At 42.0% G+C, this 141,666-nt stretch overlaps 2 protein-coding genes across 4 annotated transcripts in view; one reads left to right on the top strand and one right to left on the bottom strand.

Moving 5' to 3' along the window:
* The first annotated feature begins 17,825 nt into the window (after positions 1–17,825).
* Positions 17,826–106,155, top strand: col22a1 (collagen, type XXII, alpha 1). Of its 3 annotated transcripts, XM_084081328.1 has the most exons (65): positions 17,826–18,104; positions 21,897–22,052; positions 22,758–23,324; positions 30,171–30,251; positions 40,554–40,665; positions 46,171–46,294; positions 46,949–47,224; positions 47,997–48,077; positions 48,551–48,667; positions 49,148–49,192; positions 49,312–49,374; positions 50,389–50,427; positions 54,282–54,335; positions 54,447–54,500; positions 55,191–55,244; positions 57,785–57,838; positions 57,927–57,971; positions 61,035–61,088; positions 61,789–61,842; positions 63,504–63,539; positions 63,681–63,710; positions 64,065–64,118; positions 64,902–64,955; positions 67,318–67,371; positions 68,810–68,863; positions 68,953–69,006; positions 69,128–69,181; positions 71,425–71,478; positions 72,829–72,873; positions 72,972–73,034; positions 73,652–73,705; positions 73,977–74,018; positions 74,763–74,795; positions 75,465–75,518; positions 76,497–76,550; positions 76,709–76,762; positions 76,849–76,902; positions 78,098–78,151; positions 82,513–82,617; positions 84,526–84,570; positions 86,438–86,515; positions 87,459–87,494; positions 87,606–87,659; positions 88,235–88,279; positions 88,825–88,854; positions 89,165–89,278; positions 90,103–90,156; positions 90,725–90,778; positions 90,879–90,932; positions 91,888–91,941; positions 92,147–92,200; positions 93,157–93,210; positions 93,372–93,425; positions 93,529–93,573; positions 97,728–97,781; positions 98,132–98,185; positions 98,460–98,513; positions 100,006–100,077; positions 100,188–100,223; positions 101,320–101,364; positions 102,027–102,206; positions 102,791–102,857; positions 103,429–103,611; positions 104,154–104,231; positions 105,379–106,155. In XM_084081328.1, the coding sequence occupies exons 2-65, from the start codon at positions 21,959–21,961 to the stop codon at positions 105,570–105,572; spliced, it is 4,866 nt and encodes a 1,621-aa protein (XP_083937454.1). In that variant the 5' UTR covers positions 17,826–18,104; positions 21,897–21,958; the 3' UTR covers positions 105,573–106,155. The 3 variants fall into 3 exon arrangements, with proteins under 3 accessions (XP_083937454.1, XP_083937455.1, XP_083937456.1); XM_084081329.1 differs by lacking the exons at positions 49,148–49,192; positions 49,312–49,374; positions 50,389–50,427; XM_084081330.1 differs by lacking the exons at positions 49,148–49,192; positions 49,312–49,374; positions 50,389–50,427; positions 54,282–54,335.
* Positions 106,156–113,948: 7,793 nt separating this feature from the next.
* Positions 113,949–141,666, bottom strand: part of col9a1c (collagen, type IX, alpha 1c) — a gene marked incomplete at both ends in the record, with an annotated part of 61,418 nt that continues 33,700 nt past the window's right edge. The window contains 25 exons of the mRNA XM_084080423.1: positions 113,949–114,151; positions 115,243–115,329; positions 121,383–121,577; positions 121,699–121,753; positions 122,396–122,542; positions 122,684–122,716; positions 125,454–125,498; positions 125,694–125,729; positions 125,834–125,905; positions 126,919–126,972; positions 127,074–127,127; positions 127,299–127,352; positions 127,702–127,746; positions 130,172–130,225; positions 130,778–130,831; positions 132,008–132,061; positions 132,642–132,695; positions 134,018–134,071; positions 134,574–134,627; positions 134,987–135,040; positions 138,049–138,102; positions 138,799–138,855; positions 139,299–139,340; positions 140,326–140,397; positions 141,596–141,649. Of these exons, the coding sequence (XP_083936549.1) occupies positions 113,949–114,151; positions 115,243–115,329; positions 121,383–121,577; positions 121,699–121,753; positions 122,396–122,542; positions 122,684–122,716; positions 125,454–125,498; positions 125,694–125,729; positions 125,834–125,905; positions 126,919–126,972; positions 127,074–127,127; positions 127,299–127,352; positions 127,702–127,746; positions 130,172–130,225; positions 130,778–130,831; positions 132,008–132,061; positions 132,642–132,695; positions 134,018–134,071; positions 134,574–134,627; positions 134,987–135,040; positions 138,049–138,102; positions 138,799–138,855; positions 139,299–139,340; positions 140,326–140,397; positions 141,596–141,649 (1,737 nt within the window). The remainder of the gene's footprint in view (positions 114,152–115,242; positions 115,330–121,382; positions 121,578–121,698; positions 121,754–122,395; positions 122,543–122,683; positions 122,717–125,453; positions 125,499–125,693; positions 125,730–125,833; positions 125,906–126,918; positions 126,973–127,073; positions 127,128–127,298; positions 127,353–127,701; positions 127,747–130,171; positions 130,226–130,777; positions 130,832–132,007; positions 132,062–132,641; positions 132,696–134,017; positions 134,072–134,573; positions 134,628–134,986; positions 135,041–138,048; positions 138,103–138,798; positions 138,856–139,298; positions 139,341–140,325; positions 140,398–141,595; positions 141,650–141,666) is intronic.

Genomic DNA, 141,666 nt, shown 5'->3' on the forward strand with positions numbered 1-141,666 from the left:
GAAGAAATTGGTCGAGAGTTGCTGTTACCCCCTTTTTTTTATTACCTCGGTAAACATTTTCATAAATACTTAATATTGTCAGTCGCTAGTTTAAAGTCGTCTTTCAATTATCATGAAATGTGTTTTTTTTTGTAAATTACGCAAATTTGAATTATAAAGAAGGGTATGCTTACTGGTTCTACTGTCCCTGAGCATGACACTTTTAACCCCTAACTGCTCCCCGAGGTGCTGCCCCCATAGCGCCCACTGCTCCTGATACTAAGGAGGTTTGTGCCCGACAGCAACGATATACAGCTAAATGTGGTATCAGCATTGAACCCATCCTATCTGCATATTTTAACCTTTGGTGTTTTTACGTAAATTAACGCCCTACTTGATCATACTACAGTGTCACACAAATGCATCAACAGTAGCAGATCCACAAGCTCAAAACGCTTTTGCTGTTTTAATTAGAATCCTGAAAAGTAACAGTTTTGGACCAGATTATTTATATTTATCATATTATGAAAAATACTTTGGAACCAACGTGCATCAAAATTGCAACCAAGGCAGAGAGGAGGAGGGAATCAATGGCAGCATTATGATCCTTTGGATAAGATAAAAAATATGATGGAAGATAGGTTACGAGAAAGAGCTTATAAAAGAGCCGATAAGTACATGTACTTTGTGTGAGAGATTTATTTTTTGGAGGGGGTTGGGAGGTCGTAAGCAAAGTCTTAAGACCATTTTTTACATTTAATTACATTATTTTGTTATATTTTGCTAAAGTCCAGCAGTTCTGAAAAGGGGCAAACTTTGGCTATAGTCCTTCCCTTTTATCCAAAAACAACAACAAAACGAAACTAAAAACAACAAAAAATGATGACGTGTGTTCTCAGGCTTTTTGGTCAAACGTAAACACAGGAGGAGGGCAAAATGAATCTGTCAAACAAAGCCATGTACATATCAAAAATGCTTCTTTTCAAGTGTTCGGACGTTTCCAGAGAAAGATTCTTGAGATGCATCATCTCCCCCGTGGCTTTGTGTCTGATATTTACTATACATACAAGTGATGTTTTTTCATTACGGGCATCAAAAGATCATCGCTGTTGGCCGGAAACTTTGTATGTCCAAACCCGTTTTTTTTCTCCCTCCATTTCCTGAAAATGGAGGGAAAATGGAGTGTTCCAATGCATCCTATGGAATTATTTAGTCACAAGCTCAAGGAAATTCTTTTCATTGGTTGAAAATGTATAAAACCCACAGACAGATTGAACCACTTTCAATTTCAAAATGTTTAAAAAATATCCGATCGACAAGCTTACAAGCTTGTCGATCTGCTATTTTTCGCTACTCCTGTGTGACACTGTTGTAAGCCAAAGTAGGGGCATTAGTTTACAAAATAACTTGAACGTTTAAATATGGAGATACAAGGTTTCATGCCATAGTGATGATACGTTTGAGCCGGGAACGCAAACCTGAGCAGTTCTGGACACTATTTTGGCGATATGTCCATTTTAATGCCCATTAAACCAGAGAACAGCAGCGCCTAGATAAAGCAGCAGACAGCTCAGACAGTTGACGGATTTTACCAGACTTGAGACAATATTTTCTTAGTCACCAAACTCTAGATAACAGGACTGACAGAATGTGTCCAATTTATAAACGTGTGTTAAGGGTTGTAAATGTTTCTTTTAGATTTGTATTCTTTCAAAAACAAAACACTGGAGCAGGACCTTTTTCTCTAACCACACTGGAGTTACCCTTGAAACCTGCAAAGAGATTATTATCCATTTGTAAATCCTATCCTTCAAATCAAATAATTAATTATCAAATAATGTATTTATAACATAAAAAAAACAAAACATAGTAATCTTGATTGGATCTTTACAGGACTAAAGAAACCATTTCAGTTTTCACTACACAAATACCACCTTAATATAGGGAATCTACATGTGCATACTGTACCTCAGTGAGTCGCGTATTATTCGGGCACATGGCGAAATGCCAGCCTCGAACAGGAATAATAAAGCTTAATGTCAGAGATAAGCATTGTTTCATTTGTGAAACCCTAGCTGGCTTATCTGAACATACTGTACAATATGTGGATAACACACTTTGGAATAAAGAGGCCTATCCGCGGATGTTTTTTCACATGTTAGCATACGTATGTGCCTTTTGAGAAACATCGAAGGTTTCTATGTAAGCGGGCACGTTGCATTGACTCCAAGCAGCAGATCTGTTTAGCCACTTAAACCCTCATGTCTTAGTGAAATGGACCTGAACTGTAGGACTACTTGACTAGACTTTTTTCCCCCCCGTCTACACCAAATCCATCTACACATGTTCCCCCTAGAAAAGAGATGATTGGGTTCATGTGGCTAGTGTGTGTCTGCTAAATGTACCGCTAGATCCAGGTCAACGTAAAGTACACAAGGATGTAAAAACAAAAAACAAAACAAAACAATAATTCAACACCAAGCATCTATACCATCTATCCGTAGAGTAGCGAGGACCAGCACGACTTTGTGTGATAGGGTAATATAACATCATTTTAGGGGCGCGATGATCAGTTGGGAGTATTCAGAAGGTTTTATTTCGCTTGTCGGGCTAAGGGTGGGGTAGTACCGTAGGAGTTAACTGCCTACGTTGTAAACGATGGCCATAACCACATCACCCCACCCCACCCCTCCCCCCCTGTTCCGCTCACCAGTAAAACTCTCAGAGACACTTTTTTTTTTCTTCGGTGGAATGTATTAGCCATATCGGATTTCTGTAACGGGAATAAGCAAACAAATGAGCTCATTTGTGCTTCATGATGAGCGGCAAGTCAAATTGCGTCGTTTTTCAGGGGAGCCGGAAGATGTGTTTGTTGTGATGAGAGGGTTTTTGCCGTATACTGATAGTCCCTTGACTGTCATCCCTCTCTCTTCCCAGACGGTGCCGAGGAAGAGAACCATACATTGTCCGTGTCAGCCGTGTAACATTTTATAGTTTTCTTTCATCTTCAATGCTCTTTAAATCTTTTATGCAGCATTAAACCATGCATACTGGCTTCTCAATATGAGGTCTGGGGCCCACCAGGGGTTGCAAATGGGACCCTTAAGGGTAAATGTTCTATTTGTACACTCTCAGAGCTAAATTAACACTGAGGATTCTGCAGAGATTGAAGGTAATGTAAGTGATGTGTTTTTTGGTTAAAAAAAATAAATGTTTAAAAAAAAAAAAAGTTCTTTATTCTATTCTGATAGTAAGAGTGTTTTTTCAGTAACAGGGGTCTTCCCGTGTCTTCAGGTCTTTAGTAAACAGACAATACATTTTACGGTTGGGATACCAATTGTATCCAATCAGGTGAGAGAACTCATACAGGATACATGATTAACTAGTGAAATGAGGATAAACAAAATTAGCAGACACGTGTCCACCGTGAAAATGTATATTTGTTATTTCTTTGTTTATTAAAGAGAAGGATAGAGACCCCCGTTACTGAACAAACACTCTAGTCGAGTCTATAGTAATAGAATAAAAAGAGCTTGTAACTTTTAAACAACACACTTTTTGTTTTGACCCAAAGATATCACTTACACTTTTAAAAAACAGCGCATCAAATGTGGTTCCGTTGCCCAACGCTTGAGGGGGTTCCAGGGGGTCCCCAGCTAGATATTGATACTGTAGTTAGGAACCAAATGGACCCTTATGGGCCTGTAACTCTGAGACCCTTCTGTCAAAAGCGCCATGCTATTCCTACAGCAGGGATCAAGGAGACACATATTGCACTACTATCTGTGTAAGACAATACGATACTGAAGGCTGTAGGGTTTATGATCTCATAATTCATTTTCTGAAGAAAAACGCATCCTTTACAATAGGTTCTTATTTAATCTTCTCTAAATGAACAAAAAAACACACTGTCCTATGTTTTCTTGGAAGGGGGTGATAATATCAGCGAGCCCTCTTCTCGTCGCGTTGGGGTGGTTTCGATGCCTTTTTTTGTCGAAGCGGCATGAACTTTGAACTCCCCTGATGTTCGCATGTGGCGGGCGGCGGCTGCAAAGCGTTGGGTCAGTTTCTTTATGCTGAAGGTGACTGTGGAGGATTGTTTCGAGAGTGTAAACCAGTGGTTCTCAAAGTGGGGTCCAGGGACCCTCCCTTTGGGGGGACCTTGAGGGGGTTCCAGGGGGTCCCAAGAAAAAATTAGTTAATATAGCATCACAATCAGTTTAACCACTTTAAACCCTTTAGACATCTACAAACCGATACTACAATCTCACAACGTGTCGCGATGCGAATGTGTTGTGAGCATTGTAGATCAAAAGATCTCGGAAAAAAGGTGGAACATTTTGAATATATTTTTTAATGTTTTAACAACACAAATCTTATCTTGTATGGGGGTGTGGGGGGCACAACATATTTTGAGACGGGGGACGGTGAGCCAAATGCAAATGAATTTGGGGGTCCTTGACATGAAAAAGTTTGAGAACTACTGGTGTGTAAACAACCATTTTACATTTGTATGTTTTTTTGTTTTTGTTTGTTCTGTTCTGTTCTGTTAGATTTTGTTTGTGCGCGTGTGTGCATGGTTTGGTGTGGCTGACTCTCTCTGGCTCATGTGAGCAGGAGGATGATGTCATGATAAAACACACTTGAATAAAAAGAAAAAACAACGAGCCTCCTTCCAACATTGACCTGCTAAATCCTTTCTTCTGCTGCTGCTGCTTTTTTCTTCAGTCTACACCAAATCTCTTTGCCAAAAATAGCCAATATGTACAATCTCACAACACGTCATAATGTAACATATTGTTGTGATCTTGTAGATCTGGCATTTTTGCAATAAAAAAACTAAAACTAACAACAAAAATAATAAAAACTCAAATAAAACTACAACTTTTGACCAAAAATAAATAAACTATCAAACCCACTTTCAAAAAAAAAGTTGACACAAAATAATTCTATATAATTCAAAACTATGATTCCTGAAATTGAACCGAATCTACAGTATAATCAACCTTTCGCCCAGGAGTTCATTAGGAATGTTCAAGACTTCCATGTCGTCATGGATGTTTGAAAAAGTTGGCCTCTCTTAAAAGTCGCTTCGCTTACAATAAGAGAACTTTTGCTGCCTTAAGGAGGATGACCGGGGAGAGTCTCCGCCCATGAATGTAGGAGAGAGACGGATAAGATATGGAGCCGCTCTTCTCAGCGCCTCCAGGCACGAATTAGAACACAGTGAAATCAAATCTTTAGATGGGAGAGAAGAGGGGGAAAGGTGACAGAGTCCCGTGGGACTTTTCATCACATCAGCACGAGTCTGTAGATTAGAACCATGCATTCACAGAGCCAGTACGCAGCTGTAATATATACCGCACAGGGTGCGGCAACAGTTAATCAAACAAATACATTTAATTGATTATATAGAACTAATACATTTGACATAAAATATATAGATATATAAAATCACAGATGATCTGTGATTTAATAAAATCGTTGATTAATAACTGACCTCTATTTTGGGCACGTCATAGGTGAAACGTTTTCGTTGATATGTAGGCCTATTAAAAAACTTGATTAATTGAAAAAGTAATCGAATTGCTAACAAAATCCTCAATAGTTGCAGCCCTATACTTCAGAATATGCCTTGTGCGAGTATTCACACAAACACTCTGAAAGTACTAATTAAACTATGAAATGATAAACTGTATATGGTATGGGTCTTGTGGGTGGGAAGGAAGGATTTTTGACAGAAAACTCAGGCCCTCGATCCTGCCCGCCTGCCCTATAGCTGCATCTCTGTCTCAGCGGCCCCAAAGCCGTGTGCAGCTGCTGGATGCGAGGCGATGTGAGTGCACGACATCGCTTTTCATCCCTACCCACACCTCGGTAATTATACTGTCAGCCCATGAACGTCAGGGATCGCAGAGAGCGGCGACACAATAAGAACAGAGAGCGAAGAGGCGTGCGTGCAGGCCCTCTCACGGCGTCAAAGCCTGTAATTTCACATCTTAAATGATCATGTAAGCGGAGCCAAGTTGTTCTGCAGCGGGACTATTCTCCAACACGTACCCAGTGATATAATGGAGCTTTGCAATAAGCAGGTGTCGGCGTTGCACTCCACTCCATTTTTTCTCTCGCGAGGGCGAGGGAATGATAGAAGGAACGACGAACCGGGGTAAGAGGGGGTGAGATTTAGGAGAACTGATGAGGTCTGACTGTCAGATGAAAGATGGAGCTACTCAAAGGGAGGCAATGCAACGAGGAGAAAGATTATGATCAGCTATAAATCAAGCCAAAGAAGTCGGATCCGGAATGATCTGCTGCTAAATACAATCAAAATGCAATCAATGAGAATGATATGAGGGGGGTGGTTCAAGTTTATGAAACTGGCTGCTGTCCAGAACTTATTTAACTTAATAAAACTTTGATTTAACCAGTCTGTATGGTAGAGTATAACTAGTACATCGGCAGGAATACAAGAACGCTCGTCCCAAAACACGCTCGCCCCGGGTCTAATCCGGCGACCTCGGAACAGTCGCCACCAAGTATTCCTAAACGCAACCTCAGTGAAACTATGCCTAAAACCTGTGGTGTCGCGCCCGCCATTTTTTGTTTTTGGCAGGATCACATGCACGGATGTGCATGTGGGTGCAGACTAGAACGCGTTCCCCTCGATTCATGGGCCAAGTACCCAAATGGCTACTTCGGATAACAGGTTTACAAGTGAGCGTGCAAATACATCCTTACTCCTCCTCGCATACACGGTAAGCAACACAGCATTTTGGCTTCAGTATAGCCGCTGCTGCCAGTATCCTATCTGCACTGCCTGCAATGCCTCTGCCACGGTCGAAGAAGAGAAAGATACTCGTTCATAGCAAACTTTTAGTTTCAGCTCCTATAATTCAAGGCCTTCCTTGAGAAGATTTACAAAGACTAAAACTATAAGCTAAAAACGTATATACAAACATGTTTCCTACAACAGCATGTATTCACATATAAAGGCAAAATAAAAAGCATGCGATGTGTGCATGCTATGCGCGCGCGTGCGTGATGTCATTAAGATAGCGTTCCGCCAGTAAAAAGATCACCATTACACCCCTGCCTAAAACTAATCTTATTCCTAAACTTACACCTCAGTAAAACTGCCTAAGACTAGCCTTAATCCTAAACTTAACCTCAGTAAAACTATGTATAACACTAAACTTATTCCTAACCTTAACCTTAGTAAAAGGAATACCAGAATACAAGAACCGGTGGGGACGTGCAGTCCGCAAAAAATAATGGGACGAGTGTTCCGGTTACCCATCTGCAGTGGTCTGTGGTTGGAGCCGGCATCCTTACTACTCCTTAAATGTAGACCCTAGTGTCAGGTATAGGCCAGTACAGTATGTATAGCTTCATCTACATAGTATAGGCAGTGGTGGAATTATACTAAGTACATTTACTCTGTAATTTTGAGGTACCCTTTTACTTTACATCTCAGAGGAAATATTTTTACTTTTTAAAATATGTACAATTATTTGACAGCTTTAGTTACTAGTTACTTTGCAGATATATATTAGTATTATTATTTTATACTTGGGCTATTCAAAAATGGCCGATCTACAAGGTCACCACACATCCACAGCATACTTTGACTTTGGTATGTATGTATGTATGTTTTGATGCCAATACTTTTTGTTGTACTTTTGCTCAACCAAAATACACAACTTTTACTTGTAACAGAGTATACATTGTGGTATTGCTAGAAACAATCTGAGAACTTCTTCAACCATGTCAGTATGACATTTGATTGTCCTGTACTGTGGCAGCTTTAGTTGATGCATGCCTGAGGAGAATGCAAGATGATGTTTGGCTGTAACTTTGCATATTTACATAGAAGTGTAGCTGATGAAGGCACACTGGAATCTGGAAACTACAATACATCGCTGTCAGATGGAAACTTTGCATGTCCAAAAAACTTTCCTTTACCATTATTGTTTTTGAAAAAGTTAAATAGTGGAAAATAGCAGATCTGCTTGTAGATGTGCTATTTTCAATACTTTTGCGCTACACTCTTGTATGATGAAGTAGGGTCAGTGGTGTAAAGTAACAACAGTAAGTACATTTACTCAAGTACTTAAGTACAATTTTGAGACATTTGTAATACTTTTACTCTACTCCACTACATCTCAGAGGCAAATATTGTACTTTTACTTCACTACAATTATTTGAAAACTTTAGTTACTAGTTACTTTGCAGATATAAATTATTATATTATAAAACATTAACATTAACCACTTTAGCCCTATTTTATAACTAGGCTATATGAAAATTAGCAGATCTACAAGCTCACGATGCGACGCGCTGTGAGCTTGCAGATCTGCTATTTTCAAACATTTTAGTACTTTTACTTTTGGTACTTTAAGTACATTTTGATGCCAATACTTTTGTACTCTGTCACCTTTCCCCCTACTTTTGTGCAGTATTGATACTTTTACTTAAGTAAAACATTTGAGTACTTTGTCCACCACTGGAAACTACAATACATCGCTGTCAGATGGAAACCTTGCATGTCCAACAAACTTTCCTTTACCATTATTGTTTTAGAAAAAGCTAAAAAGTGGAAAATAGCAGATCTTCTTGTAGATGTGCCATTTTCAATACTTTTGCGCTACACTGTATGATGAAGTCGGGCATCAATTTATGATGCAGACCATAACGTCTTGCAACATCCGACTCGATTAGAAACACTGTGGGACGTAATAGAAATGTATTATTTATTATCGTTATCGTACCTTGAAGGCAGGCGCGCTATATTGATCCGTTTCAACAAAAGAATAATGGAAACGCGCTGCCTGGCTCGCAGCTTTGATTTGCACAGATCCATAGACAGGTCTATTTTCAGAGGGTTAAGATAAAGCTTTGTTGCCTCTGCCTGCCTCTGCTCCTACAGTAGCCTGACAGACACAGAGGCTGTGGTCTGCCATAATGATGATGAGACTGTAGGCTGCCGCCACACTGTTGGAGGCAAACGTCGTCTCTGGCGCCATCTACTGGCGAACGTAAAACATTGATTCCCATCACTTCAGACTCATGATATTAGGCTATTAATTTAAACCAAAGGCCATGCAATTGAGTTACAGTTGAGTTTGAAGTAAAAGTAGCAATGCCACAATATAAAAATGCTGTTACAAGTAAAAGGCCTGTTTTCTAAACTTTACTTGAGTAAAAGTATATACGTATTGGCATCATATTGGCAAATACACTTAGTCTCAAAGTAAAAGAGCCAAATAAAAAAATAAAAAAATGTAATAGCTGATCTACAAGCTTACAAACGCGTCACATTGTGACACATTGTGAGCTTGTAGATCGGCTATTTTTGAATACTAGACAAAGTATTAAACAGCTTAAGTGGTTAATGTCTGTTTTATAATAAGAATCTAAATCTGCAAAGTAACTAGTAACTGTGAAATTAGTGGAGTAAAAAAGTATACAACATTTGCCTCTGAGATGCAGTAGATCAGAATAAAATTGTATAAATCATATATACAACAAAATATATAAATTGTTGAAAAAGGCAACTCAAGTACAGTAAAAGTACCTAAAAAATGTACTTAAGTACAGTACTTGAGTAAATATCCGTAGCATACTTTCCACCACAGAATTGTACTACCACAAGTCCATGAAATTAGAAGGAAAACAACTGTGGGTAAGGTGAAGGTATGGGCACGCATGCATATGCCAGCTGCTTCTAAGCTGGCTTGGAGATCAATGGAGATCACCCTTCTGCACGGTGACCCTAATCTCTTTAATTATCTTAGGCTGCTAAAACCTTCCAGTGTGCAGTGTGTGTGTCCCTGGCATTGACAGAAGGCAGGTAATAGCAGGAGCAACGTGGAGAAGAAAAAACAACAACAATATTCTTCTCTGCAGGCAGCAGTGAGCAACAACATGATGCAACAAAGAATCAAGCAAGAAGTCTTTGCCAAACCGGTGAGTATATCAGGAGTCACTTCAATAGAACCTTAGGCCAGTCTGTCCACTGCAGTGTTCCAATGGCTTTCTTTTGTCACTGCAGAGTTGATGCTAATTTGATTGAGCGACCAGTGAGAGTGAACTTGCTTCCTGTGGTGTTGATTGTAGTATAACGTCACTGTTGGGCAGAAACCTCTTATCTGTATCTATAGTTAAACTTTTTGTGGTTTTTTTCCCCCATAAATGAATCCCCTACTTGATCGTACTACAGCATTACACAAATGTATCAAAAGTAGCAGATCTACAAGCGCGAAACGCGGTGCGAAACTGCGTTTCCAGCTTGTAGATCTGCTACTTTTGATGTTTTTGAATGTGAATCCTGGAAAGTCACAGTTTTTGGACATTTCCACCCGACGATTATGAAGATTATGTTTTATGAACAAGGGCAATGCAATAGTCTAGTATGGTTCTTCTCGTATACTGTATGTTTGCTCTGTGAATACATTCTGGACACGAATACAGTAAATGTTAACACTACAGTGCAGTACAGCAAAGGTATATTCTCACCTCCATTGAAGCATCATACATAAATAAACAAAACATTTATGCAAAAGCATTTTAATGTAACTATCCCACCTTGAATCACTGTTTATTTGGTCTAATTAAATAAGATGTAAACATTTATTAGGCCAGTGGTTCTCAAAGTGGCGTCCAAGGACCCTCAGGGTTAGTTGAAGGGGTTCCTAATGGACCCTTATGGGTCCACTTGTACACTCAGATTTATGGGGGTTCCTTCAAATTAAAAAGTTTATGAGCCACTGTATTGGGCTATAATTGTCATTGCAATGCCAAGTGTTTTTCTTTGATGTAAACCGAACCTTGGAACTCTGAACCTTGAACTGAGGCGCGTCTCTTTTGTTTCAGGGGGCGCCTCGGCCAGACGAGCTTCCCTCCCCCCACGTTAAAAATACCCCCGTGTGTCTCAACGGTCAGCACTTCCGGCTCACGCCTAAAAATGGCCACAATTCCAAAGCACCTGGCGTCCGTATGTCAGGCGTGCCGCACCGGGAGGAGGCTGTGGCTCGTCTTACGCCGGCCTTACCGACCCTTGAGTGCGCGTCGTCACAGATGCCTCTCAGGTAGGCCTGTCACAATGACTAACTACCGCAATATGTGTCTTATTTGTTCCTTTATGCGTTTCCTCAATGATTGTAGCCACCTTGTGTTTTGTTTTGTTTCATTTAATTGCACCACCTGCATCAGGCTCCCTTCTGAAAGCATATACGTAATATAGCTTCTCTGGGAGACTTGATTCATGCACATCCTGATGCTGTGCTGAAGACTGCTGTGTACTTTTCCTGTGTGTGTGTGTGTGAATAAACCAATTAATTCATTCAGATCGCAATAATTTGAAATAATTGCAATGATTTTGCATATTCGTCAGAATTGTTTCCGTCCATCTGTAGGCCTATAAATTAATCTGTTGAAAATAATAGAAATAGCCGGTTTCTAAGCTGACAAGATTGTAGACCCCTATTCTTTTAATTTTCTGAAAGTATACAATTATTAAATGCATGGCCTGTTTTGACCATAGTACGTTATGAAGTTATTTGTCCATTGCCCTGTGCAGTTTTTGTTTGCAAAGAGCAAAAGGCAAGCAGAATTGTATTTGCACGGCAATTAATCGTCAAAAATGTCACGCTCGTGACTTTCTCTCCGCTCAGGTCCCCCGTGCCGGACTCCGAGAACCTGCCTCCCAGACGCCCGCTGAAGCTGGCGCCTCTGGAGCTGCCGGAGGTGGTGAAGGAATCTCAGAGGCCGAAAATCCGAGGCCTCCCGCAGGAAGCCGTTTCCCACAAACTGGACACGGGAGGGAACGAGCCGTGTGCCCGCAGAGTGAAGTTCTGCGCTAGAAAGCCTCCTGTCAAGGCCCCCGCGTGCCCGTCGTTGAAGTCGTCGTCGTCGTCGTCCGAGCTGGTCAAGGGCCCGCCACAACAGCAGGGGGCGGCTCTGAGGGCCCGGCTAGCGCGAGGCTGCCCCGTGGAGCTGTCCGGGGATCGTCTGGAGGGCGTGGTGTGCAGAGGGACCCCGGCCCCCAGCAAACCCGCCCCGCCGTCTCTTTTCCCCAGCGTCAACGCTAACGTAAGGACCTCTGGTGCCCGCGGCGGAGAGGGCACGTGCCAGAGTGCCAGCGCGCTGCTGCATCAGCAGGAGCAGCAGGAGACTGGCAGGAGGCGACAGCGTCTCAGAAGGGCTGAACGGCTGGAAGAGGATCAGGGCAAATCAAACACGTCAACAGGGGGATTATCTGCAGATGAAAGCAAGGTGGCCCAAGGGCTCCGGCAACGCAAAGGGCAGCAGCAGCGGACAGAGGGGACTCTGAGGCTGCTGGAGAAGGCATCAAAGAGAAACCCGGTGCCCCAGCAGCCTGGGAATATGATGGAGGTGTCAGGGAGAGCACTCAGGAGGATTGCAGTCAGCAATCGGCAGGATGCGAGTCCTCTCGCCCCGTAACCATGCTCACTGAGTGAGTGGAGATAAGGGCTGGGCAATGAACAGAAAATATATCCAAACTCCAATAACAAAGAAGCAAGTTTTCGTTCTTGTATATCAATGAATCGACAGGGGGGAAAAAAACAGTCGACTAAATGGATTAGTCTGATTAACCACTTCACCCTGTATTACACTTGTTGTACAATGGTGACGGACAAACAGTGAAAATAGCCGATCCACAAGCTCACAATGCATCTCAACGTGTTGTGAGCTTGTAGATCGAATATATTCACTATTTAAAAATATATATATAATCGTCCAGTAATCTTAATCGAGGCAAAAGTTGGGAATAATGGTGATGTTGATTTGAAGTCATACCGCCCAGCCCTAGGAAGAGCCCTCAGGAGAACGGCAGTCAGAAGAACCGCATAGAACTAACTAGAGATTAGAGAGGAAAAGCCCTGCTCGTGCTCAGGGCCTCTGATAAAGCATAGCAATGCAGTCCATCTGCCAGGACTCTTGCCATAATTAACAGTAACTCTGGCTAAATAGTTTAATACACTCGTTTGTCTTGCTCTGGAGAGAGCCAACAGTGCTGGCACTCACTCTGTAGTCACAAACAGGCTTTTGAAGCTACAATCCGGGACTTATTTGAATGAATATTATTGTGACCCATCTGTGTGGTAGAGTATGTATGTTGATCCATTATTAACCCATGCCATCTGCAGTGGGTGGTGGGTGGTTTGAGAGGATGCAATGGATAAATTAACACTGGCGGTTTTAGAGTTGTTCTGATACCGATGCCAGTGTCGGAAATGCCTCAGATAACTGCCTAAAATGCTGGTACCGGTATCGGCGAGTACGCAGATATATGCCCCGATCCGATGCCACGTCATTTACCATATGATATCTAATTTATGCTAAACCTTTTTTTTTTTGCAAAGTTTTTCAGTGCAAAGTCGTCATACAGCAGCTTATAGCAGCTGAAGCAGTATGTACAGTACATGTCATGTACTTTTGTACATGTTGACAAAAGCGAATAAAGGAAATAATCCTCTTTTCAAGTCATCTTTTTTTTTTAAACCTTCTGTTCTTTATCAGGGCCCACTTGAACATTTTGAAAGCTTTCGCGCCCACCCACCTGACATCCCAACGCGGCCGATGGCAGTTCTTAAAATATAATTTTGACTAAAAGTGCTTTCGCCACAATAAGCTATGTTGGCATCAAAAGCGTCTGTTCCGTTTAGTAACGACGTTCATCCCTGTGTTATTAAATTTGATTAGATAAAAAATGAAAACGTATTACAGTGCCAAATTACAACAAGCTGTCTCAAGACTCTTCACATATAGAGCAGAGACCCGACATTTTCCCCCGCATAAACAAACATTTGGCGACCGTGGCAGGGTTACGACAAAAGAAAATAAATAAATAAAATTAGGTAAAGTAAATTGCATCAAAACGCTTGCCAGGAATCCAACTTAGCTGTGCGTCTTGTCCCCCGCTCCACTGATTACATTAGACAAGAGCAGGTGCAGGTTGGTGGCAGATCAAAAACAAATTAAGTGTTAGAGTGGGTTCGGCCAGGGCTCCTGGGTGTCTTTCTTTGGCATTTAAACCCCATTCGTTGTTGAGCGAAGTCCCTCAGGGCTCTATGCTAGTGTCTACTCTATTTTTTGCTCTACGATAAATCATTTTGCTGAAAATAGCCAATCTACAAGCTTGCACAGCAGCAGAGAGCTCCAAGGCCCTGGCTAGTAATCAAACTGCTTTGGCTTATTGTATGTAAAAACAGTGAGTGCCCAACCTCTGGTCTGGGCCCACTGGAAGGCCGTGAGGAACTTAGGCAAAACACTTAAGATTATATTGATAATATAATGTTAATATTTACATAAAAAAAGAATGTAACGGAAATGTCAAGGTATTTTTTTTTTCGTATTTAAAACCTTGGAAAATGATTTTTCATTGTGATACCGATTAGGAACTTAAAGTATATTACCTTAGTTCCATTGAAGCCAAACAGCTACCGTGTTAAGTGGAGTCACATTGAGAGCATTGTGAGCTTGTAGACATGCTATTTTCAAAAGATTTGTATACATTTTTCTCTGACCTCCTCCACCGCCCCCTCCCGCTCCCTCAGGTCTGGTGACGCCAACCTCCTGGACTTCCCTCAAAAAAACAAACAAACACACCTGGGGTGACAGGGCTTTTTCAGTTGCAGCCCCGTCCCTTTGAAACCCACTCCCACCTCACATCAAAGCCGCTCCCACCCTTGCCGTGTTCAAAGCCTCCTCGAGTGATTTTTAGTCTTAGCTTAATGTTTTTAGCCTTTTAACTTTTTCGCTAGTAATATAAGTTGTTTATTTTGATTTGTTTTGTAAAGCGAGTTTGGGTACTATGAAAAGCGCTATAATATTCTAATGTATTATTATTATGTATTTGAAAACTTGCATAATGAACTTTTGGTACTTTAAGGACATTTTGATACCAATGCCAATACTTTTGTACTTTTACTCAAGTACATTTTGACTTTTTTCTTGAGTATTGCTGCACTGCAGTATTGATACTTTTACTTAAGTAAAAAAAAAATAAGAGTACTTTTTCCACCACTGGAGATGACTCAGCCCTGCCTCGCAGACAGATGACAGGAAACTGTCTCTGACAGCCTCACGGTGCAGGAGGTCTATCTCTACTGTAGGTCTCTCCTCCTCCTGCCATGCTGAGCACCATCCTCAGTTTCTCTCACACGAGGAGGCGACAGACGGCTCCTTGCACCGACACCATCGCTCATAACATACTGTACATCTGCCCCGGATCATCAGCACACCTCTCATTCACTTCACACTGAGCCTATACATAGCCTGGACACATGGCCTCACAGTCTGTCTGCCCCGGCTACAAACACACTAGAAATAGGACCGGATGTGATGATGATGATGATGATGACGGCTATTTCTGATATACATGTTTTTTACAGGAAACAATGCACCTGGCTACAGCGGTTATTGACAATGAATATCGTTGCTGTCGGGCAGAAACCTCTTGTTTTTCGTGAATTAACCTACTTGATCATATTAGAGCGTCACACAAAAGCATCAAAAGTAGCAGATCCGCAAGCTCGAAACGCGGCGCCAAGCAACTCGTTTTGAACTTGTAGATCTGCAACTTTTGCTACTTAGGGGTACCGAAGTATTTTTTTTGTATTGGATTTCCCATAGGGGAGTCTTAGATTGCGTCATTGAAGAACTGTGTTAAAAAAATAAACAAACCACCCCGGCTATTTTGTCAAGTATGTGACTGTGTCTTTTGACTCGTTTATGATATTGAGTTACATGTTTGGAGAAAAAAATATATAACTTTTTCACCGTCAGTTGATGCTTCATATCCATATGAGGCTGATTTGTTTATTTATGGAACACAGTTCTTAAATGACGCGATTTAAGATTCCCCTATGGGAAATCCAATACAAAAAATAACGCTGTAACGCAGGGGGACAGCGCCCTCTAGCGGCAGTGATGTTAGACTTATGTGCTCTATTTGAATCCTGAAAAGCAACAGCTTTGGACATATGAGGTTTCCACCTGACAGACAATATACTGTGTATACCACTAACTTAACAATACAGTTTCTCACTGCTCCGCTTAAAATATTTTCTTCTAATCCAAACAAAAACATCCTTTAAACCTGGGATTGTAGAAATGAATAAAATCCTGAAAACAAGTTAAGAATATGTAAAAGTAACTTGCGCTATGCATGTTGCACACGTTGATACTGCGACGACGAGACATTTTCGAATACGCTGTATTGTGCAGCCCTACGGTCCACTCATCTGACCACTTAACACGGTAAGTGGTCAGATGTGTGGGCCGATAGTCAACGATGATCGATGTCTTTCCCACAGGAGGAGAAAGGGTTAAGCATTATGTGTGGAAGGTGAAGAACGACAACTAGAGAGATGTGGGGGGGGAGAGAGAGAGAGAGAGACAGAGAGAGAGAGAGAGAGAGAGAGAGAGAGAGAGAGAGAGAGGGGATAAAGGGACAATGAGTGACAGTCAGAGAGGGAGAGAGAGGGAAAACTTGTTGCTGCCTCATGCATAAATGTCATGCATATCTATATATGTATGTCTGTGTGTCTGGTAAAAATTGCAACTGTTTGGCTCGGACCGCTGGCGTAGCGGTCCGAGCACCTAGGCTACAATGTAGCCTGACAGCGCGTCGCAGGTTCGAATCCCTATCCCGACGGCCTGACACTCCCCATTTCCTGTCAGGCTTGACTGTCCTATCAACAATAAAGGCATAAAAGCCCAAATATAAATCGTAAAAAAAATGTGCAAAGGTTTATACTACAAGATACCCTACAATAAAGGTAACTATACTACAAGATACCCTACAATAGAGGTAAGTCATCTAAATTAGCGGAACAGGATCACAGTGAAGCAGTAATAATAAGTCATACAGCAGCAGTAATGCAAAGCTCTTCCAGTGTTCCTCTAATCAATTGCCCAACATAACTACAGCCTTCTCCAGGAGTGTGCAGGCTGGTGGCCGGCCCAGCCCATGCCCGGGGCCCACCAGAAAAGCCTCAGGGCGGGCGGCGGCTCCGCTGTGGCTATATCTCCTATAGTGGCAGGGTGGGTTGGACGGCGGAGGCAGTCGCCAACAAGCTGTGCCTTTACTTCTGAGGGCAACGCTTCAGACGGGATGGAAAGGAAAGAAGAAAAAAAGTGGGGGGGGACAAAAATATCCACAAGTTCGTTCTATAATTGGCCTGGTGTCTCAGGCATTTTTTTTCTTTCTTTCTTTGTGTGTCTGAGCCGTGTGGAGACCAGCCCACAGTGGTAGACAGTAATGAAGTACATTTACTTGAGTACTGTACTTGAGTGCAATTTTGAGGTGCTTTTACTTTACTTTAGTATTTCCATTTTGTTGATACATAAATACTTCTACCGCACTACATCTCAGAGGCAAATATTGTACTTAGTATTACTCCACTACAATTATTTATGATTGTATCTTTAGTTACTAGTTATTACTTTGTCAGTTTAGATTATTAATACAAAACATTTATTTACTTAAGCCTCATTTATACTTTGGCTAATTAAAAAATAGCAGATCTAGATCGACACATTCTAAACATTTGTTTAGGCCATGCATAATGTGTACTTTTACTTTGGGTACTCAAGTATATTTTGATGCCACTACTTTTGTACTTCTACATTGTGGTATTTGTACTTTTACTTAAGTAAAAAAACGAAAAAGACCACTGAGGCAAGCCCAACAGAAGAACAGCAGAAGCTGCATCTCGTCCCGTCCCGCCACCCCCTCACCACACACACACCAGTGAAACCTTACACTCTCCCCTCTCAGGTCACTCCCACTCCAAACCAACACCATCCAAGAAGGCTTCTGAAGTCTCTCACCTCACTTTTTAACAAACAGCCATACACCGGATTGACACCCCCAGGATTATAACCATTTTACTGTGTCCCCTGATTCCTCCTCCTGCATGCTCCTGCCGTAAAGGAGGTATTGGATTAATAGCACCTGGAGAAAAGATGCTGGCCCCTCCAATGCTGCTGATCTAGGGGCCCCCGAGTGTACGAGAGGCTGGCTCAGAGGCAGGGTGTCACAGGGAGAAGCAGAGAGGAGCAGAGGTGACCTTCGGTGACATTAATTGATAAGCCAGGTAAGGATGGACATCAATGAGGTGTATGAGGAATTTCATCTATGTGTGAATGGCATGCTTCTTTGGAAAGAAAGAATGTGAAAAATATATTTTTGGATCGTCTCGTATTTGTTTTAGCTGTGAGAATATTGAGAAGTGCTTTGTAGCCACATGCTGTTTTACACTATAACAATCCTGAGGGTTCATTTAACTCTGAGTGTGCACAGACGGACCTTTCTGAGTCCGAAATGAACCCTCGCAGGGTTTTACCGTGTTTAGATACACTGTTTAGATGGTCATTTGTTCATGTGTTTGTTATTTAGTTTTTAGTTTTTTTGTTGCTGTTGTTTATCGACCACAATGTTAAAATGTAATTCACATAGCATGTTATTTAAATGGATGCAAGGTTCATTGTTTACCTGGTATCCTATAGTTTAAATCCATAGATTATAATTTTGAGAGTATATTGTTAGGTTCCTGGCTTACCTGCGATCCTAATTTACTGAGGCACTACACTATCTCTCTCGCATGTGATGTATGTGATTATACCCTGCTTATTGTAAGTCGCTCTGGAAGAGCGTCTGCTAAATGCCTAAATTGTGTATTGTAAATTGTAAATTGTGCATGCAGAGGAGAAACCTTTGGATTGCATGTCGGAACAAACCGCCTCTGTTTTTCCCATTTTGGCGGATGATGAACAGGAGGGGGGGGGGGTCTGGTAGAGACATCTAGATTGCGGTCCCAGGTGGTCTACCGTTGAGGGGGAGGAAATGGAAACAGGGCCTGGGGTTCGAGACCTCCAGTTTGTAGAGGAGGAAGTGAAACTTAATGCAGCTTTGTTAAAAAGGCAAATTGAGTCTGGTGTTTCTGACAGATTTGTACCTTGATTCAAGTAGCCTACTGTAACACAGTAACAGCTGACCTTAACTCCCCTCCACACACTGGATTCAATTGCAGTCGATGATTACAATGAATGGGCCTTTATCTGGTCGGAAAGTGGAAAACCATTCATTGTAACCGTGGAATAAGAGAAATCGGGCTACAGTATGTGACAAAATGTGAAAAGTTGAATAATTAAAAAAGAAACAATTAGGCACTAAACCGGTTTCTCTTCAGTTGCTTTCAATAGGGGCAGTGAATTGAATCTGTGCCGGAGTGAAAGTGCTTAGATTTTTAAATAAATGTACTCTCATTATAGGCAATTACAGTCATTCAGCGAGTCGCCCTGTTAATAGCGCGGGCGAAACCACGTGGCTAAAATAGCCTGCTGGAATATCAGATAAGGTCACTTGCACGAGGGACAAAGATTACAATAACCACGGAACAAAAAACTCTTTCTTCACTTTGCAGGCTTCAAATTGTAAAACACAGGCATTCATTTATACAGCGAAAGCAATGAAAGAGTCAGCCTATAACTAATATGTCTTAGTTATAGAAATTGACAATGTCAGGCTTCACAGCTCCTTGTAATATCTCAAGACAGGAGGATGGAGGAATACAGTAAGAAGCCTGGCTCATACTTCGTCCCTACGTGGTGTTTGCATGCCAAAAATAGCAGGTCAACAAGCTCACAATTGCACTGCGGTGTGGACACGTTGTGAGCCTGTAGATCTGCTATTTTTGGCGAGTGACACCATCGTGCGATGAAGTATAAATTAACCATTAAGACCTGATTCTACAAATGCCTTCTAAACGCTAACGGTTTTCTGAAAAACCTAGGTTGCTAACAGTATATCGTTGTCGGGCAGAAACCTCTTATCTCCATATTTTTACTTGTTGTGTTTTTTTTGTAAATGAACGCCCTACTCGATCATAGTACAGTGTCACACAAAAGTATCAAAAGTAACAGATCTACGGCTTCACACCGTGTTTTTTTCAGCTTGTAGATCTGCTACTTTTGCTATTTTTTAATTTGAATCCTGAAAAGTAACAGTTTTGGACGTATGAGGTTTCCACCCGACCGAGATATATACAGTATATGTATAGCTAAAATCTAAAATGACACGGATGATTTCACGGTTTTAATGGGGTTTTAATGCAAGCATAATGAAATAATAAGAGCCTCCATAGAGATAAGATATCTCAATGAAGAACAATCATACAGTGAGTGTATAGTCCCTGAATCCTTTATTTATAGTCACTCTAATTCACACTGTCCTCACACTCCCTCCAGTGAGCTGTGATGCTAACTGTTGACAGCTTGACTATTTTGTTTGGAAACTTGTGGGTTCACGTTTTGAAAATAAACCGATTCAATTCAACTGTAAATATCATAAGCGTGATAACAATTTTAGGAGGGTGTATAAATGTCTCACATGCTGTGCATAACACAGACTCTGTGTAGCCCACCACAGACATCTAGTGTGAGTGTAACTGCGAGCTGTAATTTAGGACCAGAGGCAAAGAGACAGTGTTCTGCTTAAGGATGCGTTCCCGTTGTGTCTGAGGTCGATGACACATCCGTCCTAATGCCAAGGCTGCACAACCACTACTGTACAATACATAGAACAATAGTAATGTGTTTATTTGACTTATATATACACAGTATATCAGTCTAATATGACAAAATATAGATACATTATACAACAATGGCCAAATAATATACATATATTTCGGGCACTCCCTGATAGAAAATGTATTTTGAGTGGCAAAGAATGTATTTACTGTGAATACCTTTTCACGGGCCAAAACATATATTCACATTCCGTAGCAAAGCTGTGTATATTTTCAAACATACATGTGGTATATGTTGCTGTGTGAGCAGAATCAGAATCTTGAATTATTTGTATTGGCAGTAGTATTATTCAATAGTACTGTAGAATGAAACAGTTTTTCCTGTAGTCCTGTAGCTTTTTTTACTGCAAGTTTCCTGCGCTGCATAAAGTGCTTCCTGTGTGTTGGGTCCCTCGTTGGACAGAAATGATTTGCAATAAAAAAACGTTGTTCCCTTTGCTTTTTTAGAGAGGAAAGGGAGAGGAGGTCAAACAATTGAGAAGACGTCAACTATGTATTCCAATATGCCTGTACAAAGAAGATTATATGATTATTAGACTATAGTTGCTGACGGAAATTTTAAGACCAGTGATTCTCAAACTTTTGAAGTTCAAGGACCCTCATAACTCAGAGCGTAGAAATGTAACCCGTGAGGGTTACGGGTCCATTTGTTTCCATTTTGTACACTCTCAGAGTTACAGACCTGTAAGAGTCCATTTGGAACCCCCTCAAGGAACCCTGAGGGTCCCTGGACGCGACTTTGAGAAACACTTAACCCATTCAATCCGGGAACGCATCTGTCATTTTAGATTTTAGCTATAACCATTATTTTTTCACTTTGTCTATTACAAAATAGCAGATCTACAAGCTCATAGCGCGGCACTGAGTGCCGAGCTATGAGCTTGTGGATCTGCTATTATTGTGAAAAATTGCGAAAAGTTGTGAAAATATTTGAATATACACAGTATATTTCTAAAGCAAACATTTGTAACTCAAATCTTTGCTTCTGGGGGTCCCTGGAACGAAATATTTTCAGATGGGGTCGGCGGCCAAATACATATAATTTTGGGGATCCTTGACATAAAAAAGTTTGAGCACCACTGATATAGCAACATACGTTTTTTCAGAAACCTGTTTGGATATAGAAGACATTAAATGTCTTCTAACGCAACAACACATTTTGTTGATGCGTTCACGGATTGAATGGGTTGAGACAAAATGGTCGCTAGAAGACGTTTAAGCAATTGTACAGGGGTTATAAACTTGACTGAGAACCATGCGATGGTAAATCACTGATTATTTCCAATGACATCTCCACAGCTTGGAAAACTTGATGGTGGTCGCAGCCTAAAGGAAAAGGAACTGACCCGAGGCCAAAAAACATGGAAGTACGACTGGGATTTAGGATTAGCCTGGTCTTGATCATTCTGGCCGTAACTCTTTTAGGAGAGAGAGCAGAGGCACAGAGCAGGGCAGGTAAGACCATTGATTCTGCATGAACGAGCATTACTGTACACACAGAAAAAATAAGGGTGCCGACTGGAACCGAAACCCGTCCTTCGGAGTGATGCCGTAGAATCATCATATTTTTGGTTCCGGAAAAATCCTTTCACACACCAAGGTTTTTTTAAAGAACCTTTTAATTTAACCACTTTTAAACCCTATTGACCAGTGTCTCCCAGGGCTCTGTACCTGGTCTGCTCATTTTTGACTTCTACACCAACTCTCGTCAGAAATAGTCAATCTACAAGCTCACAACGTGTCACAATGTTACACGTTGTGAGCTTTTTCTGGCTATTTTCGGGAATGTTCGCTTATTAAGACGGGCCAAAATTGGTGTTTGAGGAACCATTTATGGTAAGAACTTTGCTATACAAATAACCATGCACTAAATAAATTGGTTGTTTATTAGGTGATGGTTCTTCGTGGAACCATATAGCCTTTTAAAGTACTGTACTGGCCGAGCTTCCTGTCCAACTGGAAACCTCTTTAACCAAACTTTAACATTAACCACTTGAACCCTAGCATCCCTATTCTGGATCGAACACCAAGCTTACATATCTGCAAAGATATTTAGTGTAGAGCGAAAACATCAGGGGCCCTAGTATAGAACCCTTAGTGACTCCGGTCAACTAAGTATAGGTTTTAAGTGGATAAAAATGTCCTCTTTTCTCTTTCCAGGGTGCAAAAATGTCCACTACGACTTGGCCTTCATCCTGGATACCTCCTCCAGCGTCGGGAAAGAAAACTTCGAGAAAATCCGGCAGTGGGTTGCCAACCTGGTGGAGTCTTTCGACGTCGCGGCCGACAAGACGCGGGTGGCCGTGGTCCGCTACAGCGACCGGCCCACCACCGAGTTCCAGCTGGGCAGGCACAAGACCCTGGCGGAGGTGAAGCAGGCCGCCCGCAACATACGCTACCTGGGGGGGAACACGATGACCGGGGACGCCATCAGCTACACCACCACCAACATCTTCACCGAGAGGAACGGCGCCAGGCCCAAGGCCCGGGGCATCCAGAAGGTGGCCATCCTCCTCACGGACGGCAGAAGCCAGGATTACGTTCTGGAGCCCTCCAAGGCGGCCGCTAAGGCCGGGATCAGGCTGTTCGCCGTGGGCATCGGGGAGGCGCTGAAGGTGGAGCTGGAGGAGATCGCCGCCGAGCCCAAGAGCGCGCACGTCTTCCACGTGCAAGATTTCAACGCCATCGACCAACTAAGGGCCCGGCTGAGGAGGAGACTCTGCGAGAGTAAGTGACCCGATCAAGATGACATTCTTTTAGCTACAGCGAGTGGTTCTCAAAGTGGGGTTCAACAGGGACCCTCAGGGTTTCTTTAGGGTGGTCCAAATGGACAATTTAGACACCCCTAAAGGAACCCTGAGTCTCCCTGGAGAACCACTGCCTTACAGGTCTGTAAATCTGAGAGCGTACATTTGAGTGTGTTGGAGGTGCAAACAAAGATACTTATTGCATGGATTCGGCTCCTTTTTGGACGTCCTGTACTAATTTTCCATGTTGCAGGTCCGCGATACTCATACATATTTTTGCACTAGGACAGAAAAAGATATCACATACTGTACTCCTAAGCTCATTGCTGACACATTGTTATTTGCACTTCCAAGACAAGATACAGTATACTGTACCTACAGTAGATTTAACAGAAAACCAGAAGCCCAAGAGGCAGCACAGCAGTGAAGAGTTACAGATATAAAGAAAAGTACTGTCAGATACAGCAATACAAAGGGAAGAAATAGCATTACAGAAACACCGTCAATAATTAACAACATTATGTAGTATACATCTATGCAAATAGGCCTTTCTGTGTGGAGTTTGCATGTTCTCCCCGTGTCCCCTAGGGTAGGTACCCTCAGGCATGCCGATTTATGTGCTCGCCGTGGGGGCTCAACTCGAACCGCAATAGCCGCGCCACCCCCGCCCCCTCAGCCGCGACCGAAAAAAGTGTTTCTCTGTCTGGGCTATTGTTCTAGGTGTCAACGGCGCGTTAACACCTATCTGAGCCCCGCTATAGTAATGGTAATGGTACAGTAAGTTTGAGCCTGACATCTGAGATTCATGAGGGGGCTGACCAATTGAGCGTGGGGGCGCTGGCCCCGAAGCCCCCCCCCCCCCTATCGGCGTCCCTGGGTACCCTCACAAAAACATGCAGTAATCCTGGTCTCTATACTGCCTCCCCCTGGTCAGCCAGGGCGCCTGATGGAGGGGAAAGGAACTGGTTGGAATAACGTGTTCCTTCCACGCGCTACACGTACATCCTACCGGGGAAACTCCCCCCTGTCAGGTGATAAGAAGCAGCTTGCTCATGCATTGAAGGAGACATGAGCTCAGTTCTGGGCTCTCCCCAGGCTGGCAGAGGGAGAGTAGCGCCCGGGATTACATACGCAATTGGCACTAGGTGAAAAAAATGGGTTACAAAATCGTGGGCTAAAAATTTAGAAAAAAAGAGAAAAAACTGCAATATGCAGAATAAAAAAACAAGGTCACATCAATGTCATCACAGTATCCAGCCCAAAGCACAAACAAGTACATGAGCAAAAAGGTATTCAGGTTATCAGTCTAGTCCTGAACTCTCTCCTGGTGGATCAGTGGGTTATCAGTCTAGTTGTGATCTCTCTCCCTGTGGATCAGTGGGTTATCAGTATATAGTAGTGAACTCTCCCAGTGGATCAGTGGGTTATCAGTCTAGTTGTGAACTCTCTCTCCAGTGGATCAGTGGGTTATCAGTCTAGTTGTGAACTCTCTCCGCACTCATTTTTCCTCTGCTGTGTCAAACTCGACATCAGAGCCAGAAGTTGAGAGTGTCACTGCTTATCTGTGCACTAAACCATGCAATCATGTCGTTTCCTCTTTCCTCTTTATTTAGTGTTTGTGGCGAGGAGTGGCGAGGCATCCTTTGCTTTTCTGTCCTGCTAATTTTAGTGAGGAATTTGAAATGCTGGAGTGTAGAGCATCCATCTTCTTCAAGAGAACGAAAACACACACACACTGACACACATACACACACTTTGCCACTTCCCCGCACAGCTATTTGAGAACAAAAAAATCTACGTTTGTCTTTTTTTCCCCTTCGCTTATTATTTCCAATTAGTACTTGTAATGGCCAATGAAAGCACTGTTAGATTATTTTTCGGAAAGTGTGTGTCTCTGTGCTGAGAGATTGTTCTTGGTGCAGTGCTCTCACTGCTCTGGAAAAAAACAAGAATTGAGGTTACAGTATAACTAAGGCTTTCCAGTGTTTCACACCTCCGCACCAGACATAGGGGCAAGCTCATACCACAGCAATGTCCCTGGTTAGAAAACTGTCATTTACAAGGCACTTTTTTTTGTGTGTGCGCATCCCACCACCCTCACACACAATTCATCTCTTGTCAGCAAAGCATGGGAGCAGCAGGAGGGACAGAGACGCTCCAGTCAAGAGGAAGCCCCATGTGCACTCATGCATCTGCACCACCTCTTTCGGGGTGGGGTTTCTGCGGTTAAGCTCGGTCGGTGGTTGAGGGGTAAAATAAGAGTCAAACTCAATTATACGTGTGCTCTGAGCACATCTGCCCACTTCACACAAAGCTGTGAGCGATGCCACTGATCGATTCTTTGAGGCACACATGGCTGGGGGGGCGTGGCTGTGTCTGCCATTGTGGGTTGTTTTTGCTCTGCAGTATTGGGGTATTTTTCATGTCAAGGACCCCCAAAATGATATGAATTTGGCCACGGACCCCCATCTCAAATATTTTGAAGCAAAGATTTGAGTTACAAATGTTCGCTTTAAAAAATATTATATTCAAAGATTTGCACAAATCTTCACGATTTTTCAAAAATAGCAGATCTACAAGCTCATATCGTGGCACTCGGTGCCGCGATATGAGCTTGTATATCTGCAATTTTTGAATAACCAAAGTATAAAAGGTTAAAATGATTGTGACGCTATATTAACATATTTTGCTGGGGACCCCCTGGAACTCCACGAGGAACAGAGAGTTCCCAAGTCACTGATAAACCACACAGTCACTTGAGCTCCATGAGGTGCTCATGTGTTCATTTGAAAGCCCTTAACCTTTTGACCTTGCCCTTTGACCCCATAGATTCCAATCCAGTACCAAGGGCTCAATAAAGCAGCCTGTTCATTATTTATAGAGACATGATGAGTAGAGGAAGCCAATGTGCATTAGGGAGCTGTGTTAAAAAGCACTGGTTCACAAAGTGGGGTCCCAGCAAAATGAGGAACAGTTAAGCCCTACTAAAGCCTTCTTGATGACTTATTTTATGCCCTATTTTCTTTTCCAGCAATTTTTGGATTTTCTTCTTTACAAATCTTCTCTTATCGGGGTCCATGGCACAACATTGTTTCAAATGGGGGTCCACGACTGCACGGCAACTCAACTCTAGGGTCCTTGACATGAACATTTTTTAGATCCACTGGTGTAAAGTGATCCATATGACTTAAAAATAGATCCTCTGAATGAGCAAAACTAAAAAAGCTTCATGGTCATCTCAGTGTTTTCCTTCATGTAATCTCTAAGATCACCATGTTTTTCAGTGTAATTCTAAGTATATCAGTGGTCAGTGTAACTCTGGCTCAGCAAGCAATGCTGGTTATTTCTGCCCCGGGAAATTACAGCTCTAATGTTTCAAGTGGGTCTTAGCGTTCAGCCAGCTCTGTGTCCATGTTAAAAACGCTCTCACTTTTTAATCAAAAGCTTTTAACTACAGGCCTCTATTTACTCAGTCCTACGCTTGACCGGTGCCTCGGAGAGCTAGCTGGCTTAGCATCACAAAACTAGGTCATAAACGGACATATTTGACCCTATATAACCCGGAATGGTGCCAGTTGCCACGTGCAAAAGACACAGCAGTTGTCCAGCGCTGACTTCATACTAAATCAAAGAGGCCTAAAGTCACAGTCAACATTTTGCTTTGCATCAACTTCATATTGAAATGGATGCATTTTTATTCAGTCTGTTCTGAAGCAGGGATCATAAACATATCGTGTCTGTTCGGGTGGAATCCTCATATGTCCAAAACTTTTCTGGATTCAAATTAAAAGAGAGCAAAAATAGCCGATCGACAAGCTCAAAACCGTGCCACGCTTCAAGCTTGCAGATCTGCTACTTTTGATACTTTTGTGTGACGCTGTAGTATGATCAAGTAGGGCAGTGGTTCTCAACCAGTGGTCCGGGGACCACCAGCGGTCCTTGAGGGGGTTCCAGGGGGTCCCCAGCTAAATGATAGATATTCAGGAACCAAATGGACCCTTATCATAAGGGTCTTATGTGTCTGTAACTCTGAGAGTGTACAAATGCAATTTGTACACTCTCAGAGTTAAATTAACATTGATTTTACAATATGAATTAGGGTCCCAGTGATAGAAATGCCATTAAATGGGGGTCCGTAGCCTAATGCATGTCAAACTGGGGGGTCCTTGAAATTAAAATGTTTGAGAATCACTGCTAGAGCCGTAAAAGGCTTCTCTTCTGAGGGTCCCTCCCTGGTATATATATATATATTTTCAAATGGGGGGTCCGCAGGCTAATAAAGTGTCAATTTGGGGGTCCTTGACATGAAAAAGGTTGAAAACCACTGAATTAGGGCGTTAATTTACACGAAAGGTCAAACATATGGAGATAGGAGGTTTCGGCCCGACAGCGACGATATCCCAAATGGCCATAAAAATGAATTACCATAGGAGGGGGATATCAAAAGCAGAAGCATGGATCCCCATCCCCCCTCAGCAAATCTGCAATGCTGGACCTGCTCAACACATCCAGCATGGCTTTACGTTGCTTCCATTTTAACTGTGGGGCACATTCGTAAATTATAGCTTCAGGGCCACAAGAGCAGGGAGTTGCTCAGCTATGCAGCATGCTTTGCTATGTACGTCCCAGTGTTCAGCTATAAGCACCGTCTTTAAAAGAAAAAGAGTGACGCACTCGCACCCATTCACGGAAGTATAATTTTTGGTAAAACTCTGGCTTTATAAACAATACAAACCAAGAATCCCTACAGAGTGTTCTTCCCGAAAGCCTGCCATTATCTCTTTTAAAGGACTTTAAAAGGTTTTTTTACGCAGACAGAGGAAGAAGGGAAAAAAAGCACACCTTCAATTTCAGTTATAAGTAGACCGAAAAAACGGCACAAAACAAACAAAATATCACAATAGATGTCAGGGACAATGACATTTACGGTACAGTACAAAAAACATAACATCTCTTCACCAAAGTCAGCCTTGTGAATACAGGCACTTTTAAGGCTACAGTGAAATGCCTGTTTGGATTATCTAGAAATAGACACAGCAGTAGAGTTTGCGTGTCACAGTAAAACAAGCCATATCAACAGAATCTTCCCCATAAAACAGATCACCGCAAAGGTTGAAGGCTTCAAACTTGACAACTTGACACATCTGTGATTTATGGAAATTACAGGGTTTGACGGCACATATTTTGGCAGATACACGATGCACTACAGCACTTTTGGGTGTCTGAGTATTTGATTTCAATAATACACAACAGACACAATGTTGGGCCTACATTGAATGAGAATATATGAACATGCCTATGCTGTACTTTAGGCATGTAACATATACATACTGTAATGAGAGTTGTGTTCAGGTTTTGTGACATCGCTCATCCCACCTTGCGCATGTTAAAATAACCCGAATCATTCTTGTACGCTCGAAAACACAGAGGGCGCGGTGCATTGGCTGAAGAGGAACTGAATGACAGGGACCAATAAGGTCACCATTGTTATGTACTGTACTTTGTCCATTGACGTGTTAGCAGACTATGCTGGGGTGAACAGTCGACGATAATTGCTGATCGCGGTGTGAGCTTGTAGATCTGCTATTTTGGAGATGTGGTGTAGATGGAAAGTGAGAACTAATAGGCTCTGTGCATAAGTGTCATGTGTTTCCGGTTCAAGTCAAAGCCAATCAAATGAAGCTATGGGAAAAAATTACCTGGAACAGGAAACGGATATGGATATGTCAACTCCTGAAAACCTTGGACTCCAGTTATGCACAGAGACTGTTTCTAATTCAAGTTAATAGGCACACAGCTCGCGTAACAATCTCAATTGAGGCCTCTCTAAGGGCTTAAAGCAGTTGTTCAAAAGCATCTTTGGCCATAAAAGTGGCACCTTGACACAAATAGACAGAAAAGGCGCCGCCAACATAAACTCACCCCACATGGCATCTCCTGGTTTTGCCTTTCTCACTGTCACCACCAGCAGGCCAAGCTTTTGAAATATGCCTGTGTGGTGGGGGATCTAAAAGTGTTACCTCCAGGGGTCCGTGCCCTCAGCTCCCCGGGGGACATTCTCTCAGTCTGTCTGGAGGCCACGCCGGGTCAGATCACATGACACTCCAAGTGGGACACCTGCTTCCTGAAACCATCAAAAACATAGTGTTACTGTCGGGTGAAAACCTCCAAAAAACGTTACTTTTTTAAATGATATATATATATATATGAAAAAACAAAAAAACCTATTACAATAAAATAGCAGATCTACAAGCCCATAACGCATCACATTGCGACGCGTTGTGAGCTTTTCCATCGGCTATTTTCACAACTTCCGTGCGACACTCTCGTATGATGAACAAGGGCATTCATTTAAGAGGAAAACAAAAACAAAAAAGTTTACAGTGATGATAGTGTACCGTCAGTCAAACAGCTCGTAAACATTTTAATTGCTGTAAAACGGTACATGTCATAGTCACGTTCAAAAGCACATGTAAGCTATAAAGATATACTGTAACAACCTCATGTTTGTTCGCCCACCTAAACCCTATACAGTATACTGTACTTTGTTGCCCGGAGTCCCCCAGGGTGTTAAACTAGGCCCTCTCTGTTTTCCATCTACACCAAATCTCTGCCGAAAACAGCTGATATACAAGCTCATGTATAGCTTGTTAGCTAGCTATGTTTGCTGAATGTTCGTTCAAGATTAGGGATGCTGCTGGGACTCTTATTATTAAGAAAGCATAATTCATAATCCTGCTGCATATCTGATGGTTTATTTCCTGATGGATGGATTGTCACTCAGGGCTTGTTTTACTAAACTATCTTCCTTTTTTTCCCCCCTCAGATGTGCTGTGTCCAAACATGAAGGTGCAACCTGATCGCTTTAAGCCCAACAGTACCAGTTATGGTCTTGAAGAGGTTCCAGGTATGTGAAAATGGCCGCTTATTTCTCCAACATTTCCACAACCCCCCCCCTTTTTGTACATGCAGAACAACAGCGTTATGGATGCTGAGGACAAGCATGATTCAGGCAACAAAGTACTGAGTTCCAGATGGTAGACCGGTTATTATTCTTTTGGAGGGAAGGAAAAAACTCACAGAAAAAAAAAGAACAAGACAAACATTACTCACAGTATCTCTAAATGATTTAAGGAAGCTCAGGCACATTCATTAAGTTTGTTTAACAGATGTGTCATTGCTGTCATCAGAGTACAGAAATGCTCTTGTAAATGTGTACAAAAACTTGTGTAAAACAAATTGCGGACCTCCTCAGGCGTTACATCACGACAATAGATGGGGATACTAGAGCCTTTCAAAGAGCTGTGACTTGCAAGTTTAGACCAGTGGTGGACAGTAACTAGAGTTCACTCAAGTACTGTACACTCAAGTATCCCATTTTGTGTTACTTTAAACTTCTACTCCATTACATCTCAGACAAATTTGTACTTTTTATTCCGTTATTATTATTTGTCAGCTTCAGTTCGAAAATAGCCAATCTACAAGCTCACAACGTGTCATGAGCTTGTCGATCATCAGATGTTGTACTTTTCATTTGGTACTGTAAGTTAACTTTATTCTTTTTCTCCGTTCCTACAATTTGAATTATCATTTCGAAATTGTTTCAAAACAAATTGATTTTGACGTTTAAGAAGTAGGCCTAGTGAAAATAGCAGACGCGTTGTGAGCTTGTAGGTCTGCTATTTTCACTAGTTTGGGTCCCGGGGAGACATAAAATGTGTCTTTTGGATCTCGAGCTAAAAAGTTTGGGAACCACTGCTTTGCAGTGTATTAGTGCAGCACACTCTATGAGCAGATCTCCTCTTAACGGTAGATGTAATCGCATCATGTGTCTTCTGTGTTCATGAGTTTCTCAGAAATCTTTAGTAGCACGGCCAGATAGGTAGAGTGTTGTCATAAGAATGTCTATGGGGGATGTGGGTTCCTGTCTGTACCTCCCACACACATTCATCACGCTAAGAGAGAAAACAGACGCACGCACGCACGCACGCACGCACGCACAGGCATACAGCTGCTTGATTCCTCTGCTACTGCACAGGACTTCATGGAATAGCCAATGGTCAATACAGTAAATAATGTTTTACTATGTACAGTATGCAGGTATATCTCATCAAGCAGACTTTAGTCTACTCTGCACATATGCTCACAATCTATAAGATCGCTTCATCTGGGTAGCTTAGAGTCAGTTACACACATAGAAAAATAGATAGAAAGATAGAATCTATCTACCATAGATAGGTAGATGGACAGACGCACGGACGAACGGACACACGGACGGACGCACAGATGTGCAAATGGTTAAATTGCTGTTGGCGACCAAAGGGACGTTTTGAGTGCAACACCAGAAACCTAGGGGTTGGGTTTCGATGGTGACATTTTTCACACCCCAGAATTTGTAGCTACAGATTGAAATGGCTTTCGGTCAAAAGTTAACGACCAGCCATAGTGTGATTTGAAAATATAGCTATTTTGACAAAAGCGGGTGTTTATATTGTGTTAGAGAAGACAGGACCGGTTCCCACTGACGAGACAAGATATCACATCCTCTCTCCACGCAGGACCAGTGCCAATTACGTGGTCATGATGTAGCTCCTTAACTGTAACGGAATAAGGATAAGTCGAGATAAACCACTAAAACCCAACTATGTTTTTTTTAAAGCAGCCTGAGAACTTTGTCGTTTGTGCTGTAAAAAAAACACATCTTAATTTAAATAAATCATTGTTTAGTCCAAGCCAGCACAATATCCCAATCCCTTTTCACCACAAATATAGTTTAACGAGGATGAAAGCTTGAGGGATTTACTGTAAGGGATATAAAATTAAATAAGAGATATTGCCTTTTTTTAATGTTTAGCGTTCATAGCCTACAGAGATACTTTAATTGGCTGTTTGGTCTCCACCAAGTTGTACTAAATCTAATCATACCCCTCTCCTTAAGTCTGAAGGCTTAGAGCTTTAGCTCGCTGTCACAAAATATTTGAATTAGGCAAATCAAAGACAAGCGGTAAAAGTTAAGATCAGCAATTTGTGGCTGAGAGGCTTCGATTTTCTCCCTGTAGTCAGAAGCACTGGACAGAAAGTATTCCTTGTCATTATGAACTGAGCCTCTGAAAAGCTGCGACTCTTAACATGACATTTCTATAAAAGAAATGTCAAGTCTAATTGGACCTGATTGTATTTTGACAGCCAAGGAAACCCTGTGGGCAGAGACAGACAGGCTAGTATTTAACCAGACTTGTGATATTGACAAGAGAGAGAGAGAGAGCCCAGAGTCATTGAGGCTCTAATCTTCATTAGTGGTTGTCTAGGCGAGTGTGACTCAAGCTTTTTCGTGTCAAGGACCCGCAAAATTATATGTATTTGGCTGCGGACCCCCATCTGAAAATATGTTGTGCCACCATGGATCCGCAGAAGCAAAGATTTGAGTTAAAAATGTACAGTTTAAAAGTATATATATACATTTATATTCAAAGATTTGCACACATTTTCAAGATTTATCAAAAATAGCAGATCTGCAAGCTCATATCGTGACACGAAGTGACACACTATGAGGTTGTAGATCTGCTATTTTTGAACAGCCAAAGTATAAAATATGGTGGTTAAAATTATTGTGATGCTGTATTAACTCATTTTGCTGAGGGCACCCCCCAAAGACCCCACTTTGAGAACCAAAAGTCTAGGGCCAGTGGTTCTCAAAGTGGGGTCCGGGGACCCCCGGGGGTCCTTGCGGAGGTTCCAAGGGGCCCCTAGCAAAATGAGGAACAGTTTAACCACCATTTTATGTATAAAAATGTTTTCAAAAATAGCAGCTCGACAAGATCACAACATGTATTTTTTGCTATTTTTTAACATTGTCACCAGCTGTATATAATGACATGCCTAAAATATGAAGGCAAGGTTGAGAGTCATTAATTTAACTGTTATTTCACCGGCTAAAAGTGAGTCCAATGAGAGGAAGGTATAAGAATAACTATTTAGATTATAGGTTTCACTCTCTACACTGTTATTTCTCCATCTACAGTGTAGAGTTGTAGAATTCTGTACTTCTGTACTTAATCTAATCTGACAAAAAAATATTCTCTTATGGGGTCCCTGGCACAAAATATGTTCAAATGGGGGTCCACGGCATAATCAGGTAGGTATCAAACATGAATACTGTATGTTTGAGAACCACTGGTCTAGGCTGACACATCAGTGATATTGAAAAGATTAGGAGTCTTCAATCTTCTGTGTATGTGTACACTTACATTTTATTTAAACAATTTGGGCCCCCTGTAGTCACTCCAAGGACCCCATAGGACGGTTCTCAAAGTGGGGTCCGGGGACCCTCAGGGGTCTTTTGGGGGGTTCCAGGGGGTCCCCAGCAAAATCTGGGTTATTTTATTAGTTTGAAATGATTATAATTAAAAGATGAGTGTTAAAAAAAATCATGTATTCCTTTCTATCGTTATAGTGATTTTTGTGATTTTTAACTGGGGGGCGGGGGCATTCGGTCCATTGGTAAATAGTCATGAATGCAGCCTCCGATTTCATTTTTCAAATCAGCCTCATGGTGGCGCTGTAACAGACAGATTCACGTTTTGGCTTATACAGTTCAACAGTTATAGGCCAAAATGTGTTTTTTTTTGTGTTTTTAAACACAAATCTTCTCCTCTTGGGGGCCCTGGAACAAAACCTTTTCAGATGGGGTGGGGTCCGGGGACAAAAAGGGGTCCTTGGGGGGGGGGGTACCAGGGGGTCCTCAGCTAGATTAGTTAATATAGCGTCACAATCATTTTAACCACTTTAACCTTTTATATGTTGGCTATTCAAAAATAGCAGATATACAAGCTCATAGCGCAGCACCGAGTGCCGCGCTATAAGCTTGTAGATCTGCTATTTTTCAAAAATCAGTTTAGTGAACATCTTTAACACACATTTTTGCTTCTAGGGGTCCCTGGCACAAAACATTTTCAGATGGGGGTCTGCGGCCAAATATATATCAATGTGGGGGTCCTTGAAACCAAAACGTTTGAGAAGCACTGACTTAGCAGGCCTTGCAGCAGCAGCAGGGTACACACTACACATGCTGCCAGCTGTCCCCCATCAAAAGAATGCACTGTGTATAACGCTTTTTTTGCCTTTTCCCAGTCGGTGAACTCATCTGGATTTTCCCACAGATCGCCCCTTTGGTCGTTTTTGGCCGTTCCAAAATAACTTTTTTTTTGGGTTGATTATACATCATCCCTTGCCAGGGGCAAAATTACAGGTCTGTGCATGCAGATCGTCGCAAACAGCCACAGAAACAGTGTTGGGGGAGAGAGAGAGAGATTTTGCATGGTGAAAAAGCATGGTGACAGAAGGGAATACAGGGTTTATAAAGACACAGCTGGCATGGGGACCTCGACCCATGCACCCCTCCTCCCACCCAGTGTTGCCAGATCTTGTGAGGGAAACAAGCAGACAGGTCTATACGAAAAACAAGCCCAAAAGAAGCGACTATACTGTAGGTTGCATGATCACACAGAGTTCCCCAGCAAAATGAGTTAATAATAGCATCAAACATTGTTTGTTTTACCACTTAACCAATACATTGACTACTTGAAAATAGCCGATCAACCAGCTCATAATGCGTCGCGTTATGACGCGTTGTAAGCTTATAAAAAAGTGACATAGTTTGAATATTTTTGAAACATTTTAAATACACAAGTCTTGTATGGGGGTCCCGGACACAAAATAGTCAGCTGTGGGGTTTGCGGACAAATACATGTCTTTGACATGAAAATGTTTGAGAACCATTGGACAGCATTAGACAGCAGGCCCAACTAAGTGTTTCGGTTCTACCGCTTCTTCCACAGCCATCGTTTCAATATGAATATTTATTTCGCCGATAGCATAGTCTTTTTTCACTTTTGCGTGCCATCCCCCCCTGACGTTGGTGCCCAGTGCTGCAGCACTTAAAGATCTTGCATTAATCCACCACTGATAATAAGCGGACTTGGCAACACTGCCTCCCACACTAGGATGAGGGGGTGGGGGGGACAGGTCACGCGTCAGACGGAGAAGTACTGTATCAGTTAACAGCAGCACTAGAGCTCAGCTGCTCCGACAGACTCAGTGGTACTTAGTGGCTGATAAGATGGTTGCCGTGCCATTTCTTTTTCCTCCTCTGTTATTGCGCTTGTTGTGACGCCATCGTTTCCGGTTGTTATTTTCTACCCCTGTTGCTAATGGCACGAGGGGGTAGCCTATATGGCCTACTACAGTGTGTGTTGTCGTGCCACCTGTTTCCAGGCATAGGCCTATATTTTCAAAGACCCCCAGTATAAGCCTGTGGAGGACTCTCACGTTACCGCCTTCAACATGTGGTGGTTGTTTGCGCTGTTGACGGCCCAAAGACAATACCTACTGTGGACTACACTGATGAAAGTAGCCTACAGTAACTTTACAGTAGTGTTTCGCAAACTTTTTCATGTCAAAGGACCCTCAAATTGATATGCACTGTATTCGGCCGCGGACCCAAATCTGAAAATGTTTTGTGCCAGGGACCTCCAGAAAAGAAGATTTATGTTACAAACAAAATCTAAATTACTAAATTTATTTAAAGTATTTTCAATATTTTTCAAATTTTTTCACCAATAGCAGATGTACAAGCTCAGCAATAGCTTAGCAATTTCCATTGCGCGAAACCGTCATACAACTAAGTATGGCCTAAATTAGGCTTCAACGGTTGTTGTCTCATCATGAACCTTCGGTCTGAACTAGGCCTTAAAGTGCAACAGCAGTTACACTAATCCAGATGAGTACGGCAGGCAGCGCAGTTCAAACTCAAAGGGTTTATTAAACAAGCAAGTCCAAGGGAGCTGGCTGGCAAAACAGAATAATTACTATCCTGGGGATAAACAGGAAAGGTCAAACACACAGCATAACAGAACCTGAGGCGGAACTCAGAAATACAGGGTTCAGGTAAAACAGTAGGTTTAAGAAGCCAAGACACCATAACAAACTCTACAATCTGGCATTGGCTGAGCAGAGTGAATGCAGTTTTGGAGGCAGGCTGATGAGGGAAGTAACGACAGGCGTGTTGAAGAGGGGAGGCAGAAAGAGAGGGGGGATGTAAATGTCTATATGTAGCAGAAAAAGTACAGTAACTAAGTGCATTTACTCAAGTACTGTACTTAAATCCAATTTTGAGGTAATTTTACAACCAATTATCAATACTTCTACTCCACTGCATCTCACAACGTGTTGTGATGCGACACGTTGTGAGATTGTAGATCTGCTATTTTCAGCATTTTAGTGCTTTTACTTTTCGTACTTTTAAGTATATTTTGATGCCAATACTTTTGTAAATTTACTCAAGTAACATTTTGAACACAAGCCTTTTACTTGTGACAGTATTTTTTACATTGTGGTGTTGCTACTTTTACTTACATCCGAGTACTTCTTCCACCACTGGTGGTCAAGATGTTGTCTTTCCACACCGGAGACCCGGGTTCAAATCCCGGCCGATACATTGGTGCCATGACCCGGAGAGGGGTTCCTGGTGGGGAGAGGTCAAAAAGGGGGGGTGAGTGTAGCAGAACCTCTGCCTGATTACCAAAAAGCCTAAATATCTCCCCCGGCCAAGGGGGAATTCCCCTTTAGACTAGTGCAGGGGTCTTCAACGTTTTCAGGCCAAGGACCCCTTAGCTGAGAGAGAGATGAAGCAGGGACCCTCCTACATAATGTATGAATTGTATTTTCATAGACTAACACCAAAACTCTTTGCCAAAAATAGCCGATCTACAAGCTCACAACGCCTCGCAACGCCAATTTTTGGCTTAAGTTCTGTTCAGAATAGGGATAATAGGGTTCAAGTGGTTAATGTAAAAAAATAAAATCAATCACACAAAGATGTGGCAGCCACCCCTGTAGTAACTCTGAGGACCCCCGAGGGGTCACGACCCCCTGTTGAAGACCACTGGACTAGTGGTTAAGATGTTAGCTTTCCACGCGGGAGACCCGGGTTCGAATCCCAGGCTTTACATAGGCCTATGGAAAAGATGAGTGAGTGATTTGGGGCACATAGCCCAACTGTTTCACCTGGATGAGAGTGGTTTGGCAGGGATGTAGCAGTGGATACGTAAGGTCAATACACGCTCCTTCCAATTCGGACAAGCTCTCAACGTGTTCCTCTGGGATGCGTTGTGAGCTTGTAGATCGGTTATTTTGAGCAAAGATGTACAGTATAATGTGGAGCAGTGGTTCTCAAAGTGGGCGTCCGAGGAACCCCCAGGGGTCCCCTAAGGGGGTTCCAGGGGGTCCCCATGCAGCAAAATAGTTAATATAGCATCACAATCATCCTGTATCCATTCATACGTTGGTCATTCAAAAAATAGCAGATCTACAAGCTCACAGCGGGTCACTTCGAACATAAATCTTCTCTTCTGGGGTGCCTGGCACAAAACACTTTCAAATGGCGGTCCCCATCCAAATACATATCAATTTGGGGGTCCTTGACATGAAACGAAGTTTGAGAACCACTGATGTAGAGTGAAAACAGAAAATACACTAGTACAGAACCCTGAGGGACTCCGGTCAAACAAGTATAGGGTTCAAGTGGTTAATGATGACTGCAACACAACAACACAACAGACACTACCAGCCTTCATCCTGATGCCATCGTCATCATCGCCATGGCTACCAGTGTGTTTCTTAAACAAAGGCGTGTCATTTCCAAACCACCTAAATATACAGGCTGTGGTTTTGGGCCACTTCAAATCAGATGCTCGCTATAGCACACGACACGCACGCACGCACCACGCACACACACACACACACACACACACACACACACACACACACACACACACATATACACACACACACACACACACACACACACACACACACACACACACACACACACACACACACACACACACACACACACACACACACACAGCAGCTAAATCCTCATTTGGTTCTTAATTACAAGAATATTTCAGCATCTCTTTTTTCTGATGACAGTAATGTATAAACACATCTGTTTAACAAACTTAATGACTAAGATTCCTTAAATGGTTTAGAGATACCGTGGGTAAAGTTTTTTTTTTCTTTTGTTCCACTCAAAGGGAATAATAATAAGCTGTCTCCACCATCAGTATTGCTGCAGTGAAATAAATAAATAAAAATAAAATAGAAATGAACACAGAAACATCTGTGAAACTCATTTTGTGAGTGTGGACAGTGGTGGAAGAAATAGTCATTTGTTTTACTTGAGTAAAAGTATCAATTCCACCACGTAAAAATTCTTTGTTACAAGTAATAGTAAAAAGTATTGGCTTCAAAATACCAAATGTAACAGTACTCGTTATGCAGAATGGCCCATTAACTTTAGTAATGCATTAATGTGTAATCTAGTAAAGGTGGGCTGATTTTAATACTACTACTACGCTCACAACTACCGTTCATACTCATCTGTTAATGTATGGTAATAATAATCTAAATCTTCAATGTAACAAGTAACTCAAGTTTTCAAATATTTGTAGTGGAGTAACAAAAAGTACAGTATTGACTCTGAGATGTAGTAGAGTAAAAATGTAAAGAATCTAAGCGTTAACCAGGACGGCTGGCGTAGCGGTCCAGACACCAAGGCTGATAATAATGATAACAGCGTGTCGCGGGTTCGAATCCCGTTCCCGACGACCTCTTGCTGCGTGTCACTCCCCATCTCTCTTTCCATTTCCTGTCAGTCTACTGTATTCTATCAACTTAAAGGCAGAAAAAGCTAAAAAAAAATATCCAAAAAAATAAAATCTTTTATATACTCGACTAAAGTAAAAGTACCTCAAATGTGTACTTAGTCACTTAACCATTATACTTAAACCCCAATATCCATATTGTGGGGAAAGCTTTCGCAGAAAATAGCAGATCGACAACTCAAGTGAAAAGTACACTAGCATAGATCGAGCCCTGAGGGACTCCGGTCAACCATATGGGGTTTAAGTGGTTAATTCCACCACTAGTAAGTGCGGATGTACCATTTTTTTATATATGTTATCCCACATGTTAAAGAATCCACACCCGACATTAATCAAAGTTTGTGAGTTTAGTGCCAATCTTTTGGACACCGGCAATGTGCACACATGCGCTCTCACACGTGCGCGGACACACGCACACACACAGTTTACCAGTGACATAATTGTACACTGGTAGCTGTATCTTCTGGCAGCACATCTAAAAGAACCAGTGGAATGGGCTGGTTTCCATTCAGTAATAGTGTGAGTTTAAGCTTCGCCCAAAAAGCCACAAATACAGCAGGCTGCTGGGTGTGGTAGCGCTCGTTGACCCAGTTCAGCTCTGGCAGCACCGTGGTGTTTGACACGACCACAACTCAACTCCACTACACTCCACACAACTCAACTTCCTGGTGTATAATTGCCAAGCACACTTATTAAAATATTTTATGGAGAAACCTCCAGTATGCTTTCTGTAGGCTACTGTACAGATATACATTTCTATTAGATGTGTGATCTACAACATTGGTCCTCAAAGTGGGGTCCGGGGACCCCCAAGGGTCCTTGAGGGGGTTCCAGGGAGTCCCCAGATAAATGATGGATAGTTAGGGACCAAATTGATCCTTATGGGTCTGTAACTTGAGAGTGTACAAATGGAACCAACCAAATGTACACTCTCAGAGTTAAATTGACATTGATTTTACAACATAAATTGGGATCGCAGAGATAGAAATGTCATTAAATGGGGATCTTAATGCATGTGAAACTGGGGGTCCTTGAAATTAAAATGGTGCTAGAGCCATGAAAATCTTTTCTTATAGGGGTTCCCTGGCATATCTTTTCAAATGGGGGTCCGCGGGCTAATAAGTGTAAATGGGGGTCCTTGACATGAAAAAATGTGAGAACCACTGATCTACAAGCTTTTGGATAATTATGCTACTTTTGCTGAATGTTCACCCCAGAATAAGGACGCTATGTAGCCTTGGATCTAGACTATCATAGATGTATTATATCGAGTCTGACTTTTACTTTCGTATATGCAAATGTAAAAATCTTTAAATACATCTATGATAGTCTTGATCTAAGGCCAGATGCTAGGGTGATGAACCTAAGTCAATGCAATGACCCCCAAAAGTGTGCAAAAAAACAAAGCGTGTGTTTATGTTTATATATGTGTCCGTGTGCGTCAACTGCACAGCAGCAATTATGCATGTTTGTGTTTATTGCAGGGTTTGACCTGATGGAATTCTTCAACGTGAGAGACATTTTGGGGACCAGAGTTGACGAAGGACAAAGCTCTTATGTTCGTCTGGGGACCATGCCCATTGTACAGCAAACTGAGTGAGTTCTAATCACTTTATCATGGCAGATATGAGTGCACCTAGGGCACTGCAATGCTACAGGCTAATGTAGCATCGCAATACAGCAATATAAACAATAACAACTAACAGCTAGGCTTACAAAACATTACAGCTACTAAGCTAAGCTAACATACATGGCTTTTTTATTTGGAACGATGTAATGTGCACCGTTTTAAACCGTAATTGAGTCCAAAAGTACACCCTTAAGGTGTACTTTCTAGGCCTATATTTACCGTATATGCTTTATGCAACTTACCACTTGTGGAGAAAGTACAGGATGAATTGAAGAGGCCCTGCGGTCTGCACCAATGTTGTTCACTTGCATCACAAGTCCCTTATTCTACTGTAGTTATAGTGCTTAAATAATATATTTTTGTAAAACAAAACTTATTTGTTTAAAAAGTTACATTATGATTAATCATTATAGGTGTTTCTTCAGGGGACTCCCTGTCTCTCCAGATATTTAGTAAATAATCATTATAGGGGTTTCTTCAGGGGACTCCCTGTCTCTCCAGATCTTTAGTAAATATAAAATAGCCACTAGGTGGGACACCAATTTCATGCAATCAGGAGATTGGATGGAATATCATAGAGTTCCAGTTACAATTTTGTCTGCTCATTTATTTGTTTCTGCACATGCAATTTTTACTTGTTTATCCTGTATGAGTTCCTGATTGTTATTCTGAGATGAAAATGACTAAAGAGCTGGAGAGACTACAACAACGAATACTATCAGAATATAGAGCTATTTCACATGTATTTTAACATCAATAACTGGACCTTTAAATACGTATTTTACAGTGCCATGGCTGTACACTAGACCACATTAACAGAACTCTAAAAACTTGGTAAACACTGGCCTAGTGTGGTTCTAGGCTGGTCAGTAGGAAAACATCTGTGATCTAAACTGGTGACAGCGATCTTTATAGTCCACAGCCTGGTCAGTGGTCACAGTAGCCAATCACCAGCAGGGTCCACCTAGTAGCCAACCACTCACATTCAGACACCACTCAGTCACCACTCACCGGGTGAGTGGTGACTGAGTGGTGTCTGAATGAGAATACCCAGAGATTGAAATAGGGGGTCAAACCCCCCAAATACATATAAAACTATGCATTATACCTATAACACAAAACAAACACAATGGTCTTAGTACACCTGCATTAGGCTACTACATCACACTAACTGTAACATGGTTGTACCAAGTTCTATTCAGACCATAATCACAAGGAAATTAAATGCAAGCTTCAGCCATACACCAGATGTGTATGTATGTATGTTTTGCAGTTTGACATTGGCAGTTGTTTGCCAAATGTGAAAAAGTAAATAATAACAGTATGCTTTGGAAAAGGGTATGAAATAAGTAGGCTGTACATGATTTGAACCTCCAAAATGTACCCTTCAACTTATTGTTTATGCCATAATGACATCCACAGGTTTTATAGCAATTGTTTAAATGAGGCCTTAAATGTGAAATATTCTAGAAGCATGTTCAAATCGGATACAGGATAGGTGGGCACTAGGGACATCTGGGCACCTCGATGTACAATTGGCTATTTTGTCCAAAATGTTGAAAAATAAAATATTTGAAAAATGGTATTAAGTAATGTAAAGTACATGATGTGAACATGCACGGTACATCATTATTAGACATTATAAGACCTTCAACCAACCATTTTCCCAGGCTTTTTCCCCATCAATCAGCTGACTCTCTCACAGACACACACACACACACACACACACACAAACAGGGGGTGCGTTTACTTGCTCACCTGCTGCAGGTCTTTCAGAATATCCAGTTTATACGCTGAGGAAGGCCTGTGGGCCGAAACGTCCGTATGAAGCTGCTGCTGGGGTGCTATGACCTAAATAAATAAAAGCCTAAATGGACTTAAGTGAGTGCTGCTATTCTTTTCTGTGAACTTTCAGAATATCGAGCACTGTGTTGGGGCTGTTATCATCTCAGCCTTGGATTTCATTTTCAGTATTTGAATCATTAAACATTGCACTGTTCAGCTTGTTAGTGCAGTCCATGCTGTTGCAGCCCAGCCTCAGTCCTAACTAACTATAAGCTAGTATGATATACTAACGTATCCTCATAACTTATTTTCGGTAGAGCAATCTTAGATGCACCTTCATTTCGTGTCACCTGCTTGAGCATGACTGTGCCATGTTATGAAACCTCCCTCTGCCATAGTTGCAGGGAGTTCTAGTGCGACACAAGGTGCAGATTCAGAAGACTGTGACACATCTTCATTCTCCACTCATGGGCTTAACACAGTTTCTCTTCCCACTGTTTGTTTGTTTCTTTTAAGAACAAAGTATTTTCTTTTCAGAAAGGCCGGCATATGATGTTTCTCTCTCTTCCATGGCAGCGCACTTTTCTCCACACACGTCAATGAGGAAATCTCAAACACACGCTAGCACAGCTGTGTTCCGTCAGCAACTATAACGGAGCAACTATAAGACTTCCGGTGGACAATCTCTTCAGAATAAGAGTACCCTCTAAAAATAAAAATAAAGTAGAAAAACGGTTAATTTGCACATTAAAACTACAAATTAAGCATTTAAACGAAGCTATACAACACATATTATGTTTCTGTGTAACAAAAACGTTTTTTTAAACATTAATAATTTATCTAAATGGATAAATGGTCAGAAAAGTGCCGTTCTCAGACAAAAGTGGACACTGGACAGGCGCCGGCGGACACTGCCGACACTTCTGACATACGCACGCGTGCGGGGACACCTCCCCTACAACGCCACACTCTCCGCTAAGCGGGAGAGGTGTAAAAAAAAGTGTGGCGGACCGTCCAGTGAGGTCAGAGGTCAGAAAAGTGCCGTTTTCAGGCAAAAGTGGACACTGGACAGGCGCCGGCGGACACTGCCGACTCTGACACACGCACGCGTGCGGGGACACCTCCCCTACAACGCCACACTCTCCGCTAAGCGGGAGAGGTGTAAAAAAAAGTGTGGCGGACCGTCCAGTGAGGTCAGAGGTCAGAAAAGTGCCGTTCTCAGACAAAAGTGGACACTGGACAGGCGCCGGCGGACACTGCCGACACTTCTGACACACGCACGCGTGCGGGGACACCTCCTCTACAACGCCACACTCTCGGATAAGTCCGAGAGGCGTAAAAAAAAAATGCAAAAAAACATCCACACCATGGCCAATATCTTCCAAATTGTCCTCTATTGTTGTCCTCTACCGTTCCTGAGATAAGACGTATGTAACATTGACTGTGACTATGATTGTGCCATTTATCTAGGGCAGCCTGGAGATCATTTCTACCAAGTTCCATGAAAATCTGCCACTCTCTTCTGGAGTTATTTTCTTCTCAACAGACTCGCACACAGGAGTATTATTATCATTTGTGTTATTTTGCTTGTCATAATTAGAAACAATTGCTGGCTGTAGGCTATTAAACGCTGACTCAAGTAACTGTCTTTCTCACTAAGAGTCAAATAAAGTCAAAGGACGGTGATAGGTATTAGGCCTACTATATAAACTAATGTGAGAACTGCAGTATATTTGACACAGACCCAGTTTGACTCCAGTATACAACACTATCATTTCACGTTGAAATAAGAGTATACGTTTTGTAAGTGACTATAGCAGAACCCCACAATTTTTAACATTCACAATTATAAAGAATATAAATAATGAATGAAAATAAACTTTTAAGTGCATACTTTTAGTGGCATGTCTATTACATCATGTGTACCTACCAGCTTAATATCAGGCAATGGATGTGGAGCCATTTCAAAATGTGAGACATTTTCAAAGAGAACTCTGGAACTAATCTGAACAAGAATCAAGAGGGATTTATTTGTCACTTACTCAAGTAGCAGTGAAATGTTGAGACCTGTTTCTACAGAGACTGTGCTAACACAACCAAACAAAATACATCAGTAACAAGTAACAATACTGATGTAATGAAGTAGAAATAAAAATATAGATAACACAAATAAAATTAAAGTACAGATGGAATGGCAGGTATGATAAAGCTTGTGCGTATGTCACAAGTGCCACGGCAAATAGCTGTCTCGTGTCCAGCGTCCAATTTGTAAAGGCTATGCACTGAAAATGGCCTTTTTCTGACCCCTGACCTCACTGGGCGGTCCGCCACACTTTTTTTTACACCTCTCGGGCTTATCCGAGAGTGTGGCGTTGTAGGGCAGGTGTCCCCGCACGCGTGCGTATGTCAGATGTGTTGGCAGTGTCCGCCGGCGCCTTTACAGTGTCCACTGTTGTCTGAAAATGGCACTTTCTTTTCTTACATCTGGCCGCACTGGACGGCCTGCCAGTTTTTTTTTTTTTACAAATTATCTCTCAATTTTCACCAACATTCTGTACTATTGGTCTGTATCAATATTCTATCAAGTTCAGGGGCGCTCAGTTATGGAACAGTTCTCACGAACACACACAAGCACGCACGCACGCACGCACGCACGCACGCACGCACGCACGCACGCACGCACGCACGCGCACACACACACACACACACACACACACACACTTTTATTTTTCTGATTACATTCTTATTTGTATTGTATTTTAGTTTTTAAATAGGTGAGATCAACTTTATAAACCCCCCTTGCTTTATTTAGCATATTTTGTTGTTACTTTTATCACTGTTTATTTGCTTCTGCAATAAACAATATTATATCATGATAATTTTCCAAGAGTGACCTGGCCTAGAGGCAGTATTACAATAATGGACAAACAGTTCAAAAACAATACATATGTAACAAACACAAATGAATATCCAGTTAAAGTAAATGTATTTTTAAAATACATTTGTGTCTATAAAAATAAAATTGGCAATTAGAAGTGTTCTAGTATGCGCCATTTAAAAGACGTACATCATAAATGTATTTTTAAAATAGATTTGTGTCTTTTAAAAAACATTACACATCCGTGATCTAATTTTGAAGGCAACCGGAAACCTTATAGTTGCTAGCTCCAAAAACGGATGTCCTATCGTTGCTGACGGAACGGAGCTCACAAGCACGCACACACACACACACACACACACACACACACACACACACATACGCGCGAGCGGCACCCCCAGGGTCCTATCGCCCTTCGGCTACAGCACTCAAAGACAGGCAGACATAATGCACTGCATGGCGCACGCACAAAAAATATATATATTTGATTATGCATCTTCCCTTTACCCGGGACAATTGACGTCGTACGGGATGCGCCTCGTAAGGTCAAAATACGGGGCGTGCGGCTAATACGGGACTGTTGGCAACCAAACATTCACAAGGAAGACAACAATTACACATATGACCCTACTGGTCATAAGACTGTCTTGTCTTGTCTTGTCTTGTCTTGTTATGTTGTGTTAAATGTACTGTATGTTGTGTTGTGTTGTCATTGGGCTACATGCCTAAAGCAAAAATCCATGAATTAACCTCATGCCAAAAATAATTATGATAAAGTCAATATTGACAATCTTCTTTCATTCCACAGAGACGTGTTTCCTCAGGGACTGCCAGATGAATACGCTTTTGTGACGACGTTTAAATTCAGAAAAACCTCCCGACGTGAAGACTGGTACCTGTGGCAGGTCTTTGACAAATATGGAATCCCACAGGTGAGTAGTACACCACATAACAGGAATACATTCAACCTTTTGAATCCATATTTAGCCAATTAGTCCACACTGAACTTACAGTACTAGGGCCATGATGTTAAGTTCACCTTTAAGTGAAAACTGAAAATTGTGTTAAATGATATATGATTTTCATAATCTCATTATTTAATCTCATTAGGCCTATCCATCTATATATTTTCAATCCATCAAATGTTTTGTACATTAAACATTATGTTTTACCAATCTGTTTGGTAGAGTATGTTAATATTACTGTAATTAACACAATTGCAGTAGAAATGTATATCTTGTGTGTGTGGGTGTTGGGGGGGGGGGGGGTATAGGACCACCACTACTGCTTGACAAGTGGTACTGAAGCTCAAAATGCAATATATCTTCTTACTAAACAGACTTTACTTTTAGTAGAGCAACATTAGAAGATTTAGCACTCGTGTGAGGGATATAGGTTCAAATCCTGGGTAGCAGCATTTTAACCACCTGAACCCCAGCATTCATTTTCTGGGGGGAACATTAGCCAAAAAATAGCAGATCTATAAGCCGCTCGTTTCACTAAGACTAGAGGATTAAAGTGTTTAAGCTTTTCATTTACAATATTCCCTCTTTTTTTTCCCCCATTCTGTGCCTGTGTCATACCAGGTTTCGATCCGTCTGGACGGCGAGAACAAGGCGGTGGAGTACAACGCCGTAGGGCTGACCAAGGACGCTGTGAGAGCCGTGTTCAAGAACCCAGAGGTGGACAACCTCTTTGACCGCAACTGGCACAAGATCGGCCTCAGCGTGGACGCCAAGTCCGTCTCCCTGTACCTGGACTGCAAGCTCATCCAGACTCTGCCCATCGAGGACAGGGAGGACATCGATATCCAAGGGAAGACGGTTATTGGGAAGAGGTTGTACGACAGCGTACCGATTGATGTGAGTCTTAAAAACCCTGACTGTAGCAGTAAATGTCAAAGCAAAATGTGAAAAGTGAAGCAAAAGTGGAATAGCAGTGTCATCATAAAAATGGGTGTAAATTCACTGAAGTGCATCGGTGTTAGAGTCTCATTTAGAGCTAGACTGAAGCAGTATATGGGTCTGGCCGACATATCGGCCATTATTTGACTTTTATGACGACATCGGTACATGAGCAATTGTGCAGCCCATTTTTATTCCCTTTCAACCTGCCGTTCCTATTTTGGGCATGTCATTATTAGTGACATTTTTTTATTTTAAAAATGATAATCAAAAACATTCAAATATAGCCAATCTACAAGCTGACAACCCGCCGTGATGTGTTGTTTTGTGAGCTTGTATATCAGCAATTTCTTTTCTTTCTATTTTTGAAAAACTCAAATTAAATCTGAAGTTTTTCAACTTGATTACAATTAACTTAGTCACATAGGTCAAAACATCGGTAAATCGGTGGTCGAGGACTCCTCAAACCACAAAAATCTGTCTTCGTCTGGGCTCTAAGTGAAAAGTATAGCAAATGGGGAATGGCCAAATGATCAAATGGAAGTAAGTTCAGCGTAATGATCAAATAGAAGTATAAGTCCAGCGAAGCGCATTGAGTCTCATTGCACTACAGGGTACTTCATGTTCAGCTCATGGTGCGATGTCCTTTCCGCATAAAGTCCAAGGTGATCCTGGTGTGTGTGTGTTTGATCAGTTCATGCAGTGAGTGTGCACTCCTCTGCCCCCCCAGTTTGACCTGCAGAGGATGATGATCTATTGCGATTCCAAGCATGCAGAGCTGGAGACCTGCTGTGATCTGCCCACGGGACCGGTGAGTTTTACCCTTGGGGGGGTTATCTTTACCTTATCAAGTCACAGTCCTGTCATGTTCCTCACGTATTTCCAGCACATCAGCAACACTATGCTTAGTACCGTGGTTCTCAGAGTGACCCCCAGGGGTCCTTGAGGGTATTCCAGTAGGTTCGTTCGTTGGTGTGTGTGTGTGTGTGTGTGTGTGTGTGTGTGTGTGTGTGTGTGTGTGTGTGTGTGTGTGTGCGTGTGCGTGGGGGTTATTAGCACTTTCCCAAGCCTACGTATTTTTCTTTAACTTTGGCCAAGCTCGTTCGTACTATGCCTGATTGTATACGGGTGGAACAAGCTATTTAGGAATCTACTGCCAGTGGCCTTGTGGCTACGGAGCCACTTTCCATGTGGCATCATCTGAAACGTTCCGTGGTTGGTGGGGTGACTGCAGTACGGTCACCATGCTCAGTTGACATCATTTTTTATTTTTCGCTGTTTCAGTGCCCCAAGAAAGTGGTGACGGAGGCGCCTCCGTTGGAGATCCCCACACCTACGCCTACGCCGGTGGAGCAACAGAAAGGCCCGACTGCCAACTGCTCCTGTCCCGCTGGAGACCAGGTGACGTTCTGTTGTACCTGTTCTGTTCATGACTGACTTTGTATATCCTTCATCCTAGGGCTGGGCGATTATGTTGAAATAATATCTATATTGTGATATGAGACTAGATATCGTCTGAGATTTTGGATCGTAATGTTGTGATACGGCTTAAGTTTTGTCTTTTCTTGGTTTTAATCACCCTATTTCATACTTTCCAAAAGCGACCAAAATGTTAAAAATAAGTGTAAAAAAAAAAAGAAAAATGCCAATCCACAAGCTCACAACGCAAGCAACATTGTAAGCTTGTAGACCGGCTATTTCCGCTGTTTTGAAACCTTTTGAAATTTTTAAAAGAACATGTTTTTTATCATCACAATATGATATTATCTCCACAATATCTTCCCTATCGCATCAAATCCGCCTCATGTGCAGATCAGTGGAAATGTTTCATCATTTCACTGCCTTTCCAAAGATGTTTTTTCATTTCCATTTCCCATACAGGGAGAGCCTGGCGTGCCTGGCATTACTGGTCCTCAGGGTGAAAAGGTCATCTACCGCTCCTTTTAAGTAATATTGTGTGACATTTCTTTCTGTAATAACTGCTGTTTTTTTCCCTAGTCTTTTGCCATGCCTTTTCATTATGTGACGTGCCTACCCTTTTTTAGGGCGACGCTGGCATTCAGGGTGCCGTCGGAGCTGCTGGCCCCAGAGGACTAAAAGGAGAAGTTGTATGGAAAACATAAAGTGTACTTGTTTATTGTAGCGGACAGTTATTTTTTTTATCCTGAAGAAATTACCTAGCTACTTAAAATTCAGCGTGTCGTAAAATAGTCCTGGGATTTCACATTCATACAGATTCTTATTTAAAGGAAATCGTCACGCATTTTCAACCTTATGTTCAATTAGTCCTCACTAATGCTCATTATAAGATGATATACCATGTCTAACCACGGCTCAGTGGCCTTTTCGTGAGAGTGTCCGCCCTGAAATTGGGAGATTGGGGTTCAATCCCCGGCCGAGTCGCACCGAAGACTTTAAAAATGGTACCTAATGCTTCCCTGCTTGGCACTCGGCATGGAGGGTTGGATTGGGGGAAAGTCTCTGCGACATACTAGCATCATGTCCATGGGGTTTTCTTGTACATTAAGCTGTCTCACGCTACGGAAACAGCAGGACGGACACGTGGCTCAGGCGGAACCGCTGTTTCCCAAGGCTATACTTAAGTACCATTTCTGTCTACTCGCTTTGCTTCTGAGAGGTGGGCTGTACCAATGACATCATCGGATGGGATTCCAAGTTAATGGAAACTACAGGCTTTTACAAGTATTCCTAGAAAGTTACAACGCTGATATGGAAGCCACTGTTTGTTGTTGCATGGCAGACAGGTTTCTGAACTGTCCACAGCCCACCTCTGAGATGCAAAGCTAATAGATAGAAGTGATACTGTACCATCATATAATGAGCATTAGTGAGGACCAATTATAAGAAGAAACTGTACTGTTGGAAATAGGTGTAGTGCTCCTTTAATGCATGATACATTATATGAAAAGCTGTAGATTTAGATATTATTTTGGAAAAGGTCATGTAATATGTAATCTGTAAAGTTACATAATGTACACAGTATGTGTACTTAAAAAAAGGCCTTTCAGTCTTGTCAGAGTGCATGTATTTCCTCTACAATCCTCCCCTGCTTCTCTCCGCGCCTCGATAATAATTGATCCTTGTCGATTGATTATTTGCAGGGCAAAGTCATCTCTGTCAAAGGTGACAGAGGCGTAAAGGTAAGGAAGCCTTTCGCCGGTCGGGCAAAGAACTCTGTCCGCTCTCACTCTCCTCCTGACAGTGCATGAGCTTATAACGCCTTAACCCCAAATACTTTTCTGTCTTTTTTGTGTCTACATGTACATTTACATAATACGTTTAACAGAGACCTTCAGTTGCAAACACTTAACCTGGCATCTTATTTTAGGACATGTCATAATTGTCCCGGCATCTTAAGCTCACCATGCGTTGCAAATAATGCAACGTATTGTGAGCTTGTAGATCGAGCTATTTGTCATGTGATGAAGTATTTAGAACTGGCTTAGAAGTGGTTAGCATTGTTGCCTCACTGGCCCTCACACAGTAAGTGGCCATAGCTGAATGGGTAGAGATGGCCCCAGGCTTAACCCCGAACGGCAACCCTGCCTGCACTCAAAGCCTGACCACTTGGGCAGCAATCAGTTGGGTGAAGCTGAAAACCAAATTTCCCCTGCGGGATCAAATACGGATCAAATAGGTCTAAATTTAAGAAGGTTCGAACCCTAACAGGGGGGGTCCTTTCTGTGTTGAGTTTGCATGTTCTTGTTTGCGTTGGGCTTCCTCCGGTTTCCTCCCAAACCAGAAGACATGCATGCCAGATACATACTGTATTCCTGCCAGTGCATTTGACCAAGGTGCTGGCATTACATCTGGAGTTGGTCCTTGAGCGCTGCACTCTGTGGCTGCTCACTGCTCCTTATGGATGGATTCAATGCAGAGGACCAATGGAGACAAACGAAGTCAAATCAAATCAAGTGTAAAGGGCTAAATAGTTTGAGTCGTTATTAGTTTGAGAAACAGACAACCAGCGGTGGAAAGAAAAGTACTCTGATGTTTTACTTAAGTAAAAGTAGAAATACTGAATGTCCTGTCTTCAGAATTTTACTTGAATAAAAGTACAAAAGTGTTGGCATAAAAACATACTCATAGTAGAAAAGTTAAAGTATGCCATTTCTTTCCCAAAAAATTGCAGATCTACAAGCTCGCAATGCAACACGTTGTGTGATGGTAGATCGGCTATTTTCGAATTGATGAATTATAGAGTAGGGCTTAATTGGTTAATGTATGTTTTGTGATAATAATATAGTGAATCTACAAAGTAAAGTTTTCAAATAACTGTAGAGGAGTAAAAAATTCAATATTTGCCTCTGAGACGTATAGTGGAGTAGAAGTATAAAGTATCGCAAAATGGAATACCTCAAAATTGTACTCAAGTACAGTTAGTATTGTATAAATATACTTAAATATCCACCACTGCAGCAGACAACAGCAACTACAACAAAAAAATGCTGGAAATGGATATAATACTTTGCATTTTCCATACCTCTCCTCTCACGACGGGGAGTGGCTGAGGAGGAGAGGGCGATTACTTATAGATTCCAGTGTGTCATTGTCAGAATTACAGGACAGGTTACCACAGAGGATGTGTATAGCAGAGAGAGAGCATGCCCACACTCACGCCCACCCAGTCTGTTTTAAATCACATACTCTGTGCTCCCATGGCAGTGCCAGCTGGGAGCCTCGCGGTATAATTTCTCCCCCCTCAGACTAAATCCTAGGCATGCATCATAGCAGCTGTCCAAGAGAAGGATACTTAACAACGGCCACAAGTGGTCTGGAAGACATGGCTTTCTCTCTCTCTCTCTCTCTCTCCCCTCTGTTTCACCTTATTCCCTCGGGTTGTACATAGTGGTGAGAAATGCACCTGTAATTTGTGCTATTATTATTACTTAATAATACAGGTGATTACACAATAATAGCATATATTATACTAATTTGTCACGGTACATCTGCTTTGTTTGATTTATCCGCTTTCAACCTGGTGTCCCTATTTGGGGGCATGTCATTATAGGAGAAAGAAAATGTGAAAGATATTCCAAAATCTAAAATTGCCCAGATTTTCTAGATTTTCTAAAGTGGCACAAACAGCAGATCTTACAAGCTCACAGCAGATGTTTTTGCTATTTGTCGTACTACAAAGTATAGAGGGCTTTTAAGAGATTGAAGTATTACGTTGCGGCACTGAAATCAAGTTTAAACACATAAGTCAGCAACACTCGCATGGCCGTCGGCCATGTTGACACACAATCGGTCACTGGGGGCTAAAAAAGACAAGGCTCTTTATTTTCCTCAAGAAAGTTCTCACACTAACAAAAGTGAAATGCCAGTGACTCAAAAGAGCGACACTCATTTCATCATACTGTTTTAGCATTTTTTACTTTTTTGCACTTCTGGAAGCTGCGTTAAAAAACTAGAAAGTTTTAACACAGTTCATAATTTTGTACAGTATCCCTGTTGCTATGTTCCGTTTCTATTTCTATATCCCTGCATGAGCCTTCCACCCCCACCCACCTGCCCGTCCACCCACCCCTCCCCACCCCTCCAGAGAGGGCTGTTCTTTTTGTCAATGTTAACTTATTAAACATTGGTGCAAAAGCAGCCTGTGTGTTGTGGTAAAAAAGAATGTCTAGTGTTGTTTGTAGAGTAGCGTGGGGGGTGAGAGTGAGCCTATCCCCCCCCCCCCCCACTCTCACTTTCATCGCCTCTAATTATTTCTTTAAGAGACAAGCACAAGCAGTTCCCTGTGTAGCGGAGACTTTTTTTTTTTTTGGTGACAGTGTTTTCATTACAGGGCGCAGTGGGATAAGGGACCTTTACTGATCTGTGCAGATGAAATGACGTGCGTTAAAATGATATAAGCCCCTAAAATAATTAGAGGGCCTTATTTGGTGACTTGTAAAGTGGTTTATGAAGAGCGGTGAAGTCTTGCGGCGGGGGGAAAAGACATCGTGGTACTATGCAATTAAAGCACTCGTTGCTTTTCTCATTTTTGCATTCCAAGAGATTCCTTGGCGCAGGACGTGACATCAGTGTACAAACCGAAACTCGCAACGTTGACAGAGACAATAGAGAGGCATTGTTCCTTGAGTCATCATTGTTTGAAGGCATTTGGGTTTGGCCACTGTGGGTCTCAGTGGGCTATCTTGACAGCATCGTCTGGCTCTCTAACCCTTACTTCCATGTTTTGTTTGTTTGTCACGTTTCGCCTTTGTAAGAGACGTTTTGTGTGAAGTTAACCACTTCAACCATAGTGTTGTTCCTGTTTCTGGGCATGTCATCATAATAGGTGATCATTTGGCGAAAATATAGCCGATCTGCAAGCTCACAACATGTCGCATTGTGACACGTTGTGAGCGTGTAGATCTACTATTTTCGGCAAGGAGAATTGATGTGTAGGGGAATAAAAGGAGGGGGGAAACTATACACCCCTGGGGGACAATGGACGCCAAGTATATAGCGTTGATGTCAAGTGGAAACCTCATATGTCCAAAAACTGGCCTACTTTAGCAAAAGCAGATCTCAAAATGTGTCGCATCACGATGAGTTTTGAGTTTGTAGATCTGCTATTTTTGCTCCTTTTGTGTGACACTGTAGTAGGGCATTAATTTACAACAAAAGAAAAACATGAAAAGTTGAAATATGGAGATACAAGGTTTCTGCCCGACAGCAACGACGATATACATGTAGGGTTTAAGTGGTTAACTTTCTGTCTTTGTCTCATGCTGACACTGTATGTCGTCTCATGTTTAATTTGTCCAAAGTCAATTAATACACCTCTAACCCCGTGTCATTGTGTCAATACTTCTGTGCTGCCATTGTTGTGACGACGGTACTAAGATGAACTAAACCACGTTCTGTCATGATGATTATAACCAGGTTTTGCTGAGACGTTCTCACAGCACGTGTCGCCATCGCCCGCCATCACCTGCCGCCATTTTACGTGCATGACAATCACCTGACAAGGTCTTAACAAACACACATCTTTGTTCTACAGGGCGACTCAGGCAGCAGAGGGTTGCAAGGCACTGCCGGACAGAAAGGCGAGAAGGTTGTGACAAACCCCCGAATGGGGGACGAGTGGACATGAATTAATTGCTGTGGTTTTTAATCTGTACGATGATGTCCGTTACTAATAGTTGTGTTCATACATGTTTGACAGGGAACCGGTGGTATACCAGGTATCGACGGGCTGCAAGGCGACAAAGGAGAGAGCGTAAGAAAAATTGAATCTATCTGTGGACAGCACCTTCAGTCTTAAAGCTGCAATCTAGAATTTTTGTTTCAATGAACAAAAGTGTTATTAGAACTAATCTGTGTGGTAGAATATGTTAATACGATATAACTAGAAGATCTGCAGTTGTTGGAGGAGGTCTCCCTACTCTTCCATTGAGACATTAAGTTCCTGGTGTCGGAAAGGACAGTGGTTCTCAAAGTAGGGTCCACGGACCGTCAGGGTTCCTTGAAGGGGTTCGAAAGGGACCCTTACAGGTCTGTATAACTCTGAGAGTGTACAAATGGAACCAAATGGACTCGTAAGTGTCCATTCCATATGTACACTCTCAGAGTTATAGGGGTCCTTGAAATTACGAGGTTTGAGAACCACTCAAGTAGCTCATATCACAATATCTCCCTTGAGCAAGCAAACATTCCCCCTTAGTCCAGCGGTTGTTTGGTCTTTCTGCGCGGGAAGACCCGGGATTTGACTCCTCCTGACGAGGACGCAAAACCAACGGATTGCAACTTTAAGCATTGACCGTTGCAGTGGTTCATAACCTCGAACCTTCTGTTCTGTAGATGTTGTTTGTGTAAAACCCAAATATTGCATTACACCGTTGTGTTATGATGTGAAATATAGTAACGTGCGATTGTAAACTGTCTTTCTTTGTTTTTGTTTATTTAACAGGGTGAAGCAGGAAACCCTGGCGCTTCAGGATTGCCTGGCCTAGCAGGACTGAAGGTGAGCCAATACAACGTTGTGTCCTCCATTTTTAATCTATTCACAAGCCCAGTATAGTGCACAATGCACATGCTGTGTTTGGCACGTTGATGGGGGGGTCTTCAAGGTAATTTTGATGCAGAGGAAAAAGGCAGCATTCTGTTTGTCTGCTGCCATCAGAGACGCGCTCTTGTTCAACAAGTGAGTGTACATGCATTTTCTTTCTGGACAATTACCTCTCCGGTCTGCTATCGATTTCCTGTGGGAACGGGATTGGCTTGGTTGGCTTTTTGCCTCGGAAGGAGGGAGACGAGACAGAGAGACAGACAGACAGAGAGAGAAGTAGAGTGCTGGACCATGTTTGGCCAGTGAGAGGTGAAAGGCTGCCCTTCTGCCTAATATTTAATCTGTCTGGTGTCTCTGAAAAGATTTTCAAGCTTGAAGATCATCTATTTTTTGACAAGCGTCACCATGGTGCGATGGCATAATAATTTGAACAAAAGGACAACCTTAAGTTAACAAAAAAGTCCCCAAAAAATTATAGAAGAGGCTGACAAAAAAGGGGGAGAGGCTCTTGGGATGCAAAAGTATATATAGGTATTTACATAGTGAAAAAGGTGACATTTGTGAAGAGGTGAGAAAAGGATTGGACGTTTCGGTTTTCAGTGCTGCTGATGGAGTGCTGAGTGGGGTGCTGAGTGCCTCTTCAGTTGTTTTTTTGATTTCTATGCTGGCTCGCTACCTGGCTCTAGCTTTGGCACACCTTGGGTTTAGAACGCAAACCACTTTATTTTTAGTTTGCAAAAAGGAAAAAGCTCAATGTATATGCCATCATCACATATTGAATTGAGGGTTCCTTTTGTGTAAACTTCACATTGTCCTTTTGCTCTGTATCAGGCGGTATATTGTTTATTTGAAGGTTGTTATTTTGGTTACTTTGTATGTATTCGGCCTTCGTAGGCGGTGAGTTATAACAAATCCACTTTTGTGTGAACTGGAAATGGAAACATGCTCACTAAAAATATATAAATATTGAAAGTAAAATAAATTGAGCTTTCCTCTGCCAAACAGAGGAGCTCAGGCTTGAGGGAATGAGCGCCCTCTTGTGTTCAAACACAGGCAAATACCATATTGGAGAAATACAGTAGGAGGGCTTCCATTGCTTATTTAGACAAGTGGTTCAAAAAGTAGGGTCTTGGGACCCCCAGGGGTCACTGAGGGGATTCCATGGGGTCCCCAGCTAAACTATTCATTTGTAGGAAACAAATGGTGCCTTACAGCCAGGTCTGTAACTCTGACAGTGTGCAAATGGAACCGAATGGACCCGTATAGGTCCATTCGGTTCCATTTGTACGCCGTCGGAGTTATGGAGGTTTGTCACCTAATTGTGCAGTGTGCATTGTGCTCATCTGTTTAAGAAAGTAGGTAGCTGATATATTACACTTTTAACTTAGCACTAGGTATACTCTTAGTTTCTTGTTTTAGAAGAGAATGCACTTAAGACTCCTGATGATTAGTAGTTTCCTTGCCTACCTATGTTGAATGCACTTATTGTAAGTCGCTTTGGATAAAAGCGTCTGCTAAATGACTGTAATGTAATGTAATGTAATGCTCTGAAACCCAAACTAACAAAGAGGTGGTGTGACACTGTTTGAATGATAGCGGATGACATTTTCCGTCCTTAGCAGGTTTTCTGCGGCAGAATAGAGTACAGAGAGTGAGAATGATTTCAGAGGCCAGAGGTCAAGGTTATGTTGGGTCAAGGGGGGAGGGGGGTTAGGGTCACAGGACTAATAGCGGATATCCCCCGCAGTGACAGCTGCTGTTGCCGTTTTGGGTCTTTATAGGCCTGTTAGTTAGTTCAACCCTGACACAGCACCTCATGGTTATAGCCCCCCACGCTACTCAATAGGCAGCATGAACTGTTTTGCTAAGTTTGGATATGAACGGATGCATTTGCGGTTTGGTAGCACTTTCTATGAAGCCCATGTCTATAATGCATTTATAATCTGCTTATAACACTGTGTAATCATAGTTAGAAGCACTCAGAATGCTTCATAACAATATAATTAACACATTCTAAAGCATTTTATTGACCCATAAGGTCACGTATAAATTCATTATAATGTACTCATAACTCTGTATGAGTACAACTCAGTTATGAGCACTCATAAGTACTCATAATGCAGTCACATTATAAAGCATTTTATTGACCCATAAGGTCACGTATAAATTCATTATAATGTACTCATAACTCTGTATGAGTACAACTCAGTTATGAGCACTCATAAGTACTCATAATGCACTCACATTATAAAGCATTTCATAATTAGTTATAAGGTCAAGTATAAATACACTATAATGTGCTTATAACATCGGATCATAATGCATTTTATAATACTTCAGAATTGCTGGTCACTCACAGACGTATTCTTTTGATATAGGGATCATAATTGATGATCGTATTGTAATTCTCATAGTTGCAATACATCATAATAAACAGCATGACAAGGTTTTTGCTAAATTCGGATTTGAACTGATGTGGTGTTTTTGCTCTACAGGGGGTCCAAGGAGATGCAGGGCGTACGGGTGGTCCTGGTCCTAAAGGCGTATCTGTGAGTACATTGTGAAGAAGTAAAAGCATTTGTCTGTGAAATATTATGGATGATACTATAATCCCTGTTACGTTGTGTTTTATCCCAGGGTGAGCGTGGAAACAACGGACAGAGTGGACTTCCTGGAGCCAGGGTAAATAATATGTCATTTTTCCTTCACCGGAGTAAAGATAATGTTCTATTAACTGGTTCAATCTCCACTGGAATGGAGCCCTCACACACAGACATTCACTACTTGAACCCATCCCTAACATTCGGCAAAGATATGTGTGTTTCAAGGTACAGACAGACCCCTGTTCAAGTTTACTAAGAGCATTGGTTCTCAAAGTGGGGTCCACCTAGGGTCATGTGGGGGAGCAAAATGTGTTAATATAGCATCGCAATCATTTTAACCACTTTTTAACCATAATTTATATTTTTTGGCTTTTCAAAAATAGCTAATCTGCAAGCTCATAGCACGGTACGAAAATAATCTTAAAAATGTGTGCAAATCTCTTTTTAACTCAAAGATTTGCTTCTGGGGGTCCCAGCACAAAATGGGTGCGGAAATTACGCACCGGAGCACACTCGCCTATTAGTTTGTATTGGCCAGTGCGCTCAGGGCTGTATTTTCGAACACACCCAATATGTTTGAGACGGGAGCCAAATACATTATCATTTTTTGGGGGTCCTTGACATGAAAGAAATTGAGAACGGCTGACTAAAAGGGTTCAAGTGGTTTTCTAAGTGTTCAATCTGCACTGAATGGATTGCTCAACACATCAGACGTTTAAGCTGAAGACAGGGTTAACTGGTAGAGGCCATGTGTCTCAGAGGGACAGGGAGAGCTGAGAGGCTGTAATGGCACAAACAGATGTGGTTCTTCCTTGATTCACTCTCCAAACTTCCTGTCTGGGAACCTGTGGGGGGCGTTTTTGGACCATAATGCACCTCATTGAAGGCCTGCATGCACCACCAGCTTTTTGTGTCTTTTCCTCGAGACTTCTAAAAAGCAGTTTCCTCCTCCCTGGGTCCAGAGTGCAATACGGAGCGACGACGCGCCACTAAATCATCCAAGCGTTTATTTCCCAGCGTTATCGATGGCCTCTGAGACGAGAGGCGATATTCGATTTCGTCTGATGTGTGCCTCGCATGTCCTTTACATTACCTGGAAGAGCTAGACAGAAAGAGACCAGTCGTTGCCAAGTCTGCTTAATATAGGCGACTTTGGGCTTGTTTTTCTGTAAAGTCACTTGTAAATATTGGTAGATGCAGGTTGTTTCTATACTGTAGTAGCTTATTTGGGCTCGTTTCCTAAGGTTGTTTAAAGCATTGGTTTTAAAACATTTTAATGTCAAGGGCCCCCAAATTAATATGTATTTGTCCACAGACCCCCATCTGAAAATATGATGTTCGTGCTAGGGACCCCCACACAAGATTTGTGTGGCTAAAGCAGCACTATGTAACTTTCCTCTTCTACCCCGGATTTGAACCCGGTTTCCCTATTGGGACATGACCTTTGACATCTAATTGTCTCAATAGAAGAGCAGGGAGACAAAATACAACCACCCCAGTTGTATAATATATATTGTATTTACATGCTCTACCATACAGATTGGACAAAATTACATTGTATTCATTTAAGAAAAAAGTGACATAATATTTACAATTTAGACATTTAGCAGATGCTCTTAATCCAGAGCGATTTACAGTAAGCAAAGAAAACACAAGGTAATGGTAATCTAGGATTATAGGTAAACCAAGAACCTATCATCAGCCTAAACAGTAATATCAATATCACATCTATATCTGTACATTGGAACTACTATATACACACTATAGGATGCCAGGTCTACAAATGACCTGGCATCTGTCTACATAACATGCTCTATAAATTACATTTTAGCCTTTGCAAAGTTGATTCCTTTAGGCTTGTTTTCAGCTTGTTTCTCTCCCAACATCTGCGACAACAACACAGGAAGAGTGTGTCCAAAGTTCTGTCATGAGGACATGTCATAACGGCTGTGAATGTCCTTCCCGGTTCACCTGCAGATATAAACAGCAGTGCAGGGATGTGTTTGCCGTATGGCTGCTCTCTCTCTCTCTCTCTCTCTCTCTCTCTCTCTCTCTCTCTCTCTCTCCCCTGCTGACCCTCGTGTTTTAAAGCGCACTGTGAAAGCAGAACATTGGCGTTCCATTGCGATAACGACTTGTTATTATATGGAAACCTTGTATCTTCCCAAATACTATGGGACCGAAGTCCTGAGCTGAGTGTGCTCTACTGTCAATTGATTAATAGAAGGACAGACGGGTGCAGACTCTCAGTGAACAGTCTATAGAAACAGTCTGCACTCACAAGGTGAATTTACCTTTACCGCAGCAGACAAATGCACCCGTTTGTCATGATTGCTGCTGTGGTAAATTTAAAAAAAGTCAAAGAAAATTCACCTAGTAAGTGCAGACTGTTTCTATAAACCTTGTATGTTCAACACGATTACTTTTCAGGAAATGGACAGAAATAACCTGTGTTCCAATGTTGCCAATTCTATTGTCACAAGCTCTATATTTTCACTTTCACTTTGATTTATTAAATCTTTAAAAAAAATAGCCAATCTTTAGGCTTGCGTCACATCGAAACGTGGTGTGAGCTTGTAGATCGGCTATTTTCACTACGTGTGTGTCACACGACAAAGAAAAGCATTAATTTAACATAAATATTTAGATACAAGGTTTCTGCCTGACAACGATGCTATGCTGATGCCAGGTGCATGGATGGTTTCAGAGCTGTCATGTTATAGCTGTCAGTGGACAGGTACTCATTGGAGGCAGTCAGTGTAGCTTCCTGTCTGTGAAAACACTTACCACAGTAAAGGTGAGAGAGGAAAAGTGGTGGTTTAGCGGAGGCACCTTGGGGGGGGGACGGGGGGGGAGATGTCAGGCTGGGGTCAGCGCGCTGTCGGTTCAACGAGGCGTGAAGGAAGGAAAGACGTGGTTGACAGGCAGGTGCCACGCGTTCAGCACACACTGTATACGCCAAGGTGACCACTCTCCAAACACCCCCCCCCTGAATGAGATGACTCACAGACGGCCATTGTCTTTCTTGACGTCCTCGACTTTGTTCTGACCTCTGGAGGTTTTGGACTTACTCGGACCCCCCCCCCCCCATTTGTTTCAAGATGTCATACATCATTTGTTGTACTTTTGTTTCAAATTGCAGGGACCGGCAGGCTTGGATGGATTGCAAGGGAAGGCCGGCGATGCGGGGAAAGATGTAAGTTTTGAAGCTTTATCCGACACCAGTGTTTTGACACCCCCCCCCCTCTGGTCATTCATTTTTACAGCCGGTGGGGATTACGTTTTATCCCTGCTTCTGGTCAGACTGAATGAAGTACATACATGCATTTCCCCTATTGGGAAATGTAGACTAATGTACGTTAAACAAACCAAACCTTTTATTTTAAAAATCAAAACTTTGAAATAGCCGATCTACAAGCTCACAATGTGTCGCATCTCAATGCATTGTGAGCTTGTAGATGTGATTTTTTAGCTACATGGCGTACGAAGAAGTATATCTCTGCTGTCCGAAGAGCAGTTTACTCAGTTTAAAGAGCAGTTTACTCTAAAAAGTATTTATTTTCTTTGAATTACACACACCATGAATTCATGGAGATTTGTTTTGTTTTTGTCGCATTCCGGAGCCAATAATTCGATGACCAGCGGAGTCTCCGGTAGGAGACTCAAGAGTCTCCTATTGACCGATGACTCAGTCATCAAATTATTGGTGTGTGGGGTGTGTAATTGATAGAAATGAGTATTTTTTTGTGTGAACTACTCCTTTAACTTACTCCTCCGCCTCTATTTTATTTTACTTAACAAACCCTGTATCTATGTACTGTAAACTTGTGATTTGTCTGTGACAGATTTGATGAGTCATCTTTGTTAATCATTCATATTGTGTCTAATATTATTAGGGTTTAAGAGGACTGATTGGTACACCTGGGCCCAGCGGGGTAAAAGGAGAAAAGGTACAGTGTCTGTCTTCTGTGTGTAATAACTTTCCCCCGGCACTTGATACATCTAGGAAAGACAAACGACTTAATCGGCGCGTTATTAAAGTCGGGCTGTCATAAATCACGGCAAAGAAAGACATTATCTTTGGTTTCTAGGCTACTGTCTCTACTTTCCAGACATTCCTCTGTCTCCCCCATCTGCCATCAAAGACAGCCCACTCATTTGCCTGACAAAATAAAAATTATAGCCGAGTTCATTTGCCTGTCTATAATTACTGAGTGACGATAGTTCCAGTGGCACACACACAAACACACACACACACACACACACACACACACACACACACACACACACACACACACACACACACACACACACACACACACACACACACACACACACACACACACACACACACGCAAGTACCACACCCACATGCACATGTGGGCACGCACACACACACACACACACACACACACACACACACACACACACACACACACACACACACACACGCACACGCACACAGGTTTGTATAACTACTGTATATTTGGGAGGGCATTCTTTCTGAATGCCATTCTTACAATAATTTGCCAATTTTTAACCCCCAAACCGTAAAGCCGAAAGTAGCTGATCTATAAGCTCACAATGTGTTGCAGCGTGACGCGTTGTGAGCTTGTAGATCTGCTACTCTCGGTGCACGACGCACACCAGCACGCAACTAAGTATAAATCATGCATAACTCCATCCCAGTCTAACTATGCCAATGATTCGCAACGCCACTAGTTGCAACTTGCAACCATGTGCAACAAAAAAAACGTTTACCTCCTTAAACCTGACCTCTAAATGCTTAATCCTAACCCTAACCCCAACCTGAACCGTGTCCTATTTGTAAGTCCCTATTTTGTAACTCCCCAACAAACTGTTTTAACCATAAAACATCAATTTCACACCAGGAACAGCTATTACTCTAATTCTATCATGCTAGATATAATTACTATACTTAGTAGTCCCAACCACCTCCAGAATATTGTACACACCCGTTAGCGCTACAGTGAGATATTAACAATACTTTATTATTATTATTATTATTCAGTGGTGTGAAGTAACTAAGTACATTTACTTAAGTACTGTACTTAAGTAAAATGTTGAGATATTTGTACTTTACTTGAGTATTTCCAATTTCCAATACTTTTACTTCTACTCCACTACATCTCAGGCAAATATTGTACTTTTGCTCCACTACAATTATTTGAAAACTTTAGTTACTAGTTACTTTTCAGATATAAATTATTACATTATAAAACATACATTTACCAATTTAGCCCTATTTTATACCTAGGCTATTTGAAAATAGCCGAACTACAAGCTCACAACGTGTCGCATCGCGATACGTTGTGAGCTATTTTAAAATAGCAGCTTGTGAGCTGCTATTTTAAAATAATTAGTACTTTTACTTTTGATACTTTAAGTACATTTTGATGCCAATACTTTTGTACTTTTACTCGAGTAAATTTTGAATTCTGAACTTTTACTTGTAACAGAGTATACTTAAGTAAAGAATGTGAGTACTTTTTCCACCACTGTTATTATTATTATTATGCTTCTCTTCCATATTGTCTTGGCTCTAATATTGCGCTTATTTTATTGTATTTATTTCTGTATTGTCTCACAGGGGGAGAGGGGTCCTGCCGGAATGCCTGGGGATGTTGTGAGTACCAAATATACTGGAGTAATGGAATGGAGTAATCACGTACAGTAGCTGTTCACATGGATTTAACGTAAACGTGTGCTGTTTATTGACGTCATATTGCACCTGCATAATACATTTTTTTTTTACTTTCATTTCTAGTTTCGGCAAGAGGGCTTAAAAGGAGCAAACGTGAGGAACGATTTCATAATAAAAACATGTATCAAATATACTGTACTTCCCTTAATAACTGGACATGATAACAGTCTAACCACATGAACCCTAGCATCCTTATTCTGGTGGGAACATTCGGCAAAAATAGCCGATCTAAAAGCTCACTGAACTTGTAGATCAGCTATTTTCTGTGAAAATATTTGTGTTGTGCGAAAGTAGATGGTGAGCCTATTAGTGTAGAGAACTTGGGAATTCGGTCAACAAAGTATACAGGGTTTATGTGGTTACAAGACAACCTATGAACCTGAACTGTAAAGTGTTGAATATCACAACGCTGCATATTTCCATGTATTTATTTGACCTCTTTTCCAGGGCCCTCCGGGACCCCATGGGCCTCCAGGGTCCGACGGCCCCTCCGGACCACCTGTAAGCATCTTGATCTATTGCTTCCTGTCCAGACGCTTCCTCTCCGCATGCTGTTCTGTCATTTCTGGACACGACCCTGTTTCGCTTTGTAGAAAAACCACCTGTTACAACTGATAGGTTCATCACACAGGCCATGAAGTCATGTTTCCTATGCCGTGGTTTAAAGTAACTGAGTACATTTACTATACAATTTTGAGGTACTTTGACTTTACTTGAGTGTTTCGTTTTATTGATACTTTATACTTGTACTCCACTACATCTCACTTTTTACTCTGCTACATTTGCTTGACAGCTTTAGTTACAAGTTACTTTGCAGATTTAGGTTATTGATAATTAATAAATGTAGTAGTAGTAGTAGCCTAATTTAAAAAATAGTTCAATAATATGATATATGTAATTCTAATTACTTACAGTAAGTACAATTTTTAATGCACTATGGTATTGCTACTTTTACTTAAAGGACGACTTCACCCATTTTCAACCTATCTCCATATAATTGGTCCTCACTAATGCTCATTATAAAATGACACCAAATTCTTTGTCTACTTGGTCTGTGTCTCAGTGGAGGGCTGTGGACAGTTCAGAAACCTGCCTACCAGTGACATCATCGATTGGGAATCCAAGCTAATAGAAATTGGAGGCTTTCTATTCCTGGAAAGATTGCATGCTATAATGGAAGCCATTGATCTTCCGTTAATAAAAATCTATATAAGATGTGTTTTAATCTTGTTGAGATTGGTGGTATGAACTGTGGTTTGACTGAGAACATGTTTCTGTCCCCAGGGACCACCTGGTGTAACAGGTTTACCCGGAGAACCTGGAGAGTTTGGACAGAGGGTAAGTTCATCATTCTGGTACTGGTACTGAATACAAAGTACAAGGCAATGTACGACTGTAATCTGGGCTGATTATAGTTACTTATTTTTTGTAATCAGTTACTACCCGACCGGCCGACCCTGATGGCTAACTAAAGTCTCAGCACTCACGCTAGGAGAGGTTTGGGAGTGTTCAGAGAAGTGCTTTTTAAAAGGCCACATGTCCATAAGCTTCTGCTATAACTGCCGGCTCCACTTATTAAAGTACTGTGGTCCTAGAGTTTACAGCTCAGTACGCAGTAATTGGTATAGCCAAAGCTTTGCTATTTTTAGCCCTTTTCCAATGGGATTATGCAAAGAGAAAAATGCCTTTTTATTTACTTTTTTTTTTACTACTCTTAATGCTTATGAGACAATAACAGCTGGAGCTCTTTAATGTTGTGCATTTTAAATGTCAGGCTATTTAGCTCCCCCTTGTTTGTGGGCTTCATCTCCATATTTCCCAGTCATGTTCGTCAGGACTCAGTATAGACTACTGGTTCTCAATATGGGGTCCGGGTACCCCCTGGGGTCCTACTTGAGGAGGTTCCGGGGGGGGTCGCCAGCTAAATGATTGATATTTGGGAACCAAATGGATCAAATGGCGGTAACTCTATCTCTAACTCGATTGGGGTTCCGTGGCCTAATGCAGTGGTTCAAAGTGGAACCGCAGGGTTCTTTAAGGGGTTTCCAAATGGACCCTTTACAGGTCTTAACTCTGAGAGTGTACGCGACACTTAAGGCCAGACCGCACCAATGCAACTAGTCGTAACTCCTTGCAACAAAACCGTTTTTAGGCCAGTCCACACCAATGCAACTCCTTGCAAGGAGTTGCGTCGGTGCAGTCTGACCTTAATGCATATCAAACTGCGGGTCCTTGAAATGAAAAAGGTTGAGAACACAGCACTAGTGTATACGGTTAGCGACAACAAGGTTCACGTCAGCAACATGCTCAACTGTTCAACTGTTCTAGGCTTCTCAGCTGTGAAACCAATTTCACCAGCGGGAACCTCAGCTGACCACAAGTGATGCGGACATACAAGTACAGCGACGTACATCCTTTTCTTGGAATGAAGATATATATATCGTTTATTTCCTCAGAAGCAAACCTCAGGGCATGCCCCCGCGGACATCAAGTGGATTTTACAGTTTGTAAATTTACAGCGTGGCTGGTGTGTTTAGATTAGAAAAACACCCATTTCCTCTGCGGCGGCGCGTTCGGCCCGGGCCAACCCCCCGGTCCCTTCCTCCTTTTTTCCTTTTGTAGTTTTCACTGGAGGTCTCAGCCCAGCGTTTTATTGCTCCAAAGGGCTTTCCAAGTGAATCCACCACCACGGTCTGTCGAAGGGGTGAAAAAAACAGACTGCGAGCAATGACCTAGTTCTGTACGTTTATGCTTGTTTCACCGCAAGCTCAAACAACTGTTGTGCTTAAGCTTGTTGCTTCACGTACCGCACACGTGCGTGTGTGTGAGTGTGAGTGAGTGTGTGTGTGTGTGTGTGTGTGTGTGTGTGTGTGTGTGTGTGTGTGTGTGTGTGCGTGCGCGTGTATGTGTGTGCGTGTACATGTGTGTGTGTGTGTGCGCTTGCATGCAGGTCAATAGGTAAAGGAAGAGTGATGTCAATTATAGTTAGTGCTCTCCCTCAGAAGCGCCCACTCATCGTGTTCCCACCACTATTATATACCGTTTTGTAATATTGAACTTTAGATTGAACTTTATACTGGACGTTAATGGAGAGGCAAATATCGAGCCCTATTTTCTAGTTCAGGCTACTCCACTGCCAGTACAGTATTAACAGTATGCATGCTGACAGTATGGTTCCCAAACATTTAGCTCCAAACCACTGTTTGGGAAACACTGGTATAGTATTAACACTACTGTCAGTAGTATTGACAGTATAACAGTCCTGTCAGTAGTATTGACAGTATAACAGTCCTGTCAGTAGTATTGACAGTATAACAGTCCTGTCAGTAGTATTGACAGTATAACAGTCCTGTCAGTAGTATTGACAGTATAACAGTCCTGTCAGTAGTATTGACAGTAGTATAACAGTCCTGTCAGTAGTACTTTCAGTAGTATTGACAGTCCTGTCAGTACCTGTCACTGGTGCAGTTGAGGCGTGTCTGTTCTTCTCTGAGTTGACATGACAGCCAAGGACAATCTCAGTTGCAGTGCGGGGAGTCTCCTGCAGATGGCAGTGTATTTCCAACCCTAACCCAACAAAGATTTACATTAGCATGTAGCTTGCTACATCTGTTGCACAGGCAGCTATTAATGGTAAATGGGGTAAAGCATGTCTTGAAAGGATGTACGTATATTTATGTATAACCTTCTTGTATTTTAGGGAAAGAAAGGTGAAAGTGGATTGCCTGGAGTGGACGGGCTTCCTGGACCACCTGTAAGAACAACATTAAAATGCTCTCTCTCTCTCTCTCTCTCTCTCTCTCTCTCTCTCTCTCTCACACACACACAACTTTTTGATGTGATAGCCTACTATCTGTATTATCAAAATATTATTAGACCTATTTGACTATTGTGTTCAAAATATGTCTCTAGCCTATACGTTATATTATACCCACATACACAGAATATAATGTGTAACATTTGTTTCTGTTCATTACAATGCATGTGCAAGATGTTTTCTATGTTCACTATTACTGTATCCCACATACATGGCTGCCCTGTGCATGGTGTATGTTTGACAGAAGGGAAATTGGTCCAATTAGGTTAGTACCTAAAGGTCATGTCAGTTAAATTTCCTAATTGATCCCTAAGGCAACATCTTAATACTGGGCCTCAAGGTATCAGGCTGCCCACTGAACTTTCAAATTAGGACAGTATCTCCCTCTAGTGGCTACAGCTTGGTACTGCTTCATTTACTTTTCACTGAGCATCATCAGTGTGAATGCATAAAGGTAGCTGTGTCCAGGCTTCACCTCATTTAGTTATTTATTTTCTCAACAGTCTAAACATGTATACACTGTGTACAGACATGCACTTTTTTTATCAATCTGATTCATTCTACTCTGCTGTATTAATTCTGTTTTATGGCAGTATAACTGATTGCTACTGTAATATTGTAGCACAACGATTATGTTGGCTTACATTGTAGCCTACATATCGATAAGCTTAAAGAAACTTAAGACAAAATATGTTTACTTTTTTTGTCATGTCCTGTCTCCCCCTGAAGTTAGGAGGAAACTTGTTCAAGCCACCTTTTTATCTGTGACATTGACATGATTTGGTTTGCATGTGATTGACGATGGGGATTTATTGTACATGCAAGCAGCATCACCCCTGCTAGTAAAACTATATTCTGCCTACCATTTATCACAAATGATACATCATTCACCAATCGTTGTAGCTTATATGAAATGGTGGAATACGGAATGGCCTTCTTTAGCCATACATACATACGTAGGCAGTTCCATTTGGGTGTTTTTATCTGCCCAGTTTCCTTTGAAGCGTTCTAACTTTGCAGTTGTAGTTCGTTACCAAACACGGTCCAGCAGGCTGTTCGTTTTTAAAGTTTCCAGCGTTGTTACCACTTACCAGCATTTGGAAAAAGTGCCATTTCATGTTTTGCACCCACAGCATGGAAGATTATATGGAAGATACATACAGTACATACATACATGTATGTATGTATGCATGTATGTATGTACAGTATGCATGTATTTGTACGCACGCACACACGCACGCACGCACGCACGCACGCACGCACGCACGCACGCACGCACGCACATACATACATACATCATACAATGTATATGTTTATAAACGTATAAATGTTCACATTAGTCTTTCATTTAATCTTTCTCTTCTTCATTTGTTAGGGCCCCCAGGGGCCTGTTGGGCCACAAGGAAACCAAGGACACACTGGACCTCCCGTAAGTCAAACCAAACTATCTGTATATAAATGTTAAATGTTACAAAAAATAGAACACGCCAATAGTATTTACTTTCTTTTTTTACCAAGGGTCTCCCTGGTGAGATTGGATTTTCCGGCAAACCTGGAGAGGCGGGGAAGTCTGTGAGTTGGTCCTCTTATCTCCTCAAATAAATGCTTTATTCTTTTCATTCATGTTTATTTAAAGAATTGAATCATGCTGCCACTCATGTGTTGTTACACTTAATCTTTGTGTTTCTCAAAGGGTCTACCTGGTAAAGACGGCCTGGACGGTCTTCCTGGAAACGATGGATCTACGGTGAGTACAGTAGCACTGCCTTTGCAGCAGCTATTCCCACGTTGGTGTTGCAGGCAACACATTGAGCTGATGCCTGTCGTATGAAATGTGCTATAAATATAAATACACTTGACTTGACAGGCGACAGGGGACTAGGCTGTAGCTGGGAGGCCTGTCAGTAATACTGCTGTGTTCTGACCAGCATGGCACATTACTGCACTGCCGACTGATGCAATTCTGAACTCAACTGTTTGTGTACTGTACCTAAAACCAGTACCACTATACTTAGTTCACCGAAATTCTCTTGGGCTCTATACTAGGCCCTCTCCTGTTTTCACTCTAAATGACTGAATATCTTGTAAATATAAAAATAGCCAATCTACAAGCTTGTAGATCAACGTTTTTCGCCAAATGTTAGCCTCAGAGTAGGGATGCTAGTGTTGGTTAATGGGAGTTTATCCATGCCTGATTGAGGGTCTATGGACAAGGGGTGTTGTTTGTTTCCTGTGTGTAACAGTGATTGTAGATTGAAGGGCCGTCCACATCAAGAACTACAGTATATACAGTAACTAATGATAACTATAAATATATTGTTTTAAAAGTCGTTCTAACTCAAGTGGATGGCAGACGACAGTGTTGAACAACATCGTTGGGATCATTTACGGAACAAGTTTGATGAACGACAGAAATACTGACCGCCATCAAAATGCACTCTTAGCAGGTTGTTACATGCAGCACATCGATCGTGTGTTCACGGGTCTCTGAAGTTCATTTGGTAGCTACTTATTGATGTCCTCTTTGACAATTGGCAGCCCAGGATACCATCAAATTGATATTGACATTTATGAATAAGTATATACTGTAGCCTATAATCTGGCTCTAATGTGAGTTTCCCCTCACATTTACCTTAGTGAGGGCAGCACTAACAGCCCACGCAGAGAGGAGAGAAAGAGTGTGGAGGAGAGCGAGTGAGTGAGTGTTACAATTGATAAGATGACTTTGTCATCCTATACATGTACCCGGTATGATAGATGTATTTCCTCTCACACAGGCACAGAGCAGTGCCATCATCTCCTGATTGTCAGCTGTAGTCTGTGTGTTCTAAACACAGCAACGTAACACTGTCATCTCCCAATCTGATCTCTCAACATGTAATGAGAGGACAGACAGTTTCTGTGTGTTTCTCTCCTCTGCCATCTCAGAAGCACACATTATTGGACTCTGGACATTAAGAATTGGAGCTTTATGTTCTTAATTATTCTAGTTTACTTGTATATATTAGTTTACTTATGTTTGGTTTTGGAGAATGTATTTGTTTGGGTTTCCCTGTGATATTGTACCTCTCCTGAGCCACATGTTTCCTATACTCAACCGTTTTGTTTTGTCTTGCCTTGTCAGTCATGTCCTGTGTTTTGCCTGTCACACCCCCTAGTCATCTTGTTACACAATACTCACGTTTCACAGCTAATTCTGGTCCCTGTGCACCCTTGCTTTTATTACTTCCAATGTTTTGTTTGTTTATGTTTTCAGTGTACAGTACCTGCATCTTAGTTTCTATAGTCTCTAGTTAGTTTCACGCCAGCCTGAACCCCATTAGCTGAGCCTTGGTCTCTATATTTGGTCCACTTGCTTTGTTGCCAGGACAGAAAAATATACCACACCTGTCTCACAAACACAGTGCTGATACCTGGATTTGGCCATGCTCCAAATATCCCTGTGCTTGTCTCCAGGAATGGACACTGTACAATGACACTGCATGACAAACAACAATGTGCATATCACAGTGACTCTGATGTTCACTGAAGGATAATGAAAGCAGTCTTTTCAGTTGGCATTGGCAAAATAGCTTGCAAACAAACAGTCATCCTTCAATGTCTTTCCGTGGAAGACACTATTTCAGTAAAAAAAAAAGAAAAACAATATATTTTCAAATGGGGGAATGTGGACAGAACATGCAGTGAAAAATATGTTGGCACACAGGATTGTGGGCAGCAAAGTGTTGAAGTTTGAGTGAGTAACGCTCCCTTAAAGGCTGATTTATACTCCATTGTACGACGGCTATTTCTGGCACGCGACACCATTGTACGACGGAGTATACAGTAAAAGTTCTGCATATCCTTCCCTTACCCCTCCGTTCCTCTCTCTCTCTCCGACTTTCTGTGGTGACAGAATATGTCATCCTCCACCCGCCTGGAGGGTTCAGTAAGTAACTGTACTGTGTATATATACTTGTGATATTGATAGAATTGTTGTGTCTCCAAAAGGGACCACCAGGACAGCGTGGAACAGATGGATTTCCTGGCAAAGCTGGCCCTAAGGTATGGTGACTTACCCGCAGTACTGTACGTGCACCACACGTACCGCATAACAAGTACGCCTCATAGAAGTATACAGCTACTGTACCTCAACTCAACTCAACTTCATTGTCACAAATGGATTATGATGAGAACACATGAAGTTCTCAGTCGCCACGACTGATTTCAGTCATTTGGATTCCATACAAGCCAGCATGTCGAGCACCGAAAATAGCAGATCTACAAGCTCACAACACGTCGCAGCGCTACGTGTTGTGAGCTTGTAGATCGGCTATTTTCTTGTTATTTTAAGATTAAAAGAGTATTTGAAATGGTCAAACTACTGTAGCAATGGAATACATGTTTAGAAGCGTCTTCCATGAACATGGAATGGTCTCAGAAATGTCATAAAAGCAAAAGATCCAAGCCTCAACCTGTAATGTTTTTTGGTAAAACTGTAAAACAGCACAACATAGGTTTAGATTGATAATACCTAAACATCATCATTACATTTTCAGTCATGAGATTTTATTTTGCTTTATTCCATGTGTCACATCCATAGACCGTAAAAGAATATGGACAGTGTCACGCCATTGGTTTCTACAGAAAATAAATGAAGCGTAAATGAAGCCTGTTTTGCAGCGATTTCAAATCCGCCATCTTTCCATATATCCAATTGATATCCGGTCCGAAATACGTCCGGAAATGAATGCTATTGGCTGAAACCGCAGCGAGGTTGGGTCTTCACTCGGTAGAACCAGTATAGAATCCCTAGAAACATCCTACTTTATCATTATTTTTTAAATAAATGGGACTCATATCATGGTGATTGAAAGAAGACTTTAAACTAGCGACTGGAAGCATATAGTATTTTTGACAATGTTTATTAAAGGTAATAAAATCAAGTGTAAAGTTTGTCCAAAAACCCATCTGCTCGAATAGAGCCTAATTGCTTCTGCAACCGGCAGGAGTGAAACAGCGAGACTACAGGCCATTCATATGAACTGTCACACTTCCTATATAGCCTCAATTTACAAGCCGGATGCTAACCCCTGGATTACATCACATGTTTAGATTCTTTGTGTGTACATGATCCATCATTGCAGTTTCAAGAAATGTGGAAAGAGAAAGAAACAGAAAAAAAACTCATCAGATATAGCAGGGTGAAATACATACAGTACATGAGGTGCATGCTTAAGATAGCAGTGGGATGAGGCAGTCAAAATAGCAGCAATTATGAAAAGGTGTATTTGATATTTTGAAAATAACATTTTTGAATCCATTTGAAGAAAATAATATCCTACTTCCAAAGAGCTTTTAAAATGGTGTGGAAGAAAGGAATTGACTTGCTTGTGCTGTTGTCTCGTCCCCCAGGGCGAGGATGGACCTCCTGGGCCCAGAGGACCTCTAGGGGAGAGAGTGAGTTTTTTTTTATTGTATTTGGTGTGTATTGCATTATTTAATATTTTTGTCATGTCATGCAATATTATATCCATATATCAACCTATCTGTTACAGGGGATGGCTGGGGCGCCAGGACAACAAGGAGTTGTCGGAGGAAGAGGAGACAGAGGAATGCCGGTGGGTTGGGTTGGGTTGGGTTTTTATCTGTATTTTATCATTATTATTATTATGGCACTTTAGGGAAAGGATCGTTGTTACAACTATAAAAAACAAGTCAAAGAGTGTAAAAACCCCACTAGCAGCCCCTAGAGGCCCTTTTATTAAATTGTTTTGATTACCGCTTTAGTCCCGCCAGCTTCATCCAGCTGATGGCTGCTCAGATAGATATGATGAGCGCTCAGGGGGGAGCTGTTAGAGGCAGTGGTGGAAAAAGTACTCAAATTCTTTACTTAAGTAAAAGTACCAATACTGCAAAATAAAAATACTCTGTTACAAGTAAAAGTCCAGAATTAAATGGAACCACTTTTGCACATTCAGATTTATGGGGGTCCTTGAAATTTCAACCTGGCATCCCTATTTGGGACATGTTATTATAGGAAAAAAATAAGACTTTCAAAAATAAAAATAGAAGATCTACAAGCTCATAACGTGTCGCGGTGCGAAGCGTTATGGGCTTATAGATCGGCTATTTTCCCTATTCATTGTGCTATGAACTATACAGGGCTTAAGTATGAATTTGTTCTGAAAACTGCAGAAAATAAGTTAACATTCTTTTACATTTTGCGTCATTACAGGGAGAAAGAGGCAACAACGGAGCAACCGGGTCAAAAGGTGACAAGGGTGACAAGGTAAGAGAGAAAGTACTTTAAATTATAACATCAACAAAAACCTCTCCTCTAACCCTATTACCACCCGTACACCATTTTAAGGTGGGATTAATTTGAGGAGCATATGCTGCGATAATGGCCGAACCCTTGTTCCGCATCGTACCGCTGGGTCATTAAGGAGACATCATCCTCGCTCATCACTCTGTCACAGTAATGGCCGCCCTGAGGTGTTATTGGCTGTAATAAGGTAATTAGCATGCAGCTAATGAACACGCTGTTTCTCTCCCCTCAGGGTGACGTTGGTGGCAGGGGGGCTCCCGGCATACCAGGAAATGTGAGTAAAAGTTGCTGTCTTTTTGTAATTGTTGCAAATTAATAATAATAGTCATGTCTGACCTTTCTGCTTTTTAGTCTTAGCTTAATGTTTTTAGCCTTTTAACTTTTTCGCTCCTAATAAAGTTGTTTATTTTGATTTGTTTTGTAAAGCGACTTTGGGTACTAAGAAAAGCGCTATATAAGTCTGATGTATTATTGTCTTGTCTGTGTTTTGTTTTGTGGTATAGTGTATAGCAGTATACATCAGGTCCAGGGACCACCAGGGGGTCAAAGATGTACCCTTTTGGGTCTGTAAAGACACCAATGTAACTTCTTGCAACAAAACCGCTTTAGAGACCGTTGCAGCGGTCTAGACTGACCAGTTGCAGACCGGTGCCATTTGGGATAATTGGTTGCAAGTAGTTGCAAGGAGTTGCGTTGGTGTGGACTGGCCTTAACTCTGAGAGTGTACAAATGGAACCAAATGGACCCGTAAAGGTTCATTTGGTTCCATATGTACACTCTCTGAGTTACATAAACACTGAGGATTTTACAGTGTAGAATCATATCAAAATCATATCAAATGAGGGTCATTGGCCTAATGCATATGAAACTTGGGGTCCTTGAAACGATATGACAATAATATGTCATATTTATCATTATTAAGGGGTTCAAGTTTGCAACTGTATGATGAAAACGTTCTCAGGTCAACTGTGCCACCTATGACATGTGAATACAGTATGCATTGTTCTCGCCCTCCTAGGTGGCCAATGTTATCCCAGAGCCTGGTGAGCCAGTAAGTATTCAATTTATTTTTAGTCCCTTGGCCAAACGTGTTCAGTAATAACAACAATACCACACAATACCAAAGACTTTTTCTTCCTTTTTTGTCTAAGGCGGTAGATAGATTGTCCTTGAAATGTAGACACAGCATAACAATCTTGAGTGGAACGAACTCCCCATTGCAGTTAGAACTGCAGACTCACTCCAAATCTTCTGCCGTAATCTGAAGACTCACTTTAGCCCATAGCACTTGCCCTAGCCGTGACAACCTTGCAGGCAAAGGCTAAAATGTCATTTTGATAGCATGCTATGTAGACAGATGCCAGAATGTGTGTATAGTTTCAATGTACAAATTATTTATTTTTTGATATTATACTGTTTAGACTGATGATAGGTTCTTGGTTTGGATCCTAGATGACTATTTCTATGCATTTGATGTATTACCCTGTGTTTTCCTTGCTTACTGTAAATCGCTCTGCCTTAATTGCAATTGAGTGCTAGCACAAAATAAAAGTTTAAATATGTGTAATGAATGGATGCTTATACTGTAGGTACACTGTCACAGTTAATTTAGCAGGGTGCACTGTGATTTTGCTGTGCAGGTTATTTCTAATATAATTTGATGGTTGAAACAGATTGAGTTTGACACCTCGACTCAGTGAATGTCTGTCTTCACCTTCAGGGAATAGCTGGAGAAAAGGGAGAGAAGGGAGACGCAGGAAGACCAGGGGAAGCGGTGAGTTTGAGCTTGTTATCATCCTCTGGTCTGTGCTTTTATCTCTTACTTTCTTTTAGACTTATAGGCTAAGAGGCTGTAATGTGCTGAAAAGTCCACCAGATGTCAGTAGAGATCCAATTTGTTCTTAGCCAAATAAACACGCTAACTGCTTCAACATGGCTGCTAGTAGGATAGTCACACACACACACACACACACACACACACACACACACACACACACACAGACTGTTATAACTATCATATAGGACAACTGTACGCGCACAAAGCTCAAAACAGGACCTGTCGCCTCCTTTAATTTCACCCCAAACCGCCTCTGGTTGTGTGAAAGGCACCCTGTGGAGGTAATGAAATCCCTGTTCCATTATTCCTGTCACACACCATCTCATACAGGCCTTTCACATTATGTGGATATTATTATGTGTTACTATTATGTATGACAGCCATCCATTCATTTTTCCATTACCATTTGCAATGATCGTACCACCAAATGACTGCCATTATAGGAGGAGAGAAAAGAAATCCCTTTCCACAGTACCACTCACCACACTCACAGTACCACTCACCAAAGTTCCTCTTTGGTTTACTGGCTGGTGTGTCTATTAACGGAGCAGTGCTGCCTGCTGAACCTCATAATCCCAATATCTCCCCTGTTGTCCATGGTGGGAGGGGGGGGTGTAACAGAGTAGCCTGCCTGAAGCTCCTAATATTTCCCCAAGGTGGAGTTCCTCTTTGGTTGAGCCCTATTGTGTTTGGTTTCCCACCACCGGGTTTGAATCTCAGCTGTAACACGTGCATGTACTGTAAGAGAAGTGGTTCTCAAAGTATTCTTTGAGGGGGGTCCAAATGAACCCTTACAGTTCTGTACTCTGAGGGCGTACAAATTCGTACGCTCTCAGAGTTATGGAGTGTAGACTAATGAAGGGGGGTTGCTACACTTCTACTGTAATTAACTGTTTTGTGGTGTATCTTTCATAGGGTCAAAGAGGGTTACCTGGTGAACAAGGGTTCAAGGGACTTCCTGGACCACAGGTAAGGAGCGCTTGACCCCTTCTGCTCCGCCCTCAGGGTTTTGGAATACATATGTTCAATTTGTAAACTGAAATGACACATTCCCTGAGCTTTTACAGAATACATATTTCTATGCTAATTACATTTATATATATCACAATGTCTCTCATTAAAACCAGGGGCCAAAAGGTGACACTGGACCCCAAGGAGAGACTGGACGCGTCGGCGACCCTGTGAGTTATCAGATCTGGTTTAAAAATGGAACACAGCATGTTCCGATATACCGATGTCACTTCAATGAGTCATGTGTTCCTTCCAGGGCCCCCCTGGAGTGACCGGCACCCAAGGTGGCCGTGGATTGCCAGGCAACGTGGTAAGTAGTTTGTGCTGAGGGCTTAATCACAGTGGGTGGGGGGGGGGGGGGGGGGGGGGGTCACAATGACCTGAAAATGATTTTATCATCTGTCGGTGTGTCTGGTTGGCATAAGTAGCCGCGTAGATGTAAAGCACTTAAAGCAGCACTATGTAACTTTTTAACAACTATATAGCATATTATGTCCCCCAAAATTATAAAGTTACATGTTTAAGCAATAACAATCATCCTTCCATAAAATTGACTCTGCTAGGGACTTGACTGTATTACTATGTATAGGGGAGACAATGAGTTTCATCCTGGTATTTGTCAAGGCACCAAGGTAGAACTGCCAGTCAAAGCGAAGACTGGCCAATCACAGCGCGTCCTCGCCGGACATGCTTGCAGAGACTCTTGAAGTCAAAGACGTTGGCGTCCTGCGAAGTGACGTGCTTACATTTTTGTCTCCGCCAGGAGACTATGTTTTCACTTTCCACCCCCCCCCCTCGGCCAAGCTAACATTGGTCAAGCCTCACGTGACACGTGACAATACGTTGAAAGAGTGTGCTCTGATTGGCTAGTGAGACGCATGACGTATCAGCGGCCTATAAATAGATGTGTCACTTTGAAAGAGTCTTTGTCACTTTGAAAGAGTCTTAGTCTCTTTCAAAGTGAGGTAAGACAGGAGTAATCACGAAATGGCTGAGAAATGGCGGAGTAACACTTAAGACAGGATTAATCAAGTAACACTTAAGACAGGATTAATCAGGAACAGTACTGGCGGAGACCTGTGCTCCGAGGAGCACATCTTCTAGTTTACATTATTATTAATTTCATCATGCGTCTCGCTAGCCAATCACAGCGCGTCTGCGAAGTTTGAAGTTAATTTCATCATGTGTCTCGCTAGCCAATCACAGCACTTCACACTGGGTGTGATTTTTTTTTTTAGCCTATGGGCGTGTTTTCACAGCATGGCGTCACAGCGAAAGACAAATTTTCACGACGGAAAGAAAAACTTTCACCACGGATGGGTCCTAAACCCTATTATAGGAGCGGTTGCACCGCTCAAAAATGTGCGTACTTCCATCACTGGTCGTATTGATAGATGGATAACTGCATGCATGAACCATGATCATCTGTTGCATGCGTGACATGACAGTGAATGATGCAGTCTGACCATGACGACCATAACACTGTTCTGTCTCCTTATACGTAGGGCATCCCTGGAATCATGGGGCCTCCCGGTCCAGCTGGCCAGAGAGGAGACAAGGTCAGTTATCCATCACTTTCATCAAGGCTGAGGCCATGTTTTTGTATTGAACACATCTGAGAGGGTTTTCAATTTGGTTTCATCACTGCAGAGAGAGGGAGGGAGGGAGGGAGGGAGGGGGAGAGGGTGAGAGAGAGAGGGGGGGGGGAGAGGCAGGGAGAGAGAGAGAGAGACGGAGAGAGAGAGAGACTTAAATGAAACAGAGTCTTTGATCTTATGTGTCCTTCAAGGCAATGCATGCTTATTTCTACAGCACAAGGCAATTAAAATAGGGAGAGAGGCCAACTTAAATGAAAACAAGTGTTTGCCTTTGTACATCCTTCATCCTTTATTTGTTTAGGACAAGGCAATTCAAAGTGCTTTACTCAAAGCTTTAAGCACTGAGACATTGAAACTTCAGTATTACTCTTTCAAGCCATTATTTTTGATCAATGGACATGGCCTTCAGAATAAGATGTAAATGCAAGTGATATTCAATCTCATGGCTTTGCTCTTTTCACAAGGCGGTACAATTTATGAATGTTTTATTTATACACAATATAACATTGTTGTATTAAACTATTTAGAAGAAGGCTGGCTTAGTGATGTACCAATGCTTTGTTTTTGTACTGATGCTTTTCCCCCACACACAAAGACAATCACAAATAAGTGCAGAACAGAAGCAAGACGGTAAATGTTGAAGAGGAGCAAAAGAAGCTTTTCACCCTCCAGCCAAACAAGGCCACAGGCCTTGACAATATCCCCAACAGATTCCTCAGAGACGCAGCTGTCTCTATTGCCCCCATAGTAGCCCACATTACAAACTAGAACCTGGCAACTACAGACCTGTTTCCATCCTTTGCTCCATCTCAAAGGTTGTAGAGCGATTAATTTAAAACAAATCAACAATTACCTTAGCGAGCATAAATTGTTGTTTGAATTCCAATCAGGCTTCAGAACCTCCCACTCCACTGACACATGCCTACTGTATCTGACCGACTACATCAAACGTGAGGTAGATTCGGGCAAGTACTGTGGCATGGTCATGCTGGACCACCAAAAGGCGTTCGACACTGTAAACCATTTGATTCTACTTGACAAGCTGAGGGCGATTGGCTTTGATAGCATCTCTAAACTGGATGAGATCTTACTTGGAGGGGAGAGAACAAGTGGTTGACATCAACGGAACCATTTCCTCATCCCTCCCGGTGAGCTGCGGGGTTCCTCAGGGCAGCATTCTAGGGCCGTTACTGTTTCTTCTATACATTAACGACATGAATGCTGCCTGTAACTGCAAATTGTTCCTGTTCGCTGATGACTCTGCACTCCTGATCTCGGGAGAGGACAAATTGCAAGTTGAGGAAGCTCTCAGCTCCGAACTCTCCAAAATCCGTACTTGGCTTACCGATAACAAACTGTCACTACACCTTGGGAAAACTGAATCCATTCTCTTGGGACCAAACATTCCCTCAGACAGATGAATGTAAATGATTTCAAGGTCAAAGTCAATGACACAGTTATCTCTAGCAAAGAAGAGATTACCTATTTGGGTTGTATTCTTGACAAATACCTGACAGGTGAAAGCATGGCCACAAAGGTAGTCAAAAGAGTAAACCAGAGAACCAGATTTATGGGCTTTTTGACTATGCTTGCACCTCTTGGACTTCAACACCTCAGTGTCACTGAAGACTAAGCTTCAAACCTCCAAAAACAAACTGATTTGGCTACTCCTCGGTCTGGGGCCCATGACCCACCTTTCACCCACCCATTTTGCCAGGCTAGGCTGGCTCAGGGTAGAAGACAGTGTTAAACAACTAAAAATGGGATTGGTCTTCAAAATTGTAAATGCAAATTTGCCCGATATGCCCCCTATTCCCGCATATCTGAGTAAATACCTCCAAAAAGTTAGTGACACCCACAGTCACAAAACTAGAGGGAGCGTTAACAACGATCTGGTACCACCCACCCACAAAACAAACATGGGCAAATTCTCCTTCTACAGCACTGCCACCCAGGTTTGGAATAGTCTAACCCCATCCCTCAAAAAGTGCAGTTCGCTGGGCTCTTTTAAAACAGCCCTGAAAATTCACCTCAGGTGGCCAAGAAAGGAGGTAGTACTATTTTCCCGTTAGACAGACGACCCCCCCCCCGTTCTTGTACATAGTCTCTTATTTTTTCCCCCTTTTTATTTTTTTTGATTTACATAATGTTATCTTTTACCTGTTTTTTTTAATGATATTTGAACTGTGGTGCCACTTTATACAGTATGTCTATGAATTGAATATCAAGGACCTCATTGGAAACAAGACCGCAAGGACTTTTATGAACGGACCGTTTAGACAAAGTATTTTATATATTTTTTTGTAATTAAAGTATTTATTCTTTTTCCAACAAATAAACATGACAAAACATAACAGACAAAACCAACAACACAACAGTACAGATAATAAAAAAATAATAATAATAAAAAAAAAAAAACATAAAAACAAACAACAACATAAAGTAAACACAACAATTTCCTAACACAGGCAGTCATAACACAACTAGGCTAAGCGGACAACACCCCTATTTTAAATGTAACTGCTGTTTTACATTTTTGCCTAATAAAATATTTAATCAATCAATCAGACCAAATATATATATATCTAAAATAAAACAAAAATCAGTCAGTATCAGTAGTCAGTATCAGTCACAATCAGCATATCTCAACTAAGGCATGTCAGTCCATCCTGTACAAAGCAGACAGATTTCCACAGACCCAATCACTGCTTTCCAAACAGCTAATAATCTACTGCTTTCCATTAATCCATTAAGACAACGCATCTGTGTCATTTTAAGATTTATTTGGCTATTTGTGAATTTAAGTCAACATTTGTAACTCAAATCTTTCCTTCTGTGGGGGTCCCTGGAACAAAAAAAATTGAGATGGGGGGTCCGCGGCCAAATACATAATCTAAAAATGTTTTCTAAATCCTAACAGTATGTTGCTACAGTATATCAGTGGTGCTCCAACTGTTCCATGTCAAGGACCACCCAAAATGATGTATTTGGCCGTGGACCCCCATCTCAAAATATGTTGTTCCAGGGACCCCCCAGAAGCACGGATCGGAGTTAAAAAATGCTTGCTTTAAAACATATATATATATTCAAAGATTTGCTAAAAAATAAATAAAAAAATTGCAGATCTACAAACTCGAGCTTGTATATCTGCTATTTTTGAATAGCCAAAGAAATCCAAAAATGACACAGATGCGTTCCCGGTCTTAATGGATTCATAGAGTGACCTTTACCTAGACAAACATATCTTTGCTGTTGGGCGGAAACGTCTTATCTCCATATTCTAACTTTTTGTGTTTTTTCGTAAATGAATGCCCTACTTGATCACACTACAGCGTCACGTGAAAAGCATCAAAAGTAGCAGATCCACAAGCTCAAAACTTCAGCTTGAACTGAGATTTGCTTCTTTTGAATTTGAATCCTGAAAAGTTATAGTTTTGGACATATGAGGTTACCACCCGACAAGAGATGATATAGATAGCATGTATAGATGACAATTCTATAAATCCATTCTGCCTGCATTGATGCATTCATGTTTAATTTATAACATAAATCCTGAATCAAAATAGTTAGAGGTCACATATCAAAGCAATACAATTATTAAACTTTAAAAAGACAGGCAGGCAGACAGGCAGGCAGGCAGGCAGGCAGGCAGGCAGGCAGACAGACAGACAGACAGACAGACAGGCAGGCAGGCAGGCAGGCAGGCAGGCAGGCAGGCAGGCAGGCAGGCAGACAGGCAGGCAGACAGGCAGGCAGGCAGGCAGGCAGGCAGGCAGGCAGGCAGGCAGACAGACAGACGGATACCCGGTTCCGTGAATTAATAGATAAGCCCCGTAGCAAACAAAAGCTTATCACATTCACACGTTTTGTTCAACAAGATAATCTTCACAAATCAACACACCCTGTTACACGTTGTACACCACAAATAAATAAACAAGATGGGTTCTTGTTTAAATTGGGCAAAACATTTAGGTGCCCCCTGTGTAGCAACACTGAGGACTCCCTAGGCCTAGGGGTCCCGGACCCCCTGTTGAAGAGAAGGCCCATGATATAGCGCACTTTCAGCACTGTGAAAATCAAATAATTTCCATAAATAAATAAAAAAAAACGTTTAAGAAGTAGTGAAAATAGCAGATCCACAAGCTCGCAACGCGCCACGAAGCGACACGTTGCAAGCTTGTAGATCTGCAATTTTTTTCACTAATTTGGGTCCCGGGCAAACGTCTAATTTCTCTTTTGGGTCTCGAGCTAAAAAGTTTGGGAACCACTGATATAGAGCTTAAGTGGTTAATGTTATTATTTGACTATCTGATTGTATCTAGGGTGAAGGAGGTAAAGAAGGGAAAGCGGGTCCCTCGGGACCACCCGGAGACCCAGGTGTGACCGGACCTCCTGGACCAACAGGAAAGGGCAAAGATGGAGAACATGTAAGTACAAGAAATATGAACGCGTTCGCTTGGCTCACTTCCAATTAGTCAATTAAGCAATAGACCGTAGTGTTAAGTGCGTCCGTCAATTAGCTCTCCCTACCATTTAGCATTTTGTATTGCTCTAGTCTACGCCATCCCCATGTAATTCACGTGGAAACGTGTGACACATTAATGCCTGATTTAGGCTTCGGTGATGAAGTGTCAAAAAGAATGTATTTTCAACATTTTAAATGGCTTTTTCTGCCTTTATTTGATAGAATATAGTAGACTGACAGGAAATGGGGAGAGAGAGATGTGGAGTGACACGCAGCAAAGGTCGTCGGGAACGGGATTCGAACCCATTAGCAGCCTAGGTGCCCGGACCGCTACGCCAGACGTCCGGGCCTTCAAGTTCATTTTGAACTTGAAAATACATTATTTTTGGCCAAGCAACGACACTTTAGCATTGTCCACTTTGAACCGGGCGTCCCTATATTTTGGGCATGTAATTATAAGCAAACATTTCCAAAACAAATTTAGAAAAAATCAAATCAAAAATAGCACAAATAGAAGATATCAGATATTTTTGAAATAGAAGACTAGACTAGCTCTGTGACCACAATGGAGGCCTGAGTGAGCACAGCCGAGGCCGTGCCAACACTTTCACCTGAATGGGCACATTTACTGTATAGCTGCAGCACTGCAGTGCAGCTCAACATGTTTGCTGATCATTCAGCAGCTCAGACATGTGGTCAATTGTGCTGACGCAGCAAACAGGAAGAACATTGTTAAGACATATCAGCTACACCGCAGCGCTAGCTCTCTGTGTGCTTTACTGTTGCCAGGTGCCAGCCCTCAGGCTGCACCATGCAATTATCTGACTACTGTAAAATAGTGGTCTCTCAAACTTTTTTTAATTTAAAGGACCCCCGGTTTGTTATGCATTAGGCCAGTGTTTCTCAAACTGGGGCACGTGGTGATGCTACATGGGGCACGTGAGGAAAAAGTGTAAAATGTAAAAATGTATTTTACCATTATGTTTAATGATAAAACAATCGATCATCAAAACTGTACTTACTGAAATGTTTACGGCCACAGTTTAAAATAAATCTACCAAGGAGGCACTAATTGCAACTCTTCCACTCCATTTCCTTTTTTTGTAATATTATATTATATTATGTTCTTCAAAAGGTTAGCTAATAATTCATGTATAGCACCTTTGGTTTTCTCTTACAGTTTTCCTAGGGAAATGTAGTTAGTACTGGAGCCAAAACAGTTTGAGAACCACTGCATTATAGGCCACAGACCTAACCTTAACCTTGAGAGTGTGCAAATGGAACCAAATGGACCAGTAACCCATTTGGTTTCATTTGCACACACTCAGAGTTACAGACCTGGCTGTAAGGGTCCATATGTATAGTCTCTCGACTAGACTGTTGCCTCCCACAATTTCCAAATGCTTCCGTCATACAGTATATGTACTTCGGAAGCGCTGAAAACAATTCCGTTACGTCTCAGCAGTCGCACTAATGTAAATCAAATTAGTCTAAGTATATCTTGCTGCTTATCAGAAATGGAAATTCTAAAATATATTTTAAAGGTGTTTAAAGTGAACGGAAAGCTTCCGGATTGGGCTTTTCAGGGGGTGTAGTTCCAGACTCTATATACTGTAGTATTAGGAGATTGTGGAGTAGTAGTCTGGTGATGACACTAATTCCTAAGTAACTATCAATCATTTAGCTGGGGACCCCCCATGGAACCCCTGGGGGTCCCCCAGACATGCAATTATGTGCATTAACAGTAAAGAATGATACAGTTAAACCCATGTAGAGGTTCAAATGTAATTGATTTATCCTCAGAGGAGCTCATAATTCCAGTTGTTTGATGCTGTTTGGAACTGATGGATGTCATGTGTGATGCTTACAGGGAGAACCAGGACCTCCAGGAATTCAGGGTCCTCCAGGGCTGAAGGTAATGGGATTTTTTTTTTAAGTTGGGGAGAAAGTGTGTGTGTGCGCGTGTGTGTGTGTGTGTGTGTGTGTGTGTGTGTGTGTGTGTGTGTGTGTGTGTGTGTGTGTGTGTGTCTGTGTGTGTGTGTGTGTGTGTGTGTGTGTGTGTGTGTGTGTGTGTGTGTGTGTGTGTGTGTGTGTGTGTGTGTGTGTGTGTGCGTGCGCGCGTGCGTGCGTGCGTGTGTGCGTGCGTGTGTGCGTGTGTTCGTGTGTGCATGCTTGTGTGTGTGTGAAATCTTTGTAGGTTGCCTAAGGTGTTTGTCTTTTATTTTATCATGCACAGGTGCTTTTTTATCAGTAGGCACTTTTTTCCCCACATGGGATGAAGAAAACAATTCTGTTTTTTCCCCCTCTTTTTTCCCCCCGTTGAAGGCACCAAAAGCAATTTCTATGAGCAACATGCTGTGACCACTGCATTGATTATAGCCAAGGCTTTGTTGTGAAGAGCTTGATCTTGGGGTTATGGGATAGGAAAGTCTAGACAAAGATTACTTTCTGTATTTATGGTTTTAAATTGTTCACCCTGATCACCTTTATTATTCTCTGTTTCTCTAACCAGTGCTTCTCAAACTCTTTAAATTCAAGCACCGAAGGGGTGAAGGACTCCACAACACATTTAAGGATGACTCTTTAGACAGACACTTAGAAAAATAAAAAATGTCTTTATGTGTTTTACATGCTCAACCCTAAAGTGCTCAAGTGCAAAGTGATAGGACAAACATTTCGGTCACGAGACCATCGACAGTACCATATTTGAGTACTTTAGGGTTAAGCACTTTTTTGTGGTGTGCGAGACCTTCACCTCTTCGATCAGCTCTTCTTAGTTTTTCATACCGCCGCACCCACAATCAACCTTATACTAAGGACAAAGAAAGGCACAACAGTGGACCCTGGACTTAATTTCAAGCACCGCCATAACTCTGAGAGTGTACAAATGGAACCAAATGGACCTGTAAGGTTTCATTTAATAATAATAATAATAAATAATTTGGTTCCATCTGTACACTCTCAGAGTTACATACCTGAAGGGGACCATATAGATTTATTCTTAGTTTCAGTCCCCAAATGTCAACTGCAGATTGGATTGGGACTCTTTTCAGTTTTCATAAATAAATAGCGTTTCATTCTAGTTCTTGTCAGTTCGTTCATGTGCCTGATTGTACGGGGAAAGAAGCGTTTTAGCAGTCTGTTGCCAGTGGCTCTCAGACTGCGTAGCCGTTTTCCAACAAGCGCCAGGTAACTGGGATACCAATTTCATCCAATCAGGAGAGACAACTCATACAGGATACAAGATAAGCAAGTGAAATTAGAAGTGATGAAACAAATCAATGAGCAGACAAAAATTGGAACTGGAATACAAGCTGAAATGTTTTCTTTGTGGGCGTTCTCGCCACAACAATTGTAATCCACCTGAAAATGTATTTTCTATTTATGAATGAGCCAGAGTGACGGGGAGACCCCTGTTACTGAACAATCACTATTTATAGCAATGATTACCATCAGAATATAGAGCTTTCACTTATTAACAATAATCTTTTAGTTTGCTTTAGCACAAAACATCACAGCACCTTTAAATGACATCATCAACTATCCCAGTGTAATGAAAGAGTATTGTATCATATTATGGGGGGGGATTACTTTTCTACATACATCCAGCAATTGACTTGCTCAGATGAGCGCTCGGTGTGTGTTTGCTCAGGGACACCCACATGTACTGTAGGTTGGTTCGACCCGCGGGTCGACCTGGTGACATTCTCATTCACCAGATGACCTCTCCACCCACTCAGCCACGGCCCCCCCCTTAATGTTAACTGTCCTGTCTTTTTCAGGGTCAACCAGGATCACAGGGGCTACAGGGGCTGCCAGGGGACCGAGGCCCCCAAGGGGAAGGCAAGATGGGGCTTCCGGTAAGAACTCTCAAAGCTAAAAACATCATTATCGTTTTACTGCTTTCCTAATAGGCCTGATTTATAGGTACAAAGAGAAGTCCAGCGGCGCGCTTCAGCCAGACTTCCTCCTCAGAGTGAAACAAACAAACCCTGTTTTGACCATAGACTGTGAAAATATATGGACATCGTCACACCCCTGGTTTCTACAGGCCGTAAATGAAGCCTTTCTTTCAGTGATTTCAAATACGCCATCTTTCTATAATATCCGGTCTGAAAAATGGACCGGGACATGAATGCTATTGGTTGGGACCAGAGCGGGGGGTGGGAATTAATGCTATTGGTTGTGCAGCTTGTCAATCAAAATCATCACAAGGTAGCCACGCCCCTCCTACAGCATACCCTACTTTATCATACATTTTTAAATAAATGGGACCATAATTTACCCAAAACGCATATCATGGTGATTGAAAGAAGACTTTAAACTAGCCACTGGAAGCATATACAATAGTATTTATGACTATGTTTATTAAGGTAATAAAATCAAGTGTAAAGTTCGGCAAAAACCCATCCGCTTGAATAGAGCCTAATTGCTTCTGACACCAGGGGTGAAACAGCGAGACTAAAGGCCATTCATATGAACTGTCACCTCCTATATAGAATCAATTTACTAGCCGGATGCTAACCCCTTGGTTTTGACTCTGAGTAAGACGCAAGTCGAAACCTCAGTCACCCCTGTAACATGATAAATATGTGCAGACCAGTCGAGTGCTCCAGTATTTTATTTGGGTATAGTCTCTCCTGAAGTGCCCAGGTATTATTCTCTCTGATTCAAGTCTGATTTATACTCTTCGTACAGCGGTGCCAAAAAATTGCGATACCATCACACGACAGAGTATAAATGACGCTTTACCTGTGGTCTGTGTTTCTCATCTTATGTGTTATCTCTCTCTCTCTCACACAGGGCCCACCAGGAGCTGCAGGGAACCTTGGACTTGCTGTAAGCACTTTTACCAAGATGGACATTTTGAAGAAAAAAAAATGCTGTGTGTCTAAGCTGTTGATATGACTCTAATACTGTGCCTTCTATTTCTGTCACTTTCCGCTTTAGGGCCAAAGGGGTCCGGCAGGCATCGCTGGACCTCAGGGTCCTGCTGGACACAATGTGAGTATACAGACGAAGAATATCTCCATACTACAGCGTCACACAAAAGCATGAATAGTAGCAAATCTGCAAACTCGAAACGCGGCGCGAAGCAACGCGTAGATCTGCTACTTTAGCTATTTTTGCATTTGAATCCTGAAAAGTAACAGTTTTGGACATATTAGATTTCCACCCGACAGAGACGATATACAAGAACACTTCAACCTAGTGTATGCGTCTTCTTGCACATTGCTACTGTATTTACCATGTTACAAAAAATGTGAACGTCTTTGTTCCTTAATGTGCAATGAAATGTTGGGTAAACATACATTATTAATAAGCAATTTCAAGATGTCGGTTTGAGTTCATCAGATAACATGTATGATGAGCATTTACCATCATTTTGTACTTCATTGTCTTATTATTTTACCTTTGTTTTATGGTTAGTTTTTATGGATGGATTAAACTGACAGATGAATGGAGTCTGAAAAGAATCATTAGCAGTATACCCTTAATCTGTTGCATGTCACATTACCATCAATATGGATTTATGATAACACCACCATCTGACTCGTTTGCCTTTGTTCTCAATGAAGGGGTTGCCGGGCAGACCAGGAGAGAAGGGATCACCAGGAGAGCCTGTAAGTAATGGCGTGTTCTTTTTGATTGATTGATTGATTGATTGAATACTTAATTAGTCAGAAATGCAAACAGCCCGTGGTACTGTACAGTAAAGACATCAAGGCTGTTACACATCCTTTAACCCAATATACCGGGAACGCATCTGTGTCATTTTAGATTTCTTTGGCTATTCAAAAATACCAGATCTACAAGCTCAAAAATGTTGAAAATTTCAGCAAATCTTTGAACATATATATTTTTAAAGCAAACATTCGTAACTCAAATCTTTGCTTGTCACTGGAACAAAATATTTTGAGATTTTGAGACGCTATGATCATCGCACATTGATTGAAGTATAAAAAAAAAAAAAAGTATAATGGCACCGAACAGACACAACTAGTGCAAGATTATAATTACATAGTAGACTAGACTTACAATATCTTCACAGTCATTAATTAATTCATTCATTCATTAATTAATTCATGCATTCATTCATTCATTCATTCATTCATTCATTCATTCATTCATTCATTAATCCATGCATTTGTTCATGCATATTTCTCAGGGAAAAGGAGCAGACCTGCCTGACCTCAAGGTAAGGAGCTCGTCCACCCCGTTCCTCTCACATGCTGATGATATTAGTCAATCATTCAATTACAATCATCACAGTTTGACAGTATGACGTCAATGACCCCAGGTACCTTAAAAAAGAGGAAGGTTATTATTACTAGTGACTCAACACACTCGCTATACACAACCAATACCTTATGCCATCAGGACGACGGTATACGATAGGTTACACATTGGGCACAGAGATCATTTTGTATGTATAGTATACAGTAGCACTTTTGAACACACATCTCCATTCTGCACGTAAACCATGTGCTTCTGCTGCTGTCTTCTAGGATGTGTGTAATGACTGTCCCGCTGGACCACCTGGGACCCCCGGTCTCCCTGGCATACCGGGGGACAAAGGACTGACCGGACCAGCAGGGAAAGGCGGTCAAGACGGCTACCAAGTAAAGACAAAGGCCGTTAATGATGTTACTCTGCTTGTAATGACCCTGTTTCCTATAGCGTAAACCAATGGTTCCCAAACAATGGGTCAGGACCCATTTTTGGGTCACATGACGGTTTTTATGGGTTGCAAATATATATTCGCTTCTTTCATTTTCTTCTGTCATTTAAAAAATATATATTTCAAAACATTTTTAAAAAATATATTTTTTCTGTAATAAAAAAGCAGTCATTTTACAAAATGATTACAAAAAAAGAAAATGTAAGACATTGCGAAAATAGACAAAATCTACAAGCTTTCCACGTATCGTGATGCGACCCGTTGTGAGCTTGAATATCGCCTATTTTCCCTATGTTAGAAATAGAGCTTAAGTGGTAAATTCACAATGTGTTTTTTGTAAGTTTGGGTCCAGGCCAGACACCAAATTAATCTTTTGGGTCTTGAGCTGAAAAGTTTGGGAACCCATGGTATTAACTCATCTTTGTAATGTTGTAATAACACTATAGCCTAATTTAGACTTATTTGCATGTCAGTGTTGCGCGGAAAAAATAGCCGAGCTTGTAGATCAGCAAACCGACACCGACGCACAGCATAAATCAAGGCAAGGCGTACAGTAGTATACTATGTGAGGTAAGAGCCGTTCGCTGCGGTGCCGTCGTCATCTGTCACCCTTGTGTGCTTGACGGATTGGAGAGGCTCTCTCAGCGTCATTAGGCAGGTGTCCTCCGGGGGCAGCAGTGAACGATTAGTGACCCGGTGACAGTGTTGTTGATTGTACCGTGTTCCGTGGCAGAGACTGATGGCCTCGCTGTGTCATTTTTACAGGGCCCGGCAGGTCCGGTCGGACCCCCAGGGCTTCCCGGAGTCGAAGGAGCCAAGGTGAGTCCCAAACCACGCAATTATCTCAAATAGTGACCAACAAAAAAATAAGCCAATTAGGGGCTGTATGTTTAAATCTTTGTATATATGTGTGTGGACAGGTAAACACAGGGTATCGTAGGAAGCAGGATGTAATCAATGTTCTTATGATTTAAATTGTATTCGAATTTAGCTGTTTTTTTTTTTTTTTTCTCATCATTGAAAACAATAAAAGGGTATTTTCTTGAAAACAATAAAAGGATATTGTCTTGAAAACAATGAAAGGATATTGTCTTGAAAACAATAAAAGGATATTGTCTTGAAAACAATAAAGGGATATTGTCTTGAAAACAATAAAATGATATTGTCTTGAAAACAATAAAAGGATATTTTCTTGAAAACAATAAAAGGATATTTTCTTGAATACAATAAAAGGATATTTTCCTGAAAAAAATAAAAGGCCATTTTCTTGAAAACAATAAAAGGATATTTTCTGTTCAGTCTAGCAGTAACTGTGTTGATTTGAAACGGTTGGGGGGCCTGTTTCTGGGGATAAAACTCATTACATGTGCTGTATTTCTCACCGCAGGGTATCAAAGGTGACCGAGGTCCTTCTGGCGGACCTGGAGACAAAGGAGACAAGGTCTGAACATTGATCTTACTTTGTGTAGAAAAGCTAAATATACAGATTAAATTCATGATAATGGAATTCAAAAGTGTTGTAATTTCTTGTGTGTTGACAGGGACACCCAGGGCCACCCGGCCACCCAGGAGCTGCTGGCCTGATGGGACAACCTGTAAGTGACATTTTTCTGGCCTATTTTGTGTAGAACCGTGCAAACAAGACACCGTTGTCTGTTATTGTCTCCTTATGGATTTGATACTGGAACGAGCACTTAGTAAAGGCCTATTGTTTTGAACATATCAAGTATAGCTTGATTTGTGGATGGCTTTGCTATTTGGAACTTTCTCACCCCATTATTAATGAAAGGTCTTTTTTTACTCCAATGTTTAAAGACATTCCCAACGTAAACAAACCTATTACACCCTCAAAATACAGCAAATACTGTTGACAAATAATTGATCTCTTTTCTAGTTTTCTGTCGAGAACAAGAGTCAATCCTTAGAGAATAAAAACTGCCTCCACTGTTATTAGTTTTTTGTTGTTTTCGGTGATGCGGTTATCCATTTTGTTTGTGTTTGTATCCAGGGCCTTAATGTCCCACCTGACTGTACCACTTTATCCTCTGTCTCTTTCTTGTCAATATGTAGACACCAGTGTCTCTTTCTTGTCATGTAGACGCCAGAGTTTTTTGTTGAGATTCTGAATTCTTAACTCCCCTGAGTCCCCATCTTTAAACCAATCCAGTGACTTTGACTGGTGCAGGGCTTAGCATGGATCAGATTGTAAATACCATAATGTATTTTTTTCCCTGCAGATCTACATATTAAATTCAAAATTCAGCCTTAACCCTTAAATTCAATTAATTCTTTCAATGGAGTAAAATCTTGGCCTTCCTGCCCTGGCATTTGGCCTTTGTGCCCTCAAAATTGACAACACCAAAGGCCAATTGTCCCTGCCCCTAAAATTATGAAATTCCAGGCCTGTTTGTATCACTGATTGGGCCTTAAATCTGTTTACAAAATTGAGAATTCACAAGTAAACAAAACGATTATTCCATCCACGTTTTGTCATCAGACCAGATTATTTCCTCTCCTTCCAACGTTTATCCACCTTTTCTCTCCCTTCAGGGAAATGATGGACAGCCTGGCCCCGTGGGGCCCCCGGGATCCCCTGGAGAAAAGGTCAGCCTCTGTGCAGTGCACTCTAGTGGACTGTAACCCCAGAGAACACATTACCCATGTGTCATTATTGTACAGACCTGGTCCCTCTGGCATGGAGGTCAACCAGGCTGTGGTAATAGTGGCCATTCATCATCTGTTGTTGTGTTTTTGTTTTTTTTGCGCTGATGTTTTGCGTTTTGTTTATCTGTTCTTTTTTCTTTACCAGGGCAAGGAGGGTCTCAAGGGAATCCAAGGACCATCGGGTCTCCCTGGCTTGATGGTATGTGGAGGAACTATGGATTTGATCAGTGATGGAAGAAGTACTCACATGTTTTACTTAAGTAAAAGTATCAATACTGCAGTGTAGATATACTTTGTTACGATAGAAGTCCCGTATTCAAAATGTACTTGAGTAGAAGTACAAAAGTATTGGCATCAAAATGTACTTAAAGTGCCAAAAGTGAAAGTACTCATTGTGCAGAATGTCCCATTTCACAAGTTCAAAATGTACACAAAATCTTTTGAAAATAGCCGATCTACAAGCTCACAATGCGTCGCATATTGTGATCTATTTTCAAATGGCCGATAAAGGGCTGAAGTGGTTGAAGTGTGTCTTGTAATAATAATCAAAATCTACAAAGTAACTACCGGTAGTAACTAAAGTTATCATTTAATTGTAGGGGAGTAAAAGTACAATATTTTCCTCTGAGATGTAGTGGAGTAGAAGTAAAAGTATTGAAAATTCCAGTAAAGTAAAAATATCCCCCAAAAAAAGTGTACTCAAGTACAGTACATGAGTAAATGTACTTCCTTACGTTTCTTTACACCACTAGATTTGATGCACAGAAGTATATGCAAATTAAACAGTGTCTGTAGATGTTTTCATCAACTAAACCAGTGGTTCTCAACCTTTTGTGGATCAGGGCGTTCGGCGGCCCACCCATCTGACCACTTAACATGGTAGCCGTGCATTTTCAGTTTATTTTAATGATCAGTCAGTCGATTGTGTTCCGGCTTGGCTCAATGGAGCTAACATAGTATACTTTAAGTTCCTAAAGAAAAGTAATACCTTTTTTCGTTAGTTTTCATGATATTTTATCATTAGAATCTTAGTTTTTTTTCCCCAGTTATTTGGGGGCCCACTTGCACTATCCTCATGGCCCACCGTGTCGTGTCCCGGCCCACAGGTTGAGAACCACTGAACTAAACTGATACATTTTCTTTGTCTTTCTTCAGGGTCAGCCTGGTAAAATGGGAAAAGACGGCAGAGCCGGAGAACCTGGAGAGTCTGTGAGTATAAGCTTCAGTGATACCAGAACCACTTGCTTATTAAGCCATACTGGCCCAGAACCACTCCCTTATTAAGCCATACTAGCCCAGAACCACTTCCTTATTAAGCCATACTGGCCCAGAACCACTCCCTTATTAAGCCATACTGGCTGTCATTTCAGGGCAAACAGGGAGAACCTGGCCCTCAAGGCAACCCTGGACTCAGAGGTCTCCCAGTAAGTATACCGTATATACTCACAAACTGTTCTGATCACAATACAAATGGAACCGGTCATAGAAAACCGATGGAGTGGTAATTATTGTATATGTCCTATACAGGGCTTCAAGGGACATAGAGGAGAGCCTGGCCCTCCTGGATCAAAGGTCAGTATATTAAAGTTTACAATCCACAGGTTTTTATGTCCGCTCTCTCCTCTCTCCTGATATGGCTGGTTCAGATGTCTGAACTACAATAACCCATTAAGACCTGCTGAGGCCAATTCTACAAATGCCTTCTAAATCAGTAGTTTTCACGCCAAGATGTACAAGCTTGTGCGAGCTTGTGCATCTGCTATTTTTGGGGCGGTGTAGCCGCCCCCTATAAGTGAGTTTTGGACACCGACCAAAAAATGTGTGTACCCCCTAACCCTTCCATTGTTAATGCAAATCGATACTTTTTTCATATCAGCCAATCACATTACAGCTAGTGTCATCACCACTAACTGTAATGTGATTGGCTGACTTTGCAAATTCAGGACTGTGATTGGCTAGCGAAACACATGACACATGTGCAGCCCTATGAATAGCAGTATGGACTTTAAAAAAAGTCATTCATCCTTTTTTTAAAGTGAGTCATGTTGTGATGACCACACACCGCCCACTTCACACTGGGTGTGATTTTTTTTAAATAAGAAGCGTTTCCCGACCCATACAAATGTGTCCGTGACCCACAAATAGGTCCCGACCCACTGTTTGGGAACCACTGCCTTAAAAGGAGTAGTTCACCCAAAAACATACTTATTTCCTATCACTTACACACTCCATGAAGCATTGAATTTCTGGAGATTTTAGTTTTTGTCGCATTCCTAAGCCAATAATTTGATGACCGGCGGAAAGATGCTAATGTCTCCGAAAGAAGACTCAAAGAGTTTGTAATTGATAGAAAATAAGTCATTTTTCCGGTGAGCGTACTCCTTTAACCTAACCTTAAAACCACGCACACCTGGGCGAAACATCTGGGAAAGAGGGAGTCCCGCATGTATACACAGACAGTGTGTGTGTGTGTGTGTGTGTGTGTGTGTGTGTGTGTGTGTGTGTGTGTGTGTGTGTGTGTGTAATGCAGGGGTCTTCAACGTTTTCAGGCCAAGGACCCCCTAGCTGAGAGAGACCCCCTCTATATTGTATAAAATTGTGTTTCAGATTAAACTTTTTTTGTTTAACTTGGACTGCTCTTTTTTTCCCTCTACACCTATACGTCTTTGCCAAAAATAGCCGATCTACAAGCTCACAACACCTCGCGCTGCGAGGCGTTGAGAGCTTGTAAGATCTGCTATTTTTGGCTAAAGTTCTCCTCAGAAAAGGGATGTTAGGGTTCAAGTGGTTAATGTAAAAAAAAAAAACATGTCACACAAAGATTTGGCGGACCCCCTGTAGTAACTCTGAGGACCCCCTAGGGCCCTGTTGAAGACCTGATGTAATGTATGTGTGTGTGCTTACCTATGCCCACGTGGGCTTCCTGTATCATACTGACATCGTTGGCACCATCACCGATAGCTAGTGTGATGGGCATCTCTGGGGACGTTTTTATAAGACGTACCACCTGAACACAAAACAACCACATGAGGAGACAGTGCTTAGTCAGTGGTTGGGGATGGGGAAGAAATGATGTTATGCTATCATGATTATGTTACAATATGTAACCTTTATTCCGGTACTTTATGTTCATCTTATGTTATTCATCTAACCCCTGCTCATTTTGCTAGGATTGGATGGCTTAGGGTTGAGGACAGAGTACAGCAACTTGCTATGGGCCTGGTCTTCAAGATACACCACAACATTGGGATCCCCCTGTATTTGTCTAAATACTTCCTAAATGTTAATGAAGTCCACGATCATAACACCAGAGGAAGCTCCACAAATCATGTTCAACCCAGATTTGGCTCAACAAAGGGAATGAACTCGTTCTCAAGCTATTCATCAAAAATGTGGAATGCCCTACCAAAAGGAGTAAAGGAGTGTAAAACCCTACTCACTTTCAAAACTGCCCTAAAGATACACCTTCAGGAGGCTGCAATTCGAAAATGGCCCCTGTCTAAGTCTTAACCTACCCCCCCCCCCCATTTCTTTTTCTTCTCTTGTACATTTTTGGGCGGTGTAACCGCCCCTATGTGAGGTTGGGACATTGACATTTGCTGCACTGTGATTGGCCACCCATTGTACCCCCCTAACCCTGCACTGTGATTGGCCACCCATTGTACACCCCTAACCCCTACACATTCAATGCAAATCTATACTTTTCTTTAAGTGAGCTTCCATCACTGTGATGACCACTTGCTGCACTGTGATTGGCTAGCGAGACACATGACACATGTGCATAGTCCTATACATTTTTATGCACTTAAAAAAAACACATTTATGTTTTTTTTAAGTGAGTCATGGGTCTGTGATGACCACACCGCCCACTTCACACTGGGTGTGATTTTTGAATAGCCAACACTAAAATCAAAAATCACACCCTGTGTGAAGAGAGTGGTGCCTTTGATGAGCCCTGTATCGATGTCGTCATCAATGTTTGTTTATTGGACATACATACGGACGGACACACGGACAAAGTCAGATATAGGAGTGGTTGGCACCACTCAAAAATGACACAGATGCTCTCCCGGTCTTAATGGGATTGAAATGATTTACTATATTGTCCAATCAAGTGCGCCGCCTGCTTCAGATGACTTTATTATCGCTGCCAGGCCAGGGCAGAGGATCTTAGCGTTCGTCCCTGTATCTGTGTCTGACCACAGTGATTCTCGCAAATTAGTTGACTGATCAGCATCATGTTTCATGTGTGGGTTGCCAGTAGGCCAAAGGAACTTATAACCGAATATCTATTGTTAAAATCCATCAACGACAATTAGTTTTTTGGTGAATTGATAATACCCGCACTACCATCCCTCCAGGCTATGGGATAAACATCCTCTCAGGCTATATATCACAAATATACAAAGAGTGCAATAGACAGTATACAACAAATACATCCATGCACACGTAAACACAGACAACGTACTAAAGAAAAACCAAAGCTCTCCTGTAACTGGCTGCTCTCCCATCCCACCTGATCACTTGAAGTAGACAATTTTACACAGTACAACTTTAAACTAGGACCCTCCCTCACATACACACAACAGTGCATGTTTAGACGGTCAGTAGACGGTCCTACCGACACCAGGGTCTAACTTTCTCTATAGAAGAGTTAGTGAGACCACCAACAACAAAATGCAAATGTAGTAGTTATATTGTATTAACATACGCTACCATACAGATTTGTTCAAATTAATATTTTATTAATTACAATAAATCCCATATTGTAGATTTAACAGCCATAAACAGTAATTATCCAACACAGATGAGCAAGAACAGAATCATACACCCGTAATGTAACGCACACAGCATATCATAATGCGGTACCGCAAGATGTCAAGATGAAACCGTGTCACCCTGACGTTTCCGACACTGTTCTTTTCTTGCACATACTTTACTCTTTGAGAGGCGTACGTCGCACCTGCTGGGTTATTCTGTCTTTCAGCGCACGCACGCACACACACACACACACACACACACACACACACACCCTCAGGAACGATTTCTGCCACCGCTCCATGACCAATAGCACGGCTCATTACTGCCAGCTCTGAGTCACACAACGTGCCAGCCAGCCAGGCAGACAGACGCACCAGCCCTAGAGCGAGCTCTGTGCAACGGAGATAGCTCTCTGACAGGCTGGGCAACTTATTAGAGAAACTGTGCAGTGAGTTTCTTCTCACCCAGAAATTTCTTGCAGAATCGACCCTGTTCTCCTTACGAATTTGATCCAATTAACGTCAATCAGATTGACGCTGTATTCGATTAGATTTAGCGTGTTCGCTTTGATTAATGTTGCGGAAATCGTTTTGGCACGCCACACTACAACCTTTGACTCTGTGATTGATTTAGCATTGGAGAAAATATTGCCGAAAAGTGTTTTTTTTTTCACACACACATGCATTTTAATATAGTATGTGAAATATAAATTTAGGTGGAATCTTATGGGTCTAGGGTTTCATGTGAAATTGAATAGGGATATATGGGTATTTTTGTGTTAAATAGTTATAATATTTATTTTAATCATTACTTGGAGTTTATTCTATTTCATTTTAGTTGAGGTCATGGAATTGTGGTGTTTTTTTTAACGGAGCCGTTGTAACGTAATTTCGTTCTGCTGTCCAATAAAGAGGAACTTGAACCTGAACTTTTTCACCAAACTCTCTTTTTTGGTTTTCAAACAGGGTGAAGATGGAAAGCCTGGGTTGCCGGGGCGCGAGGGAAAACCAGGAAAAGAAGTAAGTCCGATGCAGTAGAGCAGTGGTTCTCAAAGTGGGGTGCGGGGACCCCCAGAGGTCCTTGAGGGGGTTCCAGGGGTCCCCAGCAAAATGAGGAACAGTTTAACCACTTTAACCATATTTTATACTTCAGCTGATCGGAAATTGATCGGCAAGCTCACAATGCGTTGTATTGTGAATCGTGACACGTTGATGGGGGTCTGTGGATCAAATACATATCAATTTGGGGGTCCTTGACGTGTAAAAGTTTGAAAACCACTGCAGTAGTAGTATGGAAGTCAAACATTGCGTTATGATCCGCATTGACGCCAAACAACACGTTGTAATGTTTGTTTTGTTTTCATGTGAAGGGCACTAAGGGTCCTCCAGGACCTGAGGGGATGAACGGACCAAGAGGAGAACCGGTGAGTCATGGCAGGAGGAGATGTGTGTCTGACATTTACAACTGAACAGCAACATGTCTTAAAGACGGATAGATAATGACAGTAATGGCACTGATGTCCCATTGAATCTCCCTCTGCCTCTATCCCCATCTGTGCTCTCTGTCTGTCTGTCTGTCTGTATTTGTCTGTCTGTCTGTCTGTCTGTCTGTCTGTCTCTCTCTCTCTCTCTCTCTCTCTCTCTCTCTCTCTCTCTCTCTCTCTCTCTCTCTCTCTCTCTCTCTCTCCATCTCCTCAGGGCAAACCAGGTGAACCAGGGCCAGGAGGAAAGCCAGGCACGGCTGGAGCTCCAGTGAGTCATCTCTTTTGCTTTATTTAGATAGAACGAGTTTGTTGAGAAGACGGTGAAATCTGAGGTTCTAGAAGGTGGAACGACGTGCGACGCAGGCCAGGGCTCCAAACCTGGAGGCGTTGAGACGCAGTCGTCAAGCGAGCTTAAAAATCTAAAACCATCGACGTGACGCAGTTATCAAGCAGTATAGGAATGAATGTCAAGGTGCCATGATCGCACCTGGGACAAATTATTATTCATGAGAATGATGAAGGAGCAGATATCAAAGAGGAACTGAAGACAGGGTTAACAGCAGGGGGGTCTCGAGGGTGGGGGGAGTAGATCATACTCTTAGAAAGAGAGAGACACTGTCAGAAAGATTTATATGTGCTTAAAAAAACATTAGTCAATGTTTTCTGTCTCTTGAGTGGAAGACTGATGGTGGTTTGATACATCAGATAAGATCAGATAAAATAAGATAAGATAAACATTTATTGATCCCTGTGAGGGAATTCAGTGTCGTAGCAGCAACATCAGTAAGAGGTACAAGTCCGATTATCAGAGAGATAAGAAAAGAAAAGAAAATAGACTCTGACACCAGTAAGATATCGTTGCTTTTCTATTTTAAGTAAGTGAAATAAAATGTGACTAATGTGACTTTTGTCATATGAAAGAAGGGAATCAGAGCTGCAAATTGAAATATTAGTTGTGCAGTTTGATTCACCAGTTTTGGAGATATGGCTTATGTAGTGATGTCTTACAGAGATACAGAGATTTGAGGAACAGCTCCCAAAGTCAGAGCCAGAGTCAAGTCTTTGTTCTGTGAGAATTTAACCAGTATCCCACAATGCACAAGTACTGTTAGGCGGATTGAGAATTTATGAGAGAAGAGAGGGAGGACTGACAGAATATTGAACGTCAGAATGGTACTGATTGTTTTCTACCCTATATTGACATTAAAGGGATAGTCCCAATAGGATAGAGCCAATTATTTGATGACGGAAAGATGCTAATGTCTCCGGTAGGAGACTCAATGTTGACACTTTGTGTCTCCTACCGGAGACATTAGCATATTTCCGCCTGTCATCAAATTCATTTTTTGGGTGAACTATCCTTTAAGACTTTGTAAATGTCACATGGAGTACCGTTATGTTCTGGGACTATTTGGAAAATCCCTCCAGTGTCGAAAACCACCTTGGAATCAAAGCCAATGTAGTCCCTTGTAATGTACATATGAATGATTAATCTGCTACAGCTTGGAATGTCTCCACCACAATTATTTTATGATATTTTGATAAGAACTTCAGCCAAAATGTTAATCATGCAGACTCCTGTGTAATGGCTGTGGGATTTAGTGCAGACAAATCTGCATAGTCTATTGTATGCTGTGTTAAGTGGAACAAGATCAGATTTTGAGGCATTTTTATAAAACACGTCACAATAATCAAACAGTGGGAGTAGGTTTGTTGCAATGCCATGTGATGAGCAGCCATGTTTTCTGGTTCAATAACAGGGTCAGATGGGAAACAAAGGAGAGCCAGGGAGTCCAGGGTTACCTGGCTTTAGTGGACCTAAAGGCCCTGCAGTAAGTCGTCGGTTTATCCTACTTCGATTCAAAAAACAATGTTATTTGCAAAATGTCCATTTTCCATCATGGTGATTTTTTTTTCCAAATGTGTTTATTTGAATCCTCAGGGTCCATCCGGTCCTGTTGGTCCAGAGGGAAAGCAGGTAAGCAAGTTGTGAATACATACATTTAAATGATAAATGACCTTTCAGATGACGAGGACATCCATAAACAGTGTCGGAAGCTGTGTATGCCCAAGCAAACATGCCGTGTCGAAATAATGTAGCATGTGCTCAGTACCTGTGAAGATCTCTCTCTTTAGATCCTTTTTTCACACCACTGTATATACGGCCCACCTTTAGTGTCGCTACAGACAAGGCAGCATCAGACGACTCACAGTGGCTTATAATAGGGACTTTAAGCTTTCTGTTTTTCAGTACGGCGACGCCAGGCGGAGTGCGGCTGCTATGACGCAATCGCCGTAGCAGTCAAAATCGTTAAGCAAGCAGCCGTCGGCGACGGGTTCCCACCCCTTTTTGGTTTTCATGGTGACGCGTCTATGCAGCACGTGTCAAACATAAACACAGACATAAACAAAGACAGCTTCACTTGCCAATAACTTGCTTCTTTCATGCGCTGGACATGATCAGCAGTGGAAAGAGGAAGGTGCTGGAGCAATCTGTGTTATTCTAAAACAGTTTTAATAAACATGGTTTTGACGTTGTAGACACTACGTGGAACGGTAGCTTCTGGCGTAGTAAAATAGGCTGCGGCGACGGCAGGTTTATCTATCGAGCGCTGATCATTTCCGGTTACCGTAGTCCTCTGCCGTAGCAGTCCATTGCTTAAACTCCGTAATGACTGCATGAGGCTGCTGCTGAGTGCTCCAGGAAGCTCCAGTGCAAGCCAGATGTGTGTTAGTGTCGAGGTACCCACCTGCTCTGCTGTGCTACGAATACGTAACCTTATGTACAGTATAGGTTTATGTGTAGGGCATGTGAGTCAGTAAATGACATCATTGCTGTCATAACGGACCCTACACGCAGTTCTGTCAAGTTTTCCTCTAGACTGTTGTAGACTGTATGTTAGAAACTGAATTATGTGGGCTATTTGCATTTTCTTTTCCTTTTCCTTTCTGTTATTTTATTGTGTTGTGATATGGATCTTCCTGGGTCTGAAATATAGATTGAATTGAATTGAATTGAATTGATATATCTCTGTATTTATTTGATTCATTTGACGTTATTGTGTGTTTTATAGGGGATGCCAGGCAGAGCTGGTGATCGGGGCAACAAAGGAGACAGGGTGAGTATGAGGACAGGGTAGATCCTGGTTACTCATTATCCTCCAAACCATTACACTCATTTGAAGGTGATTTGTCACAGCCAAATCAACCATCATCTGGCAATCTACTGTTATATTCTCATCTCGCTGCTATAATTGGAAAGCCGTGGCTTGTGCGTGTGTGTGTGTGTGTGTGTGTGTGTGTGTGTGTGTGTGTGTGTGTGTGTGTGTGTGTGTGTGTGTGTGTGTGTGTGTGTGTGTGTGTGTTCAGTAACAGGGGTCTCCCTGTCTCTCCAGCTCTTTAATAAACACATAATACATTTTCAGGTTTGTTGCCAATTTTACCCAATCAGGAGAGCTGTACCCATTTATCAATTTTTATCGTGTTCCACTTCCAATTTTGTCTGCTCATTTCCTTGTGTCATCACTTCCAATTTCATTTCTTTATCCTGTATCCTGTATCCTGTATGAGTTCTCTCTCCTGACTGGGTAAAATATCCCAACATGAACATTTCTGTTACTAAAGAGCTGGAGAGATGGGGAGGCCCCTGCTACTGAACTCTGTAGCAATGCTATTATAATATAGAGCTTGTTTAACTACCTTTAATCAATGGTGGCGTCGGATTAGATCGCCACGGCGATGTTAAACCGGTCACTTAACGATCACATGTGCCTTATTGCAGGGTGACAATGGTAATAAGGGCGATAAAGGACAAACAGGAGAGTCCGGTATGCCTGGTAACCCGGGCATGCCTGGCAGAAAGGGCCACACGGGGATGATGGGCATGTCAGGACCCCCAGGAGAGTTGGGAGCTCCCGGGCCACAGGGGTCTTCAGGAAACCCTGGTCAACCGGGGCCGAGGGTGAGTCAGGATTATTTAACACACTGGTTCGTCGGGTCAGGGGACCACCAGGGGGTCAAAATGGACCCCTTACGGGTCTGTAACTCTGAGAGGGTGTAAATGGAACCGGAACGATCGTTGGTTCCATCATTTGGTCCATAAGGGTTAAATTAATACAGAGGGCCCTGTTTTGCAAGGCGTCTTATGCCTTATAACTAATCTTATTAGGCTTGTTTTATTTTATTTGGAAAGAACATTTTAAAATAGTGAAAATAGCCGATCTACAAGTTCACAACAAGTCGCTGTAGATTTCACTATTTTAAAAACGTTTTTTTCAAAGTAGTAAAAAAAAAGCCTAATACGATTAGTCATAAGGCATACAGTATTAGATGGCGCTCAAAATAGGGCCCTGAGGATTTTGGGATTAGGGCGTCCCAGAAATAAAAAATGGTATCAAATGGGTCCTTGAAAAAGTAAATAAATGAATATAATTCTTTTCAGATTCGTATTGTTATAATGAGAGATGAGAGAGATAGATGCACATTAATTACAGGTTTAGGATGAAAAGCAGAATTGTATTAAATGTGACATTGTGCCCCATGCAGGGAGAGTCGGTATCACTGGAACAGATGAGGAGGCTCATCCAGGAGGAGCTATCAAAACAATTAGACGGTGAGATCCATGTGACCCGCCTCATTCAATTATCTGTACTGAGCTCATTTTGCCTCGTGACATCTTGTTATGACGTTTTAATAGTGCTATTTGAGGGTCACGGTACATCTGTCTCTTTGTGTGTTCTGTGTGTTCTGTGTGTTCTGTGTGTGTGTGTGTGTGTGTGTGCGTGCGTGCGTGCGTGCGTGCGTGTGTGTGCGCGCGCTGTGTACTTATACTGTTGTGAGGGCCAAATGTCCCACAAGTAGAATTTGAGGGATAAGACATGAGAAATGGTTGTTTTATTGTTAAAAAATAAAATATGTTGAAAGTCAGGATTACAATTTGGAAAATATCAGGGTTGCTTTAGGATATTATGATTAGACCTTTAGAGGTTAGGTTTAGGGTTTGGGGGCTAGAGTTGGTTAGTTGTGCACTGATATCACGTACTGTACCCACCAACCTTTTCAATGCTGTCTTAAAGTGTTGATGTCCTCACATCAAAATAGTAATACAAACGTGTGTGTGTGTGTGTGTGTGTGTGTGTGTGTGTGTGTGTGTGTGTGTGTGTGTGTGCTGTGTCCATCTCCAGCCAAACTGGCGTACATCATGGCTCAGATCCAGCCAGCCCATGTGAAGAGCACAGCGGGACGGCCGGGGCCGCCCGGGCCATCGGGTAAAGACGGCGGCGCCGGGCGACCTGGTCCTCCGGGAGAGCCTGGCATGCCTGGACAGAACGGAGGAGAGGGTAGCAGAGGCCCCCACGGCCCTAAAGGTGAGCACTTAACCCCATTCAGTCTGTGTCATTTTAGATTTTAGCTATATTATGTGTGTGTGTCATGATTTTTCAAAAATATCAGTTATAGAAGCTCATAGTGCATGACTTTGTGCCATGCTATGAGCTTGTAGATCTGCTAATTTAGAAAAATCGTGAACATTTGTGAAAATCTTAATCTATTTTTAAAGCACATGTTTTTAACTCAAATCTTTGCTTCTGGCGGTCCCTGGAACAAAATATTTTGAGATGGGGGGGGGGGGGGGGGTCCACAGCCAAATACATCTAATTTTGGGGGTCCTTTTACATGAAAAACTTTGAGCACCATATCGTTTTTCAGAAAACTGTTTAGAAGACATTTGTAGAATCGGCCTCAGGTCTTAATGGGTTAATTTTCATAGATTGTATACAGATTTCATAGACCTTTCACGATTACAGACAACATTGAACCATATCTACCTCGTTTTGTATCACTCATGGCTGTGTATCGTTGATAGTAATAATGCTTAATCATATAGTGATCATGGTTTGTTTCCTTTTAGGCGACAAGGGATCCAAGGGAGAGAAGGGAGATACCGGTGTGGGTGACAGAGGAGAGCAAGGTCCCACTGGTCCTATAGGTAAACTTTAACCTTCTTTCTGGTCTTTTCATTACACACACATACAGTATGTATGTTCTCTTTGTGGACAATGCATTTTACAAATTACTGTTCATTTTCCTGGATACCTGGATGCAAGTCCTGTTGGTCAGCTATTAGCCTACAGTAGCTAGCTAAAATGTCAATGATATAGAGTACAGAAGTCCTGACCTGACGTCACGCGTTCATCCCCAGGTTCGAAAAAGTAATTTCGCTATGGAGAATAACATTGGGTCATCTTAGAATCGTCTCATATAAGAATTGAGGTCCAAAAATAAACAAACTGTCTCGGCGATATTGTCAGGGAGGAAGTTCTGTATCGTTTATGATAGTCAGTCACTTATATTTGATACAGTCTGTTTCTGGCGAAAATTATAGTAATTCGGCGGAAGGTAACATTATCGTTTTCTCTGCTTCATATCCATAAGAGTCAAACCGCCAGGGTCATTTGTTTATTTTTGGAACACAGTTCTTATTTGACGCGATATTAAATACGTCTATGGGGATTCAGAATGGGGGTGGAAAACCACGAACCAGGTAGACAAACCTAGGATGTGTAAATTACGTCAGACTTCGGCGCTCTATGTAGTTAGCCTAATACTACTGTAACTACAAGATCAACTAGAGCCCAAATCACACAACCTACCAGAATTTCACAAACGTTTTAGCTCGAGACCCAAAAGGGAAATTTGATGTCTCCCCGGGACTCAAACTAATGAACATAGCCGATCTACAAGCTCACAATGTGAGCTTGTAGTTCTGCTATTTCTCACTACTTCTTAAACGTACATTTTTATTTATTTTATGTATGGAATGTCTTAGATTTTTTTCCATTTATGGATTGATGAAAGTCTTTTGAAAAAAAATGTATTGATGGAAAATTTAGATTTTCTTTTTATCTTTTGAAAATAAATACAACAAAAAAATATGAAAAGGGAAAAAAATATATTTACTCACAACCCACGAAAACAGTTCCGCGACCCACACATGGGTCCCGACCCACTGCTTGGGAAACAGTGCCCTATATATACTGTACCACACCTCTGGTGGTGTTATGACCTTTGGTCATTGTATTAGTGTGTGTGGTGTCAGACTGATGTCTCTCTCCACCTCTGTTTCACCACCTCAGGTCCCGCTGGCATGCCAGGCTACGGCAAGGACGGGAGCCCGGGACAGGCTGGAGCGCAGGGAGAGCCAGGGAACTCGGGCCCCCACGGTCAGCCCGGCCCTACGGGACCCACGGGTCAGTGTGACCCCAGCCAATGTGCTTACTATGCCAGCCTGGCCTCAAGACCCCACACCAAGAACGTCAAGGGGACTTAGAAAGAAAAACACAGAAAACACCCCCTCCACTACTTACACACACACACACACACACACAAGGAGGCTTGAAGTCCAGCTATATTTATGAACTTGGACGTGTCATGATGTTGGATCAAGAACTTTTTAACTTTTTAAGGAGGATGATAACCTCAACGTGGAAGGGCTGAAGCAATGATGTGCTGCCGGCGGTCAGATTATTTGTTTTGTTTTTGTTTTTGTTTTTGTTTTTGTTTTTGTTTTTGTTTTTGTTTTTGTTTTTGTTTTTGTTTTTGTTTTTGTATGAAGGTTTGGGTGGGTGGGGGATGAGCAGGGGTGTGAGCTGTTAAAAATAACGTAATAAGGGGGATTAGCGGGCAGCTAGATTTGTATTATTCCCCCCTCCATCCCTTTCTTTCTCCAGTCTCGCCTTTCCCGTACATTCATTATTGAGAGATTTGTTTAATCGTGTAGACCAGGGGTCTTCAACAGGGGGTTCCGGGACCCCTAGAGGGTCCTCAGAGTTACTACAGGGGAGGCCACCAAATCTTTGTGTGATAGGATTTTTTTTTTGACATTAACCACTGAACCTTAGCCGAAAATAGCAGATCTACAAGCTCACAACGCCTCGCGCTGCGAGGCGTTGTGAGCTTTGTAGATCGGCTATTTTCGGAAAAGAGGTTTGGTGTAGTGGGGGGGCGGGAGAGCAGACCAAGTACACGTTGTATGGAAGGTTTAAGTGGTTAACTGCTGAAAATACACATTAACATGAATCCAACACAACGCTACACACATCTGAAGTTATCTATGAAATCTATGAAAAGATTTAATCTGCAACACAATTTATACAACAGGTAGTGGGCGGTCTCTGCTTCATCTCTCTCTCTCTCTCTCTCTCTCAGCTAATGGGTCCTTGGCCTGAAAAACGTTGAAGACCTCTGATTTAGACCACTGAGTCTCTCAACCTAGTTTAAATATCAAGCCCCCCCCCCACAGTTTTTATGTGCATCAGACCACGTTACCACCATTAATGTAACTCTACGGAACAAAATGGACCATTATGGTTCCATGTGTACACCCTCAGAGTTAACCCAATACATACATAGTCTGTCCAATGGAATTAACTGCAAAATGACGTCATTCAGAACTTTGGACGGGACTCTCAGAACTTTCTTCGGATGCTTGTTGCATCCCCAAGATGTTCTGACTATCCCAAGAAAGTTCAATGATTGGTCAGAAGTCGGGGTGGGCATGATTTATTTCGTTTCGTTTCCACATTCAACTCATAGGCTTCGTTCTGTAGTGAAAGCAGTGATTGTTGTGCACTTAAACCCCAGCATCCATAGTGTTAGGGTTAACAGAAAAGACCCTAGTATAGAGCCCTGAGGGACTACGGTCAACCATATAGGGTTTAAGTGGTTAAAGAGACATTGGCTTGGGACTGGGTAGAAGTACTAGTCTCACAAGCCAACCACCCAAGAGGTACAAACACCTCTGAAAATCCCTCTCTTAGTGACCATAAGCACAACCTGTCTCGAGAAATGGCTCAACCTCTGTAACTCTTTGACAAATTCCTTTTTTAAGGATATCCAGGTATTTAAAACCACTGCTTCCAGCGCTGGCTGTGTGCACACAGCTTCAGTGGCGTTGAGCCGCGATGTTGCCGGGCAGATTCATCGTTCAGATTACTGAGTGGGCGGGGTGTCAGGTGTTCAGAACTCACAAAAGTTCAGTGGCAGTATGTATTGGCATTTGTCTCGGGACTGGCCGGCCGAAATAAGTTTGGACGTCGGTTGGACCATTTTGAAGCATATTTAAGGGTCCATTTGGTTCCTAAATATTGATCAATTAGCTGGGGACTCCCTGGAACCCCCTGAAGCACCCCCACGTTTAGAACCAGTGCTTTAGACCAACGATTCCCTCTCAATCCACCCCACCTGGGAGTGAGGATTTGGGAGAGTGTCTCACTATTTATTTCAAAGGTCCCACCAATATCAACCCCCCCCCCACCCTCCCCCCTTTCTGTTTCTTGCTGGGGTTTTTGTGCATCTTTCCCTCCAGCTGAGTTTCAGTCGCATCAATAACCATAAAACGGTCGACGGGTAAGTCTACTGGTAATTATCCAATCAAGGCAATCCGAATTTGATCGGTCAAAAGTGAGACGAACGGTGGGGAGCGTAATTTCAGATAACCCGACAGTGATGGAGTGTGCGGTGGAGTGTGAAAGAAAGGTGTGCTGAAAGAATTGTGCATTTCTTTGTCTTTACGCTCAATGTACTTATGCAGACCTACTACCGCACAATGGTGCTTTTTTGTGGAGAGTTGAGGACCTGAAATGTCCAAAACAGGACAACGTGTCAGTGGTGGAAGAGGTTCTCAGATATTTTACTTAAGTAAAAGTAGCAATACCACAATGTAGAAATGTGTGTTCAAAATGTTATTTGAGTAAAAGTACAAAAGTATTGGTATCAAAATATACTTAAAGTACCAAAAGTGAAAGTACTAAAATGTTTGAAAATGGCAAATCTACAAGCTCACAACGTGCCGCGATGCGACGGTAGTTCACCATTTATTATTACAATCCTATTCAGGAGAGTAATCATCATCAGATAAAAGTGCCCAAGAAGGGAAACCTATTTTTTGTTTTTGTTTTTAAGTAACATTAATATGTGTATTTTTTATGTATTATGAGATGGGTTCATTTTGTCTTCTAAAGCATGTGCTTTAGCAGCAGAGAGCTTAGAGAAACTCGGGGGGGGAAGGGTGGGGGGTAACTATCTGCCTCTGTTCACATTTTGCTTTAAAAGCTCCCTGTTCCAGACTGCTTTTCTATGGACTTGCCACTTCCTCTCTGGTGTGTGTAGCTCATTAACCAGCAGCCCTGTGACACAGACAGGCTCCGGGGGCTTTGCTCTGGGCATCGCTTTTTTGTTATTTTGTACCTTGGAACCGCAAAATTAGAGAGTTCCTTCCCTGAATGCTGATGGAGCGGACCATTGTTGTGTGTGAACCATTTTGAACAATGTTTTTGCCCCTCATGTCCCGCCTGGACCAATTTACTCCTCCTCTCTCCCAAAACCTCAGATGTGCTGGTGGTTTTTAAACAGAGGAAAGTGGAGCAGTTTTTCAGGGAACCGACTACAGTATTTTTATGAGGGGTATTTGAGGTTTTACAGTATAGATAAAATGATGCTTTGTGAGCGTCAGCTTGCAACGGCTTCTGGCCTGTAGAAAACACGGTACTTAGTGGAGATTAAAATACTTTCATTATACATTACATTGTTGCTGTCGGGCAGAAACCTATCTCCATATTTTTGTATATTAATGCCCTTCTTCGTCATACTACAGTGTCCCATAAATGTAGCAAAAACAGCACATATACAAGCTCAAAAACTTTGCGATGTGACATGTTTTGAGCTTGTAGATCTGCTATTTTTGCTATTTTTTTTATTTTAATCCTGAAAAGTAACAGTTTTGGACAAAACAGTATGAGGTTTCCACCCGACAGCAACAATATGCTACATTCATGACAGACCAGATCTGTTTTTCATGCTTCGTCCTTGAGCGTTATTATTTGTTTCATGTGGTGTGTGTATATTCTACAGTAGGCACTGCTCCCACAAGACCTAACGTTTGGTTTAAAAAAAAGTTGTCTATAGTTGGTTTGTAAGTTGGTATCATTATTATACTGTATTATCATACCAGCAGGAAAGGTAGGGAACCGCTATGCCATAAGTATCGGGATTCAGAAGAATTCAAGACTCTTCGCAGGAATGGGAGTTGAATTATTGTGGATTACAGTGTATTCCATGGTGCTACGCTATCTAACATGCTAACATGCTATCTAACATGTCCGATAGCTTGTTCTCTGATGTCAATACTGTGTTACGCGTTGCACAAATCGAACCATATCAGTATTGATTTAGCTTGGTCTTGTAAATGCTTGTCTCATGACTGGGCTTGTACCAGATTGGATGTTTTCATTTCAGCGTGACTCTCATCATAGATTTCATGGTGTATTTTGTACTTATAGACCGACTGTGCCAAATATAGGGTTATGATTTACACGTCTAAATTATTTAGAATTTGAACTGAAATATATTGACTTGACGCTGACGCAGTGTTTCCAGTAAAATTGGTGCTTTTCTAAAGGAATGGTATATTTGTAATAATTGGAAAAGATACACTTGTACTGTACTGTATATTGTAATAAAGACTGGAACAGATTCCATTTTATAGAACAGGGTGTTTTCTTGACTGTTTGAGCGATGGCAGCTCTTATCTCCCTCATAGTACAAATGCATTCACTGAATTAAGTACAGCCTGCTGAAGCTGATGTACATTAGTATTAACATATCGTCTCTGTCGGGGTTGGAAACCTCATATGTCCAAAACTGTTACTTCTCAGGATTAAAATTCAAAAGCCTCAAAAGCAGCAGGTCTACAAGCTCGAAACGCGTCGCTTCGCGCCGCGTTTCGAGCTTGTAGATCTGCTACTTTTGATGCTTTTGTGTGACGCTGTAGTATGATCAAGTAGGGAGTTAATTTACGAAAAAAACTAAAAGTTAGAGTATGGAGATAGGAGGTTTCTGCCGGACAGCGACCATATGGTAAACACATTGCTGTATAGAATTCTGTTGTCATATAGTCTTAAGGTATTTGCCACTTCTTCCTCTGTAATCCACCAGGTATAAAGTCCCCCCTCCACCCCAGACGTGTTTTAAAGCACGGTATGTAAATATACTCGGCTCTGATTAATATTTTGTTTGGTTTTGCACACACACACACAAACACACACACACACACACACACACACACACACACACACACACACACACACACACACACACACACACACACACACACACACACACACACACACACACACACACACACACACACACACACATACACACACAGAGAGAGAGAGGGAGAGAGAAACTCTGAAAAGTGTCTGGAGGATTAATGAATATTCAAATATGCAAATATCATATGACTCTTAGAATATGGTCATTCACAACCACTGCTCAAAGCAAAGTGGTTTCAAGTTTCTTTCAGCAGGTGGCCAATTTGCATATTGGACCATGATAGGTCCATGGCATTGGTGACATCACACAGCCGGGTCAGTACTGAGGAACTTCTCCGTACCTTTTCCACCAAAGATTCGACATCCATTGGAAGAGTGTGAAAATGTGCATGCACATTTTTTTTGTGCTAAAAATAGCAGATCTACAAGCTCACAACATGTTGCATTGTGACACGTAAGCTTGTAGGTCGGCTAATTCCCGCCACTGTTGTCATGCAACACTGTCATACGACAAAGTATAAAATCGTAAAACATTCATTTATGAAAAAAAAAACATTAAAAGATGAAATACTGTAAGAAGATATACACGGTTTCTGCCTGACAGCGATGATATTTTATTGATGCACAATTCACATTTCTTGACTGTGAGCCACGACGTGATCTGACTGCAAGTCCTCGAGGCGTCTGGACACACGCCAAGTCCAAGCAGCGAGCCATTCTAAAGGTCATATTTGCAAAGTGAATGGTATTTGTGATGCACCGAGGAGGAGGCGGTGATGTTGACTCTCTCTCCATTGTAACCAAGCAACGTCGGAACGCCGTCCAATATCCACACTCTTCTATACCCAGTGGCAGTGGTGTAAAGTAACTAAGTACATTTACTCAAGTACTGTACTTAAGTACAATTTTGAGGTACTTTTACTTTACTGGAGTATTTCCAATTGTCTATACTTTTACTTCTACTCCACTACATCTCGGATCTCGGCAAATATTGTACTTTTAGTCCACTACAATTATTTGAAAACTTTAGTTACTAGTTACTTTGCAGATATACATTTTTACATTATAAAACATACATTAACCACTTTAACCCTATTTTATACCTTGGCTATTTGAAAATAGCCGATCTACAAGCTCACAACGCGTCGCATCGCGACGCGTTGTGAGCTTGCAGATCTGCTATTTTCAAACATTTTAGTACTTTTACTTTTGGTACTTTAAGTAAATTTTGATGGCAATACTTGGCTGGACATTAACTTGTAACAGAGTATATTTCTATATTGCAGTATTGGTACTTTTACCTAAGTAAATAATTTGAGTACTTTTTCCACCACTGCCCAGTGGGTTCTCAACCTTTTCCTGGATCAGGGCTCACTTGAAAATCTCTAAAATCTGTTCGAGGCCCACCCATCTGACCACTTAACACGGCAGCGTGCATTCTTTTTCAAGATGAGAAAGTGTCAGGATCTCGGTCCTTGTATCATATTTTGTAGTATCGTTCCTATCGTTTCCTGTTCTCCTTGTGCCTTTATTGTGTAGTATTGTTCCTAGTGTTTCCTGTCTGCCCTAGTGTTTGCTACCTGTCTTGTCTCACCTCCCTGTGATTACTCGTTTCTCCACCTGTGTCCTGTTAGTCTCCCAGCCAATCCCTGTGTTGATTGTCTTTGAGTTTCACCTGTGTCTAGTTAGTCTGTGTCTATTTAAACCTCCCTGTGTTCCATTGCCTTTGTCAGATTATAATCATTGTTCCTGCCTGTGACTGTCCTGCTGTAAACCTGGGTGTTAATAAATGCTTTGCATTTAGTTGCATTGTTCTGCTTCTGGGTCCTCACCTGCCTCACACCGTGACAGAAAGAAGCTGATAAACGGCTAAAAGACACGGATGCATATCCCAGACCTACTGGGCTTGGTGCTGGGTCAAAAAAGTGAAACGGTATACAAGAATAAAGATCTGCACACCAGTATTCTGCTCCCATATGCAAGAAGAGCCCGGTGGCTCAAAACGTTACCAAGTAAAATTGCATTTTTGGACATATGAGGTTTCCACCCGACAGAGACGATTATGGGAGCAGCAAAGTGTGCAGATTTTTATTCTTGTATATAGCATGCATTTTTCAAACATAAAATGTTGAAATATGGAGATGCTGAGGTTTCTGCCCGACAGCAATATGATAAATGAGTTGAGAAACGTGACCTGACCTCATTGGACACAATGCAACATTTCCAAAAAGATAGCACTTTATTGCATTGTTTGAAAACACCATGAATGTGAAATTGTGTCAAAACAAAAATAATACGTTTCTTCGGTAAATCCTTAATCTGTACATTGTTGGGAGATGCAAGGCGCAGTATACGTTCTCATGGTCATCCTAATGTAAACAATACCACTCTTTTCAATGGACTTGCATCAAATTGTCTACTGCACCAGTTTATATTAAGGGCTAGTTCATACTGCTTCTGGAAAAATAACATCAAAGCATGTCATTATAATGAGTGAGTTTCTCTGTGAGCTTATTCAAGGAATCAGACCGTACATGCATCAAAAGAAATGTGCCTTTTTAATACTTTACAACATTTTCATATTTCTTATTTTTTTGCTGAACATTTGCCAATGCTCAGCAATTATAAAGTTGTAAAGTCATGGGCCTGTCGGCCTCTCGTCAGCTGGGAAAAATAGCTTGTATTGGCATCAGCAGCAGCTGTCTTTCTATACCAGTGTTTCCCAAACAGTGGCCCGGGACCCTCCCACCCCCCCACCCCCCGCAAAAAACAAACAAAATATTTTTCAAAATTAACAAAATATTTTTTTCTAAAGTAGTGAAATTAGACGCTCTACAAGCTCAGAACACATCACATCTGCTGGTTTGAAGACACCAAATTTAACTTTTGGGTGAATACGTTTGGGGAACACTGTTCTTATACTGTACATGACGTCAGATTAGCTCTGTCTAAAGGTCGTATACAAAGGTTTTTAAAACATCTATACATTATTCTACAAATGGTTCCTCGGCTCTGTTTTCCCTTTGTGTCCGTTTTTTTCCAAGACCCGCCAAAGATCACCAGTCCTGGACTCTCCACGCCCCTGGCTCACTCAATGAAGCTTCAGATTGTAAAGGAGCACTTGACCTATTTTCAACCTCATCTTCATATAATTGGTCCTCTCAAATGATCGTTATTTATAAGATGGCACAATTTCCGTCTACTTATAGTACTCTGTGTCTCATTGGTGGGCTATATGGACAGTTCAGTAACCCATGGCTACCAATGACATCATCGACGGGGGTTCCAAGCTAATAGAAACTACAGCATTTCTCGTCCTGGAAAGTTAGCATGCTGACGTAGAAGCCATTGTCCTTGCATTAATAAATCATTTAAAAATAAATCTTGTTTTGAAATGACCAAACCTGCCTACCAATGATGTCACTGGTAGGCAGCTTTCTAAAGTGTCCACAGCCCTCCTCCTGAGACGCAGAGTGAGACGACAGAAACGGGGCCAACTTATAATGAGCATGAGTGAGGACTAATTATACGAAGATAATGTTGAAAATGGGTGAAGCGGTCCTTCAAGTGTGTTAATGAGCTGGTTGATGGTATCATGGGTTTTTGTAGCTGGCGGACTGCTTCCCACTGACCATATAGAGGGGAGGGAGCCTGCTTATGCAGGTCGAGGGGTCACAAAGGCCAGGGTTCCCTTTGGTCCCCCTTGGACCGGGTGTACCCGGGACACCGGGAGTTCCGCTATCCCCGCGTTCCCCATCCTTGCCATCCTTTCCGATGCCAGGTTTGCCAGCTGGACCTGGGGGAGGGTGGAGATTAAAAAGCACTCATTCAATATTTATTTTCGCATCCCTGCTGTTTCTACAACACAAGCGGCCAAAACATGACGGTTCCGTAAGTGAGGCATGCTTTAATCACATAAAGCCTAGCGTCCCAATAGTGGGGCCATCATTCTGCGAAAATAGCCGATCTACAATCGCGTTGTGAGATTTTAGTTTGGCTATTTTCGGCAAAGAGATTTAGAGTCGAAGTGAAAAAAAGGACCTGGGGTTTTTGCTCTATGATTTCATAATAGACAGTTTTGCTCTTAAATGTTGATTTTACTGTTGTATATTATGTTGTAAAATGCTGTAAAGACATACACATGACTTTGCACTTTAAATAAACTAGGGCATGGTGATATGCCCATAAGGAAGATCTCTGTATCTGTCAGTCCTCATCCCTTTTGTGACCATATATGGAGATCCCTGATGTCATCAGTATATGCCCATATATGGGCATGCCCCCTTTTGTGCCCATAAATGTAGCTGACTGATTTGTTTGCGCCTGATGCCCTGACGACACATTGAGGGTAAACAACACACTCCATATTTGGGCCTAGCTGTATTGGGAACTCCTTATGGTTATGGCTGAGTCATGGTGACATGAGCGCGATGTCGCCGGCCCTCCCTTAATCCAGTTTTAATATAGGATACAACTTGAGCTTGAACTTGAACTCATCCATATTTTCTTGCTGGTTAGAGGGCTGATGTCACCAGCTAGACATACAAAGCTATTATTTTTCAGGACACATGCATTACCTTTGTCTATTTAATAAAAAAACTTGTGTTTCTCAAAAGGGAATTGAAGTGAAACACACACACACACACACACACACACACACACACACACACACACACACACACACACACACAAACACACACACACAGCGATACGAGTTTGAACTCATCAACGGCAGGACGCTATTACACACAGTGTTTCAGTGGCCTGTGGCCCGGCGCGGCGACACTGGAAAGTAGAACCGGGAGCGCTGAAAGATGGGTTTGTTCATGCGAGTGTAAACGCCATAAAAAGGAGATAATTCAATGATGAGAATCTAAGTGGGGTTACCTTGTGCTCCTGGCTCGCCCGGGCTTCCATTCTTTCCAACTCCATCGTCTCCTTTGACTCCCTTATCGCCCCTTTCTCCGGTGTCCCCTGCAGAGGAGGAGCGTTGTCAAATATTGATGCAGAAATTCAATTGGGAGGCCGTGGTTGAAAAACTACTTTGATGTTTTTACTTAGGTACAAGTAGCACAGTGTAGAAATACACTGAAATATGAGTTAAAGGTCTACATTCAAAGTTCCACTTGAGTAACAGTACAACATAGTGGTAAAAGTTAAAGTATTCAAATGTTTCCGAATGTGTCCAAATCTTTCGACAACAGCTGATCTACAAGCTCACAACGTGTTGCATCGCGAGTCGCTGAGCGTTGTGGACTTATAGACCGCTATTTTTTCACGGACAAAGTATAAAATAGTACTTAATGTATGTTTTGCAATAATAATGTAAATCTGCAAAGAGTAACTATAAGTTGGGAGGGGGTGGGGTGAGGGAGATGCTGAAGTGTATGTATGTATGAGAGTGTTTTTGCTGTCACTGTAATTAAAAAGGAACAATAAATAATGTAATGGAGTATAAAGTATAGAAAAATAGAAATACTCAAGTAAAGTAACAGTATCTAAACATTTTAAGTACAATACTTGACTAAATGTACTTGGTTAGCTTCCACCACTACAAATATCGATGCAGAAATTCAATTGGGAGGCCTATTATTTTCACAGCCAAGCGGACACCATTAGAGAGGCCAATGGGAACCCCGTTTTGTGACTCATTGATTTTATGCTATGGATGTGTGGCTATCTCCGGTCCAGACAATGGCCCTGCACGGCTTCTTTCATGCCGTTACGTCAGTATGAAGAGTGAAGACAACGTCTGGCTGGCTGATAGCACTGTTTTCTCTAAAGGCTTCATTATGAATTGTAGATTGCCACTGTGCCACGTACCGCAAAGCTGCGTCAGCCTTGGACGCTCTCCAGAAAATGAAGGACAAGTTAAAGACGCATTCCGAACACTGACGTTTATCATGTTAATTGTGCAGTTGTGCAGCGCATATAATATACTGTATATGTCATGTAATGAAACCACAGGGACTAAGTTTCGGGAGCACTTGAAGGAGTTTTGAGATTCATTCTAGTTGGATGGGTGTATTAGAAACATACAGATGTGCCATTTCAAAACTTCAAATGTCCTGCCATCGCCAAGACAGTACATTTTCAGGGGATTCCCAGGGCAATAAGAGGGACAAAGAAGGGCATTTAAAATGCTGAATTATTTTGATGATCACTGCTTTTATGATGCTAATTAATTTGAGCAACAGGACCTCTTCAAATCACCTTTCGCCTCATAATGAGTCTGACAGCTTCTTCAACACACATTCTTTTGTTCTCATGTATATGGATGTCTGTTGAAGGGAAAAGCGGGGGTGTGTAGTGACAACTTCTTTTCAGGGGCAAAACAGTGCCTTTTTAAGGGCAGAACAGGGAGGAAAAAAATGCATTTTCAGGGCACTTTCAGGGAAAGAACAGTAACGTGTGAAGTTTTGAAGTGGCACATCTGTATCATGGTCAGTATCATGGTCAGTATCCTGGTTAGTATCATGTCAGTATTATAGTCAGTATCATGTCAGTATCATGTCAGTATCATGGTCAGTATCATGGTCAGTATCCTGGTTAGTATCATGTCAGTATCATAGTCAGTATCATAGTCAGTATCATGTCAGTATCAGGTCAGTATCATGGTTAGTATCATGACAGTATCATGTGAATATCATGGTCAGTATCATGGTCAGTATCATGTCAGTATCATGGTCAGTATCATGTCAGTATCAGTATCATGGTCAGTATCATGGTCAGTATAATGGTAATGATTACAGACAAGTTTCAAGCCTGTTTATGTTGCTACTAGAGTTTCGGGGGGCTACGCCCCCCTCAACCCCAGCCGCGCACGGGGCCCAGCGTGGCCGTGTGTATATTGGGGGACCCAAATCGCCGGAGTGAAACTGTGGAAAAGTTTTTTTGAAAAAGGAAAAAATTTGAAGAAATAATATTTGTTATGTTTCAGGGGGTCCACAGGGGGTCCGCGGACCCCCTGATGGTCCACTGACCCCCTGTGGAGTGTTGGGACGCGCGGGGACACCCCTGGAACATTGCGGACCATTTCGGTGTTTTTTTTTTTTTCATGAAGGTGGTTGCTTGTTTCTGGCGCAGGCTGTGCAAACCTGGCAACCCAGCGCATGCTGCCGCACGTTTAAGTGGCGTAGCGTCATGAGGGTCAGTGGGGCCGTGGCTCGGTCAGTGAAGACCCTGTAGTTCGGATGATATGTGGCATAGAGGGGCAGATTGTAAATCCACAGAGGAAACATCCGTGGGCTACCATTGGTTCAGCGATGTGTGCGGTCGCCCTGCGGCCCCTCCTCCTCCACCAATGTGCAGTATTGAGAGCCCTGACGTCACAACAATTGGAGCGATGGGCACTGCACTGTGGTTGGTTAGGGTACACCTAGGGCCCAGGTAGAACCCAGTTAAAGCCTGCATGGGCAAACCCAGTTAGGACCCGCCTTGGTCCCACATAAACATGGCTAGTTGGGGCCCACCTAAGGGCCAGGTAGAAGCTACTTATAGCCTGCATGGGCATCGCAGTTGGGACTGAAGTGGATGCCGCTGACATTGCTGACATGGGGTCCATATGGTTTAGCCCACCTTGAAACCATATGGGAACTACGCTGGCATGCTGGCTGTAATGCAAACGCTGCATCATACCTGCAGTGTGTAGTTTGATGTTGTGTGTGTAGCAGATATACCTGCAGTGTGTAGATCAATGTCCATAGGAAAGTCAATGCCCAGCAGTTTTTTTTTCCCCAGCAGAGTTTCTAGTGTCTCTGTGTCTGTCTGGAAGAGGTTGCACATGAACTCTGCAGCCGCACTGAGGCGCTCCAACACAAACACTCTGACATTAAGCTGCGTCACACAACAAACATCAGCACCACGCTGCTGTTTGTCCAAAAGACACAATATCTCCTCTCCCACCGACGTCATGTGTTCATTTATCGACAGCCGTACAGACTCCTTTTGACACATTTTACGTCGTTTATCCAGCTCTCACTGACTCTCCACATCGGGCTGTTATTTTGCTGCGATCAAGTCAACGATGTGAGAGATTAGCTATCACAGACGGACGGACAGGGGGTGAAACATAGTCTTGCGCCATGCCTTTCGGCCTGGCGGAGACAATAAAAAACCGAAAGTAAAGGAAATGGCCATTTCTGCAACAGAAGTAGTCAATAAAGTATGCTATGAAAACATGGGCCACATTGGCAAAGAATGTAAGAAAGAGGCAATCATGTAGAAAATAGCCGATCTCCAAGCTTACAAAGCCTGTCAACGCGAGGCGTTTCGAGCTTGTAGATCGGCTATTTTCACAATATGTACTTGTGGAACGGAGTCAAACAGAATGGGGGGGTCCCAGATCAAGTACGTGTATTTGGGGGGGGGGGGGGGGGGCGGCGTGAAAGGGTTGATAAACACTGCTCTAATCGGAGCGAAATTATCTGAAATTACTACATGACCATAATGCAGCCTAACATGCGTTGCACGGGGCGGTCCTGCCATTACGTTAGTTACTGTAGTTGCTGTGGAGCTACATAGTTCTCCAGAAGACACACACAAACATACACCATCTACAATGGACGAACTGAGCAGCAATATAGACATTCGCCACACGAACGTGCATTGTTGACAAAGTGATTGCACAGCCGCTGCAGGCATGACAACCAGGTTAGCGTTAGCGACATGGCAGCTATCACAGCGCCCTGTCCGTCGTGCTGCAACTGCCTGTGATGGCTACAGCAGTAACAGCAAGCTGTCTGCGATGCCATTGTCTGGAGACTGCTCTTAGCGTGACACGACCAATGAGAGTGAGCGCTGTAGTTGTTGCTAAGATACGGTGGCGTCTCTGCCCCATAGCTTGTAGATCTCTCACACATGATTGGCGTAGGCTGCGTTGCCAGGTCTGACTTTGTGTCTAAGCAATGGTCGGCTTATTTTTGCGCGCCTTTGGGCTTGTTTGCATTGTGCGCACGGCAGCGCTTGTTTAGCGTACGTCAGCGCGACGTGGCAACGGACGTGGCAACGTGAAAGGTGATTGGCTGGTGAAAAGAAACACCCGACGTTACACCAGAAATGGTGCCTGGAGAAAATGGTGACCAAAAAAAAAGTTTGGGAAAAAAGGGAAAAACCCCCGCAGCGGCTGCGTGCTGTTGTGGTGATGAGGTCGTGCGCACGGTAAACGGTACGAAGCTGCCTCCCCTTCCGTTTTGTCCGACATTTGGTGAGTAGAATTAATTATGTTGCGCGGTGGAAAAGGTGTATTGAGCAGTGAGATGTCCCCTACGCGAGGCGTAAATTCAGCGCGGCCGCCGTGGCGAGTCAGTTGGCCACATGTGGTCTGGCGGTGCGTTGTTTAGTCGATAACAGAGCTGTGGGGTGTGGACACCGAGGGTGCGGAAGTTGGTCGGCATTTATATAGTTAGAATGGAAGAAGTGTGTAAGATAACAAGATAATAATTAAATCAATATGTTATTGATTTCAATATCAGAAAATAACCCCCTTCAGGAGGGATGCATTGCATCCTCTTTCGCCTTGTTGGGGTTTATTCCCAATTATGTCTGCCACACTGTACATTATTCCTCACTTAACTTTTGACAAACAGGGTGGGGGAGAACATTAAAATTTCGGTGCGGTTCCCTCCAAGTTCATTAACTTCCCATTATCAGGTTGAGTGGAGGGCACACAGTTGAGCGGTTAATGTCAAAATGATGATCACTGAGTCTAGCAAGAGGCACCTGAGAATTTCACTTCTACTTCATTTAAATAGTAAATAGCTGTGGAGCGTCTGCTAAATGCCTGGATGAATTCATACTCAACTGAAAAACTAACACCAACTGAACTATTTCTAGCAACACTAGTGGCAGGGATCCAAGGAAGTCAGTCAGTCAGTCAGTCAGTCAGTCAGTCAGTCAGTCAGTCAGTCAGTCGTACTGTCATTCCATCCGTTCCATCATATCTCCATATTTCAACTTTTTAAAATGTTTCATAAATGAATTTACTACTTCATCATCCAAGAAAGTCTTACAAAAGTAGTGAAAATAGCAGATCTGCAAGCTCACAACGTGTCCCAACGTGACGCGTTGTAGATCAGCATATTTATATACCTTGTAGATCAGGCATTTTCACTATTCTAAAAGGTTTTTTAAATTAACAATAAAAAATTAAAAGTTTTTTGGACATACAAGGTTTTCACCCGACAGCATCATCTGTTTTTACGTCTGGAGACTCCTGTCCAGGACAGACTTCAGACGCACTCCCTCAGGAGACTCGAATCAGATCTGAACCCATTTGATTTGGCATTAGGAACCCGTTGCGACCGCATGCCCTTGCTAACGTTGACCCCAGGCAGGATTCAAACCCACGACCATCCTTACAAAAGGCGCCTATGGTCTAACCGCTACACTAAGGCCCTGTTTCCAACAGATAGCAATGTATCAAAAACTATTGGCTGCATTGCCATGAAACTTTCCTTGATGAACCCCAGAGGATGGCCTCTATTGATTTTGGTGACCTCATTGCCTTTCTTCTAGCGCCACCATTAGGCCAAGATTTTCACATTTTCCTCCCAGACATTTCCTCCCGATTTCCCCCTCCTGGCGATGGAATGGTCGTTCCTCTAGCGCCACCCTTTGGCCTAACCTTCCACTTGCACACAAGTCATCACAAAATGTCACGGGCGGATTGCCATGGACCGTGCCGAGTGCATGCACGCTCACAGGAAGATGAACCCTTTTTGAGTGACCCCCATTCTAATACATATCCAAAATACTCTAACATAGAATCTAATCAGGATGAAGCCTACTGATTTGGATCCACTCTTACTGTTTGGCCAATTTCCATTTGGGAGTAAGGAGCAGAACAGACTTTCGGGGCTGCTAGATGGGCTTTTAGACTCTTAGTTTTGTTGATTAATGCGTTGCAGTAGACAGTGAAGATTCTGCATACAACTGTCTCTCTTTGAATCTTTTCTTTGCTCATGTTCTGTTTCAAGAGTCACTTTCCTGGTCCCATTCACTCTCTCTGACCGCCCATCCTACTGTACCTTTCTTGCCAGGCACACCCGGCAGTCCGAAGTAGCCCGGATGGCCTTTGGCACCCGACGGTCCTGGAGCGCCGGCCGCTCCCGCTGCGCCAGCTGGTCCAGGGGGCCCCGCAGGCCCTGCCTTTCCTGCAGAACCAGGGGCTCCGATGGGAAGTGGCTTCTTGAGAAGCTCTTTCCTAAACTCTTCTAGTGATTCTAGACGGACACGGGCAAAAAAATCAGGCGAACATGAAGAGTTTGTTTGTCGTTATTAACATTATTAGGTATCAATTCAAAGATAAAATAAATGTTTAGGTCGTACAGTATGTCGTCCTACCTTCAACGACGGCTGAGCACATCTTACGGAGCTGCTCATCGGTCACTTTGGGACCCTGGGAAAAAGAATGATTCAAACATCATGAATGTCATTGTGTTCGACTGATGTGTCGGACCCGATGTCTGGCATTTTGAGATCATTGGCATCAGCTGATGAATGAAAATGTCCATGGTCTCCCCTTGTGTCAAAAACCACAGTCAAGTGGATGGCAGAGTTCACACCACAAAGACAATGGTGAATGATATAGATATAGTTATTGTAGTTGTAGTGTTTACTTGTGTTTATAATTAATTGCCCTACTGCATCCTACTCAGTGGTGGAAAGTAACTGTACTCAAGTACTGTAATGTAAGTACCATTGTGTATTTTTACTTTACTGGAGTGTTTCCAATTTTCAATACTTTTATACTTTTTTATACTTTTGCTCCACAACAACTATTTGAAAACTTAAGTTACTTGTTACTTTGTAGATTTCAATTAATATTACAAAACCTACATTATTCACTTTTGTTTCCATTTTTTATACATTTTAGATATATGATAACTTGTGAAACAGGAAGTTATTTTTGGTGCTTTAAGTACATTTTGGTACCAACACTTTTGAATTCCGAGTATTTCTACATTGCCGTATTGATACTTTGACTTAAGTAAAAAAATGTGTGTACTTCTTCCACCATCTGATCCTACAGTATACTTACAGGAAACCCTCTGGGACCAGGAGGTCCAGGGATACCGATCTCTCCCTCCAGACCCCTGCCTCCCTGTGGGCCGTGCAGACCCTCGTGTCCCGGCTGGCCCGGTCTGCCTTCTGCACCTGTAGCACCTCTCTGGCCCTTCACCCCACCCTGAAGATCAAACAGAATACAGCTTTACACATCACCGGCCCAGGATATATATTGAGCTAGAACCATATTCAAAATAGAGTGTGAGAGTTGCAGGGCTGACACTCTCTGGGTTGTAGAGGTTGAAAGATGTTACTACAATACCTCTCCTTTGAGTCCCTGGATCCCAGGAGGTCCCTGTAAGACATAGCCAGAGCAAAGACAGGGTTATGCCTGATTTATAATCGTTGTTACGCAGAAAATTGCCGATCTTGTAGATCGCTCTGCTATTCTCAGTAGGCGACACAGTCGTACGACAGAGCATAAATAAGGCAGTACTGTTCTTAAAACACCAACAACCTTCTACAAGGCAACAGTAATCCTCCAGTTTAACCATGACAAAACAGAAGTCCGTAACCCATTTAGACCTGAGGCCGATTTTAAATACGCCTTCTAAATCCTAACCTACAAGTTTTACATTTTTTAATCTTTTTTTTTTTACAAAATTCCTGTTGCTATAGCGACATCTAAAATGACACAGATGCTTTCCCGGTTTTTAAGGTATACCAACGTATAGGCTTTTTTCTGTTTAAAAAAAAAAAAATCAACTTTGAGTCTCATGAGAAATTAAGAAATATTGTCAAGATCACATTTGCCTTAACTGTTCAAGAAAATCTGTCATGTTTTTGTTTCATCTCATCTTGATTATTGCATTGCATTGTTCACCAGTAACTCCTCTGTGTCTGGACTCCAGATTGGTCCAACATGTGTCCACTAGACAGTAGAATCGTTTTTTTTAATTCTCTTAATCGCCTACTGTATACAGCACTTCCCATTTTGGCTCCATTTATCAATTAAATTGCATCCCCTAGACACTCAGCCCCAGGTGTACTACATTATTGTGTTTATGCACTCTACTTACGTGAGTCCATTTAAAGCCTGATTTATACTCCATTGCGGAACGTGTCTCGCGCCGGAAATAGGTAATCTACAAGCTCACAACGCGTCGCGTTGTGAGCTTGTAGATCGTCTTTTTCTGGTAAATGAGACACCTTGCGCACAACTAAGTATAAATCAGCCGTTTGCTGAGGTTCATGCCATTTACTCTGATCTCCTAGCTGAAAGTTGCCCTGCATAAGAAGAACATCTGCTATTAGTCCAGGGGCCAAGCCATATTTTGGTACCACCTAAGGTGACCGTAAAGTTTTTGTATTTTTGTCTTCCTACATGTCTCTAGTTTATATTTTGGTATGATAACTCTTCCAATCTTGTAGCTTAATGGCAGTTATCACTACCTACCGGCTAATGTATCCGGTAGGAGACACAAAGTAGAATCTTTCTGTCTCCTACACCCGGGCATCAAATTATTGCGACAAAAAACAAAATATATCCATGTATTCAAGGCTTCATGGGGTGTGCAATTGATAGAAAATAAATAATTTTTTGGGTGAACTCCTCTTTAAGTTTCCCAGGGGGACTCTCTACCCATTCAGCTATGACCACCCTAGACCGAAGGAGGGTAAACTTTTACAAGCTTATGGAAAGCAGTCTTTTTGCAAACACCAAAAATCTGAGAAGTTATCAATTGCACACCCCATGAAGCCTTGAATACATGGATATATTTAGTTTTTTGTCGTAATAATTTGATGCCCGGGTGTAGGAGACACAAAGATTCTACTTTGTGTCTCCTACCGGATACATTAGCCAGTAGGTAGTGATAACTGCCATTAAGCTACAAGATTGGAAGGGTTATCATACCAAAATATAAACTAGAGACATGTAGGAAGACAAAAATACAAAAACTTTACGGTCACCTTAGGTGGTACCAATTTGTGAAAATATCAGTGTTGGCCCCTGGACTATATGGCTAAATTGTTGTAACCAAGGCCTTCTGGCTGTCCTGAAATCTAAGCTAAAAACTAAAGGTGACCGAGCCTTTGCAGTAGTAGTAGCCCCCACTCTCTGGAATAGTCCATATCCCCTTGGTTATAAAAATGGCATTGTGGCATTGGCATTGTGATATTTCTGCTTTTGGATAGTTTTAATGTTTTCATACAGTTTTATTATGCTTTTCTGTTTATTCTTTTTTTTGTTCTTTATTGTATTTTGATTTATGTAATGTTTTTCATTGCACAGCACCTTTCAACACTTGTTTTGAAAGTGAAGTTTTGTGTTGGAGACAAATAATGAATGTCCAGTGAAATTTAAAGACTCATCCAACAGATCTGTTTTGGTGTTAAAGAAAGCCCAAGCAATACGAGATGTGGGAAAGGCTAAATCGAACTACAACAGTATATTATATATTATATATATATATATATTTCTGGTGAACAAACATCTTGTTGAATTAACAATGATTCCTAGAGACCATTTCACTTTATGGCAAACAATATTATATAATATAATAAATAATTGCGTTCCCTTTAGTTGTTCTGGGGATATTTGTCATAGCATATTTGAACATACAGTACATTAAATTGTCCTCTGCATCCTTTATTAGGAGCGATGGGGAAGTGCCATCAATACAATTCCCTGGGGATCAGTTAGGCTGTGTCTTTTGCTCAGGGACACTTCAACGGGCGGACCGGGGGTGAACCGACCTTCTGATTACCAAATGGCCTGTCAGCCCCAGTTCTCATCTCTCTCTCTCTCATTCAGCTGCAAAAAATAAATAATCCTAATCGATGGTATCTACAGTACATTCTAGGAAGGTTGGTTTGCACACCACTGGGAATTGTGTTCCTATAGAAGAGCCAATGCTTCTACAACACGTGAAGAGAGGAAATGTGTGTGTTCTGGAGAGAAGAGACCTGAGGGAACCTGACGAAATGTGTGTGTTCTGGAGAGAAGAGACCAGAGGGAACCTGATGAAATGTGTGTGTTCTGGAGAGAAGAGACCAGAGGGAACCAGACGGGCCCTGCGGCAATATCATACCTGGTCTCCCTTGACGCCTGCATCTCCTGTTTGACCTGGATCTCCCTGGTGAAACACAGAGGTTTATATAAGTTAATAGACATCTGTAAAGAGGGAATCGCTGCAGAGCAGCAGTGGACAGTAACACAGTACATTTACTGGACTAAATGGAGCATTTAAATAGCACCTAGGGCTGGGAGGTATGAGCTTGTAGATCAGCTATTTTCACTATTTGCGGAAAAAAGGCTGAAGGCCGCTTACCTCACTTCCCTTCGGTCCTATTGGGCCCAAGGCGCCCTATAGCAAACACAAGAAGAACATAGGTCAATATTTCACTGAAGTGTTCATGTTCATAAAATAATATGAAGCTATTAAAATAAGACATCCTTGATCTCGGTCACCTGCTCTCCTTTCTGTCCAGTGTGTCCCTTTATTCCTTTGAGTCCAGTGTCGCCTTTCTCCCCTTTGTCACCCTGTAGAGTAAATGCAGCAAAAAGTCACTGTGCGTGTCACATGGTAAATGGTGCATCTATAGAGCACCTTTAACCAAAGTGCTTTATAATGTGCATTACATTCACACACACACACACACACACACACACACACACACACACACACACACACACACACACACACACACACACACACACACACACACACACACACACACACACACACACACACACACACACACACACACACACACACACACACACTCACACACACACACACACACACACACACACACACACACACACACACACACACACACGCACACGCACGCGCCCCGACGGTGGAGGCAACCAAGCAAGGCACCAACCTACAGTTAAGGGGTTAAGTGTTTTGCTAAAGGACACTTAGGCACACACCCAGGAGAAGCCAGGGTGTGTGTGTGTGTGTGTGTGTGTGTGTGTGTGTGTGTGTGTGTGTGTGTGTGTGTGTGTGTGTGTGTGTGTGTGTGTGTGTGTGTGTGTGTGTGTGTGTGTGTGTGTGCGTGTGTGTTTATGCATTACTGTCCTTGACTTTATGGGGACATTTTTCTGGCCCATGTGAGAAAATGGTCATTTTTATGGTTAAGTAATATTATTTGAGTTATGTTCCTCACACCGCGGGAGCAATTTTCTCTTCGATTGATTCGCCTGAAAATATATTTTTCCCGAAGTGTTGTATGTGTCATGATTACATTCACACAGAATGTGAATATTTCACTAACATTAAGCAACATAATTAGTATTTCTTTCTTTTCTGAAACAAAGTACTTTTTTGGTTTCTTTTACAGCGAATAAAGTAATCAACCGGTCGGAATGAGGCATCAAGTGTGTGTGTGTGTGTGTGTGTGTGTGTGTGTGTGTGTGTGTGTGTGTGTGTGTGTGTGTGTGTGTGTGTGTGTGTGTGTGTGTGTGTGTGTGTGTGTGTGTGTGTGTGTGTGTGTGTGTGTGTGTGTGTGTGTGTGTGTGTGAATTTAAATAAAGCAACAAATACTGACCTCAATTCCCGGTGGACCCCCAGGTCCGACTGGTCCCTGCTTTCCTGTTTCACCCTGAAAAATTAACAGCAGAGACAAAACATACAACCACAGCTCAGTATAACGGACATGATGGAACCACTTCACGCTGAAATAAAATGACCTATAGTACTCACAGTTGAACCCTTGGCTCCTTGGATGCCATCTTCTCCATCGCCCCCGTCTTCACCCTAATAGACACGGTAGAGAAATGTATCAGGAATGTAATGGTTCTGTGCTGAACAGGTACAAAGGTGGCGGTACACCAGTGAGTGCATCAAGTAAGTGCATCTCACTGTTTTCCATAATTCAAGAAATTTGACAAAAAACGAACAAAATAACTATGACAAGGGGATTCTCACAGCTTTTCCAGGAAGTCCCACAGGTCCGACGGGTCCCTCGGCGCCAGTATCACCCTAAAATCAAACAATTAGTGAGTTGATGTTTTCTTAATACAGTACACCTGGTTTTCAGCTTCACTTGATGAACACCAGGAGCTCCTTTCTCTGAATGTTCGCCCCGAGAATACAGGGATGCTAAGGGTTCAACGTAACATGGTCTAACAGTTTATACAGTTAGACCAAAGCCCAGATACATAATATAATGTTGGGACGGATGTGATTTGAATGTTGAATATTGGGTGTGTCATAAAAACTGTTTGAAGCTGAAGATTGATTAATGGGTGGATGTTGTGATATCATTGGATGGAAATGGATGGCTCAAGCCTATGTAAACACACTTCATTTTGTTGGAAGAAAAAATTACCTTTGGACCAATAGCTCCCACTAGCCCCTGCTTCCCTGGCAGTCCCTAAGAGGAGAAAAGTGAAAATAGACAAACAAATGACTGTGTTAATGTTTTGTGAAGACTGTGTTGATTCAAGGCCCAACCAAACATCAACAAGACTTCACTTCCATTCATCTGTTGTTGCTATGATAACGGAATTCCATCCAAAGGGATCAATAAAAGGTTTATCTGATGTTATCATCATATCTTATCAACCAGCACCAGAAATAACAACGTGTGTATCAGCACGGCTCATATCAGAGAACTGCTGATGTTACTAAGAAAAGAGCTTCCATCTCCTGACATCCGCTCTTTATATCAGCACTGACACATTTGGAATGACCAACTATATTTCATCTGGAAAATACCCTCTTCCTAGAAGAAAAAAAAATGGAAATGACAGAGTAATTATATGCTCTGAGAGGACTGTGAGATGAATGGATAGGCTGTATTTCGTTGCTGTCGGTTCGGGCAGAAACCTCGTATCTCCTTTTTTCATCTTTTTGTTAGTTTTTCTAAATTAAAGGCCCGCGTGCTTCGTGGTACAAGAGTGTCGCACTAGAGTAGCAGAAAGTACCAGCTCACAGTGCGTCGCATCGTGTTGTGAGCTTGTAGACTCGTTATTTTTGCTATCTTTACCTTTTTTTTTGTTTAAGTAAAAGTAAAAGTTGTTTGTTTGTGGGTTTCATGAATATTTAACCATTTATTAAAGGTAGTAGCAGTAGTAGGTAGTAGCAGATACGCATGCTTGAAACGCAACGTGAAGCAACGCATTTTGAGCTTGTAGATCTGCTACATTTTGCTACTTTTGAATTTGAATCCTGAAAAGTAACTGTGTTGGACATACAAGGTTTCCGTCCGACAGAGACGATTTTCTCTCTGTGTTTCTCTTGTCTACTGTCCCTCCCAAGTCAAGGCCTCTAACCTGAATGACCTTGCCGTCATCACTAGATGATATTGGATCCCCCCCACCCCGCTACCCCCCTGCATCGACTGCTTGTTTACCGTTAAATGTTTTATGAAACCATGCTGCTGCATGTGTAGTCTAAGAGGATAGCTTTTGTCCTATTGATTTTCCTAGCCTTTGCGCACACACACACACACACACACACACACACACACACACACACACACACACACACACACACACACACACACACACACAGAAAGTTGGATCGTTTGAAAACTGTCTGTGATTAAGTTTTGATTACTTAGAGACTGCACCCATGACTGAACATACATAGATAGATTGACCTTTATTGATCCAGAGGAAGTTGACATAACAGTGCCGCAATTAAGGTTGAAATAAAGATAGAGGTTAAGAGTGATGAATACGTACAGAATAAGTAGTAGAGTAATACCAGTTAAAAATGATTTAAAAAAATAAAATAATAATAAAACACATAAAAGGCCATCTGTGCTTGTGTTGGTCAGGTTTGCATAATGTATGAGCCATTAGCAGTTAAGAAAAGAGGCATAAGAATGGTGTACATCACCAGTAAACAGGGCATATAAATAGACTTAAAGACCTGGCTGGCTGTCTGCACCTGGACTGACTGGGTTAGCATAAGGTGTGAACCATTTTGCAGATATAAAGATAACCTGTACTAGGACAATGCAGCCACAAAAATAACTCAAAAAATGCGCTTCTCGGAGCGCAGGTCTCTCCGCCAGGCCAGGTTACCTACCCTAGGGCCCGCAAACTTTGGAAATCCGCAAACTCAGTAATGGCCAATCGGAATGGAATATGAAAACAGTGACTGATACATCTTGATCACATGACTACAGCAATAATGTGTACCAAATGGTGTGAGTTTTGGAGAAATTATTTTTATGAGTAGTTGCAAAAATAAAAAAAGGGGGGGGGGGGGGGGGCGCAAAATGGCAACAAATCGAATGCCGCTCAGAAGTGAAAGTACAAAGTCCCTGGCCTTCGGCCGTTCGGCCTAGCCTGGTAAACCCTCCCTCCAGAAATCTCAATTGTATTTTATTGAATCAAATGGAAATTAGATTTCCGGAGGGAGGGTTTACCAGGCTACGTTCGGCCTGGCGGAGACTATAATAATTTTGTCTTTACCCTTATGGTATACTTTGTCATTGTACCACACACACAGTACGGTACATGAAATATGTCCTCTGCATTTACCCATCCTATTAAGAGCAGTGGAGAAGGGCCATTAATACAGCGCTGTGTCCGGGGAGCAGTTTGGGGGTTAAGTATCTTTCTCAGGGACATTATTATCAACCAGGGACCTTCTGATTACCACACGTCCTCTCTCTACACATTCAGCTATGGCCGTCCATAACTGAACTGCACAATGTATCGGTTCAATGCAACACAATAGAGTGAATGTATTATGTTTCTCTCTCTCCTTGGCGTTAAGGTCAAGAGCACACATGACAATGACACAAACATGACAATGACACAGATGAATGAAGTGAGACTCACAGGAATTCCAACGATCCCCCTTATACCGATGGCACCAGAAACGCCAGCTTCTCCCTGCAAGACAGAGAGTATAATCATGCACACAGTCAATGAGTTAATGTCCTACCTATATCACATACTGTACATTATGTTACTGTACGTACTGAATGTTCACTGGATACATATACCGAGCTGTCATCAGTGGTGGAAGAAGCACTATTTATATTAGTCTTTTCTCTTGTGTTTTGCACTGTGGTCGTGTCTTTGATTGGGTGTTTTTAAGCCCTATGCTCTATCTAGGAGCCTACAGGAATAAGTCAAGTAAGTCAAGTCAAAAGTAGCAGTAGCCTGGATTCAAAATATTACTTGATTACAAGTACAAAGGTATTGGCATCAAAATGTACTTAAAGTATGTGAGTAAAGGTACTTAGTTACTTTACACCAATGGCTGTCATCAAAATCACAATGAGAAACTGTGACATATTATCATCATAATGGTGCACTTGTGTGTACTTGTCAACACACACACACACGCACACGCACACGCACACACACACACACACACACACACACACACACACACACACACACACACACACACACACACACACACACACACACACTCACCTTGGCACCATCCGCACCATTGGCCCCATCCAAGCCGTCCGCACCAGGTTCCCCCTGTGACATCACAACATTCACTCATTCAAATTGTATTAACACTTAAAGAAACCATCTTCCAAAATTGGGTAAATAGCCGATCTACAAGCTCACAATGGTGAGCTTGTAGATTAAGATAGATTAAGTTGAACTACTTTCAACCTGTCATCCCTATGTTGGCCATGTCATTACATTAGGCACACATTTAAAACCATTTCAAACCTTGAATTGGTTTAAAGGTATAAGGGTATTTAGTTTTAAGTCACGTTGGAAGAGCTTCCATGAGTATGCTGCACGAATCCTAAAATCCGTCTTTCCAAGGTCAGACCTGACTGGAGGCAGCTGAGGAAACAGACAGCCACTGGAGCCAGTTGATTCACCGTAACACTACACAGAAATCATCTCTGTCAGGCAGACACCTTGCATCTCAATATTTCATCATTTTATTTTTCATAAATGAACACTGGATTTTATACATAGTCGTATTTTTTAGAAGAAGCTGATGCACACCTCAAAGGTTGATGACAGGTGCGTAGGACAAAAAGTGCATGTGTTCAGAAGGGGATCTCTGATAATGACATCAAAGAAAATGCACACTGTCTGGAACTTGCAAAAAAAAAGTCTGGAACTTGCAAAAACAATAAAGAGCACATTTTGTTCCAGACAGTGTGCGGGTCCTTTTCTTTGATGTCATTATCAGAGATCCCCTTCTGAACATATACATAGTCGTATGCAAAAGTAGCAAAATAAACAACCTACAAGCTCAAGAGCTTGTGACTAAATAATAACTACTAACTAATCTGCTACATTGGAACACATTTTTGGGGGGGTTTTTTTTCCTGAAAAGCAACAGTTTTGACATAGGCCTACACGTTTTCCACCTGACAGTGACGATATATGATGGCTGATTAACAATTTAATTGTGTGTCTTTTAGGGCTTTGTAAACAAAGGTTGCATGGGTCAGATTATGACAAAAACTAATTTTCTAAATGTATGAACCTTTCTCAACAACGATTATGACGATTACCGATTATCATCTCAAATAATTGCGATTAGATGATTATGTAATAATTATGACAGACCTAAGTGACCAGGACTTTAATATAGATGTACTGACACCAATGATTATTAACTGCAGTCCGTTGCTATGATATACATAACATCATGCACAAGAAGATCCGTCATTCGTTACTTACAGTGTCTCCTTTGTCACCGACAACGCCCTGCTCTCCTTGAGGTCCTTGAGCTCCCTGTTGATGAAATGTATATAAGGCCACCCAGTTTAACCACCTAAACCCCAGCATCCCTATTGTGGGGAAAGCTTTTGCTGAAAAAAAGCTTTCCCCACAATAACAGAAAACATAAAAGACACTAGTATAGAGCCCTGAGGCACTCCGCTCAACCAAGTGGTTAATAGGGAAGAAGGCGTGTCAATAAGGAAGGCGTGTAAATAACATAATCGATGAATACTTTATCGCTATTTTTGGGGGCAAATCATTATACAGTAGGTGAAACGTTTCTAAAATGTTAAAAAATAGTCAATCTAGAAGCTCACGTGTTGTGAGCTTGTAGACTTTAACAATTTCACACCGTTTTGTGACAAAGAATAAAATAAATAAATGTATTAATTAATTCATCAATCAATTAGTTAAGTTTAGTTTAAGCTTAGTTTTGAAAAACAATGCTTTTCGATTAATCAATTGATCAAAAAAGTAATCAATAGAATAATCGGTAAGAGAACGGATAGTTGCAGCCCTAATTCAAATCATACTTATAATAAAGTTAAAATATGTGAGCATGGGTGAGGGGGGTGGGGGGGGGCACACTCACATCGTCACCCTTGGGTCCCTCCAAACCCAGGCGTCCTCTGATGCCCTCCACACCCTGACGAAGGAAATGGAAAGCATGTCAACAAATTGCATCAGTGGGCACAGCAATTATGGAAAAACAATCTTCTGCCCAGGAGAGCTGCGTGGTTATCAATAACAATCTGTCCATTCCTTCTTCTGAGAGAGCAAATTGAAAACGGCAGACGATACAAAGGTGATCTTCCCATTGAGACCTGAGACTGACTCTAAAAAACACCTTCTACAGCTCTAACGGTTTTCTGAAAAACTTTACAGAAGTGTCAGTGTTCGATAAAGAAATGATTTCTCAGCCTCTGTAGCAGATGGAAACATGAAATGACACCAGTGATGGAAGTACTCTCATCTTTACTTAGTCCCGTATTAAAAGTGTACTTGAGTAAAAGTACAAAAGTATCAGCATCAAAATATACTTAAAGTACCAAAAGTAAAAGTACGCATTGTACAGAATGTCCCATTTCCCAAGTTCAAAATGTATAACTTTTTCTTGAAAATAGACGATCTTCAAGTTCACAATGCGTCGCATCGCGACGCATTGTGAACTTATAGATCTGCTATTTTCAAATGGCTGAAATATATATAGGACTGGTTAGTGTGTTTTGTAATAATACTCAAAATCTACAATAACTAACACAAGTTTTCATTTCTAAAACGGCTAGTCCCATTCCTTGATTCTGATTGGCTGGTTTCCGTTTAGTAGACGTGATATATGAGACTATAATCTACACCTTTTTAGATCAGTTTATATCAATCCCAGGTGCGTTATTTGAACTGAACTAGTTATGGGGAGCGATTTGTTTCGGAAAAGTTGGCATCTAACACGCAAGTAAACAAACACTAGTCTCTGGGGAAGTGGCTCTTCCTGGTGGCCGGGAAGTGGAACTACTTTCTTGTATAAGTTGTTCTTGTAGTGAATTATTAAGAACTGTTTTAATTGGGACATGTCTATGATTTTCATGTTGCCATAATATGGCAACCGTTTTAGAAAATCAATACGCCATGCGAGGTCTCAGTTGACCTTTATTTTATAATGGCTAAAAGGGTCGGAGGCACTCCGCTGACGCGTTGTGCCTCACTACGCCTCTCAGCCATTATAAAATACAAGGTAAACTGAGACCTCTTGTGGCTTAGGGCTTTAATAATTGTAGTGGAGTAAAAGTACAATATTTTCTTCTGAGATGTAGTGGGGTAGAAGTAAAAGTATTGAAAATTGTAAATACTGAAGAAAGTAAAAATACCTAAATTTTTTACTTAAGTACAGTACTTGAGTTATTGTTACTTTACACCATTGAAGACGTATAGGTTACAACAGGTCTAAATGGGTTAATTGTGATTGCTTACAGGAGCTCCGGGCGGTCCGGTAGGTCCTGGGATGCCATTGAAACCAGGAGGACCCTGTGTAAGACAGAACAATACTCCATTAGTATATGAAAGCACAACTGTACAACTTCTGTATGTGTAACATTAAAAGTCGCAATCCTTAACTTATTTTAGTGACTAACACATTTTAATCACTGTGTATGGTATAACTGTGTTTCTCAAACATTTTCATGTCATGTATTCGGCCATGTATTTTATCCCAGGGAACCCCATACAAGATTTATGTTTAAAAAATATTCAAAATTTAGCGAATTCTTTCGAAGATGTGTTGAAAATAGCGGATCCGCAAGCTCATACAATGCGTCACAGTGCGACGTGTTGGGAGCTTGTACTGTAGATTGGCTATTTAGGTGGTTAAACTGATTTTTATGCTGTATTCATTCATTGGAACACTTAAGGACCCTCTGGGTTCCCCAGGCCCCACTTTTAGAACCACGGTGCATATGGCGGTGGCCAAAAGGGAACTGTGACGAAAGTGACAGGTTGCGGCTTTAATTTCTGTGCTTTCAATACTCACTCTATCTCCCTTCTCTCCATGGGTACCAGGGAATCCAATTGGCCCCCTTTGACCCTAGAAATACATAACAGAGATGTAATCATTAATAACACGCATATCGTCGAAAGAAACCTCCTATCTCCGTATTATTATACTTTTTACGTTTTTTTTTTCCCCCCCGTAAATGATCATAGTACAGGGTCAAACAAAAGTATCAAAAATAGCAGATCAACAAGCTCAACTTGTAGATATGCTATTTTAGAATTTGACATAGTTTTGGATATATGAGGTTGTCACCCCACAGCAACGAGGTAAACACACACTGCATATCGTTGCTGTCGAGCAGAAACCTTGCATCTCCATAATATTTTTTATGTTTCTCTTTTTTTTCCCATGACAGAGACGACACGCAGTAAACAAAGAGACGTCCTTACATCATCTCCCATGCGTCCAGTGGGACCCTCTGCACCAGCTGCTCCCGCGTCTCCCTGCAGATCAATAAAACAGTAACAAATTAATTAAGCTGGAAACGACAAGAGACGGTCAAATCCCTGTACAAGATGTCCATGACTGTGATGTTCTCCTGTTGCCGCAAGTGACTGAACGGCATTTTGTGTGCTTTGTGTGTGTCTAAATGTGTGTTATGTGGGACAGGACAAATCCATAGAGCTCTTAAAACGTTGTTTGTTTTAGTGAGATATTGCAGTTGCAATAATAGGCTGCTTTTGATGCTCGGGTGGCACAGTGGAAAAGTAGCTGCCCACCGGAGTCTAGGGGGGTTCGAATCCACCGCGGTGCATCCGGCTTTGTCGAACATCTATTAAGAACACAATTGGCCCGTGTGTGGGGAGGAAATAATTAGCATGATGCCTAAATTGGGGAGAAAACGAGGTAAACAGTACACACACGCACGTGCACACGCACACACAGACACACACAAATAACAGGCTTCTTTTTCTGTAGTTATGAAAAAGGAAGCATATCTCGAACTTCAAGTCAAAGAGGACCAACTACTCACTTCTCCACTTAGTTATTTGGCTTATTACACAAAAAAAAATCACACCCTGTGTGAAGATAGCGGCGCCTTTGATACATTTTGTCATCGATATGTGTTTATAATGTGTTTATAGCCATGTGTCACGTGAAGCTTGACCAATCACTTTGTTGACAGGTCTGACCAATCAGAGCGTTGACGGGTCTGACCAATCAGAGCGTTGACGGGTCTGACCAATCAGAGCGTTGACGGTGAACACGGACAAAGTCAGGTATAGAGCAGGACCCGGCTAGCACCGGTAAAAAACTTACCTAGAAGGAGACTTTAGCCAAATGAATAATAAAATGAAATTACTAAATATTTCTAGATATTACTCATTGTTTATTTAGTCATTGTTTATATAGACATCTAATTCTATATTCATGACATCATAGTGATGTCATGAATAGTCCCCTTGCCTGACAAATCAGAACCTTGACGGGCCTGACCAATCAGAACCTTGACGGGCCTGACCAATCAGAAAGTTGACGGACCTGACCAATCAGAACCTCGACGGGCCTGACCAATCAGAACGTTGACGGACCTGACCAATCAGAACCTCGACGGGCATGACCAATCAGAACGTTGACGGACCTGACCAATCAGAACCTCGGCGGGCCTGACCAATCAGAACGTTGACGGACCTGACCAATCAGAACCTTGGCGAGCCTGACCAATCAGAACGTTGACGCAAAAGCCAGGTATAGAGGGCTAATATCCGCTCTATACCTAAAGGTATAGAGCGGCTAGCGCCGCTAAAAACTAATATGCATTTAGCCAAATTTCTTCATCAGAGCTCTCTGCGTTCCAGCAGTAAACGCTGAGGGGTGTTCAACATTTATAGATAGTACCAGTATGAGTGTGTTTTCTATCAGGAAACATTCTTTTAAAGATTTTTATCCTCAAAGCGCTCCGAGGAAGGCTTATTGCCAAAACCAGCAAGCAGTTTATTTTTTCAGCCAAATAAATAAGTGTAAATGTGAGTGTTTGATCCCCTTTGACTCGCAGTTTGAGAAGTGTTATACCCTTGTCATATCTCTTGGAATACGTTTACTGGAGTTTTGGTATAGCACTCCACTGAGAATCCTACTTTTAAACGCAACCTCTTTTTAAAAACTCAATACTGCTGTATTTGAACAACTAATTTAGTTGAGTTCTATATGACTGTGACAGACTGAGTATGGAAGAGACGACTGCAGGATATTGGGCCAATGTTCTCTTTTATATCGGGTTGTTTACAGACGGCTGCTTGCCATGCCTTAGGTACAATGTCTAGTCGGTGTCACTGCACAGAAATACAACGCAGATAAAAAAATAAAATAAACCTGTCATGACAGGCAGGTTATTTTCCCTCATGTGTGGCGATGGCTGACTCATCCTGTGTGCGTCAATTAGCTCAAACAGTTGTGTCATCACACCTAGCTCAGTCCAAGTTCTATTAATTCTCCCACATTTCTGTGTGTCACACTGTCACACTGTGTCACAGATTCAGAGAACGGGAAAAACCACAAATATCTGTATCCGTCAGTCTGCTGGACTGAGGAGGACGCACACATCCTCCGTGTGATCGTGAGTTTGCATGCATCAGCTCGGCTTCTTCCGATTCTCAGCTTCCCTGCCAAAAATCCCAGAATGCACTTCACACCAACCCAGCTGCAAGCTCAAGCAAACTTTGAGTGAACGTTCTACCTAAGTTAAAGGACGACTTCAGCCATTTAACGCTCATGATAAAATGGCCCTCCCGCCTAGGCAGGTTTTGGGTTTTATTCAAACAAGATTTCACATTTTGTAAATAGATTTGTATTGACACGAAAGCCTGCAGTTTCTATTAGATTGGATTCCCCATCGATGATGTCACTGGTAGGTGGGTTTCTGAACTGTCCACAGCCCTCCTCTGAGACACAGACCAAGTAGACAAAAATGGGACCATATTATAATGAGCATTAGTGAGGACTAATTATATGAAGTTGTGTTGAAAATGGGTCCTTTAACTTGAGGACGATGTTCCATGGGACCATTGTGGTCTTTGATCTAAAAGTGACAACTACACTATAGCAGCAACAAAATGAACACATTACCAATTATCAACTGATAATTGGTAACATTTAAATTGTGCTGCCGACTTAACCAAATTATCTCAAAATTAAACAACATTACATCAATACCAATGATATCATCATCACAATTATCGCATTAAAAAAAGACAAATTATCGTTGCTGTCGGGTGGAAACCTCACATATCCAAAACTTCAAGGATGATTCAAATTAAGATATAGCAAAAATAGAAGATCTACAAGCTCAAAACACAACGTGTTTTTAGCTTGTAGATCTGCTATTTGTGCTACATTTGTGTGACAATGTATGACGTATGAGTATGGCTTTAATTTACAACAACAAAAAACATGAAAATCTAAATATGGAGATATGAGGTTTCTGCCCGACATGCATCGACTTTCTGTGTACCTTCTCTCCTGCTTCTCCATTTTTGCCAGGCTCCCCAGCCAAGCCTTTGTGTCCCTGTCGGAAAAGCAAAGCCATTAGCAGGTAATTTAAATTATTATCTCGCTCATTATCGGGCATATTAGCAACCATTAGTGGCTGTAGTGGCCATTAATTGTCACAGTAGAATAAGTTTATTTAAACAAGACGCCAGAGGCCACCAGACAGAGGTGGAAGATACTTTGTACTTAGGTAAAAGTGCCAATACCACAATGTAGAAATACTCTGTTACAAATAACAGTCCGGTATTCAAAATGTACTTGAGTACAAAAGTATTCACATTAAAATATAGTTAAGTACTGAAAGTAAACATACTCATTTTGCAGAATGTCCCATTTCACAAGTTTCCAAATGTAAAAAAAAGAATGCTTTGAAAATAGCAGATCTACAAGCTCACAACGCGTCGCTTTGCGACGCGTTGTGAGCTTGTAAATCGGCTATTTTCAAGTATGCATAGGGCTGAAGTGGTTAATATATGTTTTGTAATAATAATCAAAATCTACAAATGAACTAGTAACCAAACTAAACTAGTCAAATAATTGTAGTGGAGTAAAAAAGTATAACATTTGCCTGAGAGATGTAGTGGAGTAGAAGTAAAAGTACTGACAATCGGAAACACTCCAGTAAAACACTCCAAGTAAAAAATCCTCAAAAGTGTACTCAAGTACGGTGCTTGAGTAAGTGTACTTAGTTACTTTACACCACTGCTCTCACCTTCATTCCAGGTAGGCCATGGTTTCCCTGAGGTCCAGCAGGACAGAGGGCAGGACACTGCAAATCGGTAGGAGAGCAACAGTTTTAAAAAAAAAGAAAGAGAATGCAAACATTTGTGATATGACACGTTGTGAACTTGTAAATATGATTTTTTTAATGGCATAACACTGTTGTGACAAATTTAATCAATTTGTTGACGAATAAAAAAACGTTAAAAAGTGAAATGCACCTCTTGATTATAAGATTAGTCGAAAAAGTAGAATAGAATAATCACTAAGGAAATAGTCGATAGTTGTCGCCCTACAAACAGAGACAGACAGACAGACAGACAGACAGACAGACAGACAGACAGACAGACAGACAGACAGACAGACAGACGGTCCCATCCTCATTTTGAGTAGCAGTTCACAGCTGCCACTGTAAGGTGACACACATTCACAGCCACAGTGACAGAGTGACAGAGAGAGAGAGGAGATGACAGTACAAAGTAACACACTCACAGGTTCCCCACTCCCCTCAGCGTTGCCAGCACCCGGTGGACCCTAAAAGACAGCAGAGTGACATCTAAAACACACGCAAGGGTTTAGATGTCCCCACAAACCAGTGGTTCTCAACCTGTGGCTCGGGACTCCCGCACATGATTTTGGGGGGGGGGGGTCCCCAGATGACAGTAGTGACAATTTAAGGACTTTTAAGACCTTTTTAATACCAAAAAAGAAAAGAAAATAGAAATGAAATGACATGAAAAAAGACTATTACTGCATCAAAAGTAATCAACAAACTAAAAACTGGTCAAACTTTGGCCAAATTGTCAAATAATATAAGAAAGAGGCAGCAATTGTGAAAATTGCTGATCTACAAGCTCGCACCTTGTGAGCTTGTAGATCTGCTATTTATCACAATATTTATCTGTGGGAAGTGGGAACTGAGTCAAACTAAATGTAATGCCTCAACTCCTTCAATTCCAAGTGCTTGTCAGGGTGGGGGGTCCCAAGTTCAAATATGATTATTTTGGGGGGTCACGGCCTGAAAAGGTTGAGAACAACTGCCATAAACCACCAACGGCTACACGTGCGCTCACACACACACACACACACACACACACACACACACACACACACACACACACACACACACACACACACACACACACACACACACACACACACACACACTGTCACTGTCAGTCTTGTTCTTTATTCTGACCTTGTGCGGGTTCACTTGTAAACACGCTTTATAAAGTTTGAGTCGAGTAGTGTTTCGCATTCTGTGTGCATACGCAATGAGCAGTGAAATAGTGTGGGCGGGGGTTTGATGCACTGTCAAGAGAACGAGGTTAGAGTTTCAAGAAATGTATCCAAGCGACTGAGAGAGAAACTGTAACAAATCAGGACTTTACACTAATAGAGTGAAGGTGAGAAAAGAGGACACCCGAGACAATATAAGTGACAAAGGAAAATCAATAGGAAGTGGCTCAATCCAAACATATAAAAACAAAGACAGCTGGTTGTTGGATGCAATCCTTACCGCAGGCCCTGGGGGTCCGGCTGCGCCTGCCGGTCCTGGGAGTCCGAGTCCACCTCTGGGCCCGGGCGCACCCTGCCAGAACCACAGATATACACACACACACACACACACACACACACACACACACACACACACACACACACACACACACACACACACACACACACACACACACACACACACACACACACACACACACACACACACACACACACACACACACACACAGGAGAGAACAGTGTTAATTTAACTCCAGAGATAGATAATCAGAGCTTCTCAAAGTGGGGTCCGGGGACCCCCAGGGGTCCTTGAGAGGATTCCAGGGGTTCCGCAGCTAAATTATTGATATTTAGGAACCAAATACCCTTACAGATATGTAACTCAGAGAGTGCACAAATGGAACCAAATGTTGTGGGTGGGAGAAGGGGAGCAAGCTAACTGCATCTGTACGTGTGTGTATTGTGTATTTGTATTGTATGTAATGTTTTACTTATGTGTATAGGACCCGCTCTAAAAGGAGATGCTGCATCTCAAGGGGCTATCCTCTCCTCTCAATACATTCTGACCCAATTCTGACCCTCGTGGTCTAATGTGTACCAAACTGTGGGTCCTTAAGTTTGAGAACCACTGAAGTAGATGAATGTGTCGCAACTTTCGGTAGAAATACTGACAACACATACGCGGTAAAGTCCTCAAGTGTTCATTTTAAGCAGCAATCCATAATACATGTCTCCCACATGAGAGACCAGAATTTTACCGCTCAGTCAGTACTACTTGTCAACCAGTAGAGGTGGCATACCTACCTGACACCAGGGTCTACATTTCTCAATGGACTTGTTGTATTGTATTGTATTGTATTGTATTGTACTGTACTGTACTGTATTGTATTGTATTGTATTGTATTGTATTGTATTAACATTCTCTACTATATCCTCTTAAACCCAAGCATCCGTATTCTGCGGAAAACGTTGGCAGAAAATAGCAGATGTAAAAGCTTCCATTGCATCGCACTGTTTGTTTGTTGTGAGCTGGTATATCAGCTAAGATACTTAGTGTCGAGCAAAAACAGAAAAGTCACTAGTATAGAGCCCTGAGGGACTCCGGTCAAGCAAGTAAAGGGTTCAAGTGGCTATACAGATTGGTTCAAATAAGTTAACGTTAACTCCAAGAGTACACAAATGGAACCAAATGGTTCCGTTTTCTACCCAAGTGAATTTAACACTGTAGTGTACATGGAAAACTTGAATTAATCTGAATTAAGAGCTCTGACCTCAGGCCCGATGTTTCCCTCATCTCCTGGTGTTCCTGCTTTCCCGGCTGGTCCCTGCCAGAGAGAGAGAG

This window comes from Gymnoscopelus microlampas (assembly GCF_963454915.1).
Source record: "Gymnoscopelus microlampas genome assembly, chromosome: 15".
In the NCBI taxonomy this organism is placed as follows: domain Eukaryota; kingdom Metazoa; phylum Chordata; class Actinopteri; order Myctophiformes; family Myctophidae; genus Gymnoscopelus; species Gymnoscopelus microlampas.

What these genes read in the sequence shown, in the direction of transcription:
- col22a1 (XM_084081328.1), top strand. Translation starts at nt 21,959, where the DNA reads ATGGAAGTACGACTGGGATTTAGGATTAGCCTGGTCTTGATCATTCTG. An exon ending in ACGGCCCCTCCGGACCACCT is followed by an intron (nt 64,119 to 64,901) that starts GTAAGCATCTTG and finishes TTCTGTCCCCAG; the next exon opens with GGACCACCTGGTGTAACAGG. An exon ending in CGGGATCCCCTGGAGAAAAG is followed by an intron (nt 91,942 to 92,146) that starts GTCAGCCTCTGT and finishes TTTCTTTACCAG; the next exon opens with GGCAAGGAGGGTCTCAAGGG.